General features: G+C 35.4%; 1 protein-coding gene across 2 annotated transcripts; it reads right to left on the bottom strand.

The window, feature by feature from the left end:
• Positions 1–62157: 62157 nt before the first annotated feature.
• On the bottom strand, positions 62158–141052 carry LOC120624968 (U8-agatoxin-Ao1a-like). Of its 2 annotated transcripts, none has more exons than XM_039891820.1 (4): positions 140970–141052; positions 65936–66047; positions 64349–64427; positions 62158–63276 (listed from the first exon to the last, which is right to left on the bottom strand). In XM_039891820.1, exons 2-4 carry the CDS (start codon positions 66018–66020, stop codon positions 63114–63116), a joined length of 327 nt encoding a protein of 108 aa, XP_039747754.1. In that variant the 5' UTR covers positions 66021–66047; positions 140970–141052; the 3' UTR covers positions 62158–63113. The 2 variants fall into 2 exon arrangements, with proteins under 2 accessions (XP_039747754.1, XP_039747755.1); XM_039891821.1 differs by having other exon boundaries at positions 62158–63249.
• Positions 141053–144179: the final 3127 nt, after the last annotated feature.

Raw genomic sequence — 144179 nt, 5'->3', positions numbered from 1 at the left:
CAAGAAATTGCTGAAATAATAAAATTAAGTTGATAACGTATAATTTGTTTGTAATTCTATAACTCGACGCGGACGGTATGCCGAAATTAAATTCGGGGTTAACCGGAATCATATAAGCTTAGTCCACACTGTTTAAAATGATTATAACTCATTAGATACGATTTTGTTGCGAGCTTCTCGATTTTACTGACTTTATACAAGTGTGATTTTCTATTTATTAAAACACTGGCCCAATTTGGGAAAACTTTAGAACTTAACCCTAAGGGAAAAATAAAGTCAAGGGTAAGGCAAGACTATCTCAATTCCAAATTTCTACTGAATTGGCAAGCGATAGAGATGAGTCTACAGTTTGGTGCTACAGGTGGAATTAATTATTCTTACCTACGGAAACTTCTAAATTTATCGTTATTTAATATTTATCCATACGTTATTTCAGCGATATTTTTTCATAGGTAGGTATATAAGTATTTTCTTATTTACAAATTTAATCAAAAGTGGTGCAGTCATTATAGCGTGAAGTCTAGTAAGGAACATAAATACATCTATAACAATATTTTTACTTAATGTATGTAACAAATAAGTTGTAATCTTGATGTTCAAATAAAACATTTCATTTTCATACTAACCTTAAATTTCATAATTATCGTCATTATCCGCTCTCATAGAAGAGAAGAAAGACAGACATTGAGGTTTTACGTGCTCCTCGAAGCACGTAAAACCATTAATATTATTTAATAAATCAAAACAATTAGGTATAAGGTAATCTAAATGCTGTATGAACGTTTAATTGATGGTTGTAATGGAATTAGACACATTAGACAGAATTTTTAATAGTCCATTTCATTGTTATTAATATTGTAATAATTCATTACTGGTTTATCTCACGCAAACAAATACAGCCGAAATTAATCAAATAATAAAGTTAGTAAAAACCTCCGTATCAATTAGTGAAGAGTGAAAGGATAATATATAGGAGCACGAATAAGTAAAATTTACAATCTGAAGTTTTATATATATAAAATTAATTTAATAATTTCGGTCAAAAACGAATGAAAAACTAAAAAAAAAATTAAAGTTCTAATCTTAAGTATGTTTCGCACCCATGTTTGTCAGATGTTTTTAATCAATGTAAAAAACTTAATTACATAAACGCATTTGTGTACCGGGCTTTATTGCCGAATTATGGATAAAGTTGGGCACCCTTTTCATTCCCCTGCTTCCCTAATTATATTCTTTGCGGCAAAGTACTCCAAACTGTTAAGTTATAAGTAGAAATACAATAATACTTAATTAATTGAGAGTTTCTCTTTGGGCGATGTAGAAAACTATTCTTGAAGTACCGAATCTAGTAGATGAACTAGAGAACGACTGATAGCTGTAGTAAGCAAGGCTTGATTCACTTTTTTCTATTTTTCAACCGACTTTAAAAAAAGGAGGAGTATATTTATAGTATAGTTTTATATACTTGTTACTCTATTACTTCGTCAATTATGAACCAATTTCGATGTTTTCTTTTTATTTGGTACGTTATACCTCATCAGGCAGTCCCATTTTAATTTTGTGAAGATTTCATCACATATACGTAATAGTATAATTATAATGCTATCCGAGGCACGAGGTTGGATAATTTTTAAAGAAAAAACGGTGTTAGTAACGAATTGTTTGTGTAAATATATATAAAAAATGTAAAAAAAAACTCCGCCTTTTCATATAGTGTACACTATTCTAATAGTCAAGCTCATTAATTCAAGCCGTTTTGTGGCGGCGGACGACGAACGATTCTTATCAAAGCTAAAAACTCTCCAACTAATTCACTTTTGAAAACTTCTCAACACTTAAAACAACCATTTCGGTCCATAAGATCGGAAGCTACGATGCTACATACACACACACAACAAACACTTACAACACACACACACACACACACACACATACACACACACACGCACGCACAAACTTATAACACCTCGTCGTTTTTGCATCGGGGGTAAAAAAGCACCAGATTCGAACAGCGCTGACTTTTTTTTCAATCCCTAAACTTACAGAGGGCGGTCCGGTCCTATAATTATATTTTTTTGTCCAAATATTTAATCAGTTCATTGTCTGCGTTGTCTGTTCGATAAAGAGGATGAAAACAAAATCATTGGGGATGGGGAGGACAAATATTAATATCGGGCATTGTCATTGGGGTCACGTATCTGGAATCTCGCGATCCATTCCCGTCACGTCGACTGATAGCTCTTGCGTCACGATCACTTGTTGCCATGACTTAGATGCTTTGTTATTTGCAGTAATACGAGTACCACGCTTTTCGCGTACTCGCAGCGCGTGAGGTCTTCATATTATGCGTGCAACGAATTGCACGTGTATGTCGATATATCGACGTCGATTTCAGAGATTGCATGCAATCTTTTGCTGTTCGTCCTACAAATCATCATCGTCATCCGTAGCCTATTAACGTCCCACTGCTGGGTACAGGTCTCCTCTCTCATAAGAAAGACGATTTTACAGCATAGACTCCTTGGGACCCCATCGTCCATCGGTTCTCCGAGCTATGTGCCCCGAACATTGCCACTTCAGCTTGGCGACTCGCTAAGCAAAATCGGCCGCTTTAGTTCTCTCTTCGTTCTTCTCCGCTACGGATCTCCTGATTTCTGATTTGATCACGTAGAGTTACCACTAGTATACTATTTATTGCAATTATTCTGTACATGAAGAGCTTTAGGTACAAATGAAATATATGTCTAACGTTCAAACAACTCAACACCAAAAACAATATTTGCCCAGACTCCGTAAAGAGTAATAAGGTAGATGATATGTAAAAAAGTTTCGGCATCCATATAGAGAAAGAAAAGAAATATTACTTTATTAGTGAGAAATCTCTGATGGCCTAGTAGGTAAGATAGGACCCAATTTCTAGATTTTTCTGAGTTACGTGCGTTTTAAGCAATTATATATAACTTGCTTTAATAATGAAACAAAATATCTTGCGAAAACCTTTATGACTGAGATGACTATGGTCTCCATAATTTTTGCATTTGAAGTCCACCGAATGCGTTGTGGAGGGCCTGAATCGTTTCACTCGTCCGTTACATCTTTCTGAGAGATCCTTGCCCAGCAGTGGGCTGGTACTATGGTACTAGTTTGATAATGATGATAATTACATGAGCCTCGACATAGGAACTTAGTTTAACCATAATCCCACTTCTGATAGCCTAAGTATGACTACTTATACTGTAATAGCCCGTATAAAAACCACGGACGATTAAATCATACGCAGAGAAGCAATCATTCGGTTCAATAGACGTAATAATTACGTACTGTGTTTGTGTGAAAGAAAATAAATAAATTGCGAACGAATCTCTCTATTTGGGTGGCTGCCAGGATGTGCGATACAAATTGTACATGGGTATAAACAGTTGCGTTTGACCAGGAAGCTTATTACCAGTATTATTTCTAAATTACATACCTTGACGTCTAATAAATAAGGACTATAATTCTGAAACGTTTTGTTTCAGACTTATCATCCATTCTAATATTATAAATGCGAAAGTGTTCTTGTTTTTTTTCTTTGTACTTCCTTTAGGCTATAAGCAACCAATCGACTTAGTTTTTGATTTAGATTTAATTGAAAAGACGTAGAGTAACATAGGCTACTTTTAGTCCTAGAGAGACATCAATGATTCCCGAAGGTTTACAGGTCCATTCTTATTTTTACACCAAATACGTCCTTCCTTCACGGCCTAAACAAACCAGACGAGTTATGCAACGCGTGTACTCGTAACACCGCGGGGCGCAGCCAGTATCAAAATAAAATTCTGAGGGGCTGTAATAAGCCTCCAACTTCGTTATTCTTTATTTTATTGAAATGACCTTAAGGTGGGCGAAAGTAGGTACTTAAACTATTAATATTTTTTCACTTTACGCGATTCCCATGTAAGTAGATGATAGAATAAAACCAACAAAGATAATTTGAAGAACAATTTTCTCTCTTACTTATTTATTAAAATATTGGGAAAAAAACCTATTTAGCAGAGGTTTCCAACCTTATTAAGCTAACGGCGCAGAAGTAAAGAGAATAAAAGTTAAGAAATTTGTCATGGCACCCGCTGCCTAACCTAGCTAGTTAAGATAGGTAGTTGATAGTTGGGCAGATAGGCGCAAATAATAAAACACTATGAAACTAATAAAGCCATAATAAATAACGACTGAACATGAGCAAGACGAAGATTAGGTCTAATGCTCATGTTCCGTTTCAACCAGTAGTCGTTGAGAACACTGCACTCGAAATTATTGACGAATATACATGCGATTAACTACATACTAATTTACACAAATACATCATGCATAACATGTTTTAGTATTATTCATTTTACCGTAAAATTTATTTTACCCTAGGGAAATATGTATTAGTTTAATTTATTTATTTTATATATGTACTGTTTTTGTAATTGTTAATATGTATGTATATTCTTAGAGCTTTGCGCACCGCTATAAGGATTCATATGTGAGCCAATTCCTCGTAATGGTTGCCTGGAAGAAATCACTATAAGTGTTAAGGCCGCCTTTGTTACACAAATTTAAATTACTTGTGCCTTTGTTCTCTTTTATTTATTTCTTGTGTGTGTGCAATAAAGTATTTATGATTGATTGATTGATTGATAATTAATAAATACAAAATAAACTAACATATTAATTAAAAAACTAATATGTATTATATAGGTACTTTAACACACAATAAGTACTTCCCTAAAAAAAAAGTTAATAAATATTATTAATAGTCGTCATCAAAATGAATATATGAATATAGTTTAAAATATCGCCAGTTATTGATTGATGTATGCTCATTGGACGCGCATTCCACAATTCCACAGCTTGTACTCTAAAAAAACGCTTGTAAAATTTGGTCTTGTGAAAAGGCATACTCAGCGTCAGCGTACGACGCGATCTTAGATCAGATTACGTATCTTACTTTTGAAGTGATAACTTCTTTAAGGAGGGTAAATCGCTTCGTTACGTAACGCGTTACGGCGCCAGTCTGTCAGGCTTTCCTTTCTCACGCGCGTACGCCAGCGGTAGGCAGGCTCCTTCTTTCTATTTCTAACGCACACCCTAGCCGTAAACAATCAAAGATTTATATGTAAAATTGAAGTAATAACCTAAGCTTTTTTCGAGCTAAACAATTTCAATATTAAATAGTTCAACTTAGATTAGTATCATTTACAAGTTTTTTTTACTGAAAGCCCAAATACCAGGATTCATGAATATAATTCAACGAACTTTTAATATATAGAGGTTTATCAAAAGCCTTATAAATTTCAGAGTTTTATACAAACTTTATTTACTTTTAAAATTATAAATTTAAAAAATTATAAATCCTTTTAAGTTACCAGTAATTCAAAGAACCTTCTCTGAAAAAGTAGTCAGAGCGCAGTCCTTCGGACTTCGGCTTTACTGTCGGGATATCAAGTTCAATCCGTTTTAACCAATTAAAATATAAAATATGCCTGCATGGGTTATTATGATGACGTTGAAATTCACAGTTTGGGCGAATGGGCTGTAAGTTGTCTGACAAATAGTAAAAACAGCCTTACTTGCGCAGCGGTGAACGTAAGTGGGAAGCCCCGGGTTCTATTCAAATTCATAACTTCATACATTTTTCTAGTCCGGTCTGGTGAGAGGCTTCGGCCGTGGCTAGTTACCACCCCGCTGACTAACATGTTCGCTAAGCGATTTAGCGTTCCGGTACGATATCACGTACAAACCGATTAGGAGTATGGTTTTCGCATAACTGCCATACCCCTAACAGGTTAGCTGGTTACCAGTTTAGACTGCATTATCTCTTACCAGCATATCATCTCTTGAGATAGCAGTCAAGGGCTAACTTGTAGTGGAAAAATAAAGACAAAGCCAAGAAAAGATAAGTTGTATATTTCATTTTACAGTAATTCAATAAAATAAAAAGACTTCTACTACAGTTAAAGCTCGCAAATAAAAGTGTTATTTTGAAACAATTCCTGTAAAATTCCCGGTAAATATTGCGGTTGTAAATAATTTATTTGGACATTAAAATGATGAGTTTAGACCATTGATATAAAGCACCGAAGATATAATTTCGGAAAATATAATTTCAATGAAACAAATATAGTTATTTAACGACAAAATATAAAAACGAATACTTGCTATAAAGACACTTATAAACTTATAGTTCTATTATCTCCTGGAAGCCGAAGCCGAAGAAGGAAGAAGGAATTATTATATTAAATGTACTGAAATCATTTAACAGTTTTTCTGTGATTATGGAATAACATCCACGAGGAGGATAAAACATTTAAGCTACTTTTAGAATTTAATATGACTACTACAGTTCTATCTTTAAATAAATACATACATACTTTTCATCCATTCCATATCACTAAATAATTGACCGCATTTATTCGAGTTCAATGACGTTTACCCAGCGCAATCGACTTATATTTTGAACAGAATATCAGTGAATTGCGCTGGGTAAACGTCATCGATTGAAGTTGATTGGATGGGTGACCAACTCAGACATGTTATTTTATGTGTGCATTTATTTCGTGAATGCTTAAGTGAGTGGATTGCTGTTATCCGTTGCAGAGTTATGTTCTCTATCTTCAATAATCGCTTAGTAGCTACCGCGTCTTACGCGAACAAACAGAGATACATACGAGAGATAGACAAAACAACATACAAATAGAAAGATAGAAAGACAAACACTACTAAGGGTTGTCTGTAAGAGATTTCTATCGCAATAAGACCGCTTTTGCACACAATGGTATAGCTTTTTTCCTTCTTTTGTGCACATTGTGCGTCTATAAACAGTAAAGTTTTCTAAGCAAATTAATAAAAAACGCTGCTTGGTCGACACTCCCTATCGTTAGTTTTGTCTATCAAGGTCCAGGTGTACCTTCGGAATACCTTTTGGCTTTTTACGACGGAGTGCAAACGGACAGAATCTTTTTACGCCCTGTTAACTTTATAGGTACTCTTAATTGACCTATTTACAAGAGCTCTGATATTCTAAAACACAAAATAAGCACCTACCTAAGTTGTTAAGGAGGCCATATTGAAAACGATTTAATATTTGATTCTCAGGTTATCCTTCTTTCTTTTTCTAAATTTCGTATCGCTCCAAGACATTTGTTTTTTTTTTAAATTATTATTGTCATTTACTACCAGTCAATGACGTATATGGAATAAAAAAAAATACTTTTGACATTTCGTGCCATTCTCGACGTAAAGCAACAAAATAGCTCTCAAGCATTGCGAACGAACCCAATTTTCATAAGAGACACACTAAAGACTAATATATATTTTTTTAAGTTTTTTATTAATTTTAATTAAACGACAACGAATTTCAGTATACCCAGAGAATTTCAGTAGCAAACAGAGCGATGCAATTATGAAGCTTTTAAAAAAAAACTTCGATATGTTCTTTCTATAAATTTTTACGGTTGTGAGAGTGCCAGATCCATACGGGCAGACATCCGGACGTACTCGAATATTTATGAATTTTTTTTTTTTTACTTTTTACAAAATATTTTTTTTTAAAAAATATAAATTTTTCTTGATATATTTATGATAATCTTATCCTATAAGTGCAATGTGAAAAAAATACAGTCATTTTAGTTTCGAAAAGTCCTCGCTTTCATATATCGGGAGTAGAGAATCACCTCAATGCTTCGCTTATAAGGCGTGCAAAACAATGTAATTCTCATAGTTCTTAGAACAAAGAACTGCACATTCGTTACGCCTGTTTTATTAAATATAGAAGTACAGATGTAAGCGTGATGTTAAAAACCCTCCTTCTCCTTTAACTGAGCTAAGAGATGCAAAAAAAAAAAAAACTAACTTTTTTAAATTTAGATGCATATAAAGTTTTTTGGTACCAATAAAGTGTCCACTTTAATCAAATATTATAAATATTAAAAAAAAACTAACTTTTTTAAATATAGATGCATATAAAGTTTTTTGGTACCAATAAAGTGTCCAAGTTTAATCAAATATTTGTAATATTTAGTTTTTTTTTTGCATCTCTTAGCTCAGTTGAAGGAAGAAGTAGGGTTTTTAACATCATGCTTAACAGGCGTAAAACAGGCGTAGTTTAACCTATATTTTACTAATTAATATTTTGATTTTTAAGTACGGGTACACGGATGTAGCTGGATAAGAAATGTCTCCTTTACTATAGTTTCCACAATCTCCACCACAACGCAAGGGAGGTCGTCCAAGTCGGGTTAATGAATATCATGATACCAATAAAACCCGGAACCGACGAGACGGCTTAATGAGCTCTGCGGCACGAGGGGAATCCAAATGGCCAAATTATAACTTTAGTGCCACCGAAGTTATGTGTTATTCTTTTTAATTGTTTCGGTTGTCGACAACGATTGTAACCTATTATTATCGATCGATGCTAAGCAAGTACAAAATATTGAACACATAAAAAATATATATTTATTTATCTAAATAATTTTTTGTTTAAATCAAGGTTTTATACTATGTATAACTACCAGTCTCAAGTTGGGAAAGATATGCAACTACTAACTTTGATAAATTTGTGTAATATAATTTTGCTAATTCAATATATAAAATATATGACGAATTTAAACATATATAAAAACCCGGTAAGATTGCAGTAAAGGGCTAACTTGTAGTGTTTGAAAAATTAAAAACAATATCCGAATTGTTAACCTCTTCCTTTTTGGAGTTGGTCGCAAATTACGATCAAAGCGATCCAGTACAGCATGTAAAAAAAAAAAAAATTGTTGTTCAGTAATAAGTTTACGTTACCCCTAAACCGTTTGCACGCGACATCGTACCGGAACGCTAAATCGTGCAACCAAGGCAAGTCTTTGTTATCTGGTTACTAGCCAAGGTTTCCAACCTAGGAGTTCAGAATATAAATTCCCAAATTTCATCCGCCGGGGATCGAAACTGGGACCTCCATTTACCACCGTACTCATCACTGCTTCCTTTTTTTTAACTACTCTATAATTTAGCCCTTGACTGCAATCTCACCTGGTGATGATGCAGTCTAAGATGGTAGCGGGCGTACCTGTCAGGGAGTATGGAACCCATACCTCTAACCGGTTTCCACGCGATATCATACCGGAACGCTAAATCACTTAGCGGAACGTCTTTATTGGTAACTAGCCACGGTCAAAGCTTCCCACCAGACCAGACCAGAGAAAATTCGAAAATAATAAATTTCCAATTTTCTCTTGCCGGGAATCGTACCCGGGACCTTCTATTTAAAACCACAGCGTTCCCCGCTTGGCCAGGGAGGTCCTTAAACGAATACGTATTTCATTAGACTTTTCGATTCGCCTACAAGTTTTCTATCTCGCGCGGACCCCGCCTCTAAAGAGTAAAGCGAGACTTGGAAACTGTCACGTAGGTACTCGACTGTCATATCAAATCGTTCATCACGGCACACCAAGCAAAGCGGTGCATCAATCCTCAAAGGAAAAGGTCCAATAAATAAACTTCAAACATTTTCCATCTACAAATATTTTTCTGAAATACTAAAGTACGCTCGACTTTGAAGGGTATTATTTAAGAAAACTTCAGAGTATTTGCTTGAAGAAAGGTTACTTGGATTTTCAAAAAATTTAACGTTTAATCCCTATCCCTACTAATATTATAAATGTGAATGTAAGTTTGTTTGTTAAGCTTTCACGCAAAAACTACATATAACCGATCCTCATGAAACCTTGTACACATATTCTTGGAAGTGTTAGAAGTAATATAGGATACTTTTTACCCCGACATTAAGCTCGGTTCCTTTGGGAGAGGGGATGAAAGTGTTTGACGATTTTTACCATAACTTTAACCACTACTTTTTTCAAATTTATCCGACAAATTATAACCTTTTTAAATAATTAGTTTTGTACTATAAAGTTTTGTTATAATATGTGTTTAATTTTGTCAAAACTGTGGTTGGAGATAGAGGACATTACTGTGGTTGGAGATAGAGGACATAACGCAGACGAAGTCGCGGGCAACAGCTAGTTGATTAGTAAGTTTCAAGTTAGTTTAATAAAACGTGTCATATGAGTCGACGAAGGGTAAAAAAACAGAGAACGAGCAGCAGCGTTCTCTGTGCTACTTCTACTATCTACTTCGATAACCAACCCATCTGCCCAGTGATTTTTTTTTCCTTGCAGTAGGGGAAAACCTCATGGACACCCAGCGGCGCTAGGTAGTGCCGGACTTTTACCGGCTAAACCCCCTGTCACCTCGTTGACCGTTTACCTGCCTCTCGGCCTAAAACACGACAAGGTTTTTGAAAATTTTGATTGTCTTGTCTTTCTTCACTTTTCTTCTTTCTCCTTTTCCTGTACAACAGTCTCTTAATAATTTGCGACAGTCACCCAGATATTTTTATGCGTCTTCATCATTTTATGCACCAAACTTTCAACACTAAATTCTCTGAATTCTGCACTAATTTTTCTTGTCCCAATTGACGCGATTGAAAATAGTGTGTATTGCATCGTCCGGCTTTTAGTCCTGCAGTGGGCCGTTATAAGCTTATTGATGGATTGAACTTCATGTCTGTATACATAATGAACGTATGTCTGGGCTGTTTTATTTGGGATTTTTTTTCTTCTAAATCGACTCAGTATTTTTTATTTATTTATTTATTTTAACTCTTTATTTGTACACTACTACACCGTTAGGAAAATAAAGGACGAATAGAGAGAAACCCAAAGACCGGAGTAGAATACAAAAGGCAATGTATATACATAGGCCGGCAGTCGAACCCAGAATCACGCGACCCGTATTAGAACATCCAACCACTACACTAACGAGGCAGGCCAATGATAGGCTGATGATGTATTGTTTTGATTGGATGAATAAACTTCCATAAATCAATGCTATCATCATGAAATAATAAAAGGTAAACAGAAACATAGTGCACGGGTTTTCTTCAGAAAGGTTTAGGTCGTAGTCCTTGCCAGGTTCGGATTGCTTCACATGCCTTTAAAAAAAATCACGATGTTTTCCTTCACCGTTGAAGCAATTAAGTTTATATTTTAATTGCTTTAAACGCACACAACTTAGAAAAGTTAGAGGTGCGTGCCGGGATTCGAATTTGCTCCCCCGAAGGTGAAGTCGAAGTCCTACCCACTGCTATCACCCACCTATGGCTATCACCGCTTCAAATATATACATGCCATTATATATTATGCCATCGATGCCTATTCCATATCAAATGTCCGATCCGACAAAAGTCATAAAAGGGTGCTGTTCACTCAACCCTGTATGAAATGTACCGGTTTGATCTCAACCCGCGTTGGAGTGTCACGTCACAGTGATGTTGATCGTAAACTCAGTAAAGGGTTGATGCGCAGTGTAATATACGACAACATTTCGTTCGTTGACGTTAGTTCTGTAAGTTGTTTTGTGACAGAGCTAGTCGTGTGATTACGTGAAAAGCTTGTGACAGGCTTAAATCTTGCGATATTTGCTGTCAAACGTCGATTTTGTATTTGTTATTTATGTAAAAGAGATTGCGGCAGAGAGACGGCTGTCGTGAGATAGGTAATAACCCATCCGTACTATCGCCATACTTATTCTTCCACGTAGCATTGCTGCATTTTGGTCTGAAGGACGTGGCCGTATTTACGAAGTCTAAACATCTTTGCCTTAGATTTATGGACACAGGGCTGCACCTTGCATGAAGTGTTCCTTGCATACCCTGCAAAGTGTTGCTTTATTTATAGCCGATGGTTTTCTAGTTGCCATTAGGTTGGCCATCTACCTTGGCCTGACAAATATTACGATAAAAAAAAAACTCGTTTGCTCAATCTACAGCGTTAGCAAATCGGAAACTTTTAATATCTGAATTTTCTTAGGCTGTGGTTACTTACTGACAAAATCGTACCGCGAAGCGATTTAGCGTGCTGCCAAGCGATTTAGCGTTCTGCGTAGAAACCACATATAGATTAGGGGTATGTATAAGTCATCACCATCATCATCAACCCATTATCGGCCCACTACAGGGCACGCAGTGGTTTTTGAAAATCCCCTCCAATACGAGTTATATAAAATAATTTGGGTATGCAGTGCTTTTGCGCATGTATGAAGTGCACGCCACTGAGGGCACGGGTCTACTCTGAGAAAGAGAACGGTTAAGGCCGTAGTCCACTACGCTGGCAAACTGCGGATTGGTAGACTTTACACGCCTTTGAGAACATTACGGGGAACTCTCAGGTTTCTTCACGATATTTTCCTTTACCATTTAATTAAAAACCCACATAACTGCGAAAAATCAGTGGTACTTGCCAGGGAGAGAAATCTGTCTCCACAAAAGGAAAGCCGCAGCGTTACCCAATAGGATATAACAGCTTATAATATAGGGGCTTAACCCTAATAAGTCACCTGGCTTCCTACTATTATAGACTGCATTATAATATACCAGATAAGGGCAACTTTTAGTGGAATATAAAAACGGTTTTATTACTACCAAAATTATGTAGTATTTCATATATTCAATATTGCAACGTGGTACGGAACCCATCGTATACGAGTCTAACTCGCACTTAGCTGTTTTTTTGCAGTCCCGAAGGAATAAACAACTTAATAGGTACATCTATCTAGTTTTACTTTTGAATACAAAGTTAAGGTGGGAAAACAACAACTTGTACGAACTTCCAAACGGCGTACCCACCTCTTTTACTAAGTTATCTTTTAGGATGTGACTTCCACGTTACTTGGAAAACTGGTGGATACGTGAGCATTTAACATTGTTACAATATTTAGAGAGGTTCTAAGAAAGAGGCGATTTTACCGAGGTTTTTGATATTGTGCCTAGCAAGGATTTAAAAATTTCCTAAGTATTCTAACATATTTTTTTGCAGCCGATCATGACATTTTGCATTCTGTTACAGTAGTTTTGTATAGTGGAGTGGGTAAATAATTTATTTATTTATTTTTTAAGGCCTTGTAACTTTCCAATACTTAACTTATACAACTATGTATAGTGAATTATGTACTACTTAATCTATTATTCAACTATTATTACTTTATGTATAATTTTTATGTATCAGGAACCCTCTTCGGTGAAGGCCTCCTCCAAGACTTGCCTACTGAACTGACTTGGGTAAATAATTAATCCTTGTTTATATGTGCCTGATATTTAATTAAAATTGATAAACATTTACACAAATGCTCTAATAGGTCTTATTTTTTAAATAGATTCAAAAATAAGAATTATTTGAGCATTCTTACTTTCTAATAATATTTATTTTTCAAGAAATAAGTACAATTATATTTGACAAGGTTTGTTTTTATTTTTAAAAGATCCCGTAGAAACTGTTTATTTGAGGGATCTGTGGCATTCAATATAGGTCTAGTTGTACAGATATTTTTAACGGTACCTCCGTTTTTAAAAATAACTTTTTGAAATAAGTTTATCTATGTGTAAAAAACACTTGTTTTGTGTAGGTTTGGTTTTTAAATTCGCTATGACTTCTAAACTAAATATCCGATTGGAATGAATCGATAAGTATTTTACTGCTGATTGCATGATGATGACGATGATATAAAACTAAGTACTTTTATCTTGTAATACATATTTTGTATGTATCACCAATAGTTTTCTCAGCGCTCGCCAAGTAATGAATTTTATTGAGAAAATTTTACTACTTTAATTCTAAGGTTTCGAATCCGCTGGGCGTACGGTGAAGGAAAGCTTTTTTATTTTTGAGTTGAGTGTGATAAATATAATTTAATATACCTACCATCGAAATAATGAGAGTGAATAAACTGTTAATGAAAACAATATCCTAACGAACGCAACTTGGAAGCGGGATAGTTATCTAATTCCCTACTTTATATTACGTTGGTAGAAAAGTTTATGTAACTCAATCCACCAGGGTCTTAAATGGAATAATAATTGTTATTTGGATTGTTCTAATCGACTGTTGAGAACTTTTATGACACATGTAATAATTATTTTATTGAATCCAGTTAGCTAGTTATAAGTACACTGTTTACACATCGCCATCTAGGCCCAAAGAAAACATGTCTAAGGGTGTATAAATCGTATACTAAGATTTGTGGTTAAACCATTAAATAAGAAATATGGGCAGACACATTTCCTCTCCGTTTTATAGATTTAAACTTGCTGTTCTTTTTTACAAATCCCGTGGGAACCACTGGTTTTCATGGAATAAAAAGTAGTCTATGGTACTCTCCGTCCTTTAAAATAACTCTATGCCCAAAATCAAGTTGAATGGTTGCTTGGTTAAGACTTGAAGGAAAGACTAACATACATACACTCTTTCACATTAATGATTTTGAAGGAAGTAAGGATAAGGATTGTCTGGTAGGACATTTCGTCCGTGGCTAGTTACCACCCTATGGACAAAGACTGCCATCAAGCCTTGTAGAATTCCTTGTAATAGGGAACACAATTTTAATGTGGCAATCAAAATATGTGCCAAAACAAAACGCTTCTATTAAAAATGACTTATTGGACACTTTCTCTTTCCCTTTCATTAAAACTCCTATCTTTATTTCCTTCCTACCCGTCCTTTGGGGTTCGTAAATTTATAAAAAAAAATTCGACCTCCGATTACCGTCCCGCGCGCACGTACTATTCGTCAGAACAAAAAACATGGCCTATATGGCCATGTTTTTGTTAAAAAAATTATATAGATTAATATGTAATAAGTATGTTATAAGTTATAAAAATTATATAAATTAATATCGTTTCTCATAAGGCCTCATTTAGTATTGTGTTGGTGAATTTATTGTGTGTAAATGAAATAAGTAACACGCTGGATTCAAGAAGGGGTACCGTGAGTTAATTTCTTTTCCAGATTAATTGTCCTTCACGTGGTTTTCCTAATCTTTCCTAATCGCCTATCAATACAGTCCACCTTTCTTTAAAATTTAATTCCCACCACCGCGTATCAAGCGATCTAGGGTATGGTATCAATATCACTGTCGTACCTATAACAGGTTAGCCCGCTACTGGCTTTGAGAAAAAAAAATACTGTCTTGCACAACTAGTCGCAGATATGCCGAGATTCTTGTAATTCGACGATCGTTCCTCGCTTTAAAAGTAAAGGACATTCAATATGAAGCACTTCAAAGATGTTTTTATAAGTCTAGATGCGTTGTTTTTCCCGTCGACGTCGTTTCTTGTGTGTTTAAGGAATATAACCGCGGGTAAGGAAAGCTTTACCCGTATTATTATAGGGATTCTTAGAGTTTAAATAAAAATGCTATTTCGAATGTAGAAACGATCTTACTATGACGCTCTTAAATACAATTGCTATTGCAGGGCCGCCTGCCACAAGTGCTAGTAGTAATACTAGGATGACCCCAATTTCAATGTCTTATTTTGCTGTACTGCTGTACGTACTTACGCATGTCTTAACATGTTTTTGTATCTATTAGTTAAAGATCTCATACGAAACCAAACGTTTTTTTAGGCCAAAAATAGCTTATGTCACTCAACTTATGTGTCCATCAAAACTATGATTTATAGGTTATCGTCTATTTATGCAACGTCAAAGCAGCTTCCAAGCAAATTAATAGCAACACTTTATTAACTTCCACTTGACTGTCTTTTCGATTTGAAAATGTCCGGAATAATACATTTCGAGAACTATTTTCTGAGGTAAAAATTCTACTGAACTTTCCACCCTTGTAAGTTTTTTGTCATGAAAACGGAAATAAGTTATTTCACCTCTTTATACTGAACTAAAACTTCCCAATGGGATTAAAAAAACGATACAAAATGCGAAACAAATCAGGGGAACCGGTCTATTGTTATTCTAAGCTAATTAATTCATCTGTATTTCTGTTTGAACGTGGAAAAAACCCCTTTTTTGCATCAAAACATTATCTAAAAACGTATCACTTGAAACAGTGCAAAAATAAGACTGGCGAAAATGTATTCTTGGATTAAAAGATTTTATAGAAAAAAATACGCAGCGTCAACCAAAACGCCTGCTGTATTTTCTTTTACGGAATGCTATGAGTACAGAAAAAAATATTTAGGTCGAAATACAGCCTAGGTAATATTACAACAATTACTTTTAGGTGACTTGTCTAGTATTTATGATAGCTAAAATATTTTTACTTTATTCGAAATTGTAATTATTCGGATTGAATAAGACTTATAAAACACGCCTTTTTGCATCGTGAATAAACCATAATCTTAAAACGTTTCACGTATAATCGTGTGAAATAACAACTGAGAAAATCTATTCATGGATTTTAGAGATGCTTAGAAAAGGAATAAGAAAAGGTTGTATTGAATATCAAAAGATCTAAAAAAGCAGTACCTACGGGATTAATTCTCCGTTTGATGCTTAGTAATAAAGGCTTGCTTTATCAAAAGAGGATAGAGTCTGCCTCGAATCCCTCAAAGAACTGTTGGGAAAATAGATCAAAGATTCTATAAATCCTGTATAGAAAGGTAAAAATATGTTTAGATCGGAAGAACAGGTTTCTTTTTATCCCTACATAATGAGATATACAGTATACTATTACCGCAATCTCCGGTATCGGTGGTAATCGGTGTGTTTGTATTTTGATGACCTCTGGCGCAGTGATGAGCGCTATGGTTTATAAATAGGAGATTCTGGGTTTGATCACCTGCTGGGACAATTCGACAAACTTCCATACTTTTTCTGTCTTGGCCGTGGCTATTTATCGTCACTTAGAAACCGAGTAGGTGTATGGCAAACAGGTTAGCCTGCTACAACCTTAGCATGCATCAGCTATCAAATGAGATTACAGTCAAGGGCTAATACGTAGTACTTTTAAAACTAAAAAGCGCTTGAACGGAAGGACTGTGGCCCGAAGGGGCATCCCTGACGGGTTACACGGATTTATTAACCCGGAACGCCCTATCCTGATATCTAAACTCTTATACTGCTGAAATGTCTTCTTTCACATTTGTTTTGTGACATATCACTTCAGTAAGCATTCAAGACATCTTGATAAGCCCAATGCCCGTTAAACCTACCCAAGTGTACGGGTAAACCAATTTATGTAATTTAATTGAATGATACTCTGATGATATAATTTGCTTAGGTGTGTGAACGGATGTAGCTTTGTGGTTATAATTACATTATCTCAATATAACGATTGCGGTATTTATGCATCTAACCCTTTAAATACTAATCATATAAAATTGGAATATTTGTAATAGTGCCCCAATACAAAATCATTATTTCCACTCCCCGCAAAATCTTTTGGATGCTTCTTTTTAAACCGTTTGGGATACTCGCAGCTTGAGCGTTAAGGTGAAGTCCTAGTACTAAAAAGGGGCTTTTTATAGCCTTAGTACTGTAAAGATAGCTTAAATTTTCAAAGAACAGTGTCTTCAAAATGGTGGCATATTAACACTTGAATAAAATAAATGCCTTTTTAAGATCTTAAATCAGTTGTTACTGCAGTTCAAAACACGATCAGGAATTTTTGAAGCATTAAAAATTAAAACAAACTTCCATTCCATATTTCAATGTAGTAAGAACAAGTAAGATTCACTACTAAAATCCCTACTAATATTATAAATGTGAAAGTAAGTTTGTTTGTTACGCTTTCACGCAAAAACTTCTAAACCGATTATCACGAAACTTTGTACACATATTCCTGAAGGTATTTGAAGTAATATAGGATGCTTTTTTGTCCGAAATTAAACTCAGTTTTCTCGGGAGAGGGGACGAAAGTGTTTGACGATTTTACACCAGGCTTAGCTGTCCTAAATACATAAAGTGCTGCCACATTTATGAGGCACATGTCTTTCGAAAAACAAAAACAAAAGCGGACGAAGTCGCGGGCAACAGCTAGTATACTATAAAATAGTTAACCCCAATTCTCCTCGTATAATTATTGTAATTATTTGTTTTTATTTTTCAATGTTATTTTTTCTTTTCATAGCACGCTCTTCCTTGATTTCACCACCGCACCGCATTTACGAATGTAGTAATCAGCTGACTACATTGTAAATATGTATAGGTACATCAAATGTGTCTTTAGATAAAGTAAAATATAAAGTTGCGTCTTTCACTTTTTAAAAAAGGAACTCTTCTCTATAAAAACTTCAATATAATAGTAATAAACAGCAATTACCTGTCGGAAATTAAACTTTTTTTTTCATGGAAAAAAAGCAATGTTATAATACAAGAACGTTTAAAAACAAGCCTAAGTAAGGTTCATCAATAAAAAATATAAAAAACTAAAATAAGTATTTAACTAAAAACTATAGCAAAATACATGATGACGGCCGATTGGCGCAGTTTGTAGCGACCCTGCTTTCTGAGTCCAAGGCCGTGGGTTCGATTCCCACAACTGGAAAATGTTTGTGTGATGAGCGTGAATATTTTTCAGTGTCTGGGTGTTTAAACATATATTCTAAGTATTTATGTATATTATTCATAAAAATATTCATCAGTCGTCTTAGTACCCATAACCCAAGCTAAGCTTACTTTGGACCTAGATGACGATGTGTGTATTGTCGTAGTATATTTATTTATTTATTTATCTTAATATATATAAATCTCCTGTCACGATGTTTGTCCGCGATGGACTCTTAAACTACTTAACCGATTTTAAATTAAATTGGCACTCCGTGAGCAGTCTGGTCCGACTTAAGAGATAGGGTAGCTTAGATCTTTAATTATAGTCGCAATTTTATTTTATTGCAAATTTTTTGTCTATAATTAATTGACAGTCACATACTACTATACTCATTTAAGGCTTAGCGATACTGAATACTTTAAAAACGAAATCAAACGCAGACGAAGTCGCGGGCAACAGCTAGTTTATTATAAATATCATTTTCGTTAAATAGCAGTTACACCTTTAACAAGATGCCGCAAGGTATGGGCGAGTAGTTCAGCCAAAGCGTCGGCTGCTTCGTCGTGCTAGGTAGTGAGAGCATTTCGTTACTACTGCACTGTTGCTGTACCGCTACGGGCTTCTGTCGCACGCGTCTACCGAACTCAAAACAAAAATAAGTTTATTCATCAAAATCGCATCAACCCTTTATCGTCCCACTACAGACCATGGGCCTCGTACCACAATGAGAAGGGCCGTGAACCTTACCTCGCTGTCCTAGTGCGCATTGGTGAACTTCACACGCCTTTGAGAACATTATGGAGAACTCACAGCTTTTACGATGTTTTTCTTCACGGTTGAAGCAAGTGATATTTTAATTATTTAAAACGCACATAACTTAGATTATAGAAAATAAGTTTAGAATCATATTAATGCCGGTAACTATATATTCGGCAATTTATAGACGATATAAATTAAAATCGAAATACCAAAATAATTATTTATCTCGTCATTATATTGCACACATCATTATATTCTGTGGACGTTATTTGAGTTCAATCAATGGAGCGACGTTGATTTGATGAGTTTGAGCGAATATTAACCAGTGATGCGTTGCATTTAATGAAATAGCTATTTCAATGGCAATTAAATTCTGAGCTACATGCTAGGTGTTTTAAGGAATCATTATTACTGTCCCACTGCTTGGACAGTAAGTAGTATGCTGCGATTAAGAGCTTAGATCCTTCACTCTGCTCTAGAACGGTTTTTAAAGCTATGTATTTTTTTTTTTTTTTGTATATTTTAATTACGGCCGACTGGCGCAGTAGGCAGCGACCCTGCCATGTCCCTGCCTGAGTCCATGGCCGTGGATACGATTCCCACAACTGGAAGATGTTTGTGTGATGAACATGAATGTTTTTCAGGGTCTGGGTGTTCATCTGTATATTATAAGTATTAATGTATATTATTCATAAAAATATTCAACAGTCATCTAGTACCCCTAACACAAGCTACGCTTAATTTGGGGCTAGATTGCGATGTGTGTATTGTCGTAGTATATTTATTTATATATATATATATATATATTTTAATGATGTGGTACACAAATAAAGAGTTAAATAATCATCATCATCACATCAGCCCATTACCGGCCTATTCCAGAGAAAGGGCCGGTAATGAGAAGAGAATGAGAAGAGAAGAGATGCTTCACGATAATATTAGAATTCGGGACTACGTCGGAACTGAACCACTCGCATAACGTTTTTATTTACGTGACGTGGATACCATGAACTCCTACGATAACCGGTTTTAATAACCGGGAAAAATGACAATGCTAATCTCCTAGCTCCGGGCCTAAACTAAAACCTGTGAGAATACCATAATAACAGATAACTCGACCGAGAAAGCTGGGACTGACCGGGATTGGAAATAAAACTCAAGGGCTCATGATTCGTCAAATATGTTGGCCAATAGACTAACCAAACTTTGGTTCAATTTATTGAAATACTAATAAATAAAAAATAAACACAGAGAAAGTTCAATAGTTTTTTTCCGTTTAGAAATTTAATCGAAACAGGACTTAGGAATGTTGTAAAATATAGTATCGACTATCGAAGACGATGGCAGTCGGCCAATTAGGCGATCGGTAATGGAGCTGGAATACAGCCAAGAGTTCGAGATGAACGCCTGTGACACAGTTTAGCAATCCTACAGTCAGGAAACTGTTACAGTAACTAGTAATGCGGTGTGGTAAGGTGAGCATATACTTCCCCTCGACTTTCGGCCGTTAATACGTGTAATATTCATATGATGGTATGAAAATTTAATCCGGTTAAATCGACCTTATAATAATAAGTAGATTTAACAGGATACAAATTTTAATGGTTAAAACCTGTGACATGCTAGATAAAGCGAAAAGAGTGAGAGTAATTTGTAGTAGAATTAACTCCATTCTCAGATTATTAAGAGATTATATATTGTGTGTCTACCATACATGAGCCACTTTAAAATATTTAAATGTTAACATGGATAAGACATGAGAGGTGCAGTAGCGTGTACTGGGTTTCTTACCAGATTATGCATACATTAGAAAAATTGCATAAGACGACACAAATTCTCTTCGTACACGAGTTATATATCAATGTTAGAGTAGGCAGTACTTTTGTACATTTATGGAGTGCACGCCACTGGAGAGATGCACCAAAGTGTGTTTTGATTGCTGATAAATAGCGCTTCGGTACGCCCCGATATAGGAACTCAAAAATATATCGACTATTGCGTACTTTAATTTAGGGACGGAAACATACATATACATGCAGCTGCGTGTAACAATAACTATGCAGAACTGTGTGGTTGCTAGACGGCGCTATTACAATTCTGTGACGTCGTTAAAAGCTTCTTTTCTTTATGAAATCTATTACATCTGCTATAAAGGAAGTTCTTAAAGTCCTTTGTATCCTTAACATAAGCTAACTATAATTCTAACTATAATTGATAATTTTCACGTTTAATTAAAACGATTTGCCAAATTTTTAGCCTACCGGTTATAGAACAGAATAACAAACCGACTATGTTTAAATGTAAATAAGGCTAATCGCGGTTTCCTTAAAAAGAATACACATTCTTTTGAAACAAAATCTTATAATTAGATCAAAATGCTCCTCTATGTAATACAATAAACCTAGCTACAAAAAACTAACTTAATAAAAATCTAGACTAATCTAATCTACTAAAAAATCATAAATTAAAAGGCTCTATTGCCATTTTGGTCAAAGGGTCACCTTCTGAGCTCAAAATAATAGTGTATTTATTAATAACGGATTCAAGGTTCTGAGTTTTAGCCTAACTGAAAATCGTCCAATTTAAACGACAAGTTATATTTTCGGTGCGAAATTGTAAAGGTCAAACTTTAGTCTGGATATAAATAGTGTTGTATTTTCGTGGATCCGACGCGGTTTCATATCACAAATGGCGATCTGTGCCTCGGGCAAATAGGAATGAATGCTTTGTTTGTGTACTGCTCTTTTGTAGCTTAAACCGAAACTAATGTAAACAGATCATTATTCGTTTTTGCAGGTAATTAATGAATTGAATAGCATGAAGCTGGCAAACTTATATAACGCGGGGATAGCCTAGTGGTTAGAGCTTTGGGCACTCTTTCGCAAGGAGTAAATTCGATCCCCGGCACACACCTTACTCCGGCTTTCGTTTTCTTTAACATTGAAGTCCAACATCGTAAGGAAACACGCATGCCTGAGAGTTCTCCATAATGTTCTTAAGCCGTGTGAAGTCTAACAATACGGTAGTGTACTTGGACAGCGCAGCGTGGTAGAGTACGGCTTTTTTGTTGACTGGGAGGAAATCGTCTTAAATATATCGATTCTTTGCAGGACGGATCGGCTTATGTTGGATTTCAACCCACAAAAACGTATTTGGATGCTTTGGGATCTTCTAGGAACACACCGCTACCTCCCTAGCTTGTTGAGCACATGGCCTCATTTACATACCTCACTGTGAGGTACGGTAACACTGGTTGCTTTGCTTTAGAAACGTCGTGTTCCCGGGGTCGTTAGTAGAGGTGGTGACGTGACTGCTTATCGCCGTCGGACCGCCCTCGACCCTGATGTCTTTTAGTCTGGGACTAAGCAGGTAATTGGGCGTGGTTAGCACCAGCGCTTCATCGCTGTCTTCTCCGAGAGGGATTGGCTCGCTCTCGATCTCGTTCTGCTCATTCTTGACCAGTACAGTTAATCAGAAGGAGACCACCGCTCTATCCTCCGCAAGCATTGCTGCTGCACTGTTGTAAGAGGAAGATCTCTTCCAACGCGGTTGATCAGGAGATGGCGGTCCTGATCCCACGCAGGACACTCTTCGGGTGTCCCGCTCTCCTTATCAATGGTAACATTTTGGTGTCACCCTGGAGAGGGCGCACCTCTAAAAGATTGATATCCAGCAGTGGACGTTTATTGGCTAATGATGATGGTGATGATATACTTTCAATCTGATTACGAGACTATCCACAATTCTATTATAAATGTGAAAGTTTGCTCGTTTGTTGGTTCACTTGTTACCTAAGAACGATTCAATAGATATCCGGTATATATCTATTTGGTACATAGTGCACATAAACACAGAAATACTTTCCGAAAACAAACGATTCCTGCCAACTTTAAAAAAAAACAAAACCAATGTGGGTTTAGAATCAAATAAAAAAGACTATTTTAAATTTATCAAGCGATAAAGGCCTTGAATCCATCTTTAAAGATGTATAAATAAAATACCGTTATGTCAACAACTTTTAAGATTTAAAAGTTAAAATGTATTTGCAACATAAAATTGTTAATTCCACCCGCGTTCTTACTTACCGGGTAGTCGTTACTCCTCCAGTAACTCGATAAAACTAGAACGGTAGAACCCTCCCAGGGTTTACTTAGAAAATACTTGTTTTGCTGAAAAAACCTCGTTGAAACATGTCGGCAAAGTAGAAGGAACTAGAATTTAGATATATTTAGCTTACTGGCTGTTGCACGTGACTTCGTTCGCGTTTATTAATTTCGTTAATAATTTCGCATGAATCGTTTTTTTCCGGGACATAAAGTATTAAATATTCAGGATACTACGTACCTCTATGTAAATTATGATTATGAGTGGTACTGCTGTGAAGCTGTAAAGGAATTAAAGCTTTTTTTGTTAAATCCCACGGGAACGTTTCCTGGGTTTTTTTCCGAAATAAAAAGCTTCTTATTTTATTTCCAGGATGTAATTATTAATTAGAATACAATTTTTATCCCTAAGTTCCCACACGTGAAGGTTTGACTAAGATATAATGATTGAATGAATGACTGAATGAATGAATGAACCTATGTTTGTCCTTCAAACTAATTGTATGGTATCAAATTGATTGGTTGATTAGTAAGAGCGTAAAGAAAGGACAAACAAACACACTTTTGCATTTATAAGTAAGTATTTTTCTACTTACCAAAAGTCGTTAAGGGTAAATTTGGTTGAAACAGATAAACCCAAGAGATAAATTATTTTTTTCACGTAAAAGCATTAAGTTTTGTAAGCCATTAAAAGTATTATAATAAAAGTATAAGATGAACATCTACAGTAACTTTCAAAGCCCATAGCGCCAATGATTGATGGGCGGAAAAGTTGTACGTAGATTTTGCAAGTACTTAGTTACCTACTAATGGGAGCGCATTCTATATCTTTTCATGGCATAATCTATTATTATAATAAAAACTATTATTTTTTAAGATTGGGAATGAATTATTATTATTTAACAGACACAGCTCTGCTTCATCGTATCAACCCATTACCGGCCCACTACAAGGTACGGGTCTCCTTCCACTATGAGAAGGAGCTAAGGCCGTAGCCCACCACGCTGGCCCAGTGCGGATTGGTGGACTAGCTCTTCTTAATACGTGGTTAAAAAGATACATCGTATGACAAATGTAGAAACTGCCAGGCTTGTGTATTTTAGTTACTTTCACAGCATTATGTCCTATGGCATATTATAACGAGATAATTCTGCTGATATTGATTATATTTTGTACTGCAGAAGAGGGGTGTTCGTGCAATATATAAAATGGGCCGAAGAGAGTCTTTCAGAGATAAATTTAAAAAGCTAAACTTATGAAGGTGCATAATGAATACATATTTGAAAATTTAATTAATGTACATAAAAATATAACAACATTTAAAAAAGTAGTGGACTGTCACAATATTAATAATAGACGTAGACATAAAATTGTGGTGCAGTTTAGGCTGCTTAAAATTAGTAATTCGTTTAAGGGTAGTTGTATATCATTGTATAACAAATTACCTGATGAATACTTATCAGGTAAAAGCGGTGATAGCCTAGTGGTTCGATCTATTCAATTTTTATATTTGCGTTGTAATTAAATATCAAGGCTTTAATAGCAACTATACATAGGCAGCTATTGATTTTATCTTCTTTGTTCCACTACAAGTTAGTCCTTAACCGCAATGGTAGCGGGCTAAACCTGGGTCTTGAAATTTTATTATGACAATACAACTAATCAGTTTCTACGCGGCATCATACCAGAACTCTTAATCGCACGGTGGCTCGTCTTTATCGGTTGGTCGGTACCTATGGCCATTATGAATTTGCCAAATGGTCCCAGGGTCTGGGACCTCCATTATATAAGACAACAGTGATCACCATTGCGCCAGGGAGTTCTTTAATTTCAGGTCACCTTTCGTTTTACGATACTTTCAACCTAGCTGAAAGTTATATGCGAAATTTCAACAGCTCCATATCAGAAAGGGGGATACTATTTCTGGGCCTACATATTCATTTACACATATTTGCATGAAATAGTATAAATTGTCGACTATACAGTTTTGTTTACATTGTAGCCTATATTGCTATATCGGGTAGCAATTTTTTTTTATATACTGCCTTTATATGGTGTAAGCTTCATGAATATGAAAGGCCTATGCAAAGAAACTACTTGAAAATTCATAGAGAGGGCAAAGGGAGCTCCGAAATGAACAAATGCATACGTAATTTTTTAGGTTCACTTCGTCCTACGTAGATTTTTATAGAGAAAATTTTAGTAATGAAGTATAATGTCCTTTAAGAATGCACTTGCTTTTCTATCACTTTACATAAATATAAAGTATTTATCTGCTCCGGTATAGCAAAGAGTTTATATTTGTGTAGATATATGTTTCAAAATTTCCAACGGGGGGTTGTCAGCGACATCAGATCTCGTTCACAAAAAAGATCTGATGTCGCTGAGAACCAGAGTGACAACAAAACCGTAATATTCTACAATGAAAATATGTTTTTTTTATATATACGGGCTAATTTTAGCGTTTAAAAAATGATAAAAAACAATTATTTTAAAAATTTGTACTGCACGGCTATTAGGTTATCCATATATCTACATTCCCGTACTATTAGTAACGTGTACTACCTACAGGCACAAAAGAACTGCCTACCCTAAATTTCTCATATTGCTTGTACAGAATGAGAATTTATTTATTTTACGCAATCTTCCTTCTTATGCTTATCCTGAACAAAAACGCTGTGCACGGCATTGAGTATGAAACTGTTCCGCAGCATCGCAGTATCCGCGTAGCAGTCTACGTAGAGGCTCTACGAGTAATGTAAACTGTTATCAAAGATTTAGCCATACAGAAGTGCGCCGAAGCTGTCTAAACACACCAATCTTGCGATAAGTGCGGGGCTAAGAATGACCCTTACTGACTCCAGTGACCAGGGATCTGTATAAACTGTTACGACGATGTCGGCCTTTACATTTATATCTATGTAACTATACTATGTAGTGTATTTTAGAAATATGTATATACTTATGTGTAGAATAAAAAAGTATACGTGTTTGATAAATTTTTAACCTGGTTATTTTGTATGTCCTCTCTTCAACGCTTGTCTGGGAGAGATCGAATAAGAGATAAAACCGCCTATGCACGCTTTAATTTTGAGTGCTTAGGATTCGCCTGTTTCAGATATAATTTATCTTCTATTTTGTGTATACACTGTACAATAAAATAATTCCAATCAATCCATTATCTTATCACTTTTTCTCGGATTAGCATGCGGGAACCGAGCGGGATAAAAATAACCTTTGTATACAAACAAGACGACGGCCGACTGGCGCAGTGGGCAGCGACCCTGCTTTCTGAGTCCAAGGCCGTGGGTTCGATTCCCACAACTGGAAAATGTTTGTGTGATGAGCATAAGTGTTTTTCAGTGTCTGGGTGTTTATATGTATTTTCTAAGTATTTATGTATATATAATTCATTAAAATATTCATCAGTCATCTTTAGTACCCATAACACAAGCTACGCTTACTTTGGGGCTAGGTGGCGATGTGTGTATTGTCGTAGTATATTTATTTATTATTATTATTATTTATTACAAACAGACACACGTTAACATTTAAAATATTGGTTACTATTAGGAATTAACGTAAAAAATAAATAAAGTTAATATAAGCCAAATATTTGAACTCTTCCTTTATATACTTACCCACCTTCCTTTATAATCTTAGACCGGAGTAAACGAACCGCGAAGTCCCCTGGGAAGAAATTTAGACTGCTGATGTAACGCGAAACCGGACCGTAATTTGTGACTCTCAATCTCATGTTATCTGATACTAGTTATTTATCTGTCTAATGAATTTCCGTAAATATATTTCACGAAATAAAAGTTCAAAAATTAAATTAGACTACTGAAAAATTTCATTTTCATAGAAATCTAAAACTTTGACTTAACAGCTGGAAATGAGTAGGTACGTATAAAAAATCGTTAAACTTTTTTTAATAAAAAAGATCGTACATTTAACAAAAAGATGTAGTCGGTGGCCGCCGTAGTGATCTTGACTATAAAGTGTTTGTCCAAAACTTTCGTAGTCAACAATGTCGTTTGAGTTTATTGGCGTTATTGTGGCGTCACTTAGCTACAAACTTTTGAGTCGCTAGAAAGAAGCCAAGAAGCTTAAAATAAGTCCAACTTACATACAATGTTAATCACATTTTTACCATTCCGTAGTCTGGTAAAATAAAAAACCGATCCGTGTGCCTGGTAAAAACTCGATAATGGCAATGTCTCAAAATTGGGATTAGGAAAAAAAAAATTCAAAGTAGCCAAAAAATAGAAGTTAGTAATTTCGTGTACCGATATAGACGGCCTTCTTCCGTAGGCACGAAGTTTACTGGGTCATGATATGGTTGGCAATGTGACATTGTGGGTCGGGGTATTTTATGTAGTATAACGGGTGAAATTTTTTATTAAAATAAAATTTACCTATTAGAAGTTGTGGGAAACCTCTTCTTGAAATTAAAGTGTCGATCAGACACGAACGTCCTAAAATTGGATTTCCATGCTAAAATGGAATTCGTAGTATGGCGCGGATATCTACCTACTTTCCCGTTATTGGATTTGAAGAAACTTGACTTTCTTTCGTTCTATTTCGCGCGAAATGTAACAAGCAATTTCAAGATTAAAGTCCATCGTTAAAGTCTTATTAAAATTGAAAGATAAATAAATTGTCGGGATTCCAATTTGTGTGCAAAGTCATAACATTCTTTATTCTAAATGACAGGGCACTTTTGATGCGATTTACTTTGTTATGTACAAAGTAAATTATTTACAAATATTTCCATTATATTACGTTAGTTTGTCAACCTTAAAAGCTTATAATAGTCCAATGCTGGATTTAAAGCCTAGGACCAATAGGAGGGTTTGACCGTATTAACAAGCTGGACAAACGGGTTTTTGATCGCTGTAGACGGTAGTAGTAGCACAAAAGACCCTGCGTCCCGGTCTCCATTATATTCCCTTAGTACGACACCCGGGGAAACTACCGACAATGTGTCCCAACAGCACACAAACACACAGCCAACACAGCGTCTTCGCCGGGGCCCCGATTTCTGACGTAATACGGACGTGAATTCTTACAACGGTCAACGCCCGTTCGGACTAAACAATGATTAGCCCAAAAGTCCACGAACACTCAGATTAACATCGAACCGAGCCGAGGTCCGAGCCCTCGCAGGAGGCACCCTCGGGTCGACGTCTCCCACTTCTCTTCTCATGGCGAGCTTTCGTGCTCGCATCACTCCCCCGGTGACGCCGTAGTTCAAATCGATATCCGGGGAACATAAGGGTACATCTGTATTCTAATCTGCGGTCATTACAAGTTGATTTTATTGAACTTTTCATTCGATTATTCGTTCATTTGATTAAGGCACGCCACTTTCTTCTATTGTATTTATTTTATTTTTCTACCAACATGTGATTTCTATTGTTAATTTTTTCTTTCAATTTTGTAATTTTCTTAGATTTATCAAATAATACTAGCTTTGCCTGAAATAATAATAATTATTATTATATACGCCAAAGGGGTCTTAATCGCTGTGTTTTAAGTTTTATAATATATCCGGATTTACGCTTTTATAGATTTTAAGTGTTCTTTAGTTCAGGAGGTAAAGACGCTTTGACAGACGGATAGACGGACCGAGTGGAAATTGACCTAAATAAACTCAGGGTTCAAATTTGAAAACGCATGTTACCAAAAACCTCGAAGTAAATATGCCAATACGTGGTAAATTTTTATGTCTACCCTCTAATACCCGTTTTAGGGCAGAATAAACATCGTAAGGCCTTTGTGGTTTCGCAAAGTAGGCCTTTTTAGGCACGTCTCCATAATAAATACGGAATTTGTTGTGTGTTTGCCATAAACAATATATATCCGTAAAGAAATAGTGTACCTACTGCTTTTATTTTGAAACTTACTTATTTAATGAAAGTTGACGTTTGAATGCGATCTCATCTGCTTATCATCAGAAGTGTGTTTAGTTTTGTGATTTTTTTTCTAAATTCCGAAACGTATTTGATTAATATAGGAGGACGCTGCTACCCGTTCTACATCTACTTGTACGACATCCGCGGGTGGTGAGAAATGTATTCTTATCTGCCGTCACCACACGGCGAGTTCCATTATTACAAGTGGTCAAAATACGACTAATAACTACGAATTAATTTAAATAATAAGTTTAGTTTCTATTCTCAAAGACACATCACAGATTTGGCTAAGTCACTGACAGTGACACTATTATTTAATTCGCACAAATTATAATCTAAATATTGTTTAAAAAAGAGTATATACGCGTGTATGTGTGTCAAATACGTGGTAGTTTTTTTTATTGATTTAATATATATAATGCACAATTAAAAAAAAAATAGTATTCTGCACTTTTTGTAAAATATAAGTGTGGGAATTTTCATACACGTGTACGCGCAATTTTCGTAAAAAGGGGTACAAAGTTTTGCTTCACGTTTTAATATGTATAGAAGATAAGTTCTTCTACTGTTTGTATTTTCGAGCTATAATATAATCGGGATCTTATCATCCTTAGTCAGACATAGGAAGTAAATATGTAAATGTCAAATAGCATATTTTATAAATTTAAAATGCATAAAAAAAAATCCGGAACATACAGGATTTGAACCTGCGACTCTTCGGCAATCGCGGCCTGAGCGCTTTCTCCAATTAAGCTACGGCTCCTACCGTCGATGCCGAAATTAGTATATGCCTTTCACATCAGTCTTATAGCGACTGTAGCGTCATCTAGTAGGAAACGTTGCAGTTTCGATCTACTTTTTCAAAGGTCCATATTACAATGAGACACGTTTATAATTTTTTATTAGTGTTTTTACCTACACTTAGAGGAATTATTAATTTTATAAATTTAAAATGCATATAAAAACTACACTACACTATTAAAAAATTGATAATTCCTCCAAGTATAGGTAAGAAAACTAATAAAAAATTATAAAAATCAAATAGCATAGATGGAATTTTTCGCAAATATAGGTTTGTCTCAGCAACTCGACACAGGAATGAAATAGTTTTAGAAGTTTTCTCTACTCATGTGCCAAAAGACCTTTACTTCGTGCCAAATTCTAAAATATTAGGTCACTGTGATGTACCTACCTGAAAGATCGATTATAGTATAACCGATCAGCAACTAGGACTTCTAGTAAATACCATGTGAAAGGTTTTTCTTTTTGTAGCATTTAATTGAAGCGGTGATAGCCCAGTGGCTAGGACTTCGGCTTTACATTCGGGGCGTCGAGTTCGAATCCCAGTAAGCACCGTTTCTAAGTAATGTGCGTTTTAAGTAATTAAAATATCACCTTCTTCAACGGTGAAGGAAAATATTTCGATGAAACCTGCATGCCTGAGAGTGCTCCACGGTGTTCACAAAAGCGTGTGAAGTCCACCAATCCGCACTGGGCCAGCGTGATGGATACGGCCTAAGACCTCTCATTTTGGGGGTAGACCCGTGACCTGTACTGTTCCTGTAATGGGAAATCTAGTTTACCATTTGTTTCAACTTTAAACCTCACATTACAGAAGGATAAACGGTTGGACCAAGAAAACTGAACCTGTTAAGGTCCCTTTTTTCTATCGTATTAAGAGAACTGAATAATAACCGGAATTCTAAGACTCCATTAATCAATTACTTAATCTCGATTAGGCCTATAATATTTGCTATAAGTAGTCAATTTAATTGTGGAAATGTCCGACTCACGAAGGCTAAGCCTATTTTAATCCAATATCCATCCTACCTTTCAGCTTAATTAACTCGATAGAAGCTTCATCAAATACTGGATTATTGTATAAAAGCATTGTTCAGTTTCTCTTCGGGCTTTTAGTTTTAACCACCGACTTAAAAATAAGGAACTGCTTTGCTTAACTGTTTTCACTAAGGATAAACAAGGCAATGCTTTAATAAGTGACGTTTTATCTTAGGAGATTCCCAGGCATACATCAACTGTTCACCTAAGAGTTGATGAAACGTTTGTTCTCTTCTGTCATCTTCTTGCCATCGCCTGAATATTTAGGCATTCGATTTAAGCGATACTTAGGCTTAGTGGATATAGGCATATGTATCTGTTTCACGAATTATTAGCGTGAAAAAATTAGGCGCTAATTTTTATTTATATCACTTACTTTTGCCCTCGTTTATTACCGTTTTCTACAAATCCCGTAGGAAACGTCGAATTTTCTGAAATAAGCTGTAGCTTATGTTACTCTCCATCTTCTCAATTAAATCTATGCCAAAAATCAAGTTGATTATTTTCTTAGGAAGGGTGTGAAGCAAGGACAAACAAACAAACACATTTTCACTTTTCTATTTAGATTTTAAGTGGAAACATCATAAAAAAAAACACTTTGGAGGGCATGCAAGTGTTAGGAATACCCTATGTTAGAATATAATGATATTAATTACTTGATAATTATCATATTAAATTATGATTTAATGTATAAGTATATTTAAAGTTAATATTAATATCCTCGGAATTCGGATTAGAAATACGGACTATTGTTATTGATCTGTGCTTGAGGAATTGATAACGGAGTCATACACAAATGTCATGATTCAATTGTGTTATATTTTTTAAATAATATTTAGAGTGAAATTAATAAAAACCATTTTTGTTAAAGTCATTACACAATAATGATATTATTGATTATTGATATTATACTTGAAGTTTTAATTTCACATACAATTGTCATTATACAATTTTGTCATTATACTTGAAAGTAACGCTTTGCGGAATTGGGTATTAGTAAACTATGTACGTGATGGCGAAAAGGATAAAACCAGTGTGCCTCGTCAAAAAAGGGGAGTTTCTGCATTACCAGCAAACAGTTGGTTCTTCACGTGGTCTACTATATCTTATTTCTCAGAGAAATGGTAGAATATACTTGCAAAAAGTTGACAAATTACCACAAACATAGTTTTCGCAACACAGAAATATATTTGTAGTTTTCGTGAGAGAATTTGTCATATTTTTATTGGAGGATCAAATTTATGGACCCCTATTGGCAAGTCAATACACATTTGCTACAAGAAAAATGTTGCGCCATTTTGCCGCCTTTGAGGGTTTCCTTATCGTTTTTTTTATTGGTATGCCGTAAATTATTCTCGTTGCCTCAAGCGATGGTCGCTCAGTGCTAGTTTTTTTTAGTATTGCATCATACCTAAGTATTTTTGATGTCGTCCAGCTGTTCACGTAGAAGAAGTCCCCCAACTACTGCGTCTTTTTTTAAACTAACTTAAACTTAACTTTTATTACTTTAATGGGAATAACCTGTGCTTCACTTTATTTATTTATTTCATTATTTTTATTTATCGATTTAATTTGCCGTATCGTCACTCGGGTCTCAGCTGAAAATCAGTGGCATGGAATAAAAAAAAATAACCAAACTCCGTAACAAACGGAACGCAGAAGTAACGTCATTGCTATGTAGCGATAAAGCCACCGAATTGTTCGCTTTGAACTTGATTTAACTATATTTTCGGTATTTTTAAATGGTTTACAATGAAAGTGTATACTTATTCATTCAAGAATCAGAGTACAAATAAAATCGAAGTTGCCAAGTCCACCGTATGCAACTCTTTAAAATTAAAAAAAAAATGTCTACCTAACTAAATTGACTTTACGGGGATTATCAAGACTTCGAAGTTGTGAATGCAAGAAATTTCTCACGAAAGGTTTATTTATCACTTTGTTAGGAATTAAGCAACTAATAGGTAAGTTCCAGTATGTAACAGGTATTGCAAAATATGTACGTACAAAATAAGGGGATTTTGGGTAATATGAACATAAAAGTATAGGATAATTCCAGACACGAGGGAGCTGAGCTGTCTAAACGACAGCTACTAAACTAATTTACCCTCTAATATTGTGTTAGGCACCTCGAGTGGATATAGAAGTAACTTTTACGAACTTGTACGTGGTAAAATATACTACATCTATGGCAAGAGGTAAACGAATTTTAGCTGCCTTCACAAAATTGAGGCGGTTATACGTCACCCAGTTTTTCTTCTCTCTTCTATATAAACACTTCTAAACCGTTAAGTATGTCTGCTGGCGACTGTACCAGTGGTTAAGAAAGTAAATTCTACCGTGCGGGCCCGACGAGAAACTCTTCTAAAGAGTAGTAGCGCTTTTACATCAAGAGTTTATAATTTAACAACTATCATCATCATCATCAGCCATTGTGCGCCCACTGCTGGACATAGGCCTCTTTCAAGCAGCGCCAACTTTTCCTATTTGCGGCTTGCCTCATCCAGTCGATGCCTGCCATTTTTCGGAGGTCGTTGCTCCATCTAGTTAGGGGGCGTCCGACACTCCGTTTACCGACACGCGGTCTCCAATCGAGGACCTTTCGACTCCCACTGCCACTTTAGTATACTAACACGAAACTCAGTTACTTTATTTCTTTGGCGAATCACTTCGTTACGGATATTATACATCAAAGAAATACCAAGCATAGCTCTTTCCACGCTGAGCGACTTAACAATTATACTATTTAAATATTATGGGAGATGAAAGCGAAGCTGACTCTTTCCTATCAAGCTTGAGATTAAGAAGTTCACCAATTATTATAAAAAATACTCCAAAAATTTATAGAGCGTAGGGCCATGGGATTAATCTAAAAAAACGAATTTTTCTTTTCAACACACCCAAAAAACATTATATACTAGTAACTATAAGAAAATTTACATATACCTACAAAGTGACTATTTTGCATGGCAAAACTAAACAAAAACCAAATGTAAATTTTTTCATCAAAGCTAACGAAAGCAATCCAGGAGAGCGATAATTGGAAATTTTACTTGCAAAAAAGGAAATCGACTCTCAGTTTCGTCGAAGCAAAGCTTTTGATTTCTATTGCGCGGTATAAAAATACATCGGCGATCGTTTAAAAAGCTTTGTAGTTAGACTTTGGTAAACTCGTAGCGAGCGACCTTTAAACTTTTTTTCGTTTGCTCTTCGAATTTGATTGTACATACTTGTACAAGTGATAAAAAAAAACTTATTTAGTTACTGTAATATAATGTAAAAAACGCTTTAGAAGTTATACTTCTTTGGGTATGAGATAAAAATCTTTTCAACAATTTGTATTTTACGCCTTATTCTACATTTGTGGTGAAAACGACACTAACAATAGAAAAAAGGTATTTAATACACTCAAAGTTTTATTATAACGTCTTTTCGGAAACGTCCACATTATCGGACCACCAAGTTTCACTGAACATAATAATCTGAGATTTGTGTACAATTCAATCAATTAAATCACCCGAATGAGCCCGCAGAGTTTGACAATTTGAAAAACTAAAATGTCGACTATAGCTAACTAATTACTTTGAAAAACTTAAATGACTACTATAGCTAACTTAAGGGTGTCAGTTTTTTGTGATGGTGTGCGCGCGCATCGTTAAAGGTGAGCTGGCGGACGATGTGTTCCCCTCTCACTCGGTATCGCAACTACCTTCTTCCTGTTATAATCGTGTACCTACACATGTGCGCGCATTTCGTTAAATCGTATAATTTCACTCCCATGATTTTTTCCTAATGCCGCTAAAAGTATAACTTCAAATTTACAGTTAGTTTTCCTGGAAAAACTAATTTAGAAATGAATATATTTTAGAGCGACGACGTCAACTGCTAGACGTACAAATGACAAAAGAAAGAATTTCCACACTTTACGCCCTTTTGCCCAGCGAATTCTTGCGGCTCGATCGGTCTGACTACTCAGTGGGAGTATATCACATATACCTTAGACATTTATTTTAATAAAATGGGAATGAACAGGTTACAGTCAACTTATTTTAATTAGATTTTAAATATTTGTTAATTTATTATCATAGTCCTGTGTGATTTAAAAATTGCACGCCGATATGGCAGAATATATTTTGTACTCATATTCCAGTAAATAAAAACTATTCCATTCTATTCTATTTTACTGCAAAATAATATTCAGAAATGAGAAAAATAACTGACGTAATAAGAAATAAACAATTTCGATTAATGCCAACATCTGAGATGTATTGAAACCCGAAAAATAGCTCGCAAATAAGTTAGAACAAGAGTTTATTTTCAATCGGAGGCCCCTGAAACGAGACGTGAGCGCGGAAATTGGAAATCTCACTTGTAATGGGAATACCGACCGCCTTTCCATCGTGGCACTTTATACGTAAAGTTTTTGACTCCAATTGTGCCGTTTGATATGTGATACGGCTGTTGTTTATTAGGAACCGCCGCGAACTCTTTGGTGTGGAATTTAGCTGTTTAAATATTATGAAAATTAAGCTCAATTTGCTATTGCTCCGCGGAAAGCAGGAGAATATGTATGGCGTAATTTTTAATTTCTTCAATCTATCTATTACACACAGAACATATTTTCGGCAATGTAGGTACATCTACGCACGTTTCACTCCGAAATCGGCGCATCCTAACGACTTAACAATGAACAATTGTTTAGAATTAGATTCTCTAGATCATTGCCAAAGATCTTTTTGGTGTGGAGTATATAGATTGGAGAAATTATAAATTACACCATACAGATCCGCCTGCTTTTCCCTATAGCAACGTAAGCTTACTTTTCATAATATATCATGGAATTCCGCGAAGTAACCCCTGCATCTTTACAATATCGTGATACGAGATCTTGGTTTTTGGCGCAGCAGTCTAGTAATCGAATTGAGAACATCAACTTATTTCGGAATTTGCCTAAAATGTTGTTTTTCCGGTGGGATGCTTCTGCCGTTGCTAGTTACCACCCTAACGACAAAGACGTGCCGCTAAGCGATATAGCGTTTTGATGCGATGTAGCCTAGAAACCGTCTAGAAGTATGGGTTTAATATAACTGCCATACTCCCTTATAGGTTAGCCCGCTACCATATCAGACAGATTGCAGTCAAAGGCTAACTTGTAGAAGAAAAAAAAACATGGAATAGCAATTAAAAAAAGAGATACAATCTCGAAGAAGCAGAGATATAGCACAAGCGGCTAACAAATTCGCGGTCTCATCATAATTATATCTATGTAGCGATCTCTTGGACGGCGAAAAAGAACACGTACAGAAAAGAGGTAGGATATTAAGAGGTAGGAGAGATTTAAACGCGTGGGATGTTTTTAATTCTATTCCAAAAATGCTTACTTCATGGAAGTGGTGAGAGCCTAGTGGATAAAGCTTCGGCTTCCCTTTCGAGGAACCGAGTTAGAATCCAGGTACCTCAAACCTTTCTGAGCTATGTGCGTTTTTAATTTAAGCAATTCAATATGTCACATGCCTTAACGTCAGAATCTGCATGCCTGAGCTCTCCGTCATATTTCCAAAAGTGTGTTAAGTGTGTCAATCCTCACATGGCCTCCTGAATTACGCCCTAAATCCTTCTTATTCTGACAGGACATCGGTGGCGATGTATGGTGGGCCGATAATGGGTTGAAGAAGATAGATAGATAGATAAAGTCTTTATTGCACAAGTTGAAAGTGAAAACAAGAAATAACAAAAACAAAAACGCCTTTGCGCATTTTGTATATACAATATAAAATGCGCAAAGGCGGTCTTATCGATTGAAGCAATTTCCTCCAGACAACCTTTTATGGTAGTATTACGTTAGGGAAAACGGGATAGTGCAACAGGTTAATAACAGGTGATAAAATAAATAACATGCATTTCAAACTAAGTATACATAAAATTAAATTAAATAAATCTCTGCTAATATTATAAATGTGAATGTAAGTTTGTTTGTTACGCTTTCATGCAAAAACTACAAAACCGATCATCACGAAACTTTGTACACATATTCCTGAACGTTTTAGAAGTAATAAAGGATGCTTTTTATCCCGAAATTAAGCTAAGTTCTCTTGGGAGAGGGAACGAAAATATTTGACACATAAAGTGCTGCCACATTTATTAGGCACATTTCTTTCGAAAAACAAAATCAAACGCAGACGAATTCGCGGACAACAGCTAGTATAGTATATGTCTTCAGTATTCAAACCATACCTATCCAATTTTTACAACTAGTAATATTGAGTTCACTCCTGCTTACGATGCCGAATGCCCGCTGGCACAAGACACCACCAGCGCTCCTAGCGGTAGGAAACGCAGAGACTATCGCCATTATTGTTCGAAACAACGCACGTTCGTAACGACATCTAAAATCAAAACCTATTATAAAAGAATTACCCCAGTCGTAGTTCAAGTCCTTCATTAGTTTTGTGTTGTGCCGTGCCGAATTTGTGTAACTATAGGTAAAACTGAACATTTCTAGGTCCTTCGAGATAAGAATCCACAAATATGATGAATATATATATAGAAGGTGATGATATAGAATCATACTTACAGCTGAGGAATATAATCCACCTGATATTGATACAATCCACCGTCAAACTGTTCGGTAACAAAATGCTCTTCCATTTTAAACTTAGAAAACTCAAGTAACTTCTTGTAAATTCTGAACTAATCTAGAAGTTTCACGGTAAATAAATAAGAAAGTAAGTAATTGGCTTAGAACTTACGCAGTTTCTGTATCTAACCGTCGGGGAGACTAAACGTGACTTATATAGTCGCATCCGAGTTTCTATGATCAAAACTAAGTTTAGCCCAGTTGAGAAAACCCTGCATATTTCGTTTATTTTATCTTTTCAATGAAGATTATTATTAATATAATTTAATGTTTAAATTTTGCATGTTGATGTATGCAGAATATATTGGAACTCTATATCCTAAACACCAATAACGTATTTAGCAAAATAAATATTTCATTTCATTTCCCGTCACCTTTTTAAATAAATCTTCGAACAATGGAAGATGTGCTCACTTCCTCCATTTTGTAACCACCGAACTCAGTCAGTTCTAAACCGATTTGGAAAATAGTTTCATTTTCAAAGGGGCATACTTTGCCTACTGATGATTTCATTGTCATTGAATTAGGATCTCATGACCATTTTGTAACCACCGAACTCAGTCAGTTCTAAACCGATTTGGAAAATAGTTTCATTTTCAAAGGGGCATACTTTGCCTACTGATGATTTCATTGTCATTGAATTAGGATCTCATGACCATTTTGTAACCACCGAACTCAGTCAGTTCTAAACCGATTTGGAAAATAGTTTCATTTTCAAAGGGGCCTACTTTGCCTACTGATGATTTCATTGTCATTGAATTAGGATCTCATGATGGATCCTGGGGTTTTCGAACTGTTCAATTACGATATATTGTGTGTTTTGAGTTTGTGTTTGAGACAAACTACCAACAAATAACCATTAGAATACAGACTTTATAGTTTTCATACTTTGGTTAGTCGTTCTGCAGTATTACATCATATATACAAAAGTGGTTTATGTGTCCACGACAACAAGAATGGGAAAACAATGTGGAAATTCACTGGCAGTGTACGTTGGTGACAGGAACACGGGAGTTGCGAATCGCGTATTCTATTTTTAATCTACTTTAAACGCCGATTTTACAGAGCGCCAATACGGGTGTTTGGTCGGTATCTTGGGTCGCTTTTGCGGAAAAGTGAATAATCTGTTTGATAGAGATACTCGTAGAGACAGAGGAAATCAAATATTTTAAGTTCCTAAATTTCTCTCCGTCGGGGATCGAACCCGGGGCCTGCCACTTAAATCCATAGCGGTCACCGCTACGCCAGGGAGGTCATCTAAACTCTCCAGCCGTAGGATCTGTAGCACAAAAAGCTAATCGCTTTATAAACAAGACCGTCCAATATCACATTAAAACGCCATCCCATAGTCATTATAAGTTAAAGTTTATAGTTTGCATACTTTTGTTTGTCGTTTTACAATATTGCATCTGCATACAAAAGTAGTTTGTGTTCGCGACAACAAACATGGGAAAACAATATGGAAATTCACTGGCAACGTACGTTGGTGACAGGCATACGGAAGCTATGAAATGCGTATTCTATTTTTATTTCACCCCAACGCGGAGTTTTCAGACAACCGACCCGGGTGTTTGGGCGGAAACTGTTGCTGGTTTTGTAGACACAAGAGCAATCTGTTTGATCATAGATTAATAAATATATATATACAAATAAATTTAAACATATTACTATAATACACACATCTCCATCTAGCCCCAAAGAAAGCGTAGCTTGTGTTATAAGTACTAAGATAACTGATGGATATTTTTATGAATAATATACATAAATACTTAAAATATAAAACTGTCTCTGAGACTTATTTGTTAACCTATTAGGTTTTGAGTAAACCACTGCCATAGTTTTTCTGAAAAAAATACAGCCCTAGCATCACATGTAAAATAGAAACCACGTGACTCCTGCCACTATGTCGGTCTTTTATCTTCAAAAGGGTTGTCATAAGTAAATGCATAGAATGTTTTAAATTCGTTTGTGTGGAAAAATAAATACGCTTCTTTTTAACTCATACCTTTACAGGGTTTATTCATAGTAAAATATACTTATGCATCCTTCAACATTATTTCGTAATTCGTTCACACATTGTTTATATATATATACAATGTATATAAATACCCAGCCACTGAAAATACTCATATTTAGCACACATACTCAGGTACACTGTTACCTAATAACAATTAGTTAAGTAATAATAGGATGAAATATTGTGTTGTTTTACTGTTCCAGTAGTAGTATATATTATTTATGACTAGTGGACCCAGCAGACTTCGTTCTGCCCGGTGAAGCAGCGTCACCTAGCAGGTCTCAAAGTGTTTTCAAACCACCCAGAAACCCATTGAGATACACGCATACCCATACCCATTGATACACATAAAATTATATCAAAATTGGTCCAGTTTAGGAAAAGTTAGGTGACAACACACAAGTGCAGAAGAGTATCAACTACTGAGTTTCTTGTTTGCTCTTCTCGGTAGAATCTGCTTTCCGACCCGGTGGTAGAGGTACAAACATACATACTTGGCCTTTCAAAAGTGCTTATGCAGTAGGCCTACATGAAATAAATAAATATTGAATTTTTTTTTTGAATAGCATATCTATACTTATATAATAAAACTGTAACTGGAAGATTTCTGTACATTTAATGTATATTTTGAAAATTGGACCGGGTGATGCTTTATAATCGATACTGAGTCCAAAACAGGTTTTTATTTAATTTTTGTCTATCTTTCTGTCTGTCCGGGCTGTCACGTGAAAACTACTGAACGGATTCAAATAAAATTTCGTATAGTGGTAGCTGATATTCCGGGTCAACATATAGGCTACTTTTTATCCTGATAAACAATAAGCTTCTACCGGGAAATGAGATGAAAATTTTATCAATTTTACTTCATAGCTCCGTTAAATTTCAACCGATTTTAATAATTCTTTTTTTTTATTTGTAAGTGTATACTATCAAGCATGTATTGTGTAATTTTAATGAAAATCGGATAAATATGTAATAAGTATGAATGGATGGATGGATGGATGGATGGATGTATGTATGTATGTATGGATGGATGGATGGATTGACATGTTTAAAGTAATCAGTTACCTACGAAAAAGACTGGGAGGCTAAATGCCTAATTGTTAGGACACAATAACCGCTTTTTGTTATTCATTCATTTATTATATTTATCAATCAAAACACGGGTACAATCCGAAGATGGTGACGTTCCTATCAGATCCAAATAAATAATAATTTCTCTTTAAATTATTCAAATTGGACCTATCGTTTAGACGTTACTACGGGTATATAAATGCTAAAAGATATTAAATCCGATAATAACCGATTTGATGCAGACGAAGTTGCGCGAGTCAGCTAGTATTACTATAATTTTAAACCGTTTAACCGTCATTTTATTATTATTGTTATTATAACAGTTATAACATGTTTCTCGTTCATAAAAATTTCATCATAAAAGCCATCATGCGATATATTTGAAAAAAAAAATCAGTGACACGATAGTTTCCCAGCTTTCCTGCAATATTTGCCGCATCAACGCTTACCCGCCCGGGAAATTGACCTGTGAAGAGCGATGTGACGTCACTAGCACGTCGTGAGAGGTGATCGAACGAGAGTTAAGAGGGTCAAGCTCTGGAAGGATAGTGCTTATAAATCTGCCATGTTGAATTTTAAGCAGTTTTCAGCGAATTAAAAAAGGAAGTGGTTCTCGCATATTTTTAATCAAATTTTGTTTTGCATTCTAGGAGTTGTCGAGTGTTTTACCATAGGTATAAATATGAAATTGAAATAATTAAAAGCACAAAAATATTGACTTATTTTTATTAATTAACTAAGAAAGACGTACCTCTTTTTTCCTTACAAATAACATTTTTTAAATCAAGAAATTTTTACTCAATCGCAACCATTTAGTGACAAATGTGCTCAAAAATAACATTAAACTTTTTCGCTGTTAAAAACTACGTTTATAGTTAATTTTCTTTCATTCTCATCTGGGAGCACAGAGCACATTTTGAAGTTACCGTAGGTAAATTGCCAATTGCTGATTGGTAGCCCCTCACCGTTAAAGCACGCCACAGATTAAATTCCTTAAATAAATAAAAGAACATGACTTCGTAAAGCCAGAGGTGCTTGCCGAACTCGGTCATCATGAAACGGAGGCCGAAGCTTTAAACACTCGGCTATCACCGCTTCCACTTCACTAAGGTTACACTAGATATAAATCATATGGAGTCATTGTCAGTGAACGCGTTATGGTTTAAGTTACGTATTTTGTTGACCATATTACTTTTTTTTTGTCTATAGATTAAAAAAGTTTTGCATGTCGAAGATTAATAAAATAAATCACGCCATCAAATTATGAATTCCCCTCCCGGTAGTGAGTTATCGAGATGTCGTTATAAAGTCAATACAACTCGGAAAAAGCGAATATTTATTACTTTTAAAATGAGAACGCTATCAGAGAATGAATATAGTAATTTTGTTATAGACTATTGGAATAATTAATTTCATATTGAGGCCATAAAAGCTTTTCAAATTTTATTTTTCTCCCTTAACTCAGTATTTTTAGTACTCAAAATGAAAATTAAGACAACAGTTTGTACAAAATACCATATTTTATGGTTTTCGCAAATGAATAGACATCGAGTTGAAGAATATGTGTCATTTCTTAGCCTCATAATTTCCCACTACTGGCCACAGGTCTCTTCTCTCATAAGACATACTACTATTTTTTTATAGGAATATTTGACGGTGATATTTTGGTAAGTAAAAACCATCGCCTTACGCCTATACACAGTGCAACAGGGAACATAGGGTAGGGCAAGTTCGCAGGGCATTGAGCGAACAGGTCCCACAATGTGCCGCTGAATGTCCCTCAACCGTAGATGTAGGTGTTAAATCTCACGTGCCTGCAATAACAAGGGTCTGCAGTCTGCAGGGCGGCAGAAATAAGCAAGGCGGTAGGAAGTACTTCCTCGGACTCTGTCACAAAAAGTACTACTTTTACAACTACTTTTACTCTAGCAACTTAATTAATAATATAATAATATTAAAAAATAAATAAATATACTACGACAATACACACATAATACACGACAATACACGCCGCATCGGCGCTTGTCGGCCGACAAAAAATTAATTCAGTTTTAAGAATATAGACAGAGATTATAAGAAAGATCAGTTATTTACGTAATTGAATATTGGACTATAAATGTTTTTGAAGTAAAAATTCTTTAGGCGCGACTAGGCAGTAATTCAGATTTTTTTCTGACGGAAGTAACGCTTACGTCTGACGTCTGTGTAGTTTCCGCTATTTAAAAATAATTATTTGGATTGGTAGTAAGTATATGGCATATACTCCATGCTTCTTGACTTATACGCCAGCTAGTGGCAAATATCATAATCAATTAGGATTATTAATTTCCAATATATACAAACGGATCAATTGTAAATAGCAAAGTGAATAAAAAATCAACAGTTTTAAAAAAATATGTTAAATTGCAAAGTTTTTTGAAAATCTCTAAAATTTTCTGACGATTGCGATATTCTATAATATTCAATGACAAGGTTATATTGGCATGTGCCGATCTAACCTTCAATTTTCTACTCTCAATTATTCTTTTGAACAAATGAAATATTTATAAAATGTAAAAGTTAAGTATATTAATGAATTCTAAATAGAATATAAAACGAAATAGTGAATATTAAATGAAATGGCGGAGTCCCAGGAACATTTACTCTTTCAGTAATAAATAATAATAGAAGTTTTACTTCAATCGCGCGTGAAGGTTCCACGCACGCACATCCTTTTTATATTTTTTTAAAGTTATATCTATGTTAACTCTGTGGTCGTTTTGAGTATGTCAAAAACAGTCTGGTTATATGGAATCATCATATTTTATTTATTTCGTATGAATTAATTGCGCCGAATCAAATATATGCCACATTTGGCTCACCTCAGTTTATATAAGGTTTAACACTTCTATTTTGGCGAATACAGCCATTTAAATATTATCAATATCAAATGTGTAATACTATGTTTTGATTTAATAATTCGTTTGCATTTAATTTGCACGAGTTGTGTTTAGATGAAGCCATATTTATTAACATCAGTCAATTTATTAAAAACCTAAAAACCTAACCTACTTATTTTTGCCTGAGCTTAGAAGTGAAGATTAATAATAATTAAAAGTGACGGTACCAGGAGCAGATCGTAAAATCCTCCCATATGATGTGTTTCCTCAAAAATACAATTTAGGGTTATTCAAGGAGCGGATAAACAAATTCCTTAAAAGCCGGCAACGCATCGGTGGCTCCTCTGGTGCTGCAGATGTCTATGGGCGGCGGTGATCACTTACAAAGATAACTCTGACGAAGTAAACCGTGTTATGTCGCATGTGTCGCATTGGTTTACAGTTAACAACTTACTTTTAAATGCAAAAAAAAAACAAAGTGTGTCGAATTTATCTTACCAAATGTAAAGAAAATTGATAAAAATATAATGATAAATGGTGAATCACTAAAAATAGAGACTTCCACAGTTTTTCTGGGCGTGACCTTGGATAATAAGCTACAGTGGGGTGCCCATATAGATTCACTAGCGGGTAAACTAAGCTCGGCTGCCTACGCAGTCAGAAAAATTAGACAGATTACTGACGTTGAAATAGCTAGGCTAGTTTATTTTGCGTACTTTTATAGTGTTATGTCCTATGGAATCTTGTTATGGGGTAAATCAGCTGATATCGAAACTATATTTATATTGCAGAAAAGAGCTGTACGGTCAATATATAAACTTAAATCACGCGAATCCCTCCGTGAGAAGTTTAAAGAAATAGGCATACTTACTGTAGCTTCACAATATATTTATAACAATATAGTATTTGTAAGACAACATATTAGTCTTTATAAACAAAAAGTGGACATAAACAGTCGACTTACAAGAAATGGTCATAAATTAGTGTCATCTGCATATCGTCTGCGTAAGGTACAGGGATCATTTGTGGGATTGAGTATACGCTTTTAAAATATGATTCCTAAGGTGATTTTGGACCTGCCAATGCACAAGTTTAAAGAATTTGTTAAAACACATTTATTACAGCGAGGTTACTATACAATTGATGAATTTTTTAATGACAAGGTTGCTTGGAAGCATCCGGCTCCGCTTTCAGCTCTCACAAGTTAGAAAAATGAATGTTAAAATGCAAAATGCAAATTGTTGATGTTGGAAAAGAGCAACTGCTGAGTTTCTTGCCGGCTTCTTCTCGGTAGAATCTGCCTTCCGAACCGGTGGTAGAATCACTACAAACAGACAGACTTGACGTTTCAAAAGTGCTTATATTAGGCCTACTTGAAAAAAATGAATTTTGAATTTTGAATTTTGAATTTTACCATCAACAATTCACTTGCTCGTTTGCCCACTATTAATATAAAAAAAATATATATATAAGTTTAATTTTTCTATAAATTACATAAACAATTTGTTCAAAAGGCTGATATGTTTTAATCATCATTTACCTTGTTGACTAGTAACAACGTGTTAATTCTTGATCAAGCTCCTAAAAATATGAGCGATGGCCAATTCGATTTGGAATGCCGTTTATTTAGAACTAAATGTATCAAAAGTATAGCATACAAAAGATAACATTTAGTTTTTTGTTAAAAACTCAGAAAATATTAATATTTAAGGAATTTAAAAAAAAGTTCTTTAAACAAGACAAAATTTTCAGTTCAAAGTAAAATCTCTCGGTATTCTATCTTTATAATTTTTAAAATTTTACTATAATGAAAATTTCCTTCTTTTTTATTATTTATGCGCTAATATACAACGTGTAACGGAATTTCGAAATACTATTAAACGGTGCATAAGGAATCAACCGGTAAAAAAACAACGACAAACAAAAAAAAAATTATTTTCCCATACAAACGAATTAAAAACATTTTACTTATGTTGTATGTTTAGTGTTTACTTATGACATACATACATAAAATACCATCACGGACATAGTACCTACGCTACGAGTAGCGTATTAATAAGGTGACAGGAGTCACATGATTTTACTTTTGCATGCGATGTTAGTGCCGTATCTGATTTCTTTCAATAAAAACTTTGGTAATAGTTTACTCATACTTTTAGCGTTTCGGTTTCACAGATAAGTCTCCGATACAGTAAATAATGTACCTCTAAAGCCTCTGAACTGTTATTAAGGTTTTCATTTAAACGTTGTCTACTTTCAAATTTCAACGCTTCAGTTTAACACTTATACCGGTCAACGAGTGTCCAACTCCTAAGCTATTTATAGTGGTTAACCGGAGGAGGGTTATAAAAGCATGTGATACTTTTACCCTCCTTCTCCTGCTATAGCCTACTTTATTACATCATTACTTGCTTGATTACGTTAGAGTGCTTTTTATGGACTAGTTTGTTGGGAACTTGTTAAATAAACGAGTATTATACCTATTTACTGGCTCCTCCGATCAGGTATCTTTTCTTATAATCTTTATTTATAAATTCTGCGTAGAAATGTCCAGTTGCAGGCCCGAGTTAGGAAATAAGCGTTGTCCAAACCCGTGCCTCGGAGAGCACTTTAGCCGTCGGTCCCAGCTGTTATCTCTTACAAGTGATATTAATGCTCTGATTTCTTTCTCCTATTAGAATGCAGACCGGTGCCCAGAATTGGGACGTTGCTAGTCTGATGGTGCTATGTATTGCCAAATTTGTAACTCAGGACTAGTATTGAGGATTATTGATTAACTGAAAAACCCAATACATAAGTTACAATGTTTGGCCCGAGCCGGTAATTGAATTCAGGTCCTTGTGATCGAACTTGCTAACCACTAAACTATGGTTTTATCTATATCAATAGCTCATATAAAAAATTGAAAATTGTTTATTCATGTAGGCCTATCACAGGCTCTTATGAAGCGATCATCCATATAATCGTTTACATAATAGTGAGGGGATTGTAATAACGTTCACCGATTTAAAAATAGTTTAAGTGGGCTACAAACCAGCCCTGGTTTAAGAAGAGCGCACATCCACTGACCTAATATCAATTATGTCAGTGCCCACATACAACTTAGCCGAACTCTTCAATGTCTAAAACAAAAATAAAATATACCAAATTGGACAGGCTTTTCAGAAATTTTCAGCTTTATAACATTAATCGAATTATGTATGTAGGTTTGTAGGTACATTTAGTAAAATCCCCCTAGTCGGATGGAAAGTTTGTTGGAAATAATTCAAATATTCCGTTCCAAATTTCGGTAATGTTCGGTAATGTTTCGGTAAGTTTTATAAGCATTCATTCATTGTTCAAGCTACTGAACTGTGGAATGCACTCCCAATAAGCATACGACAGTCAAGGTCACTAGACATATTCAAAAATGCTGTTAAAGCCCATTATCTTGAACAATAAAGACGACAGTGATTAACTCTTACTCATATTTAAGTATGTTTTAGTATATATTAGTTTATTATTTTTTTATATTTATTATTATTAATATTTTATGTGTGTAATCTTGATAAGTATTAGTGTGTAATTGTTCGTAAGTATGTATATAATAATAATACACCCCACCAATCGGTTTCCCTTGGTTTTCCTAATCCTAAGGTTGCCTGGAAGAGATCGCTACTAAGCGATAAGGCCGCCCTTTGTATCCTACTTTTTAAGTTTATTTTTGTTGTGTGCATTGTTTTTTTTTTTACTATTTGTAGTTTACAAATAAAGTGTATAAATAAATAAAATAAATAAATAAATAAATAATGTTCGTCTGAATATGATATTGCCTGCCTACGTCAGTTTTGGTTTAATTGGGCTCAAATTGGGCTGGTTTGAAATTCTGTACTTTCCTAGCTAATAATAATTAGGTAGTCTTCGCAAGGGCGGTTTACCACTAAGGCTGCGTTTTCCGGGAATGCGAAGCTGTTAAACCTGTTTTACCCAGTAACTTTGCCTTATTTCACTATCGATTCTGGATATAGCTCTTCTATAGGGAGTTAAAAATTCTACCATTTAAGGCTACTGTTAAAATACCTCAGTGCCTGAAGACCAAAGTCTTGGAATAATGCGTGTTGCAAGAGATGTAATATGGCTGCAAAACGTAGTCGCTGGCTTTGAGTTTCATAAGAAGGCTCAGAGACAAACAGCGGGCGATGGAGAAAGCTAAGCTCGGAGTATCTCTACGTGATCAAATCTAGAATGAAGAGAACCAGAGCTACCGATTTGGCTCAACGAATCGCAAAGCTGAAGTGGCACATAGCTCAGAGAACCGATGGACGTTTGAGTCCCACATTGCTGGAGTAGCGACCTCTCACTGGTAAACGCAGCGCTAGTATCATGATGATGATGATGATGATGATGATGTTGTTGTTGTTGTTGTCCAACGACTCTTCGCGACCCACTTGATGACGTCTGTCCAACTAGTTCGGGCCTACCGCTGTTGCTATTGAATAGAAGCCATAATATGTTATAATAATAATATATAAAAAAAATCATTTATTCGCACGATTATTAAATTGTGACAGGAATCATAGCTTAGTACTATGTATGGTTGAATCACTGGTACCTAAACTGAGTAAAAACTCGTACTATAGATATCAGTGCACTCCCCTATATAATTTTTGAAACAACAACATAAGACTACGACAAGTATATTTTATTTTGGATATAGATTTAACATGCAACATGCAAAAATATTAAAGAAAAATAAATAAAATGTTTATTTTTGGAGATTGGATAATTAAATGGTGATTTAAATGATTTAACAGGGTAATGCAGTAAGTGGATGTATGTGCGTACGGGTGTGTACAAGTGTGTGCATGAGTGTATGTGTGTGTGTGTGAACGTATGTGCGTGCTTGTAGGTGCTGCGTGCGTGTTCGTGAGGCAAATAAAGTGTATGTGTGTGTGGGTGGATGTGTGGGGGAAGTGTCATGGATTTATGTAGTACAAGGTACATGTGAGATAATGTCATTTTTGAATGGATAGTAGATTCTCTGTGCTATCATAATCCAGCGCAAGAAGCCAGTAATGGACCTGCTGCATGTTATGAACATTAAGCATAATTTGCTATACTCTGCGAACAGCAGGAGAATCTGTATGGTGAAATTTATAATTTCCTTGTAAAGTCAATATATACTAAACAATTATTCATTGTAAAATCAACATCTCCCGAGGATGCTCCGGTTTCGGAGCGAAACGTGGGTAGAGGGTACATTGCCGCGGATCTGTTTGGTGTGGAGTATACGGATTGAAGTAATTTTAAATTACACCATACAGATTCTCCTGCTGTTCGCGGAGTATAGGAAATTAAGCTTAATTTTCATAATATACCGCTGTTGCATTTACCGGTGCTGAGTCGCCATTCCTTTATAACTGTGGAAAAAAAAAACAGAAAAATGAGCTGCGTGCTGCGTTGTTCCGTGCATGATGCGCTTTTGGATTTATCGAACAAAAATGAGTTCAGCGGCATACACTGTTAAAAAGATACGTCGTAAGACCACCATGAAATGCCCATGCGATATCAATGTTCGTGGTACACTGGCTGGCATTGGCGAACACAGGTTGTCGATCAGTGTTTGTATTCCGCACACAAAAAATCCATATAATACGAGTTACACATAAACACAATCCAAGTAAATAAGTTCACTGTATACGTATATTTGTAGATTTTTGCCATTCTATAATTATCTGCCAGGCTACTCAGGATCCCATATTTGGACTCGGCTTCAAATATTAAGCTTAAGTTAAAGAACAATAAAAACTTAAGCACACTACCAAAGTTCAACTTAGGCAAGCCATAAATTAAGCAGTCTTATTGGTCGGTATGAAATACATCTAAAGTAACGCCTCCCTGTGGCTAAACGCCTTTATAATGATACTGCTTTGTTAAGTTAAATTACGGTTTTACCACAATATTATTAAATTAACCTACCAGTACTTTAGACTCCTTTGTTCTTGAACGCATGCCGCTACCGTGTAGGTATCTTATGATAGTTAATTGGACATTTAGTTTTCATAAATGGATAATCTGTGTTATTCATACATACGGCAGGGCTACTAGCATAGGCAGGAGAGATAATTGTCTGCGGGGAAAGGATAAAAATGTATCTTCTCCCACAGCTTTATCAACTCTCACGAGCACTGGAGCAGAAGTGGAAATAATATCCAAATAATATATGTGTAATAATAAACGGGGGTAAACTTATCTTATTACCTGTTCCCGTGCTTTAGCAGGGGGACACGATATTTATATCCCTTGTCAGGGGATATAATCGAGGGATATCGTTTTTACCTCCTGTCTGTGTTAGCCTTGCTGTAGGGTAAAGATGGCCGCCACTAAAGCGCCGCAATCTAAGTCCGTTAATTACGGTTTTTTTACAAATCTCCCGGAAATATTTTTTTTCCTGTGATAATAAAAAAACATAATAGCCTATGTTAATCTCCGTCCTTTCAACTAACTTTATACCAAAAAGTACGTGGATTGGTTACTGAGTTAGAACGTAGAGAAATGGCAAACAAACAAATAAACACAGTTTATCATTTATAGTTATAGTAAGGATGGACCAAGCAGCAATGGCGTGCACTGGATTTCTTACCAGGGTATTGCATACAGCAGAAAAATTGCATCCTCCTCTTATACGGGCTACATTTCAATTTTAGGGTATGCAGTGCTTTTGTGCATATATGAAGTGCACGCCACTGCCGAGCAGATGGCCTACCTGCTAGTAAGTGCACCTATAACTGAGCAACACTTCGCACTCACATGCAAAGAACACATCTTGAATCAAGAAGCTTAATGGAGTGTACCCCTACTACCCATTGATGTACCCAACATTATTTGTTCTGGGCATGGTAGGATACGAGCTGAGGGTAAGGAGAGAGCTTACACTCGTAACGTATGTTGCTAGAGTATTGTGAAAATATGTAATGCTGATGTGTTACGCCGGGTAAGCCTGCGTGCGCCGGACCGGTATGTTTGGCGGAGGCATCGGCTGCTGGCGGTGCTGAACGGGCCCACCAAGCTACTGTAGGAGGTGCCAGGTCACCAAACTTTACAGGATTACTCGCCAGGTCAATCCAGAGATTCCCTGAAAGTTTCATTGAAATCGGTCCAGCCGTTTCGGAGCCTAAACGGAACATACCCACACACTTTCTCTTTTATATATATAGATAGAATAGTGACATCGAACGAATTTAAAATGCCGCGTAAATGGTCAGTGCACATGTACCATGAAACCGCGTGGTAAATAAATCGGGTGAGTGATCGATGTTTACTTACACACATATGACGTCACGCGCCTGTGACCGCTGTGAATTGCTTTTTATAGTTTTTAAAAACCATTTACAGGCACTGAATTTTAAACGCTACTAACCTTAACAAAATTAATTTCACCGTACAACTCAAATTAGACATACCAAATAACATATGCTACAAACTTATTTAATTAGCTGAAAACCCGAAGGTACTATTTAACTTTGACACGGTAAAGTTAGTAATATTACTGGATAGTTTAACTAGAGATATCATTTCTTTTGAAACTGAAGCAAATCGTAATGATAAATATTTAACCGATTAAATAAAAGTTTCACACGTAAAATGTAAGCAAATACTAACCTGAACACATTGTAGACAAAAAAGCTATATACGATCCAATGTTACCTACATAAACCGCCGCCGAACCGCACCGCCAACATTTTCTTTTTGATATGGAACATCTATCACGTAAACCTGATTGGTGGCGTGGCGACACAGGCCGTGGCGACGCGACCACGGTCTGTGTCGCCACGCCAAATGTTGAATTTTGTATTTCGTATTTAACAATAAAAATGAATATAACCTAAAATAAACTATTTAAAAACTAAATAAAATCTAAAACGTCCTCGAAACCACCGCAGCGAGGCACAGTTCCTAAGATGCTGGCAGCATTGCCCCTTTGGATTGCCAAACTAATTCGTTGGCCAAGGTAACTGCCCGCTCTAGGATCACCGGTAGACTCGATAACCCTTTTCGATAATTCTTTGAAAAGGGCTCTTGCCTCCGGACCCCACGGTCCCAAAGTCTCTACTCCAAAAGGCACAAAAATGAAGCTGCTATCCAGGTTTTCATATTTACGCCTCTTGGCCTGCTCGGCACTGGAAGCAGCCGCACCCACCATTGACGAAGTGGCCTGGATGTGTGATGCAGCTAGGGTATCAACACAAGTTGCATCCCACAGAAGTGACCTTCCAAGCCTCCAAGGTATGAGCGTCATACCATCAGGTCTCTTGCCATCGCTCCGCGCTAAACCAATAGGTTCAAATGAATATTAATTTTGTAATAAAACTTACAAAAAGGAGTGGTTATCCATTTGTTTGTATTTTTTTTAATTTTCAATAAAAAAACTATTTCGATGTTTCACATCTGCCAGGCGTTCCGTGACGGCTCACACATTTTTTTATATATTTCGTTTTTGTTCCAATGTAATATATTAGTCATGGACGGATGAACTGGGTTATTGTTGTACGACGAAAAAAAAGATACTGTTTACACATAATGCAAACACCGTATGCGTTTAACAACTTATTGTAACTTGTTGGAACATTTCAATTAAGATTTTGACAACAATTCATATTTGTTGAACGAGTTACTAAGGGGTCTGAAGTTGAGTTCAATATTGTGGTCTAACTTTTGAAATTGTTGCGGGATTTAGACATTGTTGCTTGTTGTCGCTCGAAGTTAATCATTCATTGTTCTAAAATCTTCACTCAGAAAATAAAAAAATCAACTCTTTAGCCCTTTGATTGCGTGTGAATATCGCCAGCTGCTAGGTATCTGAACTGGCGCGGGGACACGAATTCGGTACATGAAAGACCCTTTGCTTGTCTAAAATGTTTTTTGTTCACAATTAAATATCAATATGATAAGAAAGTTATTCTGTAGTTAACTTTCCATGAAAAATCTGTGGAATGTGTGAGAACCACATACACCAATTTCTCGGTGGCTTGAAGTGAGGACATCTTCCAACCCTTGCTTTGGAAGCGCGATAGTTATAATTATTGCAACATTAAAAAGAGTTGTCAAAGCCCACCTTTAATATATATTTGAAATCCGATTGGCGCAGTGGTCAGCAACCCTGCTTTCTGAGTCTAAGGCCGTGGGTTCGATTCCCACAGCTGGAAAATGTGTGATGAAAATTAATGTTTTTCAGTGTCTGGCAGCTTATATATATATATAATATATATATATAAGCTGCCTGTATTTATGTATATTATTCATAAAAACTATTCAGCAGATACCTATAAAACTAGCTACGCTTAATTTGGGACTTGTTGGCGATGTGTTTATTGTAGTAGTAGATTTATTATTTATCTACATTGAAGAAGCCTCCATGCTGATACAATCTGTTTTGGCGTACATGAAAGCTAAAGACTATATGTTCGCACCAGTACACGCAGCGTTGGTAGGCCCCCGACTACGATGACAAACGAGTCGCAAAAAGCCGCTGGACGGCACAAAACTGGGAAATTTGGAACTCCGTAAAAATACTAAGGTATGTCCAAAAGCTGAAGTCCATTGGTTAATATGATGATGAGCACACGTTTGTACACATCATCATATCAACCTATTACCGGCCCTCTACTGGGCACGGGTATCCTCCCACAATGAGAAGTGGTTAAAGACGTAGTCCACCACGCTGGCCGAGTGCGGACTGGTGGACTTCACACACCTTTATAAATAAATAAATATACTACGACAATACACACATCGCCATCTGGCCCCAAAGTAAGCGTAGCTTGTGTTATAGTTAAGTACTACGATGACTAATGAATATTTTTATGAATAATATACATAAAATACTTATAATATAAAGATAAACACCCAGACACTGAAAACATTAATGTTCATCACACAAACATTTTCCAGTCGTGACTGACTCAGAAAGCAGGGTCGCTGCAAACTGCGCCAATGGGCCGTCAATGTGCTTTGAGAACATTATGGAGAACTCTCAAGTATGCAGGTTTCCTCACCTTTGAAGCAAGTGGTATTTTAATTGTTTAAAACACACATAACTGACAAAAGTTAGAGGTGCGTGCTGAGATTAAAACTCGCCCCCGGATGTGAACTCGAAGTCCTCCCCACTGGGCTATCACGGCTTCATGCATGCATGTCTCATTATTCTGATATAAGTACGCAATTACGCATCATGAAGTCCTAAAATTATGTTATAGCTATTCCACGCAAGACTGACCGTTAACATTTAAAATTCTCTAATGAACCGAATTTGGCGCTTATTTGAATTATTGAACTGTACAAATTGGTCCAATTATGGCTAGACGTGCTATTGTTTGATCATGATGATATTCCACGATATAATTTGAACAGGTGTTTATCAAACGAGTACTTAAATGTTATATGTGTCAAACAGGTAATGAAGCGAATGTGTAGGTAACATCAAATAAGATTGGCCTTTAGAAATTTCCACGTGTTAAGAAAAAAAGAGGCTTTTAATTTTCGCCAATAATGAGTCTGATTTTTGTAAGCATTCGTTGTGAATATAATATATATTATACTAGCTGTTGCCCGCGACTTCGTCTGCGTTTGATTTTGTTTTTAAAGTATTCAGTATCGCTAAGCCTTAAATGATTATAGTAGTATATATATATAACATGTGACTGTCAATTAATTATAGACAAATAATTTGCAATAAAATAAAATTGCGACTATAATTAAAGATCTAAGCTATCCTATCTCTTAATTTAGACTATGACTTTGACTTAATTTAGAATATGTATATAATTTCTGTATTTTCTCTGGTCTGGTCTGGTGAGAGGCTTCAGCCGTGGCTAGTTACCGACAAAGACGTGCCGCTAAGCGATTTAGCGTTCCGGTACGATGACGGGTCGTTGATCGCAGTAGATATCTGTAGTGCCACAGATGTCGCTGCTGCACATTTACCGTTATATTCTCTTAATCGCCTCGTATAACACCCCCGGGCCGACGATTGGTGGTGTTTTGATCCGCCGTCATCACACGGCGTAAGAAGAATGTTAGCTTAAGTATAGCGCCAATTGAAATTCACATTTTGTGAAAATTGTAACTCTCTAACTATTACAGTTTATGAGTGACTGCCCACGGACGGGCGGTCAAATAGCTGGACAGAAGGCCAGCGGCGGCTTAGGGATAAATGAAACTAAAAAAAACGCTGAAGAAATCGCTGGTATATAGAAGATAGCATAGTCAATTAAACTATTAAACAAAGAAGCGGAAGACGCGAAGTCAAACAACAAGCATTGTAGCAGGAACAATGCAATAGTTTAACTCTTGACTTTGTGTTGAGTTGACTCACCGAAGAATCTACGAGCATGCACACAAAGCAACATAGTTTAGCAAAAGTACAGCAGGGTAACTCAAGTGATCGAATTTTCATGAATTATTGATCAATTTTTAGTAGAATTTCGATAATTGTATACTACACCGAATATCAATTATCGTCGATCAAACGTTTGAGCTATTTGATGGTTAGAAAGTTCAACTAGAGATCACGAGGTCTAGATTCAGTTCACAGATCAGGGCAAAAATTGATAGTAATACCGGCTCGTCGTTCAGCCTTATACCTCAAGAGCTCTGTGAGCCGACGGTCCATTATTGAATAAAGCACGTGTTTAAAATAATTAAGCCATATATGCGCATCCGAGCAGCGTGGTGGGCCAATGCTCTATAATCCCGTTTCTTGTAAGAGAGAAAGCCTGTCCTGAGACGTAGCGAATTCCTAGGATTGTCTTGATGACAAACCTATAGCAAAGTTTTGGTTGATTGATAATCTTTAAATTATTCTAGATATATTCAGATTCAAACATGTCATTAGCAGTCTGTATGATAAATAAACTATGGTAGCACGTAGAAAACAATTCATACAGAGTAGAAAGCTAAAACTTTTACTAATTTTCGCTCTCCTTTCTGGATACCAGTTTCATTTAATTACTTTCAGTGGATACAATAGATTAAGTTTTATATATTAAACATAAACTTGCTCTTGGCTGCAATCACACGGTAAAATGTGGATAACAAGGTAGAAAGAGCTTGCCTAGAAAATTCGTACTTGTTTACTTTTGATCTTTACCATTTAGTCTTGGAGTGACGTGGTTTTGCAATAGTTTTCGCTCTTTTATAAGAGAGGAAATTATTGCAAAGCCAACCATTCTGTTTAATTTCCTACTGTGGCCTGTGCCCAGGAAATTAAACAGAATGGTTTTTTAGTTGGTGGAAAATAACGGTCGCCGAATGTGTAATTCGGCCCTTCACAGCAAAGCGCTTAGTACGGGGATGTTCAAGGGATGGATGTTAAGTACGTAATGGTGCAAGCGATTATATACTAGTGGGTAAGACTTCGACTTCAGTTTCGGGGGGGCAAGTTTGAATCCCAGAATGCACCTCTAACTTTTCTAAGTTATGTGCGTTTTAATGTTCCGGTGAGATGTCGCGTGGAAACCGATTAGGGGCACGATTGCCATACTCCCTTACAGGTGAGTCTATTGCAGTCAAGAGTTAACTTGAGGTGGAATAAAAAAAACTTTTCATGATATGGTAAGAAACAGTTCTGGAATAGTAGCGAAGAAAATTATTCAATTGCTTTCACGTTTATGTTTTCTACGTTTTGTGACAATTTTAAACGACAATGAAGCTAGTAGTTGTCATTATTTATTCGAAAGCGTTTACGAGTCGAAGTTAGGGTTGTAGCACCTAAACTTTTCTTATTGTTTTTTTTCCAATTGTTGTTAAATGCCCGGCTAACTAACCTGTGTATAAAAAAGTATTTTTAAGCTTAAAATATATCATTACGCAATATTTATTTAATTAATAAAGTAGCTTATTATATTAGCTGAAATTTGAGCAACATAAAATGTGCCAAGCCCACGTTGTGCTTTCATCCAAAGAGTTCCGTATAAAGGTGCAATATTATGAAGTACTACATCGTATCAATATTATTGAGGTCAAGTAAAAACACAAAAAAAAATTAGTTTCTTGTATGGTATTCTTACAGTTTCCTCTAACAACTTTCTACCTTCTCTTCTCTTCTTCTCTCTTAAACGATTCATGATTATATTATATAGCCTGCACACAGAATGTTGCACTCGACAAAGAAACAAACTTGACGTAGGTAACAACCCTATTCAGCACTTTTGACTTTTTGGAGGTAGTTGTGTTATATACAGCCGTTATTCAAAACTTTAATCAAACAGAATACTATAAAAATATTTTTGAAATGAACATTCTAAAATAATTTATTTCCAAATATGTTTCACCGTTGTACTCTATTGTGCGGGAATATTTAATCAATTTAGGAAATTAGTTTGAGCACGATATAGATAAAAGAGTTGAACGAAGTTATTGAAACATTAAAAACATAACATATGCCATATAAGGCTAATTAGATGCGAGCCTCGAACTAGACTGGAGATGGGGAAAACATAAGAATAAAAAAAATTACATATCCTAACTTCGACGCGTTCAATCTAGAATAGACCTTTTCAACAGCTTTTAGACAAGCACAGCCGTAAAAACTGTATTTTAGTAGATTTATCTGGTATAATCATCATTATATCAACCAATTACTGGCCCACTACAGGGCACGGGTCTCCTCCCACAATGAGTAGGGTTTAGGTCGTAGTCCACAACGCTGGCCCAGTGCGGAATGGTGGTATTGAACCTGACACCTTTGAGAACATTATGGAGAACTCTCAGGCATGCAGGTTTCCTATGTTTTCCATCACCGCTGAAGCAAGTGACATTTTAATTGCTTCAATAACACATAACTTTGTTTATTTGCTTGAAACACACACTTAAAAAAGTTAGAGGTGCGTGCTGGGATTCGAACTCGACTCCTTGAAAGTACAGTCGAAGTATTAACCTCTAGGTTATCATTACTATACGATTAGTCAATATCCGTCGTTCTTGTCAGGTCAACGATATTGTTTGAAGAAAAAAGGTGGGGCCAATTAAAATATTGAGGCTAACAAAAGCAAAACACACAAGTGTCTAATAGTAATTCAAAGGCTTCGAGTTTGATTTTTTGAAATATTTGGTCTTTGACTTTCACTACTAAAGGCTAGCTAGCTTGCTCGTTTAACTTTTCGTGATTTTCCCAAGTCAATTCGCGATTTTCTACCGTGAACCTGAGAATCCCAAAAATCTCGAAAGGACAATATGAATCTTCGCTTCAAAAGAATTTTCCTCCTATTCATAAAAAAATCTGAATAATGTATTCAAATAAAAAAGATCTTTTCAATACGTTGGTTGGCCCGTGTCCCGTAACTTAATAATTTTATGATTTTCTGATCTATTGTATTTTTTTGATCGGTCCCGGAGGTCAATATGCCCCGGCACACAATTGTTGACTTGAGGGTCGTTTTGCAGAGAAAAATGAGTTTTCCGCAAGCAGTTGAATAAGTCTATGATTTGACGGTGAACCAGGTGTTAGTTGCTGATATCCTAGTACCATATTAATATCATGTTTTATACATGATAGAGTTAAATGGATATCTTATTTTTTCGAAGCTTAACTATTATGAATAACTATTTCAAGACCATGAACATTTTTAAACCCTTTTATCTTAAGCGGATGCCAGTTATTACTCTCCGAAACAACGAGTGTTTAAACTGTAAAATATGTATATACATTATATATGAAAGGTTATATGCGTTTCATTGCTTACTTTGACATATACTCGTACTTTGAATTTTAATGGGCCCTATTACACAATTTAAATATTACGAAATCTAAATCATACTCTAGAGTCATGTGCAACTTTCGTTTGTTGTCTTCCTGTGTCAACATCTGGTTGCCAACCAGACGAGTCGGGTACGGGATCGCCATTTCAGCACCCAAGGGTATTGGTTTAGGCTAAGTAAAGCTCTTGCTTACACAAATATTTTCACAGTGTGTAAAAAACCAATTACTACTGGGTCAACGATAAGATGCGAATATAAAACTTAATTTGTAATCAAATCATACCCACTGCAGTTAGTTTTAGTGACACTTAATAATTAACTTATGGCCGGTTTTTTCTAGAAGTAAAACAATTCAGATAAACACTCTTTTTCATATATCGTTTATTTCACAGATGGCAAGTTAGATAAATAGAAAAAGTTTATTGAAACGAAGCACTAGGGAGTACATAGTCATACAAGAATCAATAGATAATAACATAAGTACTAGAATGCAAAGGCCGTCTTTAGAACTAAAAGTGCTGTAAAAATAAGCACTGGTAAAATCTGACATAAAAATTTCGATAATGTTTTGACTTACAAAATGTTTTGGTAAAATATTTCGTAGGTAACAACATCGATTGTGTATGTAAAAGTAGCGTAAAGAGAAGGAAAACAAATCGGTTAGTTTTGGAAACCACAGAGAATGTACAAAATTACATGTTTGAATTTAGAACAAGAAGATTCGATTTCCTACCAGTTTATTCTAGACGATTGGCCGACGTTGGCCATAAATAGGAGACTTCAGGACGATTTTCTTATGAGATAAGAAGCGAATACACTGTAGTAAAAGAAGTAATAATGAAAAAGATGAAATAGTGGTAAAAGTACTAGTGGAAAATAGTAAAGCTGAACCGTGTAAAGACTTTCACGATAGTTTCTGACAAGGAATTTGCGTTTTAACTGAAAGCAGTTACTTATTGTTCAAATAACCAAACCCTAGCTTGTAACAATACGTTGCGATTCAGCAAACCCTCAACAATTATACTGTGTCAAGTTTAAACAGCTAAAGAAGTTCAAAAGTTAACGGCGCCTTACGACGGCACTGTTTACTATACAGAGATTAAACTCGAAGCATTACGTACTTTGTATTAGCAATTCGCCAAGAAAATGAAGGCGAAATTCGCATACAAATTATACTGCTTGACGTTATTCGTATTCCAGACACGTTCGGTATCTACTTACACCTATTGAATATATATTATAAGTACATTTCACGTGTGCTTTTGGATAAGCTTATCGGCGCATATATAAATATTAAATCCATAGCAATATTTTAATATGACAGTAGTTAAAAGATAATAAAAACACATTTAAGAGGTCGTGAAACAGGGGATGAATTTAATGACCAGCAAATGGTTAATATAGAAAGTTACTAGCGGACCCCCGCGACTTCTTCCGCGTATGAGTCAATCGAGAAGCTAGAATATATCTGATGCTAACATCATAATCATCGTGGGTAGCTAAGAACCTACTATTATTTTACGTGGTATTTCAGTTGATACAGACATACATACATACATCCATCCATCCATCCCCACAAACTTTCGCATTTTTAATATTAGTAGGATCCTTCGATCGTTGTCCCATAATATGCCTTGCGACTAACAGTTATTTGTGAAGAGTTATGTTCTTTCTCTCCAACAATATTTATCAGATCCTTATTAAAATAAAACCGTACATGCTTGATAGTATACACTTTCAAATAAAAAAAGAATGATTAAAATCGGTTCAAATTTAACGGCGCTATGAAGTAAAATTGATTAAAATTTTCATCCCATTTCCCGGAGGAAACTTATTGTTTATCGGGATAAAAAGTAGCCTATATGTTGACCCAGAACATCAACTAACACTATACCAAATTTTATTTGAATCCGTTCAGTAGTTTTCACGTGATGCCCGGCCAGACAGACAAAAATTAAATAAAAATCTGTTTTGGACTGAGTATCGATTATAAAACATCCCCAAAATTTTCAAAATATATTAAATGTACAGAAATCTTCCAGTTACAGTTTTATTATAAGTATAGATATAGAAAGTTGATATTTAGCTAAGTTATTGGTTTAGTAAAATAATACTATTTTATTACACAAATCCGCACTGGGCCAGCGTTGTGGACTACGGCCTTAACCCCTTCTCATTGTAGGAGGCCCGTGCCTTGTATATGATGATTTTAATAAAAATCCACCTACCTATAAGGGACGGGAATCGGAAGGTGATACGGAGTTTAATATTGTTGAAATTAAAAACAATAAACTTCAAATTACAATTATCTATCTATACTTTTCAAGTAATGGATTGAACCTTTTTCTGCACTTCCATATTGATTTTCCTATATTAATAAATTACTTCTAGATATTTTTTTTTCATATTTTAGTGGAATTTTTAGAAATGGCACTAATTAAAATCCCGTTTAATCTATTATAATATTATGATGGCTCCAACTGCTGCCAATACCAGTCGGATTTTAATAGGGGATGAAAGTTTGTATTGTGGGAAACCATCAGTATATTATAAACGTTAAAGTATGTTGTTTTGCTTTTTGTGGCCATGTAACACAAATGATTGATCTGATCTTAAGAAAATTTGGCATTTCTCAGTAACTTTACTCCATGAATACGGGCACGGGAAACCTTTTTATTCTCATGGGAGATTCCAAATTCTCTTCTTAATACATAAAATTGTTCTGTGAGTGTGTTTGTTACCGAATGTGCCTCACAAACAGTTGGGCCGGAGTATTTATGACTTTTTTTTATATTGCTATGGGCTTCTGAATGGTTTGAAAACAAAATTTGACCAGTTAGGTAATTAATAATAACCCATTAATTAATATCATATTTAATGTGGCGCTACTTATCCAGACAGGATGACCTCTGCCGGGCCCGCTAGTTTTATATATGGAATTTTTTTATGTAAAATTAAAATATCCCGATACAAAACTTTGCTCAGTTCACAGAGCGCGGTTGCGAGTCGTGAGAAAAAAGTTCAATAAAGACCAGTAAATCCCAGTGCTCACGTTCACGCTCCACAAGGACTTGGCTCCTTTGTGAAGCTAATTTTGTAGCTGCTAACCGCCGGAGATGATTTCTATTGTCTCCAACAATGTAATTAGAAATGCCTTTGTTCTGGCGAGATTCATCTGTTTTTTATTGTTCACGAACGCTTCTGCGGTTCAGGACTTTTTATAAATATGAGTCCGCTATACCTTTTTTTTTTAACTGTAAACCTTTAAATAAGTTTTTTCTTAATGCTTAGAACTTTTTACAAACCAAACATCAGTTGGCCTACTAAGCAAGAACATCTATAATAGCATAAAACAACTGTCGTAAAACCCTACTGGTTAGAGCTCCGCGGGGACTGCATAACTTGCTTTAAAGGTAAGGGAAAACATCGTGAGGAAATCTGCACGCCTGAGAGTTCTCCATATCATTTTCGAAGGCACCACGCCTTCTACCAATCCACCCTGAAGTAGGCCAGTAATGAATACATTAATGGCATACTGGTTAATGATGATGGTGAATGAAGAGATAATAGTTCACCAGTTCTTCATATTAAAAAAAAAACCAGGTGAAGAAAATCACCAAGAAACTCGGTATATCAGTGCCTTAAAGATTACCAAATGACAGTATATTCCCCGGACATGCTCTGTCACATAAAATACTACTCTACCATAAGGTAGCCCACCTCTGGTTGGTATAACTATGAAAAAGCAGATAATCGACCCCAGATCACTTCACTTACAAAACTCCACTGCGCATGTTGTTAGATACTTGTAGTTTGGATTTGGATAAAATAAAAACACATATCGTCCATAAACATTTATTAATACAATATATCGTTTTCCATATTCCAATATTAGTAATCATACATTTATTATATTCCATAATCAGGAATATTATATAATAATTTAAGAAACTACATATAGATGATTCTACTAGGCTGCAATACCATATACCCCCTGTCCGAGAGACGCATAGAATACATTAAAGATTCGTTTTATATAATAATATTATAAGAATTATACTTTGACACATTAATAAGTATTTTAATATACTAAGTTGCCAATCGCAAATATGTGGCGTTGTTGTATTTATTAAGGCTTATAATAGCGTCTTTCACCAAGTTTCTCTTTACGGTTAGTCTCTTAAATAGCTAGAACATTAATTTCAAAAGTTAAATTTAAATTTTTCTCTAATCTGTATCATCTACTTCCTATAGACATAAGTTTACCACCAATTAGCTACTGTTTTCTACGATTATTTTACTTAACTCTACATACATACATTGCAATAGAATAAGACTGCTTGGAGCGATGGGTTCAAGTATGGAAATAAAAATGTAAATTAAACGTTCAGGAACCCACAGCTGGAAGCAGTATCTAGATTCTGATTGGCCGAGCTTAGGGTCAAAGCATACTGATTGGGCAATAAGGCTGGGTGATTGCCCAACCAGGTAGGCGGACACTCAGCGCAATCAGACAAAGAAAGGTTAACAAACGAGAGTGTAAAACCAATTAATTGAACTCAACGAACCAAAGACTAGAAAGCGGCTATAATTTTTAGTATAAATGGTCCAAAAATATCTCCGAACTAAAAACTACGTCCCTGTTTTCGATTCAAATTTTCTACTTTAAAACGATATGAGATTGAAGAGAAGATAAATGTATAAGCTAACGCAACGGGTCCGGTGATAAAACGCAATGGTCATTAGTTGCTGCGCCTAGTTGTTGAAGGCGCGGCGGGAGATGGTAACGTTGAAGCATCATCCCCACTTCTGGAAGAGTCCCATGCGCTGGCAGCGACAGTTGGACCCCCAGAGGTTGCAGCGGCAGGAGGACGAATGGCAACAGTCACCCGGCCGATGGTCACAGTTGCCTCCTCGCCGTATGCACGCACGCCTGAAAACGTAGATCAGCGACGAACGTCTGAAACCACATATTTGAATACTAGCCTAAGTTTGTATCCGCGAGCTTCTTTGCTATTACAATCATCCTATTAAATGTCCCAATGCTTTAAATAGGCCTTCTCTTTTCGGTAGCGCCATTGATTGCCTGGAAGAGATCGCTATGTAGCGATAAGGTTGCCAAACTGTTTGAATCTTTTTGTGGCGCGCGATAGAACTCATGCATTCAATCATTCTTTCGTTCATGAAAAAGGAATAAAAAAAAACTGCCGGCTTAGTTTGTTTGGGCTTTTTCTCAAACCAAAGCGCATTTGGAACCCTCGCAGCTTTAATTAATTTTAAGTTAACGAATTTAATTATCGCTTCACTTCTTGGTCATATGTTACATATAATGTACGCATCAAATGTGCCATCTATCTGCCAATTTGAATAAAGAAATATTGAAGAAATTAGATTCTGAGGTAACATCCATATAATTAGTATTCGGTATGTATGATAACGACCGTGACCGGAGTCTTTAAGACTATAATTATATTTGGAATCAGTTACCATTTGGTCAACCAATCTAGGTCAACCTTCTTTAAGCAGTAATATAGATTTATTTGATCTATGACTACGCAGCGTCCCTTCACCTTTTCGCTTTTGTTGCCTACAAATAACGGATTGACATTTCATAGAACATTTTTTCATACAACTAACCCTCTTTTTTTGTGTTGCGAGACAATTTAAGCGATATTTCTTCAAGATACTACATAACGTTCAGCATTTAGTGTCGTCAAACGATTTATTGGATTTATCTAAGATTTAAAATTATATTTTTACAACTTTCAATATAATAAATTATTTATACTATTTCTTATTATATTAGTTTGGCATAAAAGTCCTGCAGTGGTAAAATATTGAATTATTAAAATTCAAAAAATATCACATTTTAAATAACGTTAATTGTAAACAGAAATGTAAACATGACTATAATAATTGAGAACGTTGATTGCGTGTGACTGTAAAGAAGAGCAATTTCTTTCGCACGTTATAACTTTTGTTTACTTACAGAATATTGATGTCTGATTATTTTTTTATTTTGTTTTACTCACTTGCCAACATCGTGAAGAAGTTGGAGATCGGATGGGTCTTCTTCGTAATCAGGCCCGGTTATTTCGATGTCCTCGTCACCTGTAATGAAAAATTCTTAGAAACTTTTATGTTACTTTTGATTTGTAATCACAATTTCAAGTCGTACGAAAAGTTCAGATTAGTTTGGTTCTCACGAAGTCATGTTATAAAAACTTCAGAAAAATGTGTTCGTACAGTATTTAGTTTCATACAAATAGCAGATTTTCGAGATTTTCAGAACTTATTCGGTTTTCTCTGTGGCATATTTTCGAAAACTCTTTTACGTAATTTTATATGCAACCAATTCTATATTCACTGTATTTGGGTGGAGTGCAAATTTTAGGGAGCGGCATTTTGTCACAAAAGTGACAAGGGTGCAGCAATCACACAAAACTTAAAACAACAAAATTGTATATATACGCGTGTATGTTTATATTACTCTTATGCGCCGAAACCACTTAACCGGTTTGACTGGTTCCCGCGTGAATTGTGAAAACTTAATTTCACGTTATTCATGTAACTTTAGTTAGCTATGTCAAACTCTCACGAAATTAGAATAATACTAGCTGCGTACAGCGGTGTTACCCGCGGGGGAGTCTGTTTGGTTTCAGTTACTTCTAACTTTTTTGCCTTTTTCAGCCGGCAAGGAACTCAACAGTTGCTCTTTTCTAAAAAAGATTCAACTGCTTCTACATTTTTCAAATTTAATTTTATCTTTCTGTTCAGATAAAAGTATTCAAATATTCTACTGGTAATGTATTTAAAAGTAGTTCTAAATTCCGCTTTTACTGGGAGGGAGAAAGTTCAGAAAAGACTTTGCCGGTGTTTATACGTTAAAGTTCTTTGCGATAGTTTTGTACATTTCAAAAAAAGGTTCTCATTTCCATGCGCATTTTTTAGTCTATTCTTTGTGCCTATTACTATTTTGCCGAGATTCCTTGTCTTTGCGGGATACTTATTTTATTTGATAACGAAGCTTTTACTACTAGAAATAGTTACTTAGTTTTAAAGGATATTTACCCGGGAATTTGTGCTGTTATTTAGTTCAGGTTGCATTTTATCATCTCGTATATTTTGTGTTCAGTTAACAAATAAATGAAATGAAAAAATTCAAACGTGTCTGATCTTTTAAAAAATAACTCATTCGAATTAACTGGTGCCACGGGTTGACGTCACTCCGTCGTGAAAACAATCTTGTTAAGATTTAAATTCCTATCTTTCGGAGTTTTTAGTAACTGTCCTAAGATAAGTACAAAATTTAATATCAATGTTACGTCCTTTTGCCCTACAAAGTGGCGTAAGTGAGCCAAGGAGAGCTGAGACGAGCTTGTTCGATGATGTTATAAGGACGATTTTATTTTGTTCTTTGGTTTCCATTCTTAATAAAACGCGCACGGTATAAAGTGCAGGGTCACTACAAACAAATAGATTTGACGTTTCTACAGTGTTAATAGGCTTACTTTATGTAGGCCTATTAAAACTGTTAAAACGTCAACGTGAAATTAATGAATTTTTCAATTTTAATTTGAGTACATGGTGTTAGATAATTTGACTCCCTCAACGCTTACCAGGGTCGATGTACGAGGCGTAGATGCACTGGTCTGCGAGCATAAAAGCCGCTAGCGCCAGCAAGAGTGCGCTGGCGCGCGGCATATTGCCTAACCGCCCAACGCTGCTTGCCTGCGAACAAAAAACCTGGTCATCACCATCATCGATAACGTCATCATCATCGCAATTAATTAATACATTTAATATTTTGTAACGTAATTGTCTAATTTATATCTGTAAACAAATGACGACCTCGCATGCGCAGTGGTGAACTCAGTGGTATACAGTCGAGGTCCCGGGTTCCATTCTCCGGTGGGTTCTATTTCTCTCTCTATGGTCGTTCCTTCATCACTGATAGTCGTTCGCTGAGATCTCAACTTCGCGTTGGTAAACTGTCTCCATCGACTTCTGTTGGATGTTGGTGGTTGGTTGGTGACTGCTGTTGTTGGGTTCTATTTACAAATTTATAATTAGTTTTCTGTGATAGGATTTGGTGGAGGGAGGCTTTGATTCCTAAATTACCTCCGCCAGGGATCGAACGGGGACATCGGCTTTTAAGCCCATAGCGCTCACCACTGAGCCACGGCGATCGTCGACCTTTTCACACTTGAGCGGTTTTATTTTAGAATTCAACCATAATCGTTAGAGCCTTCCAACCCGCATCGAAACTTCATGGAAGGTCGAAGATCTATCCCTCACTCGTGTGAGTGAATAATAATTATAAGGTTTATAAATGATAGTATGAGGTATCATCCTGATCATGATTCTATGATAAGGATAATAATAATAACGTTTAATTCATTTAAAAATCCATAGCTACAACAATAACAATTATCTTATTTACTATATTATCAACTAAAATTGGCCAAACCTATAAATAATAAATAATTAGGAATCTCCTAACTGAGGTAAGTACCCTCTTGAGCACTTGGTGTGTGAGTGTGTTACCCAGTGCTCCATAAAGGCATTTTCCCATTTATTGCTTAATATTTTCAAAATATTGTTGGAGCTTTCGCGCATTCTGCTCATCATTGATGCAGATCTTTTTTTATTATTGCGTAGAAGACATCAACGTGATTCTCCGCAAACATTTTTGATGCACTGCAGAAGCGCGGCAGCCCCAACAATACTCTAAAGCCATTATTGTATTGTATACGTAGGTAAGCCCTCTGTGTATATGACACCCACAAGCTGCACGTATAAAATGTTTGACGATATGCTCTGAAAAGTGTAACCTTCACTTCTCTTGTACACCGTGCAAACTGATAATGCCAACCGATTTCCCATCAACGAGTAGGTATTCACAAAATTACGCATGGTAACGTGAAAAAGCAATTATGTCGCACCAGTAGATTCCATAATAAAAATAATAATTATGAGACCTTTACAAAATGAAATTAATGAAAGATTATTTAATATAATTACTAAGTAAGTTTATGTCATCATCAGGTTAAACAATTACTTTTTGATGAGATGGCAATCTAGGTATTTGTCTGAACTATAAAGCAAACTTTGTTATTCTTTAGTTTATGAAAATTAAGCTCAATTTGTTATACCTACTCCGCCAAAAACGGGAGAATCTGTACAGTAAAATTTACAACTTCTTTAATATTTTTACCGCACACCAAGCAGATCTCTTGCAATGCACTTTCTACGCACGTTCCGCTCCGAGCATTCTTAGGAGATAGTAATTGTACAATGAATAATAATGGTTAACACTTAACAATTATTCGTTGTTAAATCTTAACTTTGTTTTTACGGAGCGGCTTCTATCGAAGATTTTTGTTTTGTTAGTAATCTCTGATACAAACAGTTGGAACAGTTATTTTTTGCGATTTAGGATATTTTACTGCTAAGTCGCCATGGAATATGCATATTCATTTAATACGAGCCTTTTCGATCAATAAATGTACAAGATATGCAGTACCATATCAAATCTAGAAGAAAAATGTGTTCGGTTTTTGTTTTTACTGATTGTTTTCACTCATATTAGTGAATGAAAGTAAACTGAGTGTTAAATACGAGTATATTGAATATATTTAATGTATGCTTCACTTTGAATAAGATAGTGGGAGGGCTCAGCCGGGGAAGTACTACCACTATGTTTATTTCTGGCGCCAAGAAATATTGCTGTGTTCCGGTCTGAAAGATGTGGTTGTCGTAGAATTTCAGGCACATGAGGCTTAACACGGCTTTGACGGCCGATTAGCGCAGTGGGCAGCGACCCTGCTTTCTGAGTCCAAGGCCGTGGGTTCGGTTCCCACAACTGGACAATATTTGTGTGATGAACATGAATGTTTTTCAGTGTCTAGGTGTTTATCTATATATTATATTTATGTATATTATTCATAAAAAATATTCATCAGTTATCTTATTACCCATAACACAAGCTACGCTTACTTTGGGACTAGATGGCCATGTGTGTATTGTCGTAGTATATTTATTTATTTATTTATTTATCTAACATCTTCGCCTCCGGTTGGCACACAGGGTGGCACTTCGTAGGATGTGTTACTTACTACCCGGTCAAGCTAAGTTTGTACCTCGCGTTGACGTTACACTGACGCTTAGGTACGGTATGCAAAAAAAAGATCATTATGATCCCTCAAAAGAATTGTTGTTGTAATTGAAATATTAATTAAACGAATCAATGTTGGCTAATTGACTTATATTATGTCAATCATATTATATCTGCGAGGTGAAATCTTAGCGCGACGGAGTTATACATGCCCTGCGAAGTGTTGCTCTGTTTATAGACGTTAGTTTCAGATGGGCCATTCGCTTACAATTCTACAATAAACTACCAATTGACATCTTGGAGATGTCTCTTAAAAAGTTCAAAGTTTGTATTAAACGTAAGCGTATAGAAAAGTCCTATTATAGTCCTACGTAATCGATAAAAAAGCTTGGGTGTAAATTATTGCTATAACCAGGTTGCTCTTCTAATAATTTAAAATGACATTGTGAGATGGTGATAACAAAAAAAAAACACCCGGCTAAGTTTGTTGTGGGCTTCTTCTTAGACCAGGACGCGTTTGGAACCCTCGTAGCTTTAGTTTAAAGCTTACGAATGTGGTTATCGCCATCATCTCACTACCGTGTAATTCTTATGTACGCATCAAAAGTGCCACCTATGGGCCTACTTGAGTTAAGATATTTTTGACTTTGACTTTGACTAAGTCCGTCAATGCCATTTTTTACTATATGAAAACTGTTGCCTTCATTTAGTTGCGTTTATTTCAGACGTTAAACACAAAGCAACAGTTTATTAGGCTAAACAGGCTCCCAATTTGAAGTTAGAACTTATTTACGAGCACTTACTGACGATTGGCAACACATCCATCTATGTATTATTGATCTAAGATGTGACACATCTATTATTTCACCTCAGATTTACGCCACTTAAGTTGTTACCGACAAATACACTTTTCAGTAAAATTATCTACTGAAACCTTTTTTGTAGAGTTCAAAAGTGGACTATGTAATTGAAAGGATTTTGTTAATAGATCCATTTTACTTATAAAGGCTTTTTAATAGATCAGTTAAGTGCCCCAGAGTGCTCGTGTAAAAAAGCTATACTTTTCTATGAATCTAGCGGGTGGTACATCGAACTGAAACTAAATTTTTTTTTGAATTTTGGTCAGTCTGTATCTTGCTCGCCATTAGCGCTGTAACTACTGAATAGATTTAAACGGAATTTTGTATGACTTGAGTTAGAATGACGAGGTAGGACATTGGTTCTAGTTTTAGGTAAATGTTGCTTAAGAATACTGAATAAATATAGTGTTGCCACATTTATGAGGATTGTTATATTAATTCTTCGTTAGCTTCAGCATATGAATCAACTAACAATGCGATTTTCTTTATAATATCTCTATTATATTCTTTGTTAGTGATAGGAGTTGAGACTGATGGATATCAAATCTCTTTCAAACTTCCAAACTTCCATCCATCCAGCCAGCGTTTCGACTAGCTGCTATTAAGTCACACATTATTTGCAGTCATTTGTTATAGGGATATAAAGTATTTTAACTAAGGCAAAACGGGATTAGGTTCCCGGGACGGTCATTTGCTATTTGCAATATTTACTCGATTCCGAATTGTTATCACTGGCATGGGATTCCATCTATTGGAAACTTACTCAATCCAATCAACTAACTACCTTAATAAAAACTGTGCAATCTCTTAAGTTGGACACATCACAAGTTAAAATCGTTTCCGTTGTTACGGAGTTCATACCGGACAAACATCGTGACACTGGAATTATTTATAATAGATAAAGTAACAGCAATAATTATATTTTGGAAGTGGGTAAGAATTGTTTTATCATCGCATATTATCTTAGACAACATCGATAAACTGACTTTACACAAATGCAAGCAAAATTATCTAAGCCAGATTTATGCTTAAGATACAAATTCAGGAAGTGTTCATGAATATTTTGCAGGAAATTAAGTGGCTCATATTTTATTCATCGTACAGTCAGCGGTAGAGTAACTTTAATTAATGAAACCTGAAATAGATTATCAAAGATGTTTTACCATTATGTATTAATTTATACATCGAACATAACAAATGAGATTGCTAATGTTATTTCTGACTGCTTTATGTATTTCCACTTGGGGTTTGTTTATGTGTACACTAAATTCAGGCCATTCTGTGTTTTGATTTTATATTTTATGAAATGTTGTTCATGGACTTGACGTTTCAAAAGTGCTTATATTAGGCCTACTTGAAATAAATGAATTTTGAATTTTTGAATTTTGAATTGGTCATTGATCGTAATAGACAAATGCATATTGCGTAACTGCTAATTTTACGAAGACCTAAAAGTGACCGAAATGACCTCTTCCTCCTCAGATTCTATTCATATAACACTGCCTGACAAATGCTTTAGAGCATAAAATGCTCAAGCGCTTTAGAGCATAGCCATAGAGAGCTGGTGTCAATCAGGTAAGTGAGCTGTAACGAGTAGGCTATTAATATTATATTACAAATCCGAATGTGAGTTTGTTTGTCGTTCCTTCACGCCATAACAAAAAAAGCAATAAAATTAATGTTTGGTATAGATTTAGTTCAAAGAACGGAGAGTAGCATAGGCTTTTTATCCTAGGAAAACCAACGGTTCCCACGGGATTTGTAAAACACGTTGCTTAGATTTTAGGAATGTTTATAAAATGTAAACGGTTTTATTCATCGGTTAAAGCAGTAGGCACCAACCGAATAGATTAGTACTGTAGTTTGTTTCAGAATTAAAATTTTTAATTTAGAGGCATCAAGGTCTTATATAATACAGATTAATATCATAAAGAGAAAAGTAAAAAAAGTTTTGCTGCTATTATTCATTTCGTTACGCGGGTAAAACCACGGTGACCAGCTATGTTATAGAGCATTATCATTTTAAAACAATACTGCCTTAAGCGATGTGTGAATTTTATCTATAACTCACAAACTTATTTCAGAAATAACAAAAATATCTAAAGGTCCTTAGGTATTTTTGGAACGAATAATTACTTTTTTATTTTTTCCTATTCGCTCTACCAAGTTAGCCCCTGACTACAATCTCACCTAGTTTCAAGTGATTATAGAGTCTAAGATAGTATCGCATTATATCATTAGATTGGGGGTATGTGACTACTATATACCACATATAGTCGTCGAATACCCCCAATCTAGAGCAGAGAAAATTCAAAATAATAAATTCCCACATTGCAATGCCTAGGGTCGAACCTGGGACCTCCCATTTAAAACCACAGCGCTCACCACTGCGCCAGGGAGGTCGTCAAAAAAACTATATGTGCCGTACTATGTTAAGAGTTTATACTTTATTTTTTCGTATCTCCAGCGCTCATCTTTGCGCCACGGAGGTGGACGAGATCTGAATCAGTCAGTTTTTTAATATCTTTCACAATAAACTCTTGTAGAAACTTATCGTTTTCGATATTATATAGACTTTATTGCAATAACTTCGTCATTCCAATTTCTAACAAGAACGAGTATTGGGTTTCCAATCTCAATTGTTTGATATCAAACAAGGCGAGATTGCTTCGAGCCTCAGAAAGTACGAGAAACCAATAAAAGTCATAAAAGTGTATTTACTTTTTCAATTCGTGCCATACTTAGTTCTAGTCTTGGGTAATCTTAAGTAGGCATAAATTAAGATTACCCAAGACTAGAACTAAGTATGGCAGTAAAACTATACAGGTTGAGGGAGCACCACTATACAATAGTTTACCCAAAGAGATTTTTTGCGAGAAATCTTTAAAATAGTTTAAAAACAAGTTAAAAAGCATTGTTTAAATTTGTTATAAACGCGCCACCTTTTGTATTTTTGTGTTTAATTTGTTTTTTGTATCACACTAAACTAGATAATATATTACCACTTCTTTATGTTAATTTTTAATTTCTCATTAAGTGAAACTGTTTCTTTTGAGAACAAATAGTCTTTAAACCTAATACAGTACATTGTAATGTACCTAAGTATACTTATACCTTTATTAAAAATCGGATACCGCCTATTTGTTTAAACTTCGGCCTTCCTTACGAAGGGAGGCACCTCTAACTTCGGAGTTATATGCGTTTATCACTTCCTTTAACGGTGAAGAAAACAAATCGTGAGGAAACCTGCATGCTTGTAAATTCTCCTCACACATACAATGATGTTGTAGAAACCGCCAGTCAGGTTATAAAAGCATTCACTCAACTCACCAGATTAGATTAGAATAAGGTATCGCTAATAAGAAGTATTACAAAAGATGTTCAATTTTCAACGAAATCCTTTCCTTTCAGACGCTTTTTTATTCAGGTTTAAAGAAACTCGTGAATCTAAAGCAACAAAAGGACCCTTTCTGTTGTACTTATTTATTTTACTAAACTTAATCCAAAGAGTATCGAATACCTACTGACTGATACCTTTAAATATTCATAATATTTCATCTTTTTGGCGAACGGAGAAATAACTGTGGCATTGTTTTATTAAAACGAAGTACCTTCTTGGATCTCCGACCTCGTTTTATATTTGTTACCAATAATTTATTGTTTATTTCTTTCTTATTATAAGTAGGACAGAGGAAAATAAATTGACTGAGCTGTAATTTAATATATTTCTCAACGATATTTATTATACCTATTGTAAATAGTTAATTAGCGCTAGTTTACTGAATCCATCATCAACATTTACCCCGCTTCTGAGTATATTTTATAGTACCTTCTCTCCCATAGAGTGTAAACCCAACGCACCGTTTAGATACCGGGCTTTTACTTAATAGCCAAAGCCAAATAACATGTTAGTTATAATAATTTCAAAACTTTATTTTCAGAAGAAATATTTATTAAATTCAGGCTAATCATTAGTTTGAAAATACAATATAAGCTTATTTGAAACCAAAAGCGGAGCAAAATAATAGTAGAATCCCATATCTAACTAAAACCTTTATTCTATTGAAAAACACTGTCATAGAACAAAATAAATGCCAGAAGAAAAGGTAAACACAAATCAGTCAATTCGCTAGAGCGTAGAAATGATACATTCTATTCGCGCAAATAGTATCGCTCTACTTATTTCCTATTTTGCCGAAACTAAAATACCTATTTATTATTCTTTGACCTATTTGAGATGAGCGAAAACTTCTTTCATTATAAGGTCAGATGTATCGGATAGAAATGTCAGTAATCTTTTAGACGCGTGGGGTTTTGTTTGAGTCAAATAAGGGTTGCTATGTAGTAAGAGGTTATGATCCCTAGAGGGTTGTATCCCGAACTCTCGAATCATCAAAATAAATAATCGGACCTACCTAATGATTATAAAGAATCACTGACTTTGCTGAGATTTTACTGAGATATACCTATATAAGAGGAAAATCTCGGGATCGATCTTCGGCAGGGGTAATTAGGAATTTATTATTTCTGAATTTTCTCTGGTCGCGGGTAGTTACCACCGTACACTAGCGTTCCCGTACGATGTCGCGTACAAATCGGTCAGATGTATGTGCTTTATATAACTTTGACGGCCGATTGGCGCAGTTTGCAGCGACCCTGCTTTCTGAGTCCAAGGCCGTGGGTGCGATTCCCACTACTGCAAAATGTTTGTGTGATGAACATTAATGTTTTTCAGTGTCTAGGTGTCTATTTTAAATATTCATCAGTCATCTTACTACCCATATCACAAGCTACGCTTATTTTGGGGCTAGATGGCGATGTGTGCGTTATCGTAATATATATATATATATATATACGAGTATATATATATGTATGTATATATAACTGCCATATCCCTAGCGTTAGCCCGTTACCATCTTAGACGGTATCATTACTTACAATTAAGGGCAGCTTTATGTAATTATTTGAAAGCATGGACCAAGGAAGCGAAAACTTTGATATAAACTTTAAGACTTTAAGAATATAAGTAACTTAAAATTACTGTCATTTTCTGAATTAATCACTTAATCCCAGTTACTGAAACGTTGGCTGCCGATTAAATTATCGAATCGTCGTTGAAGTTGTTTATCTATTTTTGATGTTATAAAGGTTACTTGACAGAATTAATGACAAAATGTTGTAACTGGTGTGGGTAATTATGTATATTGTACAACGTCCCGCATAAAATTTCGTAAATTATAATACGAATTAGCTAATTTTACCTAGACCTAACTAATAACACTTCTTGGAAATGCTATGTAATTTAAAAATTAATTAACGAGGTACTGATCTTTCGTGTACATTATTAATTATGTTAGGTTACCAATATCATCTAAGATATTCTGTAGAATGTCTTGCCCAACGCTGCATGCCATAAAACGTTTTTTTTATTCCACTTTAAGTTAGACATTGAGTTTAATTTCACCTGCTAGTAAGTGATGATGCAGTCTAAGATGGTTTTGGCCTTACGGGCTAACCTGTTAGGGGTAAAGCTTAGGTATATCAAACTGGGACGCTTAATCTTTAATGGGGCACGTCTTTGTCGGTAGTGCCACTAGCCACGTCTGAATCCTCCCACCAGACCAGAACAGAGAAAATTCAGAAATTATAAATTCTTGTTCTAAATGGCCCCTAACGTCCCCGTTCCGTTCGCACCCGGAACCTTCCACTTAAAAGCACAGCGCCCACTGATGCGCCACCGTGGTCGTTCCTTTCGTAAAACATAGATATATATAGATAATGGCATATGTAATAGCTATTTTAGTTGATCATTAATTTAATCAGATTTTCAGAAGTGGGGGTTTAATCTGTTCCGTTAATTACCCCCCATCATTTTCGGATTATAACCAGCTGTTTGTTTCTCAGCGCGGCTGTGTAGCAGATAATGGCTGCGCGCTTATTAATCTTGCGGCAAAGAGAAGTTATTGCGGATGATAGTAAATCTTTTATATCAGTTACAATAACGTTTCATTAGTATTAGTATTAGAGTCCAGACTCTAATACTAATACCCGTATACATAAATAATATGTAATAAAGCGTGATAGCCTACTGGGTAAGGCTTCAGCTACGGCTATGTAAGGGACCGAGTTCGATGCCCGGCATGCACCTCTTAACTTTCGGAGTTATGTGTGTTCTTTATTTAAGCACTTGCTTTAACGGTGAAGGAAAGCATCGTGAGGAAATCTGCATGCCTGAGATTTCTCCGTCATGATCTCAAGGGCGTGTGAAGTCCACCACTCCGCCCTTGGCCAGCGTGGTGGCCAGGAGTCCCGTGCCCTGTAGGGCTGGTAAGTGGATTATGATGATGATGTATGTATGTAATAATAATACACCCAACTATTCGGTTTTCTTACTGTGTCCCTAAGGTTGCTAAATAGGTCGATACTAAGCGATAAGGCCGCCTTTTCTACTACCTATTCTACTTTTAAGTTTCTTCTTTTACTGCCCATGCCCTTTCCTTTTTTTATTAATGAATTTATTAATAAACTAGCTGTTTTGCTCATTACGGTTTTTTACTAATTCCGTGGCAATCTTTGTTTTCTAGGAATAAAAAAAAAAACCTATGCAGCCGATGTCTCAATCCTTTCAATTAACTCTATTCCAAAAATCAAGTTGATTATTTTTAGGACTTAAGTGACAGGCCAAACATACAACATACACTTTCGCATTTATAATTTTTATTTATTTAAACAACTTTATTTACACACAGGAACACTTTATTTAACATAAATTATATGCAAAAGGCGGCCTTATCACTAAAAGTGATCTCATCCAGGCTACCTTAACTATTATAATATTAGTAAGGATAAGATAAATGTACACGCCTAATAACCGTAAATGTCATAATAACCGTCTCATTTTAATTGAATGAAGACCTAACAAAGATGAATATAGAAGACCAAACTATAGACAACCGAATTGAGTTAGGTACAGGTGCGTTTCACATTAACGCTATGATATAACGATATTCGCCAGATACGCTAAATTTACAAATTTTATAATACTGACTAAAAAATACTGAGTGCAGTCTACATACTAAATTATCAAACTTTCCAAACACGTCAACACATATTAGACTCATATGAAACTATCTCTAATACCAACTCAAACACAACTAACCCTAACTCCTCGGAGAGGGCTCAAAGTAAAGCTCTAGAACAACAAATATGTGTACAGGGACGATACGATGTAACTCCTAAACCACTTTGTCAATTAATTTTAAAGTACTATGATACTATAGGATAGGAGCAACGCCTGTTCATATCCTTATAGACTTTCCGGAAGTCCATTGTAAACCTACGTGAGCCATTGTAAATATTAATTATTTTACGTTTTACGTTGAAACCTACTTAAATACTGATTTTAATTTAATTTTTATTCCATTATTACTATACTTATAATAAAACTGTCACTGAAAGATTGTATGTACAGAACATTTAATATATTTTGAAAATTTTGACCGGGGGATGCTTTATAATCGATACTGAGTCCAAAACAGATTTTTATTTAATTTTTGACTGTCTGTCTGTCTGTCCGGGCATCACGTGAAAACTACTGAACGGATTCAAATAAAACTTGGTATAGTGGTAGTTGATATTCCGGGTAAACAACTGCTAATATTGACTTTTAAGGGACTTTCAAGAGTATGTGAACGACTAGCAACACAGGCTACTTTAATTTTCCAAATCTAAATCCCTTAGGGATCGAAAAGTATTATCAAAAAAACACAATCTTCTAAGTGTTAGGTTTCTGAAATATGAAATTCAAAATTCAAAAATTCAAAATCAAAATTCATTTATTTCAAGTAGGTTCAATATAAGCACTTTTGAAACGTCAAGTCTGTCTCTGTGTCGTGACTCTATCACCGGTTCGGAAGGCAGATTCTACCGAGAAGAAGCCGGCAAGAAACTCAGCAGTTGCTCTTTTCCAATATCAACAATTTACATTTTATATTTTAAAATTAATTTTTCTATCTTGTGAGATATGAAAGCTGAGCTGAGCTAATACCTGATACTTTTAAAGCTTTTGTCTTAGTTGGTTATTACTTTTTTTGTCTTAAATTTTTTTTGGAATCATAACTTATGTAATTAATGTAAATATGTTTTTGAACAATTGTTTGTCTTTTTGCCTTTCCTTTACGTCCAAAGTTTGAGTTTTGGCTTACAGTTAGTTGAAATCAAACGGTTCCCGAGATTCCCGGTAAGATTTCTAAAAAAACCTTAATAAACGCGGACAAAAACGCGGGCCACAGCTAATCAGTTAATAATTGACTTTTCAAGGTCGACGTAAACGTACTTTGCACGTTAAGTAGAATTAGGCTGAGGTCTGGCGCAAACTATAAAGTTAATGAGTAGACACATAAAAATATATGGACCGAGGCGAATAAACGCCGCGGCATTAGCCCGAAACTTTTGTCGTTAGTTACTCTCGGCGCGATACTCGTACTTTGTTGAGGTCTTTTTATGAGAGGAAAAAGTGTCTGCTAACAGCCCAGAGGCTTATGGACATGTTATGATAAGACTACTACAAGGTCATGATAATATTGCTACAATGAAGAAAACCACAGAAACAAATATCAATTATACCATCTACATTTGTCTTTTTTAACTACGGATTACGTGGTCCTGGCTTCGATTCTCGCGTCTGGTTAAAAATTTGGAATTATCATGTTTTTCTGTAAAAGCTGGAGCTTGGGCATAAGCGTAGTTCTTTACACTTACAAGAGATGACAATCACTAATGATATATGCATATCAATCGCTACGCGCGTTTGGGTTTAATAAATAAATAAATAAATATACTACGACAATACACACATTGCCATCTAGCCCCAAAGTAAGCGTGGCTTGTGTTATGGGTACTAAGATGACTGATAAATATTTTTATGAATAATACATATAAATACTTAGAATATACATATAAACACCCAGACACTGAAAAACATTCATGCTCATCACACAAACATTTTCCAGTAGTGGGAATCGAACCCACAGCCTTGGGCTAAGAAAGCAGGGCCTCTGCAAACTGCGCCAATCGGCCGTCGGGTATATTCTCTTAAACCCTAATTCCTTTGAGAGAGAAGGCCTGTGCTTAGTGCATTTAGAAGCTACGGTAAGAAAGTAAAAAAATATTTTTGAATTTTCTTAGCTTAGTCATAGGCCAAGCAAAGTCAGCAAAAATGCTAAGAACTGAAGAATAAATTACCGATAAAATTTATTATTCAAAGAAATATTATGCTTATATTTAATTTGTGTTTGTATTGTCGTAGTAAAAAAAAAATGGAAACGTCTAAAATTATCGATGTTTTCTATTATCTACTATTTTATGCATGTATATACATATAAACCATCCTCTCGAATCACTCTATCTATTAAAAACCGCAACAAAATCCGTTATGTAGTTTAAAAGATCTAAGCATATATTATGGGGACAGACCGACTGCGGGAAGCGACTCATACTAATAATAAAATGATTTATTAATCACAAAATCAACTTAATTAACCATGAACAAACAAAGAAAAAAGAAGAGGAAAAAAAAAGAAAAACACATAATTAAAATCTACGTTGTGTCTCTGTGGTTAATGTCACCTCGTCAGCTCTGTGCTGCAGCACCATGGCAGTAGGTACCTACTAAGGAATTCTGCAGCGCCGATTTTTAGTAGAGACCCAAGGTGATGCCACGGAGAGACAGCGACATGGTTTGACGTAGTGTTTGTATACTCATCGGGAAGCTATCAATAAACAGCAAAGATAATACAAACACTACGATCTTTTACCCTTTTATTAATTACAAATAACTGCTAATACTAAACGTAATGTAAAAAATAAACTAGAATAGAAGATAAATAAATTCAAACAGAACAAGATAATATGTAAGAGTACAAGAAGTAAAATAATATAACCTGCTAATCAGCCTCCTGGCATATTATAAGCAGTATTTGTGAAATCAAGTTACAAAGTTACAGGATTATTGGTTGTTTCCTGTTACAGAAGCAAACGGAGTGAGAAACAGCGTTTTAATAACTTCCTAGGGGAGAAGTCGGGTACCCTCTGAACAGCGGGAAACTCCTTGACCTCTCAGGAACGGATGGCCCCTTCCAGTAGATGGTCGTTGACATAAAGGCCGTGGTTTAAATTGACAAAGCGGTGCATAAATTACACAGAATCCTTCAGATACCTTCAAGAATGATTGCTTTCCATTGGTTTTACTGATCGATAGTAATAAAAACAGTAATTGCCAACCGTTCCTTTTTACGTTTATACGAATTATTTATGTATACTATTATTCTGACACTAAGAGGACTTTGTTCAAGTGTTCTTATTTATATAATCCGATTGAAAGTAGGTACGATTTTAACGATCTTCCTGGCGCAGTGGTGAGTGGCGTAGTCTTATGAGAGGAGTTCGAAAATTTTGGAGATTCCAGGTTCGATTTTTTTTTAGGGACAATTTTGTAATTTATAATTTCTGAACTTTTCCGTTCTATTCTGGTGGGAGTCTAGTTATCACCCTATAGAAAAAGACATGCCGCTAAGTGATTTAGCGTTTCGGTACGATATACGATATCGCGTTGATACTGATAAGGTTAGCCCGCTACTATCTTAGACTGCATCATCGATTACCATCAGGTGTGATCGCAGTCCAGGGCTCACTTAAAATTGAATAAAAAGTAATTATCAGTATCAGAAAACACTTGTTAAAAAGAAATAAAACGTCTCATAATTTGAACGATATTATTTTCTCGACATACTATATACATGAAAAGTTCTCATTCCAGATTGCACAGACGCACAGATACTACAAAAATACCTCTCCATTGCCAATTCACTAAGTTTGGACTTCCAAATAGTTCCACAGTTTACAAGTTTAAATCAAGTTCATCACTGAAAACATTTTCGAAAGAGTTTAGGTAGCTGAGAGTTTGGAAGAAACTATTATAATAAATCTAGTCTTTCAACATTCCGGTCATATTTATTTTTGCGGTATCCCCTTCAAACTGAAGCGATGGTTATTCTGAAACAAGTTTCGCCAACAATGTCGGAAATACCCAAACTCACCCATCTCAAAATTTCACCCTGTACACCGCACAAATCTTGTAGAACACACAAGGCCACAACTAGTCGTCACTACATGAAACTTTATCATACAATCAAGGACGTAGCCAGGTTTTGTTGTAAAGGGGGGTTAAATTTTTTTTTACTGTATTAATTTTGTTCGTCCGTCACAATCCTAGATGAACCACGTGTAAATGTATAATTATCACCTGTAAACAGAGCACTTCATAGAACATGCCTGGAACACGTCTTGCAACGTGCCACCCTGTGTCCAACAACCTGACGTGTAGGTGTTGAGCCTCAAGTGTCTGTAATTACACCGGCAACCACGCCCTTCAGACCAGAACACTGCAATGCAACCGCTAATTAGCGGCAGAAATAAGCATGGGGGTAGTAGGTATTTCCCCGGAAGAGCTCTGACACAAAAAGCTCTACTAAGTATGAGAAAATATGTGAAAGCTTCTATGTTTTTTATTCATCATCATCTTATCATTCTATTACCGGCCCACTACAGGGGTCTCCTCCCACAATTAGAAGGGGTTTTTTATTAATTCGCCTGTAATAACGAACCATTTTGACTGGAATTTTCAACAGTGGTAGTTTATATCCTGAATCAACCCATAAGTTATATTCCAAGCCGGAAAATTCAAAAGTTACGACAAGAAGTTAGCCCTAACTAATATTATAAATGCAAAAGTGTGTTTGTTTGTTTATCCTCCCTTCACGCCCAAACTAAGCAACCAATCGACTTAATTTTTGGCATAAAGTTAGGTAAAAAGCAAAGAGCAAAAATATGCCACTTTTGTACATGGAAAAAAAAAAAATCCCGACGATTTGAAAAAAAGATTGTTAAAAAATTGCAAAAGTGCTAACAAAACGTGGTGTAAGTACACGCGCAGCATTTTTCCTTTACTTTTAAGATGATGATTGATGATGATGAATTAATACAGATAGTTATTTCTTAGATTTTGACAGTATGTGCTGATATATTTTAACATTTAATATTGGTTACTGTACCTAAGATTCTTTTCCGTCCGTTATTACAACGATGTTTAATGACAATATATATTTCTAATCTTAATGTATTTCAAATAATTGCGGTGATCATAGTCCTGTTACGACATTTAGGGTGGACGAGCACCCCCCTGCCATCCCGTGGATACGCTCTTGCACACAATCACACTTCACGTACTTGTAACTTGCCGCGAACACGACAATCAAGAACTTACTTGTTCGAATAAGTTTGATTACTTCGACGTTCAATTGGTGGTAGTTCGAATGTGTCTGTTTGATCTACATTTTGATTAAAATAGCTTCTCTTATTGGAAGGGAAACGAAGGAATTTGAAGAGGAGCGAGGTTTTTTTATTTAAACTGACAGTTGACGCTTATCACTTCTTTCAATCTTTAGAGCAGATCCGAAAACCGCAATTTTTTATTCACCGCAAAAAGAGCCCTTTCACCATGGCCATATTAAGTTCTTGGGTATCATCTAACCCAATTTTATTTCTGCAAGTGTATTAGACTATGCATTGCATTGAATATGCATTCCAACTAGCATTTCGAACGTGTCTGGAAAAGTCTTACTTCTAAAAACTACCAAGATATTTTAAAAGAGTACCAAAGTGATAGACATTTGTAACAAGATATGGCGCGCCTAACGTTTCAATGATGCGTTAGAAAAAGAATACGTTTTCGCATTTCGTGCCAACACCCAATACACAAAACAATTATTTTTACTAATTAAAAAATAACGTCTACCAACGTCTAACTTATTAATGCTTCACTGTTTGCGTCTGTGTCCTCTATTATAGCTGAGAGTGATCTAGAGCGAACATTATTCCCGCTGCTCAAATGTGGGTTGGCGGGTTTCAATAATTAATATATTATGGTAATGATAATAACCGAGACCCATTGCTTATATGCAGCGAGCTTACAGCTCCTTGCGTGTCCAATATAACTATGTGCTTAAAGCTGTGCTGAGGAAACCTCGATACGGCAATGTTTGCGGATGTTCTTATGCAATCATGCACAAACGTGCTGCATCTATTATGAAGAGGCTTGTGAAAAGCACCAATACCATCCTTAGCACATTGGCTAGCAAGCTGGATAACCCCCTCTGGAGGTACTGTAATGATATACACATGGGCACTAGGGGACAAACTGGCCTGATAAGATCGGTAGGCTAAGAATGAAATATATTATTGAGGTAATATAAAGATTAAGTATAAAGTTGTTACCAACACATTGATTTGTTTTGTTGCTTATAAGGATTTAGGCTGAAATAAAAATTTATTACGTACTTTATTTTTATTGCCAACCTGCTCTCTGAGCATCGAGTTAAAGGCGACGATTTAACATGCTGTCCGGTAGGTCTTTACCCAGCGATATATAATATAAATTATATATATATAATATATATATATATAACTAACAAATATAGCGATTTGGATTTTATCATATACACTATAGTTATATATATTATTAAAATTTACATAACATGCTGCATTGTCGTATTAGGATAACTTTTTCCTGTAATGAAAAAAATGTAAGATTTTTAGATGGGAATAAATAAATAAATAAATAAATAAATATATCAATGGCCGTAATACAGTTTGTGTAGTTAAGCAGTAAGCGTAAATCTACGGGGAGTGACCTCCTACGTGTAAACTTTAATATATATCTTTTCCCTGAAAAGCGATTTTTCTTGAAAATGCCCTCATTATTTCTACATTTTTTAATGAAATTTGTGATATGAATAAAAAACGTTTTCAAAAGCAGAAGTAGGTCCAAGCTTCGTATAACAATTTGAATGAAACATGGGGTGGGTTTGTTTGTCCTTCTGTCCGTAAGCAAACGAGCAACGAATCGACGTGACTATTTACCGACTTTCCGACTGTTTCAAGCCGTTCCATAATTTGTAATAATTTATTAAAATATATAATAAATTAAAAATATTCGGGAAAATAAATAAAGGATTAAAAAAAATAATATTCGGGAGTTCTATTGAATAGGTAACATTAAATTACAATTTTTTACTTTGAAAGCATAAAAAAATCTTTTATTTAGTAGTAGTATGATGGCCGCCTGGCGCAGTGGGCAGCAACCCTGATTTCTGAGTCCTAGGCCGTGGGTTCGATTCCCACAACTGGAAAATGTTTGTGTGATGAACATGATTATTTTTCAGTGTCTGAGTGTTTATCTGTATATCGTAAGTAATTAAATAAATACACATTAATATGTGTAGTATTTTCATAAAAATATTCAACAGCTATCTTCGTACCCATAACACAAGCTACGCTTACTTTAGGGCTAGATGGCGATGTGTGTATTGTCGTAGTATATCTTTTTTTTTTATTCGTTTTTCTAACCGAGCTCGTCCGGGAAAGTGTAAATAAGTATTATCGCCATGCTTATTTCTGCCGTTAAGCAGCATTGATGCAATGCTATGTTTCGGTCTGACGGGCGTGGTTGTCGGTGTAACTGCAGGCACGCTTCAAATTGATGGACACAGGGCGGCATGTTACAGGACCTACTCCATGTATATGCCTGTGAAGTGTTGTTACGTTTATAGGCAACGGTTTCCCACTTACCATAAGGAAAGCCAGCTGCTAGGCCCGTCAATTATAACTATAAAAGAACAGCAAGATAAGCAAAAGCAAAAAACTTAAACTTCAACAATATGTATATAGAACGAATTTTACAAAATATATCAAATTCAAACTTTATATATACAGGCACTTATGAAGCGTTCATACATTTAACATATTACACTAATGTGATTAGTGATGGTGATATCTGCATTTGTTAATTTAAAACTAAAGCTAGGAGGGTTCCAAACGCGCCCTGGTCTAAGAAGAGCCCACAACAAACTTAGGCAGGTTTTTTTTTTTTATCATCATCTCACAGTCTAGTTAATGTTCATTGTATCATTGTTTCGTAATCAAAAATCAAAATTATTTTCAAAAACCGTCTTCATAAACTAGTGGCTTTGGAAGACGGTTTGCTGACACCTTAAAAATAATTATTATATAGTAGAGTAGTAGTAGTCGTTTTTTCACATACTTCAAAATCTATCGATAGGATAAATTACTGGCCCAATCAGTGTTTCATAAATAAGTATTTGTGTTTAGTTAAAGAGCCGATAATTTTTATCCCAGGGTAGCAAATCGCGCGTATATACGAGTATATATCTGTAGATAGACCCACATCTGTGAAGCAAATATAACAATTGCAGTTCGTGACATAAAAGCAATCTGCCACAACCAAGTAATCTTCAGTGTTTCCAGACCACAAAAACTTGATTCAAAGGAAAGTCGATGTTGATAAAAAATAATGGTATCTGTATTATTTTTACAAAAGACAGTTCAATCTGTGATAATCTGTAATTTTAAATTAATGCCACTAGATATCAGGTTACTATTTACATGGAGCAGTAACCATTTGATAAATTTTTGCGCGATTGGGTACTGCCCAAAAATAATTTTAAAAAAAACCACGTCTGTCAAGGAGTTTTAAAAAACTGACAAAAACCTCAAATCGAGTTATCAGCCTGTCCGTCCAGGCTAATTTTCGAAAAAGCTATACCAACAGGCTACAGGATATGATATGACTTTTTAAACAGTAGTTTTGGGCTACTTGTATTGGAAGTAAGTGTGGACCAATTAGAACTTTTTCCATTAGTCAGAAGACGAATTTACGAATAGTATTGAATAAATAGAGAAGAAAGTGGAAGCGGTTATAGCCCAGTGATTAGGACTTCGACTTCACTTTCGAGGGGATGAGTTCCAGCACGTACATCTAACTTTCTAAGTTATGTGCGTTTTTAGCAATTAAAATATCACTAGCTTCAATGGTGGAGGAAAACATCGTGAGTAAACCTGCATGCCTGAGAGTTGTCCATAATGTTCTCACAGGTGTGTGGACTTCACCAATCCGCACTGGGCCAGCGGGGTGGACTTAGCCCCTTCTCATTGTGGGAGGAAACCCGTGCCCTGTAGTGGGCCGGTAATGGGTTGATATGATGATGATGATTGTATGAATATAATATAATAAAGGATACGTCGCAGGTAACTGCTAGTAGGAAATAAAAGTTTATCTCTACATTGTGAACAATAAAAGCTTCGAAGTGAAAAACGGCCGATGTCGTTATGGCATAAGGTAAGTCTAAAGTCCAAACCATAAACGTAATTTATCAACCTTAAGGTAATGGTCTATCATTTGTTATAGTTAGTACTAAAATAAAAAATGGAAGAGTAATAAAGAATAACAAAGAATAACAAAGAATATTGTAAAAGAACTTTTTCTTTGGGATAAGGGGTAAACGAGTGTTATAAATAGGCGTTCCGCGGTTTCACCCACGTTATCTATGGATACCTATATGAAAAATTGAAAAAATCACCGAAATAACGTGATGTAAAAAGGTTTATCTACGTAACAATGTCTTAATAATGGAAAATCTTTTGCAAGTGCAAGGATTAGTTTTCTATTCTTAAAAATGACTTTTTAATTTTTAAATTGTTCTAGACATAAAATATTCCGCAGGTTTATTTAATGATTTTCTAAATACTAGTGTTATTTTTATAAATATAATTTATATAATATACCATTTAGTCAGCACACGTTGACAAAACAGCTTGATAGAGCTTTTTCTTCTAATTCGATTTGCAAATACCATTATTTTGACGGAATAAATAGTATACAAAAAAGTGAAGATATGGCAAAATCTATAGCCTGTACGTAGCAGTGGGACATTAATTACAATGAGCATTGTGATTAAACGTAAGTAAAACTATGAAACAAAAATTAAATGAACATATAAGTATATGCCTCAACAGTACATACAGTTTATAAACAAATATAGTTATTACGTACTGTCATAAATAACGTTCCTTCTAGCGTTTCTAAAAGAGCCGCAAAAACCAATACAATACTTCTTTTTCTCATAAAAGTCGACTGTTAAAAGAAAGTGTAAGGGAAAAGCATAAAACAACTTTAAATTCAGAGCTTTATTATACTTGGGGTTACGAGTCGCCAGCGACGGAATATTAAAATTGATAGTTTGGATGAATAATTTCGAAGGTGATTTTTTAAAGGGGGCATAAGGCATTTATTAAGGGGTTTAAGTTTTAAACCATTATTTTATTTTTAAGGAAGTAATATATATTTATAAATAATAATTATTAATAAATATATATTTATTAATATATTTATTAATAAATAGTTTATTTTAGGTTATAGTTATGTATTAATAAAAATTTATAAATAGAAATAACCTAAAATAACCTATGTATCAAAATAAAACTAAACAAAATCTAAAACGTCTTCGAAACCATCGCAGCGAGGCATATTGCCTAAGATCCTGGCAGCATTGCTTTAGGATATTCTGGGAAAAAATTTAATAGAGCTGGCTTTAGTTTAATTAATAAGGGTGGCTGTAAAATATCTGTTATAGAGCTATACAAGCTTTTTCCGATTGTTTGTTACTAAATTTCTGTTACCTATAAGAATACTAAAAATATATAATGCTTTAAGCTTTTCTGTTTTAATAAACGTAAAACATAAAAACAACAAAGTTGTTACTTACTTTAGTATCAAACTTACGAACGGACTAAAGTATTGAAATGATTTAAGGAATGTATCATCACGTTGATGTTCTTCATGATCTTTTATGGTTGAACGAATGGATACGTAACAATTATTTTCATAGCGTGACTTACTACCCTTCTAGTAATTCTTGATATTTGTAGAGCACTTTGAAGTGATCTATAGTCCTAAAATTTGGCGGATATAATAGATATGTGACGAGGAAAATCAGATAAAATCAACGATTTGAATTATATTCTCTCTAAAAACCGTAACCGTATCCGTATCTCAGACGTTTGTGAAGCAGAAAATCTTTCATAGTGAAAGATCATGTAAAATAATTTTAAAATTCCTAGAGAACTATTGTCTCAATCACTAAACACCGATCTTAATAAAACTACACACACATATAGCTAATATCTAATTTTTTTTATGGCGGTGTAAACAAATGTAAATAAGAGTTATAAAAACAACGAAAGAAACGCGGATGAAGCTAGTGAAGATGATGAAGCTATGAAGTATATTCTGTAAATACAGTATGACTAGAAACTGAGTTAAAGAGGTAGTTGGAATAGCCGAAGCTCGTGTCAATAGAGCAAGTGTGAACGTTGAATAAAAATAAACATTAGTTGGCTTAAAAATATAGACTTTAAAGGTACCATCAATAGTGCTACACAATATTTATCTTTCACCTAAAACTCTATTTACACTCAGAGTCTAATCAAGAAGTTAAAGGTTGTAAAAGCGGCGTACAATGTTTCTCTTTCGCATAAAAGTTGACTTTCAAAGGCAAGTCTAAGCAATAAACGTAAAACAGCTTTAAGGTGGAGTTATTTGCTCGGGTAACAAATGGCCACGGAAGGTTCATTAGAAAAGGCTCTAAAATGGCGGACAACCTTGAATCGGAAAGTGTGTACTAAGGTATTTATACTTTGCAAAGTTTTCATTATTACTTTTAAAAAAAATATTGTATATATTTTTATTTAACTACAAGTTAGCCCTTGACTGCAATCTCACCTGGTGGTAAATAGGTTTCGGGTTTATATTAAGATCATACACCGAATCGGTTTCTACGCGCCATCGTACCGGAACGCTAAGTCGCTTGGAGGCGAAACGCGTCGCTTGAAACGCATTTAGCTTGCATCTGGGAGATTGGCATTGGATACGTTTTACCCCTAAAAAGCACAAGAGACCGTTTTCGCGGTATTAAAAAATAAACTGATTAGTTCATTTTTTAATTATATAATGAAGCGGTGATAGCCTATTTGTTAGGTCTTTGGTTTCGAATCATAGCACAGTTGATATGATGATGAAAATTAAATTAAAAAAATAAAATTACAGAAGCCTCCAGATCGGTTCATAAAGATTCCAAAAATATAAATTTGCAAACGGCCCCTGTCGGGGATTCAACCAAGGGTCTCTTATTGATAAGACTACAACGCTCATCACTACCCTGGGGAGGTCGATCAAAAGTAGAATTTCCACAAGTAACCCAACAAACTTTCATTCGATCCGGTTCTTAATCTCACGACTTTGAAGCGGGGAATGTTTTATAGTTACTTCCATTTAAAGGAGAGCAAGCTTTGAAATGGAGAGTTCGTGGTGGAATGAAATCAGTCTTAGGGAGTTTTCACATTACTTGAGAAGTCTAATGCCATAAAATTATCGATATTGCATAAGAAACAAATTATTTTTTATGAAGAAGTAATGTTTTTTTTTATATTATAAATGTGAATGTTTGTATGTTAGTTTGTGTTACAGTAAATTTATAAAGTGGGTAAATAATTAAACTTTTGATATTCATGACATTGAGTTGGTGGGTATATTGATATAAATACGACTGCATTATCGATGCACCGCAGTCCTAAATGAACTCGAACGATGCAAAGATACCTCCCGGTGAGCAAACAATCAACTTGATTTTTGGCATAGAGTTAGTTTACAGGACGAAGGCTACTTTTTTATACCAGGAAAACACAGGGTTCGTGGGAATTTGTAAAAACAACAAAGTAAACAAGGGCAACAGCTAGTATCAATATAAAAGTAGCAATTGATTGGTATTTTGTACAACGCTTCATTTACACAATTGCCTTCTTTATTTTTAAGATGCGTATAAGTGTCTCGTTGGTCTTGTGGTTAGCTTTGTAGACTACGGATCATAAGGTTCGATTCCCGGGTTGATATTCTTGGTACCAGCTGGGAGTTAGCAAAATGGCATCAATCCCCGTGCCTTGAGAGCAAGTAAAGCCGCGGCTGCATTACCTTAATATCTCGATCACGTGATCCTAATTGTTGGAACCCACCCACACCAGCGTTACACAGACCGTGGGGTCTTGCTCTTATGAAACACAAGGCCTAACTCCAGCTGTGGGATATTAATAGGCTGAGGGTGAAGATGATAGGCGTGGCATTCGATGACAAACGTCAAGATATGAAAAAAGATGCTTACTTATGTAAACGCACCCTAATAAAGCTAAACAAAAGCGGACGAAAAAAGATAATTAATGGAAACAAGATTGACCCTACTGGTGTGCGGGAAAAAAGGACAGTAAGTATCTGTATCCAGGACAGTAAGATTTATTGTTTCTTCTTTTCATTTGCCTTCTTTCATTACAACTATTCTACTGAGAGCGCGAATAACAAACGTATGTATTACTTATTGAGTAGTTGATTTCAAACTTAATGGCCTTACGACTCGTAAAAAAACCAGCTAAATTTTCGCTGACCAATGTGATTTTACCCTTAAAATGTATCACGATTATGTAGCACAGGTGGAAGTGATAATGTATTTTTTTTGTATACAAAAGTGACGTTTGACAGCAAAGATCACGAGATTTACGCCTGTCGCAAGCCTGCTTTGAGATACGTAATCACCCTGCGCAACTTATCATATTCGCTGAATATAAAGACAGGATTACGCAAAATTAGGACTCAAATTAGGATATCAAATTTACCAACATTTCACTGGAATTGGATTTTCGAAGTTCAAGCGCGGAGTTTGTAAATTGGAGTTAAATCCACCCCCGTGCCTCGAAGTGCAAGTTATGCTTTCGGTCCCGTTTAATATCATTAACAAGTGGTATTGATCACTAAACCCGCACTGGAATAGCTTGGGTTTAGCCCTAAAACCCTAATTTATAACAGAGTAACGATAGTCATACTAAGGTTCGACGAAGCCCTCTAGACAAAGAAATCGTGCGGTAAGTACTAGGTTGTGCGAGCGAGGAAAGGTCCCTTGTTAGGGTCACATTTTTGCTAAGCTGTCTGTACCGATGTCGGCATTCACCACGAGATCAAAAGAGAACAGCTATACCTCTTCTGTAAACTATGCTCATACTGTTAGGTTATTACTGTGAAGATAGTAATAATAATAAATTGACCAATGGTAAAATGGAAACGTACTTCAATTGGACTTATTTTCTTCAGGTGGCTTATTAAGGCTTATATTACCAAAATAGATAATTTGTAATTCGAGAATATTTGATATTAACTTCACAACATAATTTGGTAATTTTGGCGTTACAAAGATATCTTATTGATTGAGGTTTATACTTTCAATTCAAATAAAATGTTTTGATCTAGTTTTGATAGCATTAAAAATAGCTTTTTGTGCCATTATTTGTAACACACATTTGCGCATGCATTTTGTATCGAAAAGGTTGACCGGATTTGTTTTCGTTCTACGCAATACAAAGCGAGAAGTGTTTTTTCCTGCTGGCAAGCTTCCAATATACTACGTGGTCTTTTTGTGATCTATTCGTGTCAACAGTTTTCACTCTATGTGCTCTATAGCACAATATTCCATAGAATTGTAATAAAATGGCTATCAAATATGTTCCACTTCTTGTTTAATTGAAACGCCAACATTCTGACGGTATGCTCTAAATTTTCAAAGTTAAAACTTCTTTAGCCGCGTTGAGCGATTATTGGTAGGGGCAAAACTTATGGATTCGGCAATCCAATGTGACGTTTTGTGATATATAATATTTAAGGGCTCATAGCTCGGAGAACCGATGGACGTTGGGGTCTTAAGGTGCTGGAATGGCGACCCCGCACCGGGAAACGCGGGTCCCCCAACGAGGTGGACAGATGACATCAGGCGAGTCGCTGAGAGCGGCTGGAGGCAAGCGGCCCAGGACCGTGTATTGTGGAACTCCCTACCAAAGACCTATGTCCAGCAGTGGACGTCGATTGGTTGACATGATGATGATGATGAATATTTAATGACTAGCGGTTCGGTTATATTTCCCTTACAAATGATTTGATGACTGATTTTTTCTCATTTTTTGGTTTCATAAAGTAACTTAGTATGCACAATTTTGGCAAAATTTTGCATAGCTTACATTTTCCACGGAGATGGATATAGGTTTTTTTATCCCTAGTAAATGAATGTTTTTGTAAACTGAAAGAAACTTGGATGAAGCTGGTTTCTCTTTTCATAAACAAAGTTCATTTTTTTTTTTGAACATACAAAAATGTTATTTACTTTCTAGTAGGGACTAGGCATGTAAGATGTAATATCTATTCAAGTAAGATGTCGAAGAAATGTTTTGTATTTTGAAACTATATTTCACCTGATCGAGAATTAATTAAAATGGAAAACTCATGTTAATTAATGCAACATGCATTAATAAGCGATCTAATCCTATAATATTTTGTGTTCCATTACACATTTATTTAATCTTCAGATCGACGATTAAATAAACTTTGGCTATTCTTATCTTGATGTTACCTGTTCACATGAATGGCTCTACAAAATGTAACTCATCGAATGAATATTTGTACAAAAATGATTAATAATTTCAGTCACAAAAATAAACTAGTTAAGTAGCCAAACTTCAACTAAAGTGATTAAATGATAATTCGAATCTTAAAGGTCCATTGCGATAATAGAAGACAAATCAACATCCATTGAATTCGATCATAATTTGATTAAGCCAGCTCCTATCTCGAGCAGATCTCCAATCAAGTCTGAGACGATCCAATACCAATCAAAGCATATGCAAACAACCCCTTAATCAGTTGTAAATGAGGCTCACACCCTGTGAGCCGTGAAATGTGTTTAGAGAGAATCTGTATACTTAAGAGTGGTTCACTTTTAAGCATTTAAGCCCAGGTAATTTACGCCCTAGGTAATTAACAGATCAGTAGTTAAGAGACTTGATTTGACTCGGATTTCTATTGAGTGAAAGGAAATTTAATAAGTACTGACATAATCATAGGTAGTAGTTGCCTCTCTGTAATCAAACGCTTTATCATTTTAATATACTGGATAGAAACAGACTTTGCGGAAATCTATGATATATTATGAAGATTAAGCTAAATTTGCTATACACCGCGAAAAGCAGGAGAAGATGTTGACTTTACAACGAATGATTAAGGATTTTAGAAATTATAAATTACACAATACAGATTCTTCTGCTTTTCGCGGAGTATAGCAAATTAAGCTTAATCTTCATAACAAATCAATGTTATATATCTGTTTTAAAGTATTTAAGGATCTGAAACGTAGTCGCTTACTATGGGCCTCATAAGAAGTCTCAGAGTCACTAAGTGGTCGACGGAGAGAGCTGTGTTATGAGTATCTCTACGTGATCCAATCAGAAATGAGGAGATCCGTAGAAGAACTAGAGTTACCGAAATAGCTCAACTAGTAAGCTGAAGTGGTTGGTAGAAGGTGTTGGAATGGCGACCCCGCAAAGGAAAACGCAGCGTTGTTTGCCTATAACGAGAGAGAGAGAGTGGACAGACGACATCAAACGAGTTACTGCGAGCCGACAAAACAAGTGACCCGGGACCGTAGAGTTTCGAACTCTATACAAAAGATCTATGTCAAGCAGTGGACGTCAATGGGTTGAAGTTATGATGATGATGGTGATAAAGATGTCATAAAGAGATGTGCTGTCTAAGTAATATAGCATTCGATGATAATCAGGGCATATGGAAATAACTTGTCAACGACTCGTAAAGAGGAAAACCCGTTAACTCGTGAAATAGGTCTAGAGAGAATCTGTACTAAGGTAACTAATGAATGCGTTGTTAGAATGTTTTTACTGAGTATATCAGTTTTTGAAAAAGTGCGATATCAGATTATACAAGAGAGTTTTATTAATATTAATAAACTAATATACTGCGTCTTGAAGGCAGATCAGAAAACAGTTGTTACGACCCCTCTTTTTCTAAGTGTTATGGCAGCCCTATTGAATATAAAAGACCGGTCCGTGCATAGTACCTACGCTACGCGAAGCGAGTCACCTGATTTTAATTTTGCATGTATTGTTAGGGCTGTATCTGATTTCTTTCAGTAAAAACTATGGCAGTGGTTTACTCAAAAACTATTAGGTTTTCGGTTTACACATAAATCACAGAGACAGAACATAATGTAACTATAAGTATTTCATTTACACGTTGTATAAGAATCATATGCTGTGAGCCATGAAATGGGTCTTAAGGGTATCTCATAATAAATAGGGGTTCATTGGTTAATTTATTATCTTACTGGTGTAATTAATTTGTTACAAAGGGGACTAGGTATGTATAAGTCAGACAGGCTTCGACGTAAATCAAGGCATATTCAAATAGCCCGTCAATCAGCTGCAAATAAGGATTACACGCTGTGAGCCGTGAAATGAGTCTTGAGGAAATCTTCTCAAAGAATGGAGGTGCGCTTAGTTATTCCGGAGCAATTAAATACCTTATTAATTCAAATAATGTCTAACAAAAAGAGAATTATTAACTAAGCTAAGAATAATTCATTCTTAATCGAAGCATATTGAAATATCCCATCAGCTAGTTGTAAATGATGATCACAAAACAGCAGTGAGCCGTGAAATAGTTCTTGAAGGTATTTGTGGTGGCAAGTACCTATTCTTAAGTATTGCACTTGGAGAGCACTGCCTCCTATAATACAGGTTAAATCCTAGTATAGGCGCAGAAGTATTTCACTTCCTATATATCTATATAATTTTTATCTAACCACAGATTGCTGTAACAACTGCTTAGATCATTTAACTGATAACTAATTTGTATTTTTGTATACCTTTATAATTGTACTTGTGTCTTTGTGCCCAATAAAGTATATTATTACTATTATACTAGCGGACCCGCGAGCTGTTTGTTTTTCCGGGATAAAAAGAAGCCTATGAGCTAATCCAGGATGGTACGCATGCATTCGATCGTTACGTGCTGTTATCTGTGAAGAGTTATGTCCTTTATCTTCGACAATATTTATTAGATCTTCATTAAAATTAGACAATACATGCGTAATAGTATACACTTTCAAATAAAAAAAAAAATTAAAATCGATTCAAGTTTAACGGAGGTTTAAAGTAAAATTGATAAAAAATTTCATCCCCTTTCCCGGAGGAAACTTACTGTTTATCGGGATAAAAAGTATCCTATATGTTGACCTAAAGTATCAGCTACAACTATACCAAATTTTAATTCAATCCGTTCAGACAGACAGACAGACAATAATTCTATAAAAATCTGTTTTGGACTCAGTATCTATTATAAAGCATCCCCCGGTCAAAATTTTCAAATATATTAAATGTACAGAAATCATCCAGTTACAGATTTATTATAAGTATAGATTAATTGCATTAAATTTTTGTTGTTCTTAGTTAGCCTCTGTTAATTTACCGTCATAATTGTTTAATAAATTTGCTAAAACGAGAGAATTATGGATAAAGTTCAGGAGGATTCGATACCAATTGAAGCTTATGCAAACAGCCCCTCAATCGCTGCAAACCGTGAAATGGCTCTCGAGGGAATCTGCATAATTATCGGAGGTGCGCTTGTTAATCCCGGGTAATTTAACGGCTTATTAGGTAAATAGATCAGTTGTTAAGACAGAATTAACTGTTGTTTGTCTGAGGCTGATTTCACTGAGATAGGTTTTAAAATAGTAATAATCAAACTTTTTGATGACATTTACACTGGAGGTACAGCGGTGAGAACTGTTGTTTTATGTTGGAGGTCCCAGATTCGATACCCAGCGGGGGCAATTTGAGAATTTCCAATTTCTGAATTTTCCCTTGTCTGGTTTGGAGGGAGTTTAGGTCGTGGTTAGTTACAATCGACAGACCGCTGAGCGGTTTAGCATTCCAGTACAATGTCCCGTTGAAACCGATGAGGTATATGTGCTTAATATAACTGCCCCACTTCTGAACAGGTTAGCCGACGGCATCATTGCTTATCACCAGATGTGATGGCAGTTAAGGGTTAACTTGAAGTGGAATAAAAAAAGATCACAAAATCTCTAGGTAATTAAATACCTTATTAATAAATAAATAATAAATAAATATACTACGACAATACACACATCGCCACCTAGCCCCAAAATAATCGTAGCTTGTGTTATGGGTACTAAGATGACTGATGAATATTTTTACGAATAATATAGGTACATAAATAAAAAGCAATATACATATAAACACCTACACACTGAAAAACATTCATGCTCATCACACAAACATTTTCCAGTAGTGGGAATCGAACCCACGACCTTGGACTTAGAAAGCAGGGTCGCTGCAAACTGCGCCAATCGGCCGGCAAACGTCTTATTATTTTTTCTGTTAAAAAATGAAAAGAAGTGACTATTGTCATTGAGAGAATACATAAGTTATCAAAGCATATGCAAACATCCCTTCAGTCGGAATCATCCTCTACGATTGAGGATCACAAGCTTGAGCTTTGAAATGGGTCTTGAGGGAATCTGCATAAGCCGATCCGGAGGTGAGCTTAATACCAGGTAATTTATTACTTCAAATCTCAGTTAAAATGGTTCAGTAGTGGCGGAGTTACAAACATACACGCCAGAAACTATCTCCTTCATAACATTGGTGTGATTATACTCCGCCAAGCGATTTAGTGTTCCAGTGCGATGTTGAGCTGAAAACAGTTACGAGTATGGGTTTAACATTACTGCCATAAATGTATGTACTCGGCTCTAACAGGGAGCCCGTAACGCTTTGTTACCCACCGTTAATGAATAAAACGTCGAAACGCCTTGTCAGTTTAACTAAGATAACTAGAGGAGTTGTTATGAGCTAAAAAGTCGAAACGCCTTGTCAGTTTAACTAAGTTAACTAGATGAGTTGTTATGAGTGAAGAGTTGACTCGAAACCATTGTGCTATTAGATTTTGAGGAGAGATATTAAAATTATACATTATATTCATAGGAGATTATAATTATTGGACCGATCAAGATGGAATACGATGGTTAGTAACAACCATCTTCTATAATCAGAGCAACACTTTGCATGGTATGTGAGGAACACGTCCTGCGAAGTATCGCCCTGTGTACATCAACCAGGGGCTTAGGTTTTAAGCCCAATGTGCCTGTTATTACCTTCAACCGCACCCTTCAGACCGGAACGCAGTAATTCAGTTTGGCGGCAGTTAAAAGCATTGCGGTATTAATTCCGGACAAGTTCTGTCACAAAAAGCTCTGTTACTAATTAAATAATATAATGTATATGAACCTTAACTTAACAATCTATTTTTCCTAAATATAAAGAATATTAATTGGCGTGCGTACGTCCCGTAAAAACTTGATAACGGCTGTAAATTGAAAAAAATACAGTTAAACCCCAAAGTCCCAGCCAAAAATTTGAATAAATATCTTGAACAGGCACTTTGGATTACTTTCCATATTTTTTAAATTATTATTTAAATGGCACAAGGTTCACTGGGTCGTCGTCTATTATTATTAAAAATCATATATGTACCCTGTTGAAAGTCAATGCTCACTTTACATGGGTGTATGATCTATGGTAGCTAGGTGCCAGACCTTTTCTTTTATAAAGTTGTCTATTAAAAATTAAAACTAATGGCAATGGGTTAATGGGGTTCACGTTTGTAATATTTAAAATTAAAACTAATTAAAATATCTAAGTCTTTCGATTCGAATCGCAACATACTCAAAAATAGCTAATTAAGATAAATCTGAAACGTACACGAAAAAACCTTAGTGAATAAAATAAAAAATCAAATCAAATCTGCTTGATCAAAATTTGTACTTATCGAAAGAGGTCCGGTAAGTTTAAATAATTTTGAGTACAGAAAATAGTTTTGATAAAGGTTTCCGTTTAAAGATGAAAGTACGTTAAAACTAACTTCACTGTATAGCTATAGATCATACGTTTGAAAGTGTTAATCTCAGCAACTGTCACCCCGATTTGAAATATAGTTTTTGCGATAGATAACTTTTTGTAGACGCTTTTAGGTTATTTATTACTGTATCCCTTGTCACACTCGGGATCAGTTAGTTATTATAAATAAATAAATAAATATACTACGACATTACACACATCGCCACCTAGCCCCAAAGTAAGCGTAGCTTGTGTTATGGGTACTAAGACAGCTGATGAATATTTCCATGAATATTAAACACAGAATTACTTATAATATACGGATAAACACCCAGACACTGAAAAACATTCATGTTCATCACACAAACATTTTCCAGTTGTGGGAATCGAACCCACGGCCACGACTCAGAAAGCAGGTTCGCTGCCCACTGCGCCAGTCGGCCGTCTTCATTATGAACGAAGTATTGACAGCAACTTCATACTTACATACTAATAATACAAATGTGCAAATTTGTCTGTTTTTGCGACAAACTCTTGGCGAAGCACTTGCAGAGAATTTGACAAAAGTTTGATAGCTTGAATCCTGAAACCGGATTAACGAACCTGGCGTAGAGGAGAACGCGTGTGAAGTCTCGGTTTCGATCCCCGGCAGGGAAATTTCTGGGAATTTACAATTTCTGAGTTTGCTCTGGTCTGGTCTGGCTGTGTCTATTTACCACCCAACTGACGAGGCGCCGCCAAGCGATTTAGCATGATAAGATGTCACGCATTAACCGATTAGGTTTATAGGTTTAATATAACTGCCCTACCACTAACAGGTTAGCCTGTTACTGCATTATTACTTACAAGCAGGTAGGATTGCAGTCAAGGGCTAACTTGTAAAAAAACGAAAAATAATTTGTATGCTTGTAAATAACACAAAAATAGAATATCGTTTTTCAACGGTAAGTCTGTGCGGGCTTCCGTAAAGTATACGTTACTTTATTTATGCTAGGGAGTCATGAAGACTTCATCAGAACTGTAAAATCGTTAAAGGCAGAATAGCTTTCAACAAAGATTTAGAATATAGTTTCCAACTGTGTGTGTGGACTTCCTGCTTCTATCCAATAGGATTTGCCGAGTCAAAGAGGATGCAATACCAATCTTAGTGTATACAAACACCCCCTCAATCAGTTGCTAGCCTTGTGAGCTGTGAAATAGGTCCTGAGGGAATCTGCATAAAGACCGGAGGTGCGCTTAACTAAGCTTAATTTCGCTATTCACAACTCTACTGTATATATGAAGAAAGTGCTCAATTGTCTGGGGTTAAACGGGTAATTAAACTTAGTTATGTTTACTTATCCCTTGGTAATAAAACTTGCTCTACTTAATGGGTGTAATGTTGTACCTTTTTGATTTAACGCACCGAATTATATTTATCCGTTATAACCTTTTGCAACAGTTTTAATTTGTATTTGTATTTTATTTTTCTTATTTAACGTTTACGAATGTTAGCCTTGGAGAGAAAAATACAATAACAACAACAAGGTTTGAACACGAAACTCCAAAAATTCTATTATATTTTTAAGTTCATATAAGCAATTTTGAAATGAAGCAGAAGCTGGGAAAACAATTGTACAATAAAAATTCGTAATTTGTATAGCGATTTCGCTGTAACCAATGCTATACTTACTGTTAAACTTATGTATTAGGTCAAAAATTACCACCTGTTTACAACACAAAAAGTCTTGAAGATAGACAGACTTGAAGTTTATAATGCCTATGAAGTTACTTTAACTATATAGGTTTCAAATTTTAATCGCGCGTAACCACTGCTCACGGCGTCACATAGTGTAACAATGCAAAGCAGGATATAACAGTGAAATTGAAGTGGAAATTTGGTGAAAAAAACGTTACATATGCAAGGCAATAACATTCCACAGAGTAAGTGTGCGATCCGCAATATCACAAGGATTTTTATTTATTCCTGATCAGATTTCTAATAAGTGGATAGTTATTTACAATCGAAAAACTACGTATTTATTTAGATTTCATAAATCGGTTGAACTTGAATCGATGAACGAATGAACGAATTTTTACTTTTACTTACACCACAGACATTTTTAGAAAACGCAAACATAGAACGATAAAATATGTACAATTTGCGGCCTAACCGCTCCATAACGATCTCTTCCAGGAAACCAAAGGAGTGAAAAGAAAAAACTATAAATGCATATCGGTATGTTAATATATCGGTATAAAATATAAATATTATAACACACATATAATAAGAAATTCCATTTCCATTTTAATGTTTTATCTTCCAGATTCTAAAATGGCTGTGTATTTCTGATGTTTCTGTATTTTAACTTTTCCAAAAGTTTAGTTCTCCTTCCGAATTAGCAATACACGTCACGTTCAAAATTAACATTTTATGATTGAGGTACACCTATCTAAAAAGCTACTCGTTGTAAAATTGATTCAAGAGTAAGAGAACCGTGAAATTAGTTTGCACGTAGGAATAATTAAAACCGAAATATTTAGATAATGAATATTGTGTAGGTCACTCAATAAATTTGTGATTTTGATTATTACAGGTATTTTGATGCTTATCAGGAGTTCTCCTCAACATGTATGTATCATTTACTATGTAAGAAACTAAATAAACGATGTTATTTTTTTTATTTATTTCGTACCATAAAATTATATATTAATATAATTACGAGTTAAACTGACAATGTGCGGGATACATTACATTTTTATTTAATTTTGTGTGATTGCCATCGCGTCACTCCTCAAATTTACAAACATTACACCATTGACAGGTTGCCGAATCTCTCAGGAAGAATCTTATATTTCTATTAAATCGCACGGATATTTATACGAAAATAACCACAGACATCACGTGACATAGAGACTCGCGGTAAGTCAAATATTATTATGATCATTTCTCTAAACCAACCAAAAATAAATTCGAATTATTATTCATAAAAAAAGAAATTCATAAAAATGCAAATGAACTTTACAAATAAGCTAGCATGATATCTATATCTATCTGGGTAGACTTTGGTTTTTATGGAACTGTGTAGGTATATGTATGAAAGTGTTTTAATTTTATTCCAGCGCAAGTTAGTCCTTGGCTTCAATCTTACCTGGTGGTACGAGTAAGTTATGATGCACTTTATAATGGAAGTGAGATGATAGCGTACCGAAACCCTAAATAACTTGGCTTAGAGTCTTTGCAGTTTACATGGTAACTTGCCACGAATGCCTCCTACTAGACCAGATCAGAGACACTAATAAAATTGTAAATACAATGACTTGTTGACTGTGTTTGTCCTTCTTACACGATAATAAAGTGATAAAAATATTTTTACAAGTATATAATAACTTCGTGTTCCAAGAACCGTTCCATATGACAGGATATCGATTTTAATATATCATCCTAACTGATATTGATGTATCTAATATTGGTTCACCCACGCCTTATCCATTGTTATCAGATAGGTATTTTTATAACTAGCTCTACATGTGGATTCTCTTGTAGGTACTGTAAGTCTTTTTTCCTTTTTCTTTTTTATAGTAATAAATTGTCAGATAAAGCATATAACCCAGAGAATGACAGTATATATGCGTAAACATGTACCCAAGCCGTTTCTAGAATAGCACAATACGTCTCGAAGATTTCGAGACGTGTGACGTGATAAGTTTTTCCCGTAAATAAAACAAAAATTAATTCATGGAACAAGGAAAATCCGGATACACCAAATTACCACCACAAATACTGAAACAAATTAAAAGATAACCTTAATCCACGGTAGGCGAAAACGAGAGCAAATGATCGCTTTTTCATTTCGGATAGAAAAGAAAACTCTATTCGCTTAATTACATTTACTCAGTTAATTGACTCTCTTACGATAATTACAATTAACTGGGGTACTAAAATAATTATGGAATTCTTTGCCAGTGACGGAGTTAAATAATTTAGAATTGGTTTAACATTCTTTTTTAATGTCCGAATCGTAAAGTATAGTCGGGATCGTTATAGTAAGTCCGCAAACTTAAATTTAGATGTTCTAATAAAGTTAAGTAAAGAAACTGATGGATATGGAAAGAAGCGGTGTTAGCTTAGTTTAGGCCTCTAATCATTTTTAGGGTGTCTTGCTTTAACTTATTAAGTTATGTGTGATTTAAGCAATTAAATATCACATGTTTTAACGGTGAAGGAAAACAACCTGAGGAAACCTGAGAGTCCTCCATAATATTCAAAAAGGCGTGTTAAGCAAACCAAACCGCATATGGCCAGCAGAGTGGACTAGACCTTAACCGTTTCTACTATTATGACGATTGTGTCCCAATGTTTCGTTTTCAAATATAGTCTTGCCGTGACTTACCCTAACGCAAAAAAAGCATATTAGACTATTATGAATATACTTCTATGAAATTTGGATGTTGATGTTAACGCTCCTAAGCTCCTAATTCGTTAATATGCATATACATAACATCTTTTTTTAGGTTATTTAAAATTATGTGAAAACTGATATACGCGTTACTTTAAATTATAATCTAAATCGAGTACAAGTATTCATTTTAATGGGTTATGTTGCAGAAGCTCCTTTATAGCTTCTCTTGTATAAACCAACACCTGATAATAATGGTTTAAAACCTGGAGTCTGTTACCCAAACCCTTGATGACCTCACATTCGTGTAGCGTATCTCTAGAAGGCCTTAGCCTAGAAGTAATAATGATTAAAAAAAATTATAAGTCTTTCAGTCCGATTGCGACCTTTATACAACATTTTCCAATTAGACCCTAATTAACGGAGTTAATATTATTTTAAGTAACTCGAGTTTTTACTGTTAATTTTACTACCCCGAAATCCATCCAAAGGAAAACTTAGACTTAGTTTTATACATTTGAGCATTACAATTTCTCTGCTACAGAATTTATTGCGACCCCGTTTGAAGTCAGTACTGTACAAAATGTTGTGGAATATTCTCTTGATTACAAACTCTGGACTTTTACAATTTCGAAATTAAAATGGTGGACATTTGGAATTTTAATATATTTTAGTAGGTTGACATAGTTAATGATATTTCTGCCGTCTAGCAGCATTGCTGTGTTTCAGTCTGAAGGACGTGGTTGCCGCTGTAATTACAGGCACGGTGTAATTGAGGCGTATACTGGTAAGCGAATTACTGGTACAATAAAAAAAAGGTGTAAGGACGACAGGCAAAAGGCACTATGACCTAAAGGTACAGCTCTCTTCCAGAAGTAATGCTACAGCGGTCCCTGGAAGATTGAGTACGGTTGAGAGGAGGTTTCTTAGTCCGTAGGCCGCAAGGCAACGAACTTAATGGAGCATCCATGTGAATTTTTTACCCTCCAGGAATAAGAAAAAAAGGTAGAATTTTTGGGGACTTGTACATTGCGTATTTTGCAAACTATTGCTCTTTTTATCAGCGATACTTACTTTCTATAAAATATTGCTTTGAGGAATGATAGTTGTTGGTGTTCCAAGATGCTTGAATGGCACCTCGCACCGAAGGACCCCCTACTGCGCGGATCGGTGACATCAATCGAGTAGCAGGGGGTCTCTGGACAAAGCAGCAAAAGACAGTGATTTGTGGTAATCCTTACGAGATTAGATAAAGGTACGGAAAAATAGTGGTTAATCTATTTCGTATATGTGTTGTAGCATTCTTTGTATGTAAGTTTGCGAATTCGAAATCTATTTCTTTAATGCCACCCACTTTGGGTATTTAGGTATATTGTTTCAAGATCTATTTCGTATGTGTGTTTTAGCAGTATTTGTATGTAGGTTTGCAATTTTGAAATCTTTTTCTTTAATGCCATCAAGGTATATTGTTGCATCAGTCGACCACATCCGTTAAGAAAATGGTTTTACTAAATTTCAACCCTTTAGTTAACGGTACCTTTACAAGATTTATTTCAACCTCTTAGTTACAAGCTGCTTGTAGTTCGAAAGTTCCTTTTTCCGGATTACGATACATTGAAATTAGCAATATCATCGTTTAGCTAACAACTACGCGCAAGTAAATTTGTCAAAATTTTTTAGGATACAAAATCAACTCTCTCTCTTACCAAATTCTTAACATCATAGACAAGTTTATCGTGCGATTTTTGTGTGTAGCTATTTATTATATGGTTTAAGAAAGCTGTTTATTATATGATTATCTTCTAAAACCTATGCTAATTTGACTTTCGCGGTATTGTTAGGTAAACATAGCTATGGAAAAAATAATAATCAGGAATTCTGCCACTAGTTTTAATTATTTAATATCACACTCTTCAACCAGTTGAATACACCTCGTGTTATCGTTCCCCTTATAGATTTATAGAGTATTTATTATAATAATAAGATAATTAATAATCCTGTTGGCACATCCCAACAAACCAGCCCTTAGCGAAGCGAGAAGGGTTCAATCGAATAGACCCTTTGTTCTACATAACGGAGATTGATGACTAACCTTCAATGACCAAGACGGTCGAGCGTTCATGTTGAAACTTGAGGAGTTATGAGAGCATAGTGGAAGTGACAAGATTGGATGATTTATCATCGGTCCATTTTACTCATCATGCCTAAAACGTTTTGATATCAATAGGAAGTACCTATTTGATTCAGTCACAAGGCTTTTGACCAGGATATACGTATAAAACTAGAAGACGGTATTAGTATCTAGCTGCTTTTGTGCACGTATGTGTTACTTACAAAATATACGCAAATGTATTGATTTTGCTTTTTAAGTGAGGTTTGTACAAGTTCGCCAAAAGGCAGCGAGATCCTGGATTCGATTCCCGGGTAGAGTCAAAATATGTTCAGTATTTCGGGTTTTGTTTAAAAAAAAGCTCAGTACCAACCTATGGAGTGGACAATAGTTGTATGATTTGGAGAGCACGTAAATTCATCGATCACGGTATTTACTACACCTAGCTAGATAACCCGATATGCTACAATGTGGAGCATTGGATCAGCAGCTCGAAGCTCTATTTTTCTGCCTTTCTCATATGAAGAAGCATCGTTGGTAACTTGATGGGTAAAATCTGTATTTAGCTTTCGTAAGTGTACCGGATGATATGTTACACAGTCATTAGCTTATCTAAAATCCTGTTTTTGTAGTTAAATATTAATTGGCTGTGAGAAAGTGATAACAAAAACAGAATTACCCGGCTAGTTCGTTGTGGGCTCTTCTTAGACCAGACCGGGTTTGGAACCTTAATAGCTTTAGATTTAAGTTTGCGAACGTAACTATCACCATAACCTCACAATTATGTACACGTACACGTTCTTACATATATGTAATATGTCAGAACGTGTCATAAATGCCTATATTACTACGTGAAAAAAGAATATTAGCCAACCTACATTATAGCAGCGTCGTGAGTCTAAACTAATACTTCTGTCTGATGTGCTAATTGAGGGCACTAATTTCACTATTCTACCTCTTATTATCTTCTTCTTCTTTTGCATTTCTCCTGCTATCAAGACGTATATCCATTGCTGGGCATACGTTCTATAAGAAATCAGACGTCCATCCGTTAAGACTACGGTTCTTTGTCGCAAATAACTACTTAATCGCGTGAATAGCTTCTTTGATGGATCTTCATTAATTCATATTGTCATGAACAAGGGGTCACTTTGATTGAACTCTGCCTTGATTAGGTCCTTGCGTGCTCATCTTGATAGTGGATGTGCAAACAGAATGATATATTGGTCCTCTTACAGTAATTATAGGGGTGTCCTAATTTTATGTGAGGAAATAACAGTGATTTTAATTTAGCACAATGGTGTTTTTACTAGTGTGCTTCTTTTTGATTTATTCAATTTTGAGTGTTGCTTTTATTGCGTTTCTTTTAGTTAGTTAGTCAGTTAGTTTTAGTCAATTTTATCAGCTTCTTACAAGCTAGATTTATTGTGTCAGTTTTAGTGTGCGAGTTTTAGTGTGCTAGTTTTAGTTTGTTACTTTTAGATAGTTAGTTACATTGTGCAGGTGGTACTTGTGATCAGCGTTGAAACTCTTATATATCTCTCGTATAAGAGAGTTTTCTCCTCTCCTGTTGCCCAGCAGTATGACATTAATAGGCGAAGAATTATGATAAAACAAACATCGTCATAAGTACCAAATAACAGTCAAGCTCTCTGTATAATTCGCCTCATACTAACGTAATTACTTAGGTGAAGTGAATTCTGATTATACAAACATCAACAACACATCGGTAAAAGTAGTGTGAACTTTAATGTTAGTGTTTTTGGCCGTGGCTAATTACCACCCAGCCGACAAAGACGTGTCGCCAAGCGATTCAAACTGATCACACTGATCACATTGCAAGCAGTTCATAACATATTGAGATCAAATACGCTCATAAACTCGTAACCCGCGGAATTTCATTAATTACCTACCAGTTGAGTCTGCTGCGTTTACTGGGTTAATTAATAGTAAATACCAATACATTCTGTTTGAATACTCAAATTGTATTGTAAACATCTATATACCTGTCAAGTAAACATTGATATAATCAGCTACGCATATGGAATGTCCGTGTACTCCACATAAAACCATATTTAAAACATTGCTGATATTTGCTACTTGGATTTATCAGAGACCATGCTCGATAAACTGGAGAGGCTGCAGAACGTATGTATACGGTTTATCTTTAGTATACGTAAGTTTGATCATGTGTCCCAGTATCGTTTTCGGTTAAACTGGCTACCAATTCGATCCCGTAGGAACTTGCACGCTCATTGTCTTTTATATTCTATTTTATTTTATCCTCAGACGCCACCATATTTAAAAGAGCAATTCTTCTTTCTTGGTAGCAATGTTCAGTGCTATTTGAGGGCTAAGGATGACAACAGGTTGCATGTTCCTGCCAGTCACTCGCATGCGTATGGAAATTCTTTTACAGTCAAGGTGGTTATACTCTGGAATGGATTGCCAAGAGACATAAGACAGCCTAAATCATTAAGCATCATCAAAAGTCGTTTAAAAGAATATTATTTATCCACGGAGTCATAAACTTATATATTTGCTATGTATGTATTTGTATATATATATATATATATATTTATATTTATATGTGTATGTATTTATTTATATGTTATTTGTATTAGCTATTTATGTATTATTGTTATATAAAGTAGATGTAGTTTATGTTATAACATATTTTTAAAATTGCACTATCCCGTTTCCATACTCCTTTTCTTCTTTCATTAAGGGTTGTCTGGAGGAAATCGCTTAAAGCGATAAGACCGCCTTTGCGCATTTTTGTTCTTCTTATGTTTTCAATTTATATTATCTTTATCCCTTAATTGTGTGCAATAAAGAATTTATCTATCTATCTAACATTTTGACCCAAGATATAAGGCAGCATGATAGCGGTGTATTTAAGTTCATGTCTTTGGACCGATATTTATGAGAAACGCTGAACCGATTTTTCAGTTAGGTAAAGAGTGGATTAAAGATTGCCTACGCTTACGGAAAGAAGATTAAAATGAAGCGATGTTTTTTGGGTAGGAGCTTGACTTCACATTCGGGAGGGGGTAAGTTCGAATCCCAGGACGCACCTCCAACTTTTCTAAGTTATCTGTTTCTAAGTAATTAAAATATCGCTAGCTTTAACGTTGAAGGAAAACATCGTGAGAAAACCTGCATGCATGAGAGTTCTCGATAATGGTTCTCAAAGGTGTGTGGAGTCCACCAATCACCACCACCACCAATATAAGCTTTAGCACAAAATTGTCACCGCTGGGGATCGAACCCAGGACCTCCCACTTATAAAGCCACAGCTCTCACCACTGCGCTAGCAAGATCGACGAAATAAATGACCTATACGTACGGTAACATGCCGCAAGCGTAACCTTTTATCGAAAAAAACCCAAAAAATGTCTATGCCCTGCCCTACATTTCAATGTAAATAAAAGATGCGTAAATTAAAGGAAAACACTCCAACAAGGAAGATAAAAATAATGGTAGCTACTTCCCATCTTGTATAATACGTAAATAAACCTAAATAATACGATGGATTTTCGCCCCGTCTACAAAAATAACAGGAAAATTCTGCACTCATGTTGTTATGAACATGTTATGTTTGTGACTGACGTCGCAAACAGTTCCAAAATAACGTAACTATTGTGTACGTGATATAAAATAGTACAGAAATTCTTTCATAGTACAAAGCATGGTAGACAGCCGATTGGCGCAGTGGGCAGTGACCCTGCTTTCTGAGTCCAAGGCTTTGGATTCGATTCCCAAAACTGGATAATGTTTGTGTAATTATTAACATGAATGTTTTTCAGTATCTGATGTTTATCTTTATTTCATAAGTATTTATGTATATTACAAGCTACGCTTACATTGGGGCTAGATAGCGACGTGTGTACTGTTGATATATATTTATTTATTTTATGTTGTACTCGGAACCTTATGAACGATGGGCATCTTTAAAAGCCTTTTTGATTTATGAGTACCTATCTATTAAGGCAAGCCGGTCAAACGAAACACTTTTGTTCAACAAAATTTTCCTGAGATCAATACTTTTAGAGAAATAAATACGCAATGACAATCAAAACATAACATGGAATATAAGAGATACTCGTTATGGGTGATGTACTGTTACGCATATTTTCAAATAGCCTGGCATAGATTTTTTCCATTAAATTTAATTAATTAATTAATTAATTAATTATATTAATAATATAATTTAATTAATTTAAATTTAATTAATTAATTATGTTGATAATGTACATTATATCAATAAAAACTACAACTCTACAGTTCTAAATACGCCCTGCACGGCTAGCAATTGGGTCGGAGACAATTTTCTCCAGCGGGAAAAAGGATAAAAGTTTATCAAAAAATTCAAAATTCAAAATTCAAAATTCATTTATTTCAAGTAGGCCTAATATAAGCACTTTTGAAACGTCAAGTCTGTCTGTTTGTAGTGATTCTACCACCGGTTCGGAAGGCAGATTCTACCGAGAAGAAGCCGGCAAGAAACTCAGCAGTTGCTCTTTTCCAACATCAACAATTTACATTTTGCATTTTAACATTCATTTTTCTATCTTGTGAGAGCTGAAAGCGGAGACGGATGCTTCCAAGCAACCTTGTCATTAAAAAATTCATCAATTGTATAGTAACCTCGCTGTAATAAATGTGTTTAACAAATTCTTTAAACTTGTGCATTGGCAGGTCCAAAATCACCTTTGGAATCATATTATAAAAGCGTATACTCAATCCCACAAATGATCCCTGTACCTTACGCAGACGATATGCAGATGACACTAATTTATGACCATTTCTTGTAAGTCGACTGTTTATGTCCACTTTTTGTTTATAAAGACTAATATGTTGTCTTACAAATACTATATTGTTATAAATATATTGTGAAGCTACAGTAAGTATGCCTTTTTCTTTAAACTTCTCACGGAGGGATTCGCGTGATTTAAGTTTATATATTGACCGTACAGCTCTTTTCTGCAATATACATATAGTTTCGATATCAGCTGCTTTACCCCATAACAAGATTCCATAGGACATAACACTATGAAAGTACGCAAAATAAACTAGCCTAGCTATTTCAACGTCAGTAATCTGTCTAATTTTTCTGACAGCCGAGCTTAGTTTACCCGCTAGTGAATCTATATGGGCACCCCACTGTAGCTTATTATCCAAGGTCACGCCCAGAAAAACTGTGGAAGTCTCTATTTTTAGTTATTCACCATTTATCATTATATTTTTATCAATTTTCTTTACATTTGGTAAGATAAATTCGACACACTTTTCTTCTCCCACATCTATATTAAACACTCTGAGGAATGGCGTACGAGTGGAAATAATATCCGAATACTATACGTGTCATAAATGGGGGTAAACTTCTTCTATTCTACGTTGCCGTGCTTTCGCAGTAGGAAACGTCAATTTTATGCCTTGTCAGGGGATATAATGGCGGATATAATTTTTGTCTCATGCCTATCCTAGCCTTGCTGTGCTAAGAAAAACGCCAGAACTATACTGCCTAAGTAATTTTACACAACAGTGACCCACCATGCTTTTTTAATTATGGGCTGGATTCTACAGTCAGTCACGAAAATTCAAGTTTAAAATCGTTAGTGAGTTTTTAGAAAATTAAAGTTAGTCCAGACATTAGGTCATACTGCTACACACACATACACAAAGACTTCTTCAAAATAGCGAGCATTAGTGTAAAAAGGACAATAATAATATCCAAGGCGCAAAGGGTTACAATAATAATATTGTATACGCAGAAATTATGCAAAGTGGGTAGTTTAGCGATACTAAACGGTTATTCCCAGGTGTACAAAATGTGCATTACTTTTGGCAACAGGTGCTCAGCGACATTCATACAAATGGGCGGCAAATTTTTTTAAATTCCGCAAGCATGAATTCATACGATCGGATACATACTGGTTAAATATCACGCAACTTTTATGTCTCCAGAATTACATATTATCAAATAAAACAGTGAGTTTATTGCAGATTAATTGAGTTTATAAATATTAAATTTCCAATGAGGATATACTATTGCCAATCCTATAGCATAGAGTTATTACTTGAAACTGTTTTTTAATAATTTTTATGATGATAAATGTACAACTAATGAGCCTTACAAGGTTTAAGAAGGGTTATGTAGTGTTGTTTATTGGCACATAGATTTTTATGTTGCCTAACTTTAGAAAGTAGTATTTATATTCCCATTCGCGCAGGTTTCGGTTAGATTACCATAGGTAGGTAACAATAAGGTGCTGAATAATTTATTTATAATAATAAATAATCAATGTAGTTGATCAAAGTGAAAAAACGATATAGTTAAATATTCTCGATACAAAAATACTATGTATGTAGACATAGCTGAATGTTCTGGTTTTTTTATAATTATACTGATATTACCTTAAACTAACTACTCTAGCAATTGTTGATGACAAAGTTTCTAAATAGGTGATTCCTTACTAACTTAGACATGACTTGGTTAAAAACTATATCCTTTTTGAAGTTTTTGATGGGATACATTAGTTTTTAAAACCGCGGGAAAACATACTTATGATACTTGCTAACCATTCAGCGTAGCAGCAGGAGTTACCTTGAAATCTTGCTATACAACCTAATTTGCCGTAGCTAATTCGTGACGAACAGACAAATCAACGCTGTGCATACATATACAACAGTCTACATAAATCTGGATACCAGGGCATCAGAATGCCCAGGATATGTTGAATTTACAGTTGCAACTTCGGCCGCCGTCAAATAAAATGTATACTATTTAGTATTATGTTAGTATTAAGTATAGTATTAGATACGAGTACTTATATGTATATGGACACATACCTAATATTATATATGCTTAAGAAAGACAATTAATTTGTTTATTTTAGTTTCTTTCCTATGTTCTGCTCAACCACCGCATCGATCTTAATTGTATGATGACATCGAACGTTACGCAAGAAAAACACGCGGGAAACGTCTCTCATAGAAAAGATGGCTTTAGAGCACAGACCCACTACGCTGCTCCGATGCAGGTTGATGGGCTTTAACGAATATTGCCACAATTAAGTGATAATAACCGGGACCGACGGCTTTACTTGTTCTCCGAGGCACGGGGGCTGACACCACCTAAGTCCGGGCTAGTATCGAAAATTATTTAATAGAAAAATCACAATACGTTATACCATTTGACCCGACCACATTTGGTTTTCGAACTCAGAACCTCGTGATACTAAATATCAATGAATTGTCCAGAGTAGGCATAAGTAAATACAAAAGTGGTATAATTAATGGTGAAAAGAGCGATTGGTTGAAGCAAAGAGCGAAGCTTTAGCCTTTTCTTTGCAAAGAATAAATTTGCAGTATCAGACATTATCGTGACACGAATTTCACCAAGCCTTTTGTTACTTTAGTATACTTCCACCCTATAATTTATGCAATCTCACGGGTTATTTGGGGCGTATTTTTTACATTCATCCCGATGTTTTGTGTGATTTTTTTTTTTTAGTTTATCAACCGATTTAAAAAAAGGAGGAGGTTCTCAATTCAACCGATTACTCCGCCAATTATTATAAACCGATTTTGATGATTCTTTTTTTGTTTTGTACATTATACTTCAGCAATTTGAGTATTTTTTAAAGGAACCCGTGCATCTCCTTTTGAAAGGCTCCATATGGTCAAGTGGAACTGATGATGACGATCATGGATGGCACTTGGCTGCAAAGCAATTTATGATCCAATAAAAAAGCTGATGGTGCTCCAATTATTAACACGGGAAAGGTGTCGGGAATAGTAATATCTTGTAAAGAGTTAAGGTTAGGTAAGGTTAACATTTGGCTATTTACTTAAATAATTGCAAAACTACCCTAAAGATAATTTCTTAAAAGAAAATGTAATATTAACAATTGATTTAATTTGGTTGTGGTTAACCATCTTAGACTGAGGATCGTAAGGGCCAAATTTGTAGTGAAATAAACAAAATCACGTTAGGCCGCCCTAGCTATAATATATTAGGTAACTTTTTGTTTTTTTTTATAATTTTTATTATTGTTTTTACCTACACTTGGAGAAGTTATCAATTTTATAAATTGGAAATGCATATAAAGATCGAGACTGCAACGTTTCCTACTAGATGACGCTACAGTCGCTATAAGACTGATGTGAAAAGCATACAAATTTCGGCATCGACGGTAGGAGAGCCGTAGCTTAATTAGATAAAGCCCTCAGGCCGCGATTTTTATATGCATTTTCAATTTATAAAATTATTAGTTAACTGTCCGTTAAATCCCGCTAACTAACATTTGATTAACGTGGAGAATTCAAGTTCGACATCCCTCCCCAAATTCTTTCATAGGAGAGGCCTGGGCCGAGGCCTGGCCCAGCCGTGGGACATCACTAAAATAATAAAAAAGAACTAAGTGTGAAAGAAGTATACATTCTTTAAAAAATTTTATAAGTCGAATTGGTATTTTTATTTGTCTTAAGATCTTAAGCGTATACCTAAGAAATCGCCGGTAAAAGTTCGTATTTGATAAGCTATCCAAAAGGAATCCAGCATAGTTGCAGTGAAATTAAATATTCAAGCAACGCTCAGAGCTGACAATGTACACAAAGCGCTGAAATCATTCCAAACAAACTATAATAAAGGAGTAAGCTTTTCAGATATAAAGTGTTTTTTCTGCTTTTATTTTTACTAAGATGCCAAATCTCTCATACTCAAAAAGCTACTTTTATCTTCTCTTATCTACTCAAATATGTTTTAGTTAACAAAACTAAATTAATAGGTCCCAAAGTGGATTTATCCTTTTGTCATCTATTTCTTCTTAGAGATGTCTTTTTTTTAATTCCACTACAAGTTAGCATTTGACTGCAATCTCACCTGGTGGTAAGTGATGATGTAGAAGATGTTAGCGGGCTAACCTGTCATGGAGTATGAGAGTTATAGTCGGTTTCTAAGCAAAATCGCATCGGAACACTTAATCGCTTAGCGGCACAAAAAGTTAAAAGTTTGCATTAAAAATACGATTATAGAAAAGTCCTATTATAGTAATAAATGATTCCTTATATGATCAAAAAACCGTGGGTGTGAATTATGGTAACTAGGTTGCTTTTCTAATAATTCTAAGTTACAATTTGAGATGGTGATAATAAAAAAGAGCACCCGGCTAAGTTTGTTGTTGACTTCTTCTTAGAACAGGACGCATTTGGAACCATTGGAAATTTATTGTTAAGATTACGAATATGGTTATCGCCCTCATCTCAATACCATGTACGTATTTTTCTAGGGGCCTACTTCAATAAAGATATTTCTGACTTTGACTTTGACTTTTATCTATGCGGAACAGGGACGGAATTTACGCAATTAAGGAGTTACAGAGAGTAAGTTAGAGAATTTGTATAAAACAGAACTGGTGCCAAAATGATTATTCAAACGATTTTAACATTTGTGTCTGTCTGTATTTAAATATTTATGTTTATTTGGACATTGAGATTTGACTTGGTATTTGAGGACAATGCTAAGAAGAATACGAGTGACGTAGACTACACCGACATCGATGTAAATTGTATCTAAGGTAGGAAAATTATTTCACATAGTATGATAACATGCGAAACGGGAAAACTAAATTCTACTCAGACGAAATTCTAACATTATCGGAAAATTCTTACAGAATTTTTTAATGCGATAGTATGTCTGTTTGTTTTTACCTATGTTCGACTGAATCACTCTACGGACGAAATTTGGCACGTAGATAACTTAGATGGAAATATAAAAGATTTTTTTTATGGAAAACATCCCAGGCCCGTAACAGTAAGATAATATGACGGCCGACTGGCGCAGTGGGCAGTGACCCTGCTTTCAGAGGATAGGCCGTGGGTTCGATTTCCACAACTGGAAAATGTTTGTGTGATGAACATAATTGTTTTTCAGTAACTGTGTGTTTATCTATATGTTATAAATATTTATGTGGATTTTATTCATAAGAATATTGGTTATGTGTGTATTGTTGTAGTACGAGTATATTATTTTGGTATATATTTTTATTTAAAATAAAAAAGTACATGTTCCGACGGCTTAGCAACAAAACTTATCTTGACAAACAATATTATTTCGTTTGGGCAAATAACATTTTCCGCGTGTTTTTCAAACGCAATCGAAGTAGCTGGCAAAAGCTACCGATCCAATTAAAATTAAACGAAGCTTACGTGACACAAACGCAAAATGCCCCGCTTTGTCGATAATTTAAAACAAACAAACTGTTTAATATTCTAAGTAAACACAATCCCAGTTGCAGCGCATTTAAACATACGGACAAAGTTTAAACAAGAACCTGGCAATGTACTTATATATGGCGTGAATATTACCGCAGCATAACTGCAAACAGTTTTACAGTAAAAGCTTTTAATAAAGTGGTTTTCTGCATGTTTTTTTTATAAAAACAACAAAATATAACTTATTTTTGTTATTGGTTGCCCGCGAATATGTAGACAGCTAGATCAGATTCTCGGCTCTTTTCATTACTAAATGCTGGGTATACATCTTTTAACCATGAGAACAATCGAGAGCTACTACCCACCACGCTTCTACAATGCGAATTCGCGGGCTTTAAACAAAAATAATTATCACATGATAGTGATATTAACCCGGAACCGACTCTAAAGCGTGCTTTCCAAGACTCTTGCGTGGACTACTAACTCAAGGCTGGTAATTATTACCTGGCAGAAATCCTCAAACCAGACTGTGCCAATCCGGAAATCGAAACTAGGACTTCGCGAAACGTAGATCGTCGATTCTATCTAACAAAAAACAGCAACTTTAGCGCATCATCATCATCATCATATCAACCCATTACTGGCCCACTACGGGGCCCGGGTCTCCTCTCACAATTAAGGCCTAAGCCCACCACGCTGACCCCGTTCGGAGCGGTGGAATTCACACACCTTGGAGAACATTAGGGAGAACTCTCAATTATGCAGCTTTTCACGCGTTAGTTTCCTTCACCGCTGAATATTTCAATTGTTTAAAACGCACATAACTTAGAAAAGTTAGAGGTGCGTGCTGTTTTCGAAATTGGCCCCCGAAAGCTAAGTCGAGGTCCTGAGCACTGGGCTATCACCGCTTCGCTTCGCTTTGACATAATTAGGCTTATTATTTGAACAACAAATGCCTAAACGCGTCTACTGAACCTTGATAACGAAGGCAAATTAAAAATTCATAAATAGGATGCTTTTACAACATCATCGGTTTGTACTTCATTACAAAATGAAAATGTTTGTCCACTAAAAGCTTTTGTGTTCGATAATATATTCCATTTGAAAAGCTGTTATTTTGTATTGTGCTGGATGAAGGTTGGATAGCATAAGGATTATGAAACAATGTAAAGTGCATTTAATCATTCCTAACGGCCCATTTACGCGCGACTCGCAAAATGGGGACGTGTTGGGGACACGCCGGGGACACGATGGGTAAGCGAGTGACAACAGCACATCCCACACACATTTTACGTCTGACAATTGTAATGCCTCGTCATATTGACAGCGTTTCAACAATAGGAAAGCAGCTCTGCGCACTTAAATGACCAAGCCGGATTCACATAAGATTGACGTTGTCTATCGAAGCATTAGGAGGATTCCTACAACTGGAAAATGTTCGTGTGATTCACATGACTGTTTTTCTGTGTCTGGGTATCTATCTGTATATTATAAGTATTTATTTATATTATTTATAAAAATATTCATCAGTCATCTTAGTACCCATACCTAGCTAGCTACTAATTGTCGTAGTATATTTAATAAATAAATAAATATACTAAGACAATATCGCCACCTAGCCCCAAAGTAAGCGTAGCTTGTGTTGTGGGTACTAAGATGACTGATGAATATTTTTTTATGTATAATATACATAAATACTTAGAATATGCGTATAAACACCCAGACACTGAAAAACATTCATGCTCATCACACAAACATTTTCCAGTAGTGGCATTGGGCTCAGAAAGCAGGGTAGCTGCAAACTACGCCAATCGGCCGTCGAGTGTCGATTTATTTATAGTCGTGGTACACATATTATTTACTGAGGACTTGTGTTAGTTACCAGGCTACCGACAAAGATGGTTAAACTTTCTGGTACGATTTTACGTAGAATCTTAGTATGACTATTGACTATGAGATTAAATAGCTGCGAAACCTACCACCAGGTCAGACTGGTGAAAATCCAGATTAATCCAGACCCAATTATTAATTCACAAACTCATCGAATCCTATCATTCTATCAATTATAAAGCACACACGTCGTGCTACGATTTTATCTTGTCGACAAGGTGTTACCCGCACCGACTGCTTTTCTTCTGGACGAACAAAATAGGCCTTTAAGTTTATTTTATTTTTAAGAGCACAAAAGACTACCACCACTGTGATTGTTTCAAAGCTAGGTTAAGAATATACTTTGTTTATATAGCTAATGTTTTAATCGACATTTTCTAGTAACATCGAGAAAATATTTAACACCCAAATTTCAAGTATCAGCGTCTTAATTTTAATATTGATTATTAAATAATGACTTTTGTATACTACTGTGTTTTCCACATTTTGCTCTCTTCACTAACGTCACTTTAAAAATTATCACTCTATTTAAAGCTGTTGAGTACATTTAAAATTTAGGTCATGAGTATTTCATTTATTACGAGCACCGAACACGTCCAGTTATTCAACTACCTATTAAAATTTAATTAAACTGTGAACTATTCGTAGTGCAACAAATTCTTCAGTGTCACTCGGCGACTTGTATAGGATGATATAAACGTACAATGCAAGCACTGATTAATGACGCCGGGCTTTTGCACGACGCACGTCCCAAGTCTGAAGCTTCCTTACACAGTGCTATTAATTATTGACGTCACAACAAATATATATTTTTAATTAACCTCGTAGGAAATAAACTGTACACTTCCACGTGAAATAAAGTAGAGAGCAATAAAATATAGAATAAAAAAAAAACATCTTATTGATGAAGCGGTGAGCGCTGTGGTTTAAAAAAAACTTATTTTAGGCACTTTCTTTTTATAGTTATACCACTAGTATAAAAACATACGTGTCGTTATATTAATAATGTCGACGTTTTTAAGCCGGTTACAATAAAAGCAATTTAAGAAATAGCTTTTAATCTTGCGGCCATTTTCTCATCTAGCACGAAATTGCAAAATTCAAAATACTAGATCAATTTGGCTCACGGCGATGTCCAATCTAGACCAGCCAGTGTACTTTATGTCCAATCAAAGTTTACCCGCCTCAGTATATTTGAATTCGAGCCCAGCGCAGTTCCAATGCAACTTCGGTTTGTCGTTAGAGTCTCGGCCTGGGACCGGTCTCGGTTGCCTTGTAACCTGTCGCAAGAACGTCCCATGCGACACACTGCACATGTATGTCCATATCATCATCATCAACCTATTATCGAAGGTTATCCGCTTAAATTATTCAATATATTTGAATTCGAGCCCAGCGCAGTTCAACTTCGGTTTGTCGTTAGAGTCTTGGCCCAGGACCGGTCTCGATCGCCTTGTAATCCTTTGCAAGCACATCGAATGCGACACATTGCACGTGTATATTTATATCATCATTATCAAACTATTATTAAAGTTTTCCCGCCTCAGTATATTTGAATTTGAGCCCAACGCAGTTCCAATTCAACTTCGGTTTGTCGTTAGAGTCTCGGCCCGGTCTCGGTCACCTTGTAATCCTTCGCAAGGTCATCGCATGCGACACATTGCACGTGGATGTCTATATCATTATCGTCAACCTATTAACGTCGCACTCCTGGGTGTCCTCTCTCATGTGAAAGACGGACCCACCACGCTGCTATAATGCGGGTTGGTGGCCATACACCTAAATTAAACTGGAACCGACTTATTACAGATAACATTGTAATCACGATCACGACAACCGATCCCTCACCTGTTTTTGTAAATAGCCGTTCTTACAGGGTTATGGTCGGGTAACCCCGTGATAAAATATGACGTAGCTCCATTTACATTTACCTCGTTTCCTATTTATAAAGAGTTTGTAATTGTTTTTTATGCTCTTAGGACAATAAAGTTTTGTTAATAAGAGATTTATTAATATAAGATATGGTGTTGATTTATTAGATGGACAGACTTGTGTTGGGTTTTTTACAGTACTAAGTAGTTATCGATATACGAATAGATATATCCGTTTTGGCAGCCAGTTGAAAACTCAGAAAACAATGATCGTAAAACAAGCAAGAAATCCTGATTGTCGGAATCGTAACCAACCTGAAGCTCAAAACAAATACTCAAATCGTTTAGGGACACCCATTCAGTTTGTTGCTGACGGTGAGAAGGGTCTGCCCAAGAAATTTTCGGCGGAGAAAATATATGGCCCTTTTCAAAACACGTAAAATTCAAGCTTAACAGTATTAGAATACAGTTCGAATTGAATTATTTTAGCAACCATTTCTTGTCAGCAAACTGTCAATATTGTTATTCAAAACGAAAATTGGTTTCGTTACCATCTGGCAAAGTAAATCGATAGCTCAATAGTATAAATCCAAGACAACAATATATCTTTGAAGTTATCTTGTGAAAAAATGTGAGGTATTGATGTATCACAGGTACCGTAGTGAAATATAGGGGACCTGAGAAACGGACTGAAATTGGTGGCACCCGTATGTCGTCCGTTAGAAGCTATTGAATCATTTGTTAGGTTGGGTATGTACGCTTTTTTAGCAAGATTCAGAAGGTTAATTTTTTAAATACATTAACTTTTAACCAATGTTTTCAATCATAGTTATAGAGCGTTATAGAGGTTAGGTGTCTATTACAAATTCGTAAAAATGTGGAAGTTTAAAAAAAGCTGTATAGTTTATATTATACTTTATACTTTTCCGACTGAGATACTGGGTTTCCCACCAAGTTTTTTTTCGAGAACACACGTAACACCGAAAAGTTGTATGTATGAGCGGAGGATCGAACTCGGTATCTGATAGGAAAGCCCTAACAACTCCGCTTCCCAAATGAACGTAAAAATAGTATGTAACGAGATTACCGCCATATGGAGAGTTGAGTCGACTGTTAATGTCCCGATAGTCGTTTCAGCCAATGGTCTTCTCGCGAAAAGATTCTGCCAAGAAGCTGAATAAGCTTTCAATTGGTTGTAGGGTCGGATACAGTAGGCAGAAGTCTTTGAATCTGTGCCTATTGTTAGGAGGTTTATCAATCTGGAGCCCTGACCGCCGGTTGCTAGGGCATTCAAAAGCCCCACAACCGGAGAATTGGATGTTTTTAATAGTGCTTTTTTATTTATGTCATAGTTAAGAACTAGGTAAGATATATAATAATATAGTTCCTGGTCAAACATACCATAAGAAATAAATCTTATTGTGCGAATTGTCTTGTATTTTCTGTGAGCCATTAGTAAACATATCCCTTTATCTCCGACTCTAGCTTCATAGTGGTTGTACAGAAAACCATAATGTTACATAATTTCCCGAGAGAGGTTTGAATACTACTGTTCATCACGCAATGGATACCACAGGGTACACACACTTAGAGGCCTATTTATTGTACACTAACTTTCGCCCGCGACTTAGTCGGCATTTATTTCTGTGTTATTAAAGTCTCGCGAGAATCACGGGGTTTTTTTTTTTTAGTCTTATAAGTGGAAGGTCTCGGGTTTGATACCCAGCGGGGAAAATTTGGGAATAAATAAGTTCTGAACTTTCTCTGGTCTAAACTGGTGAGGGGTTTTGATCTTGGTAGTCACCACCCTGTCGACAAAGACGTGTATCCAAGCGAAGAGTGATGTATTACGATGCTATAAGATACCGATTACCGAAGTGCCCTGAACAGGTTAGCCCGCTACTATCGTAGACTGCATTATCTTTTACCAATAAATAAAAACTAAAAAAGAACTTTTTTTTTTTAAAGCTTGAAAAATTTGTACAGAGACTATAGATTATTGCTCGACAACGAGAAGTAAATATTTGTGCTTTTAAATTAAGGCAAAAGCCATTAATGTGGAAAATTAAAACGCGGTAATGTATATAAATTAAATGCCCGTGAAAGTGTCCTACGTATTTTGATCTTAATTACATACTTAATGAAGTAGCTGTTAATGCATGTACTATGGTTAAAAATCGATATCTCTCAGTAACGTTTAATTTGCGAGACTTCATTATTACAGAATATTACAGGGCTGGTGGTTGGGGTGATGTTAATCACAATTTAAAAGCACTCTTAAAGTAATTTAAAGGTGGTAGTCTAGTCTAGTTTAGGCAAAACATCGGCTTCCCTTTAGGGGTGAACTTATTCTATCCCGGGCACGCACCTCTTACTTTTCGGAGTTATGTGCTTTCTCAATTTAAGCTTTTACGATGAAGTAAAACGTCGTGAGGAAACCTGCATACCTGAGAGTTTTCCATGGTACTCTCAAGGGTGTGGGAGATCTACCAATCCGCACTTGGCCAGTGGACTACGGTCTAAACCAGCTGTTCTTCTTCTGAAGGAGACCCGTACCCTGTAGTGGGCCGATAATGGGAAGTCTTTTAACACAAGTTCACAGTGCTTGACTGTGACATACACACCTATAATGGATATGGCTGTTTATTGAATACATACCCCTAATCGTTTTCCACACGGCTTTAAACGCAATAAACGAACGAAAGAAATTCCCGAAATGTCTTGAGCCCGGAAAAATATTTGTTTTCTGAATTGTCTTGAACCGAAACCGGAATGAATTCGAACCCCATAGTACCCACCTAAGGAGCATATTAACATTTGTGTTTATAACCGATATTTGACGGCCGACTGGCGCAGTGGGCAGCGACCCTGCTTTCTGAGTCCTAGGCCGTGGGTTCGATTCCCACAACTGGAAAATGTTTGTGTGATGAACATAATTGTTTTTCAGTGTCTGGGTGTTTATCTGTATATTATAAGTATTTATGTGTATCATATTCATAAAAATATTCATCAACTATCTTGGTACCCATAACACAAGCTACGCTTACTTTGGGACTAGATTGCGATGTGTGTATTGTCGTAGTATATTTATTTATTTATTTATAACCGATTTCATAAAAGAAGTATAAGTATGTAGGTAATATTAGTGGAATAACAAACTTACATATTGTTGTAGGTAGTCTAACTTTCTAGACACGTTGTGACGTTCTTTTTCTAATGTTTAAAATTAACATCAATTAATAGATTCTTCCAAGTTCCGTTGAAGCAGCTCAGTAGGTACTTTTCAAGTTAAAAACATTAGTGGTGTAGCTATTTTAGCAAACGCCTGAAAAATTTCGCGTTACAATTCCACACGGAAGTTGTTAGTAATTACATTTGTAAATACTTCAAGTGTTAATAATTTAGTTAGTAAGAAGTTGTTTTGCTTTTAAAAATATTGTTTAATAAAATAATTTATGTATCCTAGTTAAAGTAAATTATCACAGTCGTCCGTTACCTTTTAATGTCAAACTGCCAGGCAAAGATCCCTAGGGTTTAGGGTCTTAGGGTTTGGGCTCCAAAGATGTAGGTCTTAGATCCTCCACGCTTGTCACATGATCGACTATCACATGTCAGTGATATATATTGGGATCGACCGCTTAATGTGCTCACTGAGGCACTCTCTATACCAATTAACTCAAGGACGATGCTTAGAACGTATTTTTAGATATTCGTAACAATTTTTGACCTGCCCTGGTAATCGATCCTAAAATCTCATGATACATGATGCGTAAACATGCTTACCAAACTGAAGTTCTGGTAAATATCACCATATACTATCGCTATAGGTCGCCGCATCCCATTTCTGGTATATAACATAAAACAACAATATTATATATATATATATTATATATTTAATACTGTTGTTTTATGCCCTTCCTTCACGCCCTAATTAAGCAACCTATAAACTTGATCTTTGGCACAGAGTTAGCTGAAAGAACTGAGAATAACATAGAGTGTTTTTAAACTAGGGAAACAGGTTTTCGCGGGAAATTTTAAAAAACTGTAATAATCGTGGACGAAGAACGCACGCAACAGAAATATACAAAGTATACTACGAGTATGTATACACTTGTTTCGGTAACTACCCGTTTTGCCGCGCTAGTCCAGTGGCTGGCACGTCGCTCACGTACAACGCCTGACGTACGGACGAGCCGACCGCGCTTTGTTCCGCGTGAATCATGCTTAACACGCGAGCAGCATTAAGGTGATGTATGTGGAAATATAGAACATTTTTCCAATGACTGTACCTGGACTGGCCATTTGTCGCTTGTCAATCCATCGCAAGTAATATCGCAGGCGACTGATAATAATAATAATTATCACAACTCTTAAATCGACTTTAAAACAATTACAAAAAGAACAAAGAAAAAAAAGAAAAAATAAACCGCTTTTCTCCACACCACACAGATACTCAGAAGTGGCTCTACACACGTTTCGCTCCGACACCGGAGCATCTTCAGGAGATGTTGAAGTTACAGCGAATGATTGTTAAAATTAGCCTTCTTTTTGCGGAATATAGTAAATTAAGCTTAATTTTCATTGTATATCATGGAATTCCGCAAAGTAACGCCTGCTTATATACAATAAATACAATTTATGTAACATTAATAACAGTAGCCAGCACGTGGTGTATACAATACTGGGCGACTCGTTATATTAAAAGTCGTTTTAAAGTGAATTAAATTTAATATTGTCGTAAAATATTATTAAATATCTGCGTTGGCACAGAACGATATACCTAATTAATTTCAATGTGTGTACCATTAGTGATATATTTAAATTAAATGTATTCTATACCTATTTAAACGAAAAATCGTGGATATTATTATCATACTAAGAATAAAATTACCTCAAAAAAAAAGCTTACAATACGAGATAATATATAAATAACTAGCTGTTGCCCGCGACTTCGTCTGCGTTTGATTTTGTTTTTAAAGTATTCAGTATCGCTAAGCTTTTTAAATGAGTATAGTAGTATATATATATATAACATGTGACTGCCAATTAATTATAGACAAATAATTTGCAATAAAATAAAATTGTGACAATAATTAAAGATCTAAGCTATCCTATCTCTTAAGTTGGACCAGACCGCTCACGGTGAGCCAATTTAATTTTAAATCGGTTAAGTAGTTTAGGAGTCCATCGCGGACAAACATCGTGACAGGAGATTTATATATATTAAGATATAATATACTACGACAATACACACATCGCCATCTTGCCCTAAAGTAAGCGTAGCTTGTGTTATGGGTACTAAGATGACCGATGAATATGTTTATGAATAACATACATAAATTTTTAGTATATACAGATAAATTCCCAAATACTGAAAACATTAATGTTCATCACACAAACGTTCTCCAATTGTGGGAATCGAACCCACAGCCTTGGACTGCCCACGGCGCCAATCAGCCGTCTAAATATAATACTTTTGTATAGTAATACGTACTACAAAGTGCCGCAAATAAGATGGCGTTAGTTCTTCCCGGTACGAGCGCTGCCGCTATTATTTATATACACTTCAAGCTTATGTTCGCTGAAATTCGCTTTCCGAACTGGTCACTAAAACAGACAGACTTTACGTTTCTCAAGTAGGTACTTCAAATAAACGAGTGCGTATTTGTATTCATTTATTTAAACGAATAATCTTGAATGTTGGAACGCGAAGAATTACAACATTTACAGATAATTTGAAGTCAAATAAAAAGCTTTCGAAAAGAAATATTTTTCATTGTAAAATACGCTTCGAAACAAAGCACCACTCCAGTTCGCTTTGAAATGAAAAATTTCTACTGTAACGTCTTTGATTTTTTTTAAAATAAACTCTAATTAGGTATTTGTAGCCCGTATAATTAATTAAATTATTTAGCATTTGTATGTTAAGAGCTTGAAAATGTCTTTATTTTACAAGAAATTTCTTGAGCTTTCTATTTATTAGAGTAATAAGAAATTTGACTTTTTTTTTATCAAATCATATTAAATCACGACGAAAAGATGAAACAAAATTATAATTCTTTTATAAATTAATTATTTTATACCTTATAAGTGTTGTTGCTAAGTAGGTTATTTTCAAATTGTTTTACTCTAAAATAAAATTGTTCTTTCTGGAAAACTAAAAAAAAAACAGCAAAATACGTTTTCTACAGTAGTAAAATATAGTTTTACCGATTAATTCAAAGGAATATCTACCATGAGTTGAAAAGGTTACACATAGTTATTAACGATATACCTTGTGCGTCAGGCTATTTTTTCTCCGTTCTCCTTTCTCTTCATAACTGCCACTAGGCAATCGGTCTACCATATATATATTATATACTCGTATATATATTTTTTTTAAAGTGAAAATTTGATTACATAGTCTCAGACTTTTTCGACTGTGTGTGGCATGTCGCGTGACGGTCGACCCCAGAGTAGTGATAAAGTGACAGGGGATCGTCAGAGCAGTATGGCGACAGGCCAATATGGCGACGCCTATAGTTCGAATCAGCTGACCGAGTAGTGCTCCATTAAATATTGGTAACATTTATAATCTGTGAAACTCCTGATGGAGATAGAATTGATAATAGAATTTTTGAAAATAATTGAAAAACGGATCAAAATGTCTTAACGATTATAAAATATTGTTTTCAGTTTCTTAACATGTATATATCATCTAAATTATTGTTAAGTATGTCGTACTCTAAAACACAGGGTTCAATAAAAATGTTAGTTATTATTCCCATTTTCCAAGTATAAAGATAAGAATTACTTCAATCCGTATACTCCACACCAAACAGATCCTCGGCAATGTACCCTCTACGCATGTTTCGCTCCGAAACCGAAGCATCCTCAGGAGATGTTGACTTTACAATGAATAATTCATTGTAAAGTAAACATCTGCCATGTGAAACGTGCGTAGAGGGTACATCGCCGAGGATCATAAAATTCAAAATTTCTTTATTCATGTAGGCCTATCACAGGCACTTATGAAGCGTTCATTCATAATTGTTTACATAATTGTAACGGGATGGTGATAACTTCGTTCGCCAACTTAAATCTAAAGCTACGAGGGTTCCAAACGCGCCCTGGTCTAAGAAGAGCCCACAACAAACTTAGCCGGGTAAATTTATTTTTTTGTTATCACCATCTTCCAGTAAATTTAAATTAAGCTATGAAGCTAGAGCAATGCACACCCAAGCTTTTTTATCGTTTAAATAATCCTTAATGTTATAATAGGATTTTTCTGTAAGCTTACGTTTTATATAAACTTTGAACTTATTGAGAGACAACTCAAAGATTTCATTTGGTAATTTGTTATAAAATAATATACAATTGCCCTTGAATGAATTTGCAATTTTGTGTAGCCTAGTAAACTGCACAACGAGTTTATTTTTGCTTCTAATATTTATATTGTTACAGTGCATTTTCTTTTTAAATTTTGATATATTTTTATGGACATAAATTAAATTTTCATATATGTACTGACTATGCACCGTCATTATTTTAACTTCTTTAAATTTATCCCTTAATGACTCTCTTGGGCCCATTTTATATATCGCAAAATCTGTTTGGTAATTATAAATTACACCATACAGATTCTCCTGCTGTTCGCGGAGTATTGCAAGTTAAGCTTTATTTTCATAATATATTATGGATTTCCGCAAAGTAACGCCTGCTTCTATCCAATATTTAAGATTGATGAATCGATTTTTAGTTAAATGTCTATAATGTGAAAAAAAGTTTCTCTTCTACCGTGGTTTCATAAAACCATACAATTAAATTTTTTATTGTTTTATTAATAAACTTTACTTTAGTTGACTTTACAATGAATAATTCATTGTAAAGTAAACATCTGCCATGTGAAACGTGCGTAGAGGGTACATTGCCGAGGATCTGTTTGGTAATTATAAATTACACCATACAGATTCTCCTGCTGTTCGCGGAGTATTGCAAGTTAAGCTTTATTTTCATAATATATTATGGATTTCCGCAAAGTAACGCCTTTTTCTATCCAATATTTAAGATTGATGAATCGATTTTTAGTTAAATGTCTATAATGTGAAAAAAAGTTTCTCTTTTACCGTGGTTTCATAAAACCATACAATTCTTTTTTTTTTGTTTTATTTTGCATACCTGATCTGACTTTTGCTGCCCTGTGAAGGATTGCTCTGTTTATAGACGATGGTTTTTCCACTTACCATCAGGTGGGCCATATGCTTGGTCCGTCAATTATTACTATAAAAGAAACACCAATTCGCATTGTACCAGCATGGTGGATCTATGCTTTGAAACCATCTCTGCTATGAGAGAGGAGGTATATATTCAGCAATAGTGAGATGAGATATAAAAAAATTCCACTATCGGAACAACATTATATTCGACAATAAATGACAGTGTCCTGTAAAAGAGCACATTATAACGGACGTATGGTATGATGGATCACAGTTTATTATTTTTACGAGTGGCCTTTGATAGATAGTGGATATTGGGTAAACTTTCCCACTCTTTCCTCTATAAATCAGCTTAGAGGCCGAGCCAATTTTTATTATAAGTGCACTCACTATGAATATGTGAGATAGTATTTTGAGCCATATAGGGAAACAGGAAGGTAAACCTTTTAACTTTACAGTGTATTAATAAAAAAAAGTTTTGATGTCCAGTGACATATCACAGAAGCGAGCATTTTTACGCATTGCTTGTGTTTATTATTTTGAGTGATAATGTTGTCCAGGGAAGGTAAACCTTTTAACTTTACAGTGTTTTAATAAAAAAAAGTTTTGATGTCCAGTGACATATCACAGAAGCGAGCATTTTTACGCATTGCTTGTGTTTAGTATTTTGAGTGATAATGTTGTCCAGGGAAGGTAAACCTTTTAACTTTACAGTGTTTTAATAAAAAAAAGTTTTGATGTCCAGTGACATATCACAGAAGCGAGCATTTTTACGCATTGCTTGTGTTTATTATTTTGAGTGATAATGTTGTCCAGGGAAGGTAAACCTTTTAACTTTAGTGTTTGAATAAAAAAAAGTATTGAAGTCCTGTGACATCACAGAAACAAGCATTTTTACGTATTGCTTGTATATTTAAGGCACGGGTAAAAAAAGACTTTGTTGCATTATGTGCTATCATATCTCAGTGATACTGTTTACTTATCTTACGTGTGGTCTAATGCACGTCATCATCATCATCATCAGCCTATCTCAGACCACTGCTGGACTAAGGCCTCTTCATTCGCACGCCATCTCGGTCTATTGCTGGTTTCTGCATCCAGTTCTTCCCTACTGCCTTTACAATATCATCTCTCCATCGAGCTGGTGGTCGGCCAATGCTTCTGTGTCCAGTGCGCGGTTGCCAATCCAGAATCACTCGGCTCCATCGCCCGTCCTCCCTTCGACATATGTGACCCGCCCATTTTCCTTTCAGGGCCGCTGCTCTTTGAACGATGTCAGTGATTCCAGTTCGGTTTCTGATCTCTACGTTGGGAATCTTATCTAATAGAGACAAACCTAACATAGCTCTTTCCATTGCCCGATGAGCCACTTTGAGCCGGTGCACCACCTTCTTTGTCCATGTCTCTGCTCCATATGTCATAGTGGGTAGGACACATTGGTCACACTTAACACGTAATGCACGTAACATTAATACCAGACAAAAAATAAAACAGTCCTTTATCGGCCGAGTGGCGCAGTGAGCAGCGACCACTATGTTTGTGTGATGAACATGATTGGTTCTCAGTGTCTTGGTGTTTATCTGTACATAATAAGTGTTAATGTATATTATTCATGAAAATATTCATCAATCGTCTTAGTAGGGATCCATAATACAAGCTACGCTTACTTTGGGGCTAGATTTCGATGCGTGCGTTGTCGTAGTATATATATGTTTGAATCGGCCGTCTACTCAGTACCGAACAACATAATATAGTGTAAGTAATGAACTATTTTTCGCTAGTTTGGTTTCATATAAGTATATGCACAGAATTATTAACATACAGAAACCGTGTACATAATTAATATTCAGGATGAAAACCACTTATAAGTGTTCTCGAATAGGCGGTTAGTCAATTTATTGCGTTTAGCAGTTGACAGTAATTATTTTACCTCGAATGTTCTAAAAGTTTACCGTAAAATAGTAAAATTGGAACTAGTTTGTGAGCTAGCAACATTTAGCGGTTGTGAAGTCAGATGTGCGCAGGGGTTATCACTGGTTTTGGATACAATGCACTGCATACAATAATGGCTGAATGAGGGTTCTGTATATTCTTAAGTCTGTGAGTATACGTATAGAAAAGTAATAAAGCTAATTAAATCCCCTTGTTTCTACAAACAATTGAGAAACAATAAAGGCTCTTGATCGGCGGTGGTGTTTACTGCGCAACTTGAATATCGCCATTATGTTTACGAGTTCCAGTCGGCAAATCCGTTTTTGTTTGAAATAGGGTCAATTTCGCTCCGCGATTTATATCGGGATTACAATTTTATTTCGTTCGAAGTGCCACAATTTGTGTTAAACTTAAGAGAATTCATCATTCAGTAATATTTTTAATGCCGTGTGGTAACAGTATTCTCTATCATTTATTATTTTTCTTTTTTTTTTTTTTAATTATTAACAATGCTTAAGAATAAATTAAAAAACACTATTAAAAATTTATAAAAAAAAAAAAACTTCCACCCTCCGCTTGCGGGGCTTTTGAATGCCCAAGCAACCGGTGGTCAGGGCTCCAGAGTGAGAAACCTCCTCACAATACGCGCCGTTTCAAGGACTACTGACTTCTGTATCCGACCCTTGATCCAACAACCAAGTGAAAGCTTCTTGAGATGTTGGTCGAAGCTTTTCGCGAGAAGACCATTGACTGAAACGACTATCGGAACAACAACGGTCGACTCAACATTATATATCTAAATATATAATGAAAATGGTGTTCCTTTGAGGCTCAATCACGCTTAAACCACTGATCGTATCGACATGAAACTACCACCATTCGATGCGAAATTTTTCCTAGATGGTTTATGGCTATTTATTTTTCGAATTCTAACGTTCCTTCATTTTTTTATTGCTGTTTTACTTTTATGAACATTTATCCCGCTAATAAAAACGTTTTCTCTTGATTCTTTTGTTTTCATGGATTTCAACAGAGTGTATTAAACGGATTATGGTTTTTTACATTCAGTTAAGAATCTACTCACGGTAGTGGAGAACGGCTGGACCAATTGGGCTTTTTTTTATCTTCAGAATTGTCAGGAGAAAGTTTTGTATGTAAGAAAATTTTAAAAAAGCCCGATAAAAAGTTAAAAATTTCGATGATAATCGAAGAATTCCCATCTATTCACTCACTCACCACGAAATCTCGGGAACCATAAGACTTAGAAACGTGAAACTTGGTAGGAATATTACTTTTGCTATGTAGAGGTCAGCTATGAATAGATTTTAAGAAATTCATTCCCCAAAGGGGATTGCGGGGGCGTTAACAATGAACAATTCCCGTTTTTAAACTATAGCTCCCATAGACTTCAAATTTGGTAGGAATCTTCTGTAAGAGGTGTAGAAATAGGCTATGAACGAATTTTACGATAGCTCACCCCACAGGGGGTTGCGGGGGTGGGTATTAACAATTAATATTTTTAATTTTCCAGCTAAAGCTCCTACAAGCTCCCAATTTTGAAGGAATTTCCTATAAGTGATGTAAAAATGATTTATGAACAAATTTTACGATATCCCACCCCAAAGAAGATTGCGGGGGCGTTAACAATGAAAATTTTCAATTTCCAAGCGATAGCTCCTATAGACACCAAATTTAGTGAGAGTATTCTATATGTAATATAAAAATGATCTTCGAGCGGATTTTACAATGAATCACCTCCAATAAGGTGGGTGGGTGTTAACAATAAAAAATTTCAATTTCGAAATATAGCTTCTATAAATTCTAAATATGGTAGGAATCTTTTATTATTCACATAAAGAACATCTCAAAATGGATTTCAATAAAGTCTACTTCCGACAGGAATTGCGGGGGTGGGTGTTAAAATCTAAAATTTTTATTTCTAACCTGTAACTTCTACAGACTCCAAATTTGGTGGGGATCTTCGTGTATGTAGGGATATTCGTGTATTTCCTTACAACAATCGTCTTTTTGGCAGCGGAGAAAAAGTCATTGAGAGGTTTCAAAAACTTAACTTTACATGTAGCTATCCAATCAACGGACTACGAATTTTACATTCATTTTACTTTTGCAGACTACATAACCGACGAATTCTTTTATTGCGGGATCGCGGAAATGTAATAGATTAAAATGAATGCATTTTCCAAGCACATGAGATGTGGAAAAGAAATTTAGTTACTTATTCCAATAGAATTATTCCAATAAAAAACATGCACAATTAATTTTCTATAAAAAATTGATGTCACGGAGAAAATTTTAGTTAACAGAAAATTCGTCGCACTTGAACCTAGACAGATTTCAACTTCACATATGAGACTTGCAATGACTTTAACTTAAACTTTCAATGCTCATTTCGAATTTTTTTCTTCATGTCAATTATTATTAATTTTTGGAAGAAAGGCACGGAAATGATTGCACATTGAAAGTTACAATGAATATTAGTGAGAAAAATCACCTGGATGAAAGATACAGGCTAAATCGATGGAATTTGGAATTTGAGTAAGTCTAAACAATATCGATGCTTACAGTTCTATCCGCGGGGCCTATTTATGTTCATACAAAAATAAAAAAAAGGAGAATAATAAAAATATGAAAAAAATAAATAAAAATGAAACATAAAATGTAATTTATTTCCTTTTTCAATTCGCCCAGCGAAGCGGGCTGGAAACGGCTAGTAACAGTATATAATTATTATCACATTAAAGTGACTCTAAACTTTGTCTTAGACAATATCGCACAGCAGAGCGGCGGAAACTGCCCTGATTTTGGTAGCATTGGACAGCGTTAAGTGACGTGAAGGATCAGGTAACAGTTATCACCCCCACCCCTCTTCCCGTGAGTGACTAATGGAATATAAACAAATCCAAAAAAAAAACACAGCATTTTCTGTGATTAGTGCGTTCAACCATACCAAATTTAAATGCTTTTCAATTATTTCCAAAAAACTACGTCAATCTAAAACTCCGTTGCGCAGATTTTGAAAGACAAATGCGGAAAAATAGCGATGCTATCCTGTAGAAGCTGTTTGCTTTTCCAGACTATATTGTAGGTATCCCTGCCAAATTTTAGCCAAATCGGTCCATTCGTTGTGGCGTTAAAGCGTAACAAACATCCATCCACCTATTCATCCATACATATATCCATACATATATCCACCCATCCATACATCTATTCTAACAAACTTTCGCATTTATAATATTAGTAGGATGGTACGCATGCATTCGATCGTTGTCCCATATGCCTTGCGACTTGCTGTTATCTGTGAAGATGTCCTTGATCTCTGACAATATTCATCAGATCTTCATTAAAATTAGACAAAACATGCTTGCTAGTACACACTGCCAAATAAAAAAAGAATTATTAAAATCGGTGCAAATTTAACGGAGATATGAATAAAGATGAAAGTTTTCATCCTATTTCCCGGAGGAAACTTTGTTTATTGGGATAAAAAGTATCCTATATGTTGACCCGACAGACAGACCGACAGACAAAAATTAAATAAAAATCTGTTTGGACTCAGTATCAATTATAAAGCATCCCCCGGTCAAAATTTTCAAAATATATGAAATGCACAGAAATCTTCCAGTTACATTTTTTATTATAAGTATAGATATACTACGATTGAGATAAATCGCGCGACAAAGTACTTCGCATTCATATAAGAGATTCGTGCGGAATTGAATCAGTGAGTGTCAATTTACGTTATACTACGCATTTAGGCCGTTAGAGCGAATAGCACCAATTACTTGGTCACGTTACCAATGAAAAACGATAGGTACAGGACAATTATTCAGTCAACTAAAGTACACAATTAGGTACACATAAATGAAATACGGTACTCTGAATCTTAAGAAAATTATTGAGGCGTCATTCCATACAAAAATTCGTCAACAGTGTTATTTGTCTCCAAAATTCATATACATCTTCTGTAATTCAATTACGAAAAAGCGTTTTTCGCCAACATAAAGGGCATGAGATCAAAAGAAAACCTGAAAGTAAAACCAAGCGGTTCTTGTTTATTTGTGAGATAAAATGTAAACAGTTTCTGAGGCGCGTTAAAAATGGTCTTGACTCTTTTACCTCAATTAACCTTAAGGTGAGTTTGATTGAGCTTGATTACCTGGTCGACCGGTAGATAAGTACCTACTATCTTATGTCGCCCTAGTAGTCTACAATATTTATTTAGATCTTTAATTTTTTTAAATGTTCTTTGATATAAATATGGAAAATTGGCTCAAACGGTCCCGCGTTTTCAGATAACTTTATTATAAATAACTTTATTAAACTAGGACAATACACACATCGCCATCTAGCCCCAAAGTAATCGTAGCTTGCGTTACGGGTACTAAGATAGCTGATGAATATTTTTATGAATTTAATACACATAAATACTTATAATATACAACAGATAAACACCCAGACACTGAAAAACATTTATGTTAATCACACAAACATTTTCCAGCCGTGGGAACACATATAATTATTGTAGGTGAAATGGCAGCAGTGTAAACCTGCTAAGGAAGCTACGGTCGGTTGCTTTATACGCGAAAGCCTGTTCTATTTGTAGCACACTTTAATCTGAACACATTTACGAGTGCAGGCTTATCAATTATTTATCAATCTAACGAACCAGCTGCTATTACAAAATTGGTATGACAAGCAAATTTTCATTTACCACACATTCACAAGTGAAACTTCATTTACATTCACACAATGAATCTAAAATGTATTTCCGTAGTGATTTCGCAAGAAAAGTTTAATTAAATTTCATGTTAAATATGCAAATCCAGGCCTTTGTTTGATATTGTGCAGACTTGAACGAATTAGTATGTTTGCGGATGGGGTGCTTCTATGTTACTATATTAGATTAATTCTGTATCTATCACATTCACCCTCGGCTTAGTAACGTCCTACTGCTCAGCAAGGGCCTAGTTTTGGAACACCGACCCACCACGCTGCTCAAGTGCGGGTGGACGGGCTTTGACATTTATTGCCATATATTAGTAGCAACGAGGCAGTTAACTATTACTTCCCTGTAAATGTTATATATGCGAAAGTTCCTGCGTGAACGATGGCCTACACACCAACTCTAACATTTATAATATGCAACAGCTTGTTCGGAATAGAAGCATCAAAGTCAAATATTTTTTAATTCATATAGGCGCATAGACGCGCACACTTTTGATGCGTACATCTTTCATATCATATGTTAAATCCCACGATCTTAAAATAGGTGTAAAAAAAATTTTCATCAATATCCGTTCAGCCATTAAATTTCATACGTTAAAAACAGAATAGTGCTTTAGATCCGGCAGGGAGCATGCATTTTTCCGAGATAAAATCTAGCCTCTGTCATTCACCAGCCGAAAAGCTATCTAAATGTTAAAAAAAATCCGTCGAACCGATGCTTTGTTGTTACGTAAACAAAAAGTAATGAAAAAACGCATACCATTGCATTTATAATATTAGTAAGGTGCCGCACACCTTATTACAATCTTAATCTTACAATGCCGCAAACCCTACAATTCTCATTCTTCTAGGAAAGCCCACTCACTTGTGCCCAGCCGTGGAACTGCCAAGCCAATGGCCAACCTGATGGTAAGGAAAAATATTGCCTATTAACTGGGCAAAAACTCGCAGGGCAAATTCAAATTCAAATTCATTTATTTCAAGTAGGCCTACTTTATAAGCACTTTTGAAACGTCAAGTATGTATGTTTGTAGTGACTCTACCATACTTATGCATGCAAGGGATATAAACTGGCACCCTGTGTCCATCAACTTAAGGTATAGGTGTTAAGCCTCAAGTGCCTGTATTGACAATCAAAATCACATTCTTCAGACCGGAATGCTGTTTGGCAGCAGAAGTAAGCATGACAGTTATTCAAAAAATAAATAAAAAAAATTCAAAATTCATTTATTTCAAGTAGGCCTAATATAAGCACTTTTGAAACGTCAAGTCTGTCTGTGTGTAGTGACTCTACCACCGGTTCGGAAGGCAGATTCTACCGAGAAGAAGCCGGCAAGAAACTCAGCAGTTGCTCTTTTCCATTATCAAAAATTTACATTTTACATTTTAAAATTCCTTTTTCTATCTTGTGAGAGATGAAAGCGGAGCCGGATGCTTCCAAGCAACCTTGTCATTAAGAAATTCATCAATTGTATAATAACCTTGATGTAATAAATGTGTTTTAACACATTCTTTAACCTTATGCATTGGTAGGTCCAAAATTACCTTAGGATATTACGGATGAGCTCTGACACAAAAAAAACCTTACTACAAAGAATCTAGGGTGAACATGATCATGATGAACATCAGTTAATTATCAGAATAATATAAGCTAGCAATTGTGTAGAATTCCTGTTATCCCGGGAGATTAAGATATTTTCTTTTGACGCCTTAAAATTCGACGCCTCCAGAAAGCAAATTACGGACATAGCTAAAAGGCAAAGAGGAAATACTAAATGTTTGGATACATCTTGAAAAATGCCTATTTAACGGACTTCAATACAATATTTCATTCCCTTAGTCACCCTTTTCCGTATTTACTCAAACTGTGAAAGACTTCAGGTATGAGTAATATTATTTTTTCACCAAAAGCACAAATACAAAAGTTCATGAGTATGACTTGAGAAATTGCAGACTTTCATACCAACTTCCTTCCCCCGCCTTAGGGATATAATTAGAAAAAAACCTTTCTTACCTTTTTCTTTATATAAGTAGGTAGGGTATCTTTTGAATCTCTGAAAATTTTTAAATTTCTATGTTAAATCGTTTGGGCTGTCGTTTTCTGTTAGTCTGAAATTTTATAGTCACAGATAATACCCGTAAAAAGGTTATACTTTTGTTCCATAAACGTGAAGTATTATATAGAGGCAAATCATTTCAAGTTTTTTTTGTTTAACTTAATTTGAAAACTAAAAAAAGGAGTTTGAGTATTTTTATCACCCAAGGTTTGGGATACTCTCGACCCAGGGATAATAAATTACACGGCCAGTACCAGATGCTTTCACGAACAGTTTTTTACTTTCGTACGATAACTTTTCTTTATGAAGGCCCCAGAGATTTGCGACGCACGTACTTGATTCAATATAGTTTCGCGCAAGTCACTTTTGCGTGTAAAATTATGTAGAGAGGGTGAAGTGAAGGTCGCAGATATAATACGAAATAAGAGCTTTTTATCAAAAGGCTCATTAGGATTTGTATTCGTTTCACTTTGAAATAAATTTATTGAATGTAAAACAAACGGATGTAAATCAAATCGTATCGGAAAGTTTAATCGCTTGGCGGCATGTCTTTATAACCAGACTACCGAACAAGACCAGAGAAAAATTCAGAAATTAAAAAATCCCATATTGCCTTCGCCAGGGGTCTAATCCGAGACCTCCCCTTTATTAACCACAACGCTCACAACTGCGTCTGGAAGGTTGTCAAAAAGTTCTTACATAGAATTGCTATTTTTAAAGAGCAGATTTTTTTTTACCTATGATTACTATAATGCTTAATCTTATCAAGAATATGGTTAGAAAGAAACGTCTATAGGTACGTGTTTAATAGGAAAAAAAGGTTTTGTACCTACTGCACGCCTTAAAGACTTTTGTACTTATCAGCAAATGAAATCACCAACCCTTGTCCAATATTGTGGGGTCTTTTCAGCCTATTGTAACTAAAATATGAGGAACAAACTGCCAAACTGGAGGCGACCGACAGATATTTTGCAGGCTTTAAGTACATTTATAACAAAATTGCCTTTTTGTTATCTTTTTTTTACCAACAATATATATTTTACTTATTTACTTTATTGCACAATCAAAAACTGTTTGCAATAGGCGGACTTAATGCTAAAGCATTTTCTACCAGCCAACCTTCGGTCATGCGAGAAAAACGAGAGAGAGTAAAAAATATATATAATATGTATTTTTACAATTTATAGTGATTATTAGAATTTCCATAATGTCCAAATAAGCCAACTCGTAAGACAGGCTGTTTAAATGTGATTATAAATTTATTTAATAGACGAGAACATTCGTGATTTTATGGTCCAAATATTAAATTTTCTATTTCTTAATAGTTAAGTTAAGTTTACCGTTGGTTAATAATTAAGATGGGTGGCCTACGAACAGTTATTCAGATCATCAGATGTTGGTTTGTCCAAATATCTATCAGTGATTGATTGACTCTTTTCACGCCAATAAATAAAAATATGAAAATTGTATATTTAAATTGCTTTGCAAGTAAAGAAATTATACCACCTCGGTATGTTGAACATGAATAAAATTTGTAATGGAATTTTGTGCTGCGATTTGCGACACAGAATTTCCTTTAACCTCGAAATTCACCAAAGGAGCCTCAAAGGTTGCTCTGAAATATTCAGCTCAACACATCCGCACCTTCCGTCGAAACTTTACGATTATCACTCTTAAGTCCTAAGGACACTCAAGTCAACAACACTTGCTTTAAGTGTAGGTTTGGAATAATTTGCGCTTTATTACGTTCTATACTAAAACCCTGTGACTTTTTTGGTTTAATACTGTAATTATACTAATTTTAATGTGACATATTTTGTAATCCAACATCATTATTAACAGCTGAAGTAGTATGGGGCGGGGCACTTAGCCAGGTGAACTGATGGATGTTGGGATCTCAAGTTGCTGGAAGAACCTGTGGTAGACCCTGCGTTGGTTCTTACTAACGAGGTGGACAGACTGGTTGGACGCAAGCGACACGAAACCGTGGAATTGAAACTCCCTACTATAAAAACTATGTTCAGCAGTGGACTATCGGTCTGCATGATGATAATAATCATTATAACAGCCTAAAAGCGTTCTGGAGAACCTTACTGAAAGTGCGCCAATACACCTGATCCTCGGTCGTTATTACTCAAATATGTTTTTCTCTTAATGACACAATAAGAAACCGGCTTACAAAAGGCTGAATACATAACTCCCGGAGTTAGATTACTTCGTGAGTACTGAGGTATTTTCTGACGGCAGATCAGAATACCCCCTTCCTCTTCCCGCTGATGTCCCGACTTTATTATGGACAAAGCCTTTTGGGACAGGCCGTTAGTCCAGCACTGAATTGTTTAAGGCTTTTGATGATTAAAGTTTCTTAAACACATGTTTTAATAATTCTATCAACAATCGGATTGTGCTAATCTTTTTAGTGCCTTTTTGCATAACATGGCGGCCATCAGATACGATATTTGAAGACTACATTTTGGTAGTTCTTAGATCCTTTTACTAAAGTATACATCCAAAAATATACTCATAGTTCACCCAATATTATTAAACTTACTTAACTAATAAGTATTAAATAATCCTTTAGGATTAGTGGCCATATCGAAATACGTTCTGCGTTAGGAGAAGGATTATATCTGAACAACTAATCTGATCTATCTATTCGAAATTAAACCTTAATTCCTTGTTGTAACGTCTATTTTAGAGTATTATTTTTCTTCAAAATTTAATTGGAACATCGCTCAAGATGGATTAGATTAGTACTCGACCTCTGTTATCTGTAGTGACCCTTTAAAAACATAAGCACATTTTCTATAAATAAACATAAATTTGCGTTGTTTTCGAGATATTTCCAAAGCTCTCCATGTACATTAACCGAAATAAAGACCAATATTTGATATACTAAAATTTTGGGGACACGTAAACTGACACTTGACAGATGAGAAAAATATAAACTTGGTTTTTTAATAAACTTAAATCCATATGAAATTTGAAAAAATGATAATAAGAATACCAAATACCCCACCTTATTATTGCCACACAATAACCATAGACAAGTTAAGTTATTTGAGTTGCCTAGGAATCTTCTTTGATTAGGCGTTACTTACTTAGGCATTGCTTTGTCCGTCGTTAGTGAAAACGGGTGTTACTTTTTATAATTTTATAAGTTGGTATGTTAAGGGCTACGAAAAATTCTTTTTTATTTAGCTTAGAAAACTTTATGAAACCTTGTTACTGAGTCAGGTTTAATGTAAACAACATTTTACCTCGTAGGTGTCACATGACACTGAAATGTGTCCGAACGGTACAAATATTACATTTCCGAAGGTAACGAAATTAGCATGCGCCTCTAGGGATACCCGACACGTGGTTATATCACTTTTTGTCACCAGGTTAGGTATAGGTACATTTTTTAAACGAAAAGTCCGTAAATCCGTCCGGCCGTTATAGATACTCGGTAAAAAAACTTCGTGAACATTATTGTGAACATATCTAAGTAGGGACCACGAGGTCAAAGATCAATTTCCGAATCGGGACCAATCATAATTCGGTATTCTTTATTCCGCTACAAGTTTCCTTAACAGAAATGGCTATATCAATTATTTAAGATCGCCACTAAAACCTATTGCATCCCAGTGCTAAAATCCTATCACCTCAAGAATGCAAGCTGCCTCTGTTCTTGTGAAAATTTCTGCAAAATCGGCTAAGCTGTTAGAGAATACATGGTTACAATTTTCGGGATAAAAAAGTATCCTTTGTCTATGTTTAGGTTGCAGGTTATATAAATATAATTATAGTTGGCAAACTAACAAGCGGTTCATTGCCGCCAATGACCATCATTATTTCACCAGCTTTGGTTTGCTGTGTTTAGAAAGATTAGTGCTCTAGTTGACACGAACGTGCGTAACAAACAAAGAAACAGACTGACCCATTTTCACATTTATAATATAAGCAAGGAAGTTACATTTTCCTAATACACTTAGTATAATTACTCATGACGTCATCTTACAAGATCATTATCTTGAACGTTAAGGAAAATGAGCCCCTTCTCATCTTCTCTTTTGTGGGATGTTTCTTGCTTAGAAATGAAAGCTTTTGTGACACAATAGTAATGACTAGAGTCATCCAAGATTCCGTGACTGAAGACCTAGATATACGAGTATATGGAAAAAAGACCCTTGGAAGCTGAAGTCATCAGTCAAAAATATTTAGGAATTAATTACTTTAACTTATTTAACTAAATACTGGATATGTTTCGGTGGTGGGTATGATCGACTACGAATCATGGTGAGTTTGAATAACAAGTAAGGTTAACTTTAAGCAACGAAGGAAGTTGGGAGTTGAGAGAGTTAGAAGGAAGTGGGAGTTTATTACAGTCAATAGTGATAGTACGATTCATCAAAGATGACGTGACGAAACCCGAATTTATTAAGTTTAAAGAGCTTCGTATTTTAATGCTAGGACTGGGAACTACTAAAGCGTCGTTCGTAATCATATGTCACTACTTAACACGGAATGCTCGGTTCGGTTAACAGATTAAGCCAAAAAATTTGTTATAAAATGATAGCTTTTATGAATATTGATGTCACGAGAAATCCAATATGAAATTCATATATCTATATCAATGAGGATATAAACACAACTCGATTAATCTGAAGTTTAAAAAAGGCTTTTAAACCCCATAAACCTCAAGGCTCTATACCCGCCTTTGAAATTTTCTAAAGTATAACACGAGGCTGTCCGTGTTATATATAAATAAAGGGCGTTTCAATTTTACTATCATCATATATCATCTTAATTTGTAAGAGAGTATCCCTTACTCTTTTACAAATTAAGATGATAAATGAGGTGTATATATCCTCGTTTCATCTGACTCAGACCTCATTTCATCAGACTCAGACCTATTATTACAGTTTTAGGTTATTATTTGAATTCTGAGTATCGCCTTGAAAGTAAGTTATGGCCGGCCGTCTCGACCTAAGGATCCTAAGGATACCTGAATTGCGAAAACTACGAACGGTATCTGAGGTAAAATAATTAGGTATACATATAACGTTTGTCGACCTCCCTCACGCAGTGGTGAAAGCTTTGGATTTATAATTGGGAGGTGCCAGATGTTTTAAATTTTGTAAGGTCCGGTGTGGTAGGAGTCTTCGTTCGTGGCTGACAACGGGGTTTAATATATCTGCTATACCCCTACCAAGTAAGGCTGCTACCATTCTTAGACTGCATCATATCTTACCACCAGAGAAATCCTAACTGTATGCAAACGTGTGTTTGTTTGTTAGTTCTTCCTTCACGCCCTAACTAAGCAATCAGTCAACTTAATTTTTGGTATAGTATTAGTTAAAAGGACGCAAAGTAACATCGGCTACTTTTCATTCCAGTACAACAAACGGTTCCCGCGTAATTTATAAAAAAACTGCAATAAACGCTGACGAAGAATGTGGGCCACAGATAGTAAGCGATCAAAAATAAACTATTATGATTCGTATTAAAGAGGCAAATTCGGCCCTACTTTAACTTTAACTTTGTCAATACAAAGTATAGATAATATATTATTAAGTGTGTCTCTATCATCAAAGTGTATTTGACTTGGATCATCAAACTAATACACTTAGTAACTAGACACAGATCCACGGCATAGTGCGGCTAATTTAATTTTGACACCCTCCGGCGATTAGGCTCGGAATATGCCGGAGGTTACTGGGTCCTAATTGCAGGAATCAATGGCAAAATTATAAAGCTGTTGTGCCATCGCAATAACCAAGCAGATGGTAAAGGAAGTAACTTTTTTTTTATAAAAGGATATAAATATAGGATATAAACTTTTTTTATAAAGTACCTGCATATTAAATTAATTTAAAAATAAAAATATCTCCAACGATGAGTACTACTCTTTAAGTACTTCAGTTATTAATCGTAACGTTTTTGTTGAACACCCCGATACTGTTAGATTGAATCATAATCATTTGTGACAATTATTGCCATTTTTTTTTTCAATCTTATGAAAGGGAAACTAGATTTTAGGCCTATTAGTACGTCAATCCGACCCGATCTTAACCGCTGCATAAAATATTTTTTATCAAAAAATCTAGCAACGAAAAATAACTGACTCGTTTTTTTAATTATGTTTCGGCAATAACTGGTAGTTTGCCTCGTAAGCTCCGAGTCCGAGTATTAAAGTGAAAAAAACGCGTGAATTTCATGGATAGTCGGTATAAAATCACGAATTTAAGCATCGAAATATTAACAGAATAATAATTTAAAGAATTTAACCATAAAACTATTTTCATTCCATTTCATCCGCGACTCCTGTGGAAAAATCCGCAAAAATCCTCCAAGACCGTAGAACAAATAACGCATAGGGTATAAAGCAACAACATTTCCGTGCACGAACACATAACTCACCGGTATCTGGCACAAAACACTTAAAAGAAAAACAAAATGGCAAACTCAATTAAGAGTTTAAAATTTAAAAAATGGAACTTAAAAATTGTTTATACGTACGCGCGCGGTCGTTCTTGTTCGGTGTACAACGCCGCCCCGGTCGGGAGGCGAGCTGAGTCACGAGTGAACGCCGGAGCACCGCGTCCGCCCTTATACGCCCGCCATAACCCCAACGCGAAGGCAGTGGGCGGAACTATATAGAGTTGTCTGTAGATTATGTTTTATTTTCATTTGCAACATCAAATATGGTTTATCTGACCAGCTGTTGGCGTTTTGATGGTCAGAAGGGCTAATAAGCAAACGATGTTTCATCAAGCTTTTCTTGATGAAACATCGTTTGTTTATTACACAAAATAGTTTCAATAATATTTCTGAATCTAAAATTGGATTCCTGCGCTTTTCTATTCTTTATAGACCTATCCAACAAAACTCTTCACCGTAAGATGTTTGCCCCCCCTCACGTAAAGGATATAGGAGATGGGATACCATAACAGTTCCTTCTATTATCCTAAAAACTTAGAACATTATGGAGCACGTATATCGAGAACCTGGGCTCAAACCACGGGTTCATTCAAACATTGTTAGCAGTCCCGAAATGGGATACCAGGGCTAGTGGTTGAGCTAAAGACGAGGCAACAAATTTCAACTCCTTTCATTATAAGAAGATCGCTGAAAGTGAAGATCGTAGCTATTGAGAGCATGCGTTGCCATGCTTCTGAAACCGAAATTTCGTATGAAGATACCAACAACACAGATGAATAAACACAAACTTTTCGCATTATACTTTTCTTTTCTCGGTAGAATCTGTTTCCCCCAACCGGTTGAAGAGTTATGACAAACGGAAAAACTTGAATTTTCAGAAGTGCTAATGAAATAGGCCTACTTGAAATAAATGAATTATAAATTTAGAATTTTTTGAATTTTACTCCGAGAATTTCTTAACCTACTAATACCATTCTAAAACTCATTTGAAAAAACGTTATTATACTTGTTACGCTTTTTGCACAGTGGAATATCCTCCTTTTATTATAAAAATCGTTACTCGTAGCTATTAAGAGCATGCGTTGCAACCTTTCCGAAACTGAAATTTCATATGAACATTTCAACAGCACAGATGAACAAGCACATAAAGTATGCGAATTATATTAAAATTAGACAATATGTTTTAACAGCTCCGTGTGAATCCGCTCGGCGCCATCTCTGTCACACCACCGCAGGTTGTCAACAAAATGTTATTAGTCCTCATCTACGCCACCGCCCGCGCCCGTCTGAGTAAAATTCCAAGAGCACACTACAGTTGCCACTCGTTCAGCTGACAAGTGGCTTCCAAACGACCATCTATGTCGAGATTTTCTAAGTTTTCTTGAACACTATAATTTAAAAAAAAAGAAAATCTTAACAGAAAATCTAAGCCTCAGATTCATCATCATCCTTTAAAAGTCCACAGCTGGACTAAAGGCCCCTTACAATGCGAGGGTTTGCCAAAAATCACCTTGCTGGGCAGACGGGTTTATGATCACCAGTAGGTGGTAGTAGCAAGTATCACAGAGAACACCGTTGCCTGTTCTCCGCTATTTTTGTTCGAAGGCCGATTGGCGCAGTTTGCAGCGACCTTGCTTTCTGAGCCCAAGGCCGTGGGTTCGATTCCCACTACTGGAAAATGTTTGTGTGATGAGCATTAATATTTTTCAGTGTCTGGGTGTTTATATTTATATACAAAGTATTTATGTATATTACTCATAAGAATATTCATCAGTCATCTTATTACCCGTAATACAAGCTACGCTTACTTTGGGGCTAGATGGCGATTTGTGTATTGTCGCAGTAGATCTTTTTTAGAATATTCCTGAGATTCTATGGAATAAGTTAAAAAGGGCCACCATTCCTGCACTATACTAGTGATAATATTAAAGAATAAATTACGATGAATGGAAACATTTTAGTCACGGAAAATTTACGGTTTCTATACAAAAAGGCATATTTGTTATCTCTTAATGTCCTTAAACGGATGTTCATGAAATTTTATCGAGGGCGCGAAGGAAGGACAATTTAGTGAGGATGTATCTCTAGTATACGAGTATATGTTAGTTCTTGAATTAACTCACGGATTACCTCATTTACGCCACCGCCTGTCTCAGAAAAATTCCAAGCGCAGTTCCAAGTGGCTCTCGTTCAGTTGAGAAGTAGCTTCCAAACGACCCTCAATGTCGAGATTTCCTACATTTTTACTATTATTAAAATTTAATACATGATATTATTTCTAAAATGGTAGGAAAACTATTAAACGATATTGTATTCTAGATAATATGTAATAAGGATCAATTTCCATGGCCTAGTACAGTTATGGTCAACCTTTTTACAATTACGTACTAATTATAAAAAAAGGTTTTTTTTTCTTATCTTTGAATATAATGTAGCCCGCTTCCGCACAGATAGAAAATGACCGGACAGTACATTTTTCCGAGATAAAAAGTGTGTGGCTACTTTTTATCCTGAAAAAATGTACGCTTTCTATGCATTTTCACCATCATCATATCAACCCATTACCGGCCCACAACAGAGCACGGGTCTCCTCCCACGATAAGAAGGGGTTAAGGCCGTAGTCCACCACGCTGGCTCAGTGCAGATTGGTGGACTCCACATACCTTTGAGAACATTATGTAGAACTCTCAGGCAGGTTTCCTCATGATATTTTTCTTCACCGTTGAATCAAGTGATATTTTCATTGCTTAGAACGCACATAACTTTTAAAGCTAGAGGTACATGTTGGGATTAGAACTCGGCCCCCCGAAAGTGAAGTCGAGGTCCTACCCTCTACGCTTCTTCTTCAATCACTGCTTCTATTATCTATGCTCTTTACAAAAATATATTTCTGTTATACTTTAATGCCTGAACGAATTTTAATGGCATTTAGTCTAAAGGTATCTGAGGTCTTGAAATAAATAATACACTACGCACGCCTCCGGCCGTCTAAGACATGTTCCAAGAACACACTACAGTTAGCTCCCCTTCAGTTAACAAGTGTCTGACAAACGACCCTCAATGTCGAGATTGCCTAACTTTTTTTAAATAATGGATAACGGATGGTGATGATGGCTTAATTAATAATAATAATAATAATTGTAATAATAATTGTCTTTATTGTGTCTCATTTACAATGGACTCTTATAATCTAAGGAACGGTAACAACTGTGTTAGTTAGAAACTGTGTTACGCTGTGTGTTTATTAATCTTGTTGTATTGGCAAACCTTATAGCAAAGACAAAGTGG

The sequence above is a fragment of the Pararge aegeria genome, chromosome 7 (assembly GCF_905163445.1).
Source record: "Pararge aegeria chromosome 7, ilParAegt1.1, whole genome shotgun sequence".
Classification (NCBI taxonomy): domain Eukaryota; kingdom Metazoa; phylum Arthropoda; class Insecta; order Lepidoptera; family Nymphalidae; genus Pararge; species Pararge aegeria.
The sequence above is the reverse complement of the archived record's forward strand: the minus strand, read 5'-3'. Positions and strand labels throughout refer to the sequence as shown.

Excerpts from the sequence above, each read along its gene's own strand:
- LOC120624968 (XM_039891820.1), bottom strand. The coding sequence starts at position 66,020 with ATGCCGCGCGCCAGCGCACTCTTGCTGGCGCTAGCGGCTTTTATGCTC. Across the intron at positions 64,428-65,935 it reads CGCCTCGTACATCGACCCTG|GTGACGAGGACATCGAAATA; the intron begins GTAAGCGTTGAG and ends TTTTCATTACAG. Across the intron at positions 63,277-64,348 it reads CTTCTTCACGATGTTGGCAA|ACGTTCGTCGCTGATCTACG; the intron begins GTGAGTAAAACA and ends ATGTGGTTTCAG.